This window comes from Oncorhynchus kisutch, linkage group LG4, assembly GCF_002021735.2.
Source record: "Oncorhynchus kisutch isolate 150728-3 linkage group LG4, Okis_V2, whole genome shotgun sequence".
NCBI classification, from domain to species: domain Eukaryota; kingdom Metazoa; phylum Chordata; class Actinopteri; order Salmoniformes; family Salmonidae; genus Oncorhynchus; species Oncorhynchus kisutch.
In genome coordinates, this window is record NC_034177.2 from 60,657,597 (window position 1) to 60,781,871 (window position 124,275).

General features: G+C 41.9%; 5 protein-coding genes, 1 long non-coding RNA gene and 1 pseudogene across 8 annotated transcripts in view; 3 read left to right on the plus strand and 4 right to left on the minus strand.

Annotated features, from left to right (window-relative positions):
* Nucleotides 1-3,105, plus strand: part of LOC109889785 (DENN domain-containing protein 10) — a 4,764-nt gene extending 1,659 nt beyond the window's left edge. The window contains exons 5-10 of the mRNA XM_020481501.2: nt 96-244; nt 417-528; nt 1,393-1,493; nt 1,970-2,077; nt 2,261-2,355; nt 2,532-3,105. Of these exons, the coding sequence (XP_020337090.1) occupies nt 96-244; nt 417-528; nt 1,393-1,493; nt 1,970-2,077; nt 2,261-2,355; nt 2,532-2,699 (733 nt within the window). The 3' untranslated portion in view covers nt 2,700-3,105. The remainder of the gene's footprint in view (nt 1-95; nt 245-416; nt 529-1,392; nt 1,494-1,969; nt 2,078-2,260; nt 2,356-2,531) is intronic.
* A 1,189-nt stretch (nt 3,106-4,294) lies between these two features.
* On the minus strand, nt 4,295-7,306 carry LOC109888745 (uncharacterized). The gene is made up of 2 exons (XR_002255193.2): nt 7,233-7,306; nt 4,295-5,390 (listed from the first exon to the last, which is right to left on the minus strand). It is a non-coding gene; the product is annotated as an uncharacterized LOC109888745 (long non-coding RNA).
* Nucleotides 7,307-21,850: 14,544 nt separating this feature from the next.
* On the plus strand, nt 21,851-29,787 carry LOC109889787 (thioredoxin-dependent peroxide reductase, mitochondrial). The gene is made up of 7 exons (XM_020481503.2): nt 21,851-22,156; nt 25,631-25,742; nt 25,871-26,012; nt 26,219-26,354; nt 27,465-27,568; nt 29,225-29,390; nt 29,513-29,787. Exons 1-7 carry the CDS (start codon nt 22,121-22,123, stop codon nt 29,564-29,566), a joined length of 750 nt encoding a protein of 249 aa, XP_020337092.1. The 5' UTR covers nt 21,851-22,120; the 3' UTR covers nt 29,567-29,787.
* Nucleotides 29,788-29,886: 99 nt separating this feature from the next.
* On the minus strand, nt 29,887-44,783 carry LOC109889786 (transmembrane 9 superfamily member 3). Its single transcript, XM_020481502.2, has 15 exons — nt 44,400-44,783; nt 43,042-43,237; nt 42,710-42,832; nt 36,973-37,133; nt 36,685-36,762; nt 36,353-36,484; nt 36,011-36,177; nt 35,814-35,908; nt 35,366-35,496; nt 35,016-35,155; nt 34,793-34,861; nt 33,329-33,475; nt 32,948-33,031; nt 31,882-31,958; nt 29,887-31,701 (listed from the first exon to the last, which is right to left on the minus strand). The coding sequence occupies exons 1-15, from the start codon at nt 44,490-44,492 to the stop codon at nt 31,634-31,636; spliced, it is 1,761 nt and encodes a 586-aa protein (XP_020337091.1). The 5' UTR covers nt 44,493-44,783; the 3' UTR covers nt 29,887-31,633.
* A 6,045-nt stretch (nt 44,784-50,828) lies between these two features.
* LOC109889788 (lysophosphatidylserine lipase ABHD12) lies at nt 50,829-65,856 on the minus strand. 2 transcript variants are annotated; one of them, XM_020481504.2, is made up of 13 exons: nt 65,500-65,773; nt 60,195-60,322; nt 59,992-60,097; nt 59,663-59,782; nt 59,556-59,586; nt 59,423-59,468; nt 58,921-59,050; nt 54,339-54,376; nt 54,124-54,203; nt 53,922-54,004; nt 51,766-51,844; nt 51,451-51,575; nt 50,829-51,330 (listed from the first exon to the last, which is right to left on the minus strand). In XM_020481504.2, the coding sequence occupies exons 1-13, from the start codon at nt 65,583-65,585 to the stop codon at nt 51,303-51,305; spliced, it is 1,080 nt and encodes a 359-aa protein (XP_020337093.1). In that variant the 5' UTR covers nt 65,586-65,773; the 3' UTR covers nt 50,829-51,302. The 2 variants fall into 2 exon arrangements, with proteins under 2 accessions (XP_020337093.1, XP_031679210.1); XM_031823350.1 differs by lacking the exons at nt 53,922-54,004; nt 54,124-54,203; nt 54,339-54,376 and having other exon boundaries at nt 50,838-51,330; nt 65,500-65,856.
* Nucleotides 65,857-74,051: 8,195 nt separating this feature from the next.
* Nucleotides 74,052-82,940, minus strand: LOC109889789 (molybdenum cofactor sulfurase). Of its 2 annotated transcripts, XM_031823351.1 has the most exons (16): nt 82,784-82,940; nt 82,545-82,701; nt 82,196-82,285; nt 79,962-80,028; nt 79,185-79,829; nt 78,957-79,033; nt 78,514-78,713; nt 78,190-78,306; nt 77,692-78,087; nt 77,279-77,441; nt 77,054-77,141; nt 76,637-76,761; nt 76,343-76,439; nt 75,998-76,136; nt 75,795-75,899; nt 74,052-75,435 (listed from the first exon to the last, which is right to left on the minus strand). In XM_031823351.1, exons 2-16 carry the CDS (start codon nt 82,687-82,689, stop codon nt 75,340-75,342), a joined length of 2,550 nt encoding a protein of 849 aa, XP_031679211.1. In that variant the 5' UTR covers nt 82,690-82,701; nt 82,784-82,940; the 3' UTR covers nt 74,052-75,339. The 2 variants fall into 2 exon arrangements, with proteins under 2 accessions (XP_031679211.1, XP_020337094.1); XM_020481505.2 differs by having other exon boundaries at nt 82,545-82,940.
* Nucleotides 82,941-88,271: 5,331 nt separating this feature from the next.
* LOC109888746 (anaphase-promoting complex subunit CDC26 pseudogene) lies at nt 88,272-95,981 on the plus strand (annotated as a pseudogene).
* Nucleotides 95,982-124,275: the final 28,294 nt, after the last annotated feature.

Sequence of the window (124,275 nt, forward strand, 5' to 3'; positions counted from 1 at the left end):
CGCTAATGCACCCCCATGGCTAAATGTCTGCTTATTTAATACTTCCCCAAAACATATTTCTTCATTCATTTTTTCATGTGTGTTTTGTCATTCAGGATGTACATCAAACATGGGAGCCCTGTGAAAATGATGGAGGGTTACATTGCAGTCCTCACCAAAGGCGTCTGCCAGAGTGACGAGAATGGCTCCTTTCTCATCAAGGACTACGATGTCAGGAAGGCCTACTTAGCAGGCTCAGTGAAAGGTTAGACATGTACAAATATAAAACACTTACAGTATAAGGACATGATTGTTCATACAAGGTGCTTGACACTGTCCAGTTTCCTTATTGGTATGCAAAGAAGCATTTCCTTGAAGAAGCTGATCCCATTCGATTACCAGGATTAGGTAGACTATCTTGTGATTTACTGTTTCAGATGTGGTGTCCCAGTTTGGGATGGAGACCATCATCCTGTACACAGCCCTTATGCTAAAGAAGAGGATCGTGGTCCATCACCCTCAGGTTGAAGCATTGTTGGAGTTCACAAGGTGACTAAGGCAATAGAGAAAATGCACAGAGGAAAATACGGGCGACGATGTAACATGCGTTTCCCAAAACACCACCAGCGCGCAGAGAGGGAGAGTTCGCTAAGTGATCGAAAGAAACCGCTGCTTTCGGATCAGCTTTCTCCCGTTCAAGTCTTACCTTAACATTAGAATTATTCCACAATACTGATGACAGATCAGCCCCTATGAGATATTATCACCTATGGCTACAAATATTGAGGCGGCTTATTCTAATGCTTATCCTATATGCACGAAATTCAGATTTGACACATCGTTTGTGCACATGTAGGCAAAAATAACAGACAGTAGCATACAAATAGCTGAATTAAACTCAATTGAATTAACAAGAAATGTATTTCAAAATCATTGAAATATAGTATAGTGCCTATACTGTATTTATTTGAAGCATCTAATATCCTTCGCTTGTTTGTGTCATTTGCAAAGACATTGGCAACTTTCTATTTGTAGTCACAAACGGTTTAAAGTTATCAGCAGTTACAGAAAGACAGAGAAACATCTTGATGCGGAAGGGCAAAAAAGCATCTAACGACGCACTTAGCTGTCGCACTTAGCTGTTCTACTAGTGGTCTGATGCCGTCGTTAAATAGCAAGCCTCTTCAAGTGCAACTTTAGTAACGATGGTTTTGGTAAACGGCTCTGAGATTTAACAATAGTCCTACGAAAGTTCTAACGATAAAGATTGCCATAAGATGATTTGGGGAAACTAGGCCCAGACCTTTGACTGTTCATGGACTTCATTGTTGAAGTGGATTACAATTGATGTTTTTGAGAGAACCAGACATCTTCATATCAAATGTATGATTTTATTGTATTTTTCCCTCCTAGAGCTCTTCCGGCTCTGACATGGCACAGGAAAGACTGGTCCATTTTGCACCCTTATGTCCACCTGACTGACAGTGAGCTCGAGAATCTCAGGACGTGCACTGGTGAGGATGTCTGGTTCATTAGATCCACATTAAAGCAAACTGATTCAGACCACAGGGTCGTGTTCATTAAACACCAAAGATAAGAACATGGACTGTAACAGTCAGGGACTTCCTTGACCTGTCCAATAGAATGTTCATTTTCTATTGCAAAATGTTTTCCTTTGCGTGTCCTAATGAACACAACCCAGATTCCCATTGTCTCCCAACAGTCAGTTCCACACACACACACACACACACACACACACACACACACACACACACACACACACACACACACACACACACACACACACAGGAAGACTCATGCAATAATTGACTTGCAGTACATTATTTTACTTGCCTGTTGTTTTGAAAACATGTTCCTTGGAGATTCTCAACGTAGAGTTCTGTGAGTACCCCCATCTGCACTGTCCCTGAAAAGCCTTATGGTGAAGAAATGAATAGTTGATTCACTCATATGCTCACTGTCTCTGCAGGGTACGTCGCAGGATTTGTTGATCCAGAAGTGAGCAACAGATCGGACTTGTTTGACGTATATGTAAACCTCCCAGATAGTGAGATTACTATATCCCAGAGTGCCAAAGGTGGGTGTCTCAATTGTAATCTTCTTATTACTGTAAAAGGCAGTCTGGCCAAAGTGAAGAATGCTCTGTATCTAAAAAAATAAATAACGGAATGTAGAGAAACCTTGCTACCTAGTCCTCCCTCAAGCATCCACCATTTCTTAAACAATATGATGTCTCTCCTATCTACTCAATACACCAAAGAGGCCATGTCTATGGGAAAGCTGCACAAAGACATTGGGCTCGTCATTGTCCAGTCTGCAGAGAATGCTGATAGAACAGACGGGCAGATTATCAAGGTGAGAGTTGAAAGTACACATGACATCCTTACCATTCATTCTTCAGTGATCAGAGAAGGTGTGAGGTATGCATTTTCAAAGATGAACAGTGTTCATACAGTAAATATGTTATTATAAGTATCCCGGTATTTAGCACAATCACGAAAAAAGCTGTCTGTTTGCTATGATGTTTTCAGGACATTTCCATAAAGACGAGGGAGATCCTTGCTAACTTGGCGTCATTAGCCGAGGAATGTGAGAACTCTAAAATCACCCTGGAGACCTTAAAGCAGCGCCACTTCCCGCCTGCTACAGAGAACTTCCTGTTTCACTTGGCAGCTGCTGAGCAGCTCCTCAAGATATGACCCTTGATCTCCTACATCATGTAACATGCCATGTGGTGTGAGGACACTGAATATTAGCATAGGCATTCATCTATGTAATTATACATACAGTGGCGTGTTAAGGAGAATGGGAAGAACTCAGGTGTTAGGTATTGCACACAATTGCATTCCTGACTCTTAACAATACTAACAGAGCCTACTTTTCACAATGTAACAGACATTGTCTTGTTTTGACAATAATACAATAACAACATTTACATAGCATTCCATAGTTCAGCAATTCAATAGTTAATCTTAAAACCGCTTAATTTGAGTTCTCAAGAACCTTGATTTAGCATGTTAGATCTCTTTCTTTAATTCTGAAATATATGTGAAATATTGTATAATGAACAAAAATATACAATAAATGTAACAATTTCAAAGATTTGATTGAGTTACAGTTAATTTCAGGAAATCAGTCAATTGAAATAAATTCATTAGGCCTTAATATATGGATTTAATATGACTGGGAATATTGTTGGTCAGAGATACCTTTAAAAAAAGGGTAGGGGCGTGGATCAGAAAACCAGTCAGTATCTGTTGTGACCACCATTTGCAGCACGACACATCTCCTTCGCATAGAGTTGACCAGGCTACTGGTTATGGCCTGTGGAATGCTGTCCCACTCCTCTTCACTGGCTGTGAAAGTTGTTGAATATTGGCGTGAACTGGAACACGCTGTTACACATGCCGATCCAGAGCCTCCCAAACATGCTCAACGGATGACATGTCTGGTGAGTATGGAGGCCATGGAAGAACTGAGACATTTTCAGTCTCCAGGAATTGTGTACAGATCCTTGCGTCATGGGGTCGTGCAATATCATGTTGATAGATGAGGCGATGGCGGCGGACGAACGGCATGACAATGGGCGTCGGGATCTCGTCACGGTATCTCTGCATTCAAATGACCATCGATAAAATTAAATTGTGTTCATTGTCCGTAGCTTATGCCTGCCCATACCATTCCACCACCACCACCATGGGACACTGTTAACATGGTTGACATCAGCAAACCGATCGCCCAAATCAAAGTTTATTTGTCACGTGCGCTGAATACAACAGTGAAATGCGTACTTACAGGCTCTAACCAACAGTGCAGTATCTAAGTTTAAAAAATAAATAAATAAATGACGCCATACTGTGGTCGTTTGGATCTACTTCCAAATTCTCAAAAACTGTGGCGGTTTACGGTAGAGAAATTAACATTAAATTATCTGGCAACAGCTTTGGTGGACAGGTGCTTCTCCACCTGCATTGCTTGCTGTTTGGGGTTTTAGGCTGGGTTTCTGTACAGCACTTTGAGATATCAGCTGATGTACGAAGGGCTATATAAATAAATTTGATTTGATTTGATTCCTGCAGTCAGCATGCCAATTGCACGCTCCCTCAACTTGAGACATCTGTGGCATTGTGTTGTGTGACAAATCTGCACATTTTAGAGTGGTCTTTTATTGTCCCCAGCAGAAGGTTCACCTGTGTAATCATCATGCTGTTTTGTCAGCTTCTTGATATGCCACACCTGTCAGGTGGATGGATTATCTTGGTGTCGTGGAAATTACCACCAGGGGCAGCTGAAGTCAATATTAAATTAATAATTCTTTATTATCAGCAAGCTGGAGAGGTTCCAACAAACTTAATGCACCATAGTACATGTCAGTTGGGGCAGTCCAGTTCTCTTATATACTGCTTACACAGACAAGTTATATTTGCATGATTTACATTACTCATAATTAATTCATCATTGATATTTGGTTCCTGTATGTGATCGACCAATACCTCACATGACTTCTCTCCAAGCTGAGACCTTGAAACTGAGATATCCCTTTAGATTCCCAGAACAATGTTCTGGGCGTACTGCCAATTGGTCTGAGGAGGAGGTCACAGTCACCTGCACGAACCAAGAAAGAGGGAAAGGAGATGCTGTGTACAATTCAATGCTATCTCTTCAGACAACATTTTCCTGCACATTCCCTGCTTTTATCACTATGTGATAATTATCATTACATTTTAAGGTAAGCATCAGATTATAGCTTCTATCAAAGGAGCTTCTATCAAAACACATCATAAGTAAATTACTATGAATTTCGCAGCGTGCAGACCTCCAAAATCAACCTGATACCCCAAATAAACCATTTTGGACAAGCCTAAATCAAATATGGGCACGGTTGACCACCCCCTCCCTGGCATTCATTCTTCTTGCGTTTCTTCATTTTCTTCTTCGGTTTGACCTACCAATGGCACATGTTCAATGTAGATGGCCCTTGATAATGTTCCAATTTCAATATCGGAGGGATAATCAGATTTTTGCAAACAGCAGACGAATCTCTCACCTGAGCTGCCACCATCCTTTACAGTCCATTATGTCTTCTCCATTTTCCGACCAGTACACAGAACCATGAGAGATGTCTGGACGGGACCTTTCTCTATGCTCACTCCACGTGGACTCATGCCGCACTCCTGAGAGAAAAAGCAGTTGATAGCTTAGTCTGGATGCTGTACACAGGTTGCTGACTCGGACTCAGGTCTCCGGTAGAAGTGGTGAAGGACAGGGGCCATAGTGAACGCCATTGTTGCCATCACTTCAGCCGGTTAGAGGGCGTGAGGCTCACTCGGTCTAATTATCCCTTCCATGAAGTCTTGATAGATACCATCTGTGGTCACCTTTGCCATAACCTCGAGAGAGGACAGACCAGAACAGCAGTTTAGTTAAGGGTATTTCTGATTCAGGAAATCCAGACAAACTATTCACTGTATGACAAATTAATACTACCACTAATATTCTGAATACAAATGTCAGAGTATAACAACGCACTGTTGAAACCATTTTTGAAAATAGGCTTCTCCTCCCCCTATCACATTGGCAACCTCACCGCAGAGATACAGTGTCAGGGAGTTAGAGGGCTAATCCTGCAGACCCAAACTGGTGCGATTTGTGTTACACAAACAACAACAACAGCAATACACTTCTTCATATAAACACCTTATCCTTTTTCCAATCAAGCTCTCTGTCTAACAAAACAAACAAAACACTTATTCATATAAAACAACTTATCCTTTACCCAATCAAGCTCTCTGTCTGTAAGGTTACTTGCTTTGGTCCACATCAATATGTCATATGCACCGAGGGGTATAGCAAGAAATGGCATAGTCTCAGCACTGTCACCCAACAATCTGATACATTCTGTAGTACAGAGACATTACTAGATAATTGCAAGAAAGTGTTTGACCCAAGGAACACTTCAATCCATTTGGAGTAACTGTCAACCATTACCAACATATATGTTTTCCTTTTACAGGCAGGCATGTAAACAAAATACATTTGCATACATTTACCAAAGGGCCCCAGGGGACAGGTAATTCTCCCTTTGGACACATGACTCACATCGGGATTCATGCGTCCAAAAAACAACAACACTGCCAGTTCAATAACATTTGTACTAATCAGAAGAACAAATCCAATTTGAATTACAACCCCTTGATAACTCCAGAAGGAAATAATTGTATCCCATAAGGTCATTCAAGGCGTAGTAAAATAGACTAGAGACAGGTTTCCCTCATTCAGGGGCAGCGCTCTCTCCTTCTCATGGTCTGAATCACACATAGGACTATTGATAAATTATAAACTTCTTCCTAATTATAAGTGTTTACATATTACAATTAAATCTCACCCAATGTCTCTAGCCTTAATGAGGTCATTCAACCCCAGTAAGTGAATTTGTCTTTGCCTTTTCTTTCCCTGTATTCAGACTCATTATCTAAAGACATTTCAAACATTTCTGTACCAGGTTTACATTGGGTTTTTCAGTACATTTCTTATCAGGAGTATTTGCATGTGTGCAACCAAAATCTGGAAAATAGAAACTTCAGAAAATGTTATTTGTGTGCTCTTTAAGGTGCATTTTTTCCCCCAACCTATGAAGAATCCACTAAAACCAAATATAAAGACTCAACACAATAAATCAAACACGATATTAACACAAATGACAAATATTCATAACAGGTGGGTTGTGTGTGGGTGCTGGCATGTGTGGTAAAATGTAGGGTAAAAACAAACAAAATGGCCAAGCCTTACTTAATTTGGAACTGTGTAAAAAAAAATCTTAATCGAGCTTACTGCATCTTGGGCAGGAAGTCTTGATAAAACCATGCATATACAGAATCGTACTTCAGATACAGTGTCCTGTTAAGCAACATAGGCACTTTCTTATAATTTTGACTTGTTGCATTGACTTGTTGCTGACTGCACCTTTGACATCAACTAGTCAAAATATGAAACCTGTTGTTTATCAAATCCGCTATGTCCCTCAAAAAGTAGGCGCTGGCTTATCAACTCAATACTCGGTACTGAAACATTTACTTGGATTTACTTCAATTTTGGACACAGTTCCACTTATTGAAAACAGATTATTGTTTTAGATGACATTACCTTAAATTACTGGTGTTACCAAAACTATATAATTGAGGAATAATCATTGAAAATTGTCCAAAAAACGTCTCTTATTCAATTACTCATACCTCTGTCCCAAATGTCCCAATGTATCCCTTACAACCTGTTTGAGTTCAGTGAGTACCACTTATTTTCACTGGCGGCTTATCTATTTGTCCACAGGAAGCTTATCTCTAACCCAAACACCAGATGGGAGCCTCTAATTTAATATCTGTCCCTCTGTTCGTAATGCAACTTTGTATTGAAACTTCAGCTTCTTCAAATTACTAAAAATGTGGCGTTATTAGAGTGCTTATCTGAAAGCCACTAATATTGCCATTCACTTTGTTACTTTCACTAGTCTCCATTTCTGTTTCCTTCAACTAGGACCCTTTCTTCCCAATAGGAAGACCCTCTCAATTACTACTGCTAATACGCATGGATCACTCTCAAACAATGTTCTGCTTTTACTGCTATTGTAAGGGTTAAAAAAAACAAAACATGATAACTTTCTCCAAATTGGAAGGCATTGTTGGCATTTTAGTCTACCCTAACAATGTTACTTATATTTATTATTCATTTTTGTTCGATATTCACTTTCTGCTTCACACTTATTAAATGTCTATTATTTTAAGATGAACATGTAATGCGCCAAATGTATAAAATATAAGAGATAAGGGAAGAGAGAAACTTTTGGAGGAAGCTTCCTTTTTGAGATGGCTCTCTAGACTAGGGTTTCTTTCTGGGGCCATGTCTATTATAACTGGACTAGCACTGCCTATCAACCCACTGTAGATGGAGTGTTCTGGCACCGGAGACAGGAGACAGGAGAGACTGGGCCTTAAGGTTAGTTATCATCTCTAGTTTTATTGGTTAGGGGTAAGTGGAAATGCGCCAATCTTTGTCTGAGACTTTATATTCCAGACCCTTTAGGCAGTCATACAATGTTTTAACCTTATCTTTATCACATGATCCATAAAGGGACCACACTGAACATTTCTCAGAACACTTTTACACCCCTTATATACATCTACGTGTGGGTATGCAAGTTGTATATTATTATTATAATTTCCACTGTTACTCTATCAAATTTATAGTAACCCATTATACTATTCATACAGCATATTCAGTAATAGTACTCTCTCCTTTCATATCTTCACATCACACAGAATCCCTATATAACGTTATAAAACAACTTAGGTATTCACATCCACACCACCAGCAATGATCACAGCGCAGCCAGCCCAAGAGTATACAGTCGGAAGTTTACATACACTTAGGTTGGAGTATTTAAAACCCGTTTTTAAACCACTCCACACATTTCTTGTTAACAAACTATAGTTTTGGCAAGTCGGTTAGGACTTCTACTTTGTGCATGACAAGTTATTTTTCCAACAATTGTTTACAGACAGATTATTTCACTTATAATTCACTGTATCACAATTCCAGTGGATCAGACGTTCACATACACTAAGTTGACTGTAACTTTAACCTTTCTAGGGCAGGCGTTCCGCTAGCGGAACCCCTCAACAACATTTCGCTGAAATGGCAGCGCGCGAAATTCTTTTTTTTTTTTTGAATTATGTAACTTTTATACATTAACAAGTCCAATACAGCAAATGAAAGAAACTTCTTGTTAATCTACCCATCGTGTCCGATTTCAAAAAGGCTTTAGAGCGAAAGCACAACATGTGATTATGTTAGGTCATAGCCAAGTCAAAAAAACACAGCCATTTTCCCAGCCAAAGATAAGAGTCACAAAAAACAGAAATACAGATAAAATTAATCACTAACCTTTGATGATCATCAGATGACACTCATGTTACACAATATATGTATGTTTTGTTCGATAATGTGCATATTTATATCCAAAAATCTCAGTTTACATTGGCGCGTTACGTGCAGTAATGTTTTGATTCCAAAACATCCGGTGATTTTGCAGAAATACCCACAATAAACATTGATAAAAGATAAAAGTGTTATTCACAGAATTAGACTTCTCCATAATGCAACCGCTGTGTCAGATTTCAATTTCTTTTACGGAAAAAGCATAATCTGGGAACGGCGCTCAGAGCCCAATCCAGCCAAAGAAATATTCGCCATGTTGGTGTCAACAGAAGTTAGAAATAACACTATAAATATTCACTTACCTTTGATGATCTTCATCAGAAGGCACTTCCAGGAATCCCAGTTTGACAATAAATGACTGATTTGTTCCATAAAGTCCATCATTTATGTCCAAATAGCCACTTGTTGTTAGCGTGTTCAGCCCAGTAATCCATCTTCATGAGGCGCGAGCACTATGTCCCGACAAAAACTTGAAAAGTTCCGTTACAGGTCGTAGAAACAAGTCAAACGATGTATGGAATCAATCTTTAGGATGTTTTTAACATAAATCATCAATAAGGTTCCAACCGTAGAATTCCATTGTCTGAGGAAAAGCACTGGAACGAGAGCTAACTCTGCCAGACCACTGACTCATTCTGCTCCCATTCCCCCCTCCTTTATAGCAGAAGCCTGAAACAAGTTTCTAAAGACGGTTAAACAACTTGGAAAATTCCAGAAAATGATGTCATGGCTTTAGAAGCTTCTGATAGGCTAATTGACATCATTTGAGTGAATTGGAGGTGTACCTGTGGATGTATTTCAAGGCCTACCTTCAAACTCCGTGCCCTATTGCTTAACATCATGGGAAATTCAGAGGAAATCAGCCAAGACCTCAGAAAAAAAATTGTAGACCTCCACAAGTCTGGTTCATCCTTGGGAGCAATTTCCAAATGACTGAAGGTACCACGTTCATCTATACAAACAATAGTATGCAAGTATAAACAACATGGGACCACGCAGCCGCCATACCTCTCAGGAAGGAGATGCGTTCTGTCTCCTAGAGATGAACGTGCTGTGGTGCGAAAAGTGCAAATCAATCCCAGAACAACAGCAAAGGACCCTGTGAAGATGCTGGAGGAAACCGGTACAAAAGTATCTATATCCACAGTAAAACGAGTCCAATATCGACATAACCTGAAAGGCCGATCAGCAAGGAAGAAGCCACTGCTCCAAAACCGCAATAAAAAAAGCCAGACTACAGTTTGCAACTTCACATGGGGACAAAGATCGTACTTTTTGGAGAAATGTCCTCTGGTCTGATGAAACAAAAATAGAATTGTTTGGCCATTGTTATGTTTGGAGGAAAAAGGGGGAGGTTTGCAAGCCGAAGAACACCATCCCAACCGTGAAGCACACCATCCCAACCGTGAAGCACGGGGGTGGCAGCATTATGTTGTGGGGTTGCTTTGTTGCAGGGGGGGGACTGGTGCACTTCACAAAATAGATGGCTTCATGAGGGAGGAAAATTATGTGGATATATTGAAGCAACATCTCAAGACATCAGTCAGAAAGTTAAAGCTTGGTCGCAAATGGGTCTTCCAAATGGACAATGACCCAAAGCATACTTCCAATAGGCTAATTGTTAAAAACTGAGTTTAAATGTATTTGGCTAAGCTGTATGTAAACTTCGAACTTCAACTGTATCATGTTCTTGAGGAAATCTGTGTCAGGGGGCATCCATGAACAGCCCTTACCCGTATCAGCTGTTACCCTCCCATACTTTTCAATGGCTTCTCCTGTCAGTGCTCATTACCTGTAGATTGACGGGTGGTGGATCACAGAACCCCTAGATAACGTTATAGATCGAAAAACTCACACGGAACTGTTGGGGTATTCATTCAGACATGCACCTCTTTCACATCACACAGAAGTCTTAGGTATTCATATCTACACCACTCCCTATGTATCCTATGTACCCTATGTATCTCTGCCTTGCAGAGAATATGGTACACTCTAGCCTCACAGAACTATGGTATAGTGGTCCCAGACCACATAGACAATTCCCAGAAATGCCTATAGACTTGCCACTACTTCCTATACATATAAAACAACACCCCATGCTCAATAACACCTCGTGCTATTACTAGTAGTCCCAGACTACGATGGGCGGTGGTAGATGGAACCCCTAGATAACGTTATATATTGAAACTTACTATCTAATCACTCCAACCACTCAGTACTAATAATATATCTTATTATCCAAATTTCAATCCTCTTATTATCCACATTTCAGTCGTTTGTTGAACTTCAGCTTACCACTTATCCAAATTTCAATCTCTTAACACCTAACTTCAACACTCACAGAACTCTAACATTCACTTAGTACTTGTCCCAAACACACTCAGTAAAGTAGGTCTTTGTGCCTGAATAGATCAAATGAAACACTAACGTTGCGTGGAATATGTATGTCCTCATCTGGTTTTAGGAGATTCAACTATATATTTTCTTACATTTTCGTAATATCCTATTTGTTCTAAAATGCATGCAAGTATCTGTGCCACTAAATCAAGAACATGCATAAAATAGTTTAACAAAACATTTATTTAACAGAGAATTAATGTAGAATTTTTGCATTATGTCATAAAATGTCCATAATATATCTGCAGTAATAGTGGAACGATAGTGTTTCACACCCCAAAAAAATGCTTTGGGCCCTTCCAAATTTGCGTTCAGAATTTCAGTTTTTCTGATGGTCAACAAAAGACGGTGCTTTCTTGTTTTCAAATTGGAGGGCTGCACCTTCCCTCTTTGAGAAGCGTCACTCTGAGGCCTGATCATCTTCTTCCGAGCGCAATCAACGATGCTGGATTTTTTAGGCAAGCATCCAGCCCCACTGGTTGCGGAATCATGTGCCAAAAAGTGTAAATATAGGTAACAATTTTTATCGCTGGAGTGAAGTTATGGCCCTTAAAAGGGCTGAAGTCTGATGCAGAGATGGCCTGTTTTCTGCTTGACAGGTTGCAGTACCAAGACATTGCGCCAGCTACAGTAGCTAGCTAGCCATTTAATGTTAGCTGTGATTGTTTATGAATGGAGAATCCGGGTTAGCTTTATGCTATCTAAATTATATGGCTGTCTTCATAAGTAACTAAGGTGTACTTGGTATTTACGTTATAAAACCAGTCAGGATATTGACATAAGCATATGTGTTTTTGAGAGTCATTATCATTTAGAATTAACTTACATTTTAGAACGTATTTACGTATTGCATTGGCGTCTAGCTAACGTTTCATGTGCATTTCTCTGTTTGAGAGTGATAGAACTGTAATGACGCTCGGCTGTAACGTTAGCAGCTGTAATGGTGCTCGGCAGTATGGTTGCCCTGCCTTTATGAGACCAACCAATACCTCACGAGGCACACTCTGGCATTCTCTCAACCAGATTCACAGCCTTGAATTCTAAATAAATCACTGACAGTGTCACCAGCAAAGCACCCCCACACCATCACACCTCCTCCTCCATGCTTCACGGTGGGAACCATACGTGTGGAGATCATCCAATTACCTACTCTACGTCTCACAAATACACAAATAAATACATAACACCTAGACTAGTAAACACCCATAGACATACAAAACCCCTAGACAGGAACAAAAACACATACATCACAAACACATACATCACCCATGTCACACCCTGACCTAAACAAAATAATAAAGAAAACAAAGAATACTAAGGTCAGGGCACGACAGTACCCCCCCCCCCCCCCCCCCCCCCAAATGTGCGGACTCCCGGCCGCACACCTAAGCCTATATGGGAGGGTCTGGGTGGGCATAACTCCGAGGTGGCGGTTCTGGCTCGGGATGTGGACCCCTCTCCACTTCTGACTCGTCACACTTACTTAATGTCTCTGGAGCGGGAACCCTCACCGCCGACCACTGACTAGAGGACGCCATTGGACTGATGGTCGAGTCTGGCGTGAGTGGCGCCTCTGGATTGGAGGGAGATTCTGGCGGATCCGGACTTGAGGGAGACTCTGTCGTAGGAGGTTCCGGTCTGCGGCCCGTCGTAGGAGGTTCCGGTCTGCGGCCCATCGTAGGAGGTTCCGGTCTGCGGCCCGTCGTAGGAGGCTCCGGTCTGCGGCCCGTCGTAGGAGGTTCCGGTCTGTAGACTGTCGCCGGACGCTCTGGACTGGGTACTGTCGCCTGACGCTCTGGACTGGCGAGGCGCACTGTGGGCCTGGTGCATGGTGCCGGCACTGGTGGTACCGGGCTGGGGACACTCACCTCAGGGCGAGTGCGAGGAGCAGGAACAGGGAGTACTGGACCCTTGAGACGCACTGGAGAACTGGTGCGTGGTACCGGCACTGGTGGTACCGGGCTGAGGACATGCACCTCAGGGCGAGTGCGGGGAGGAGGAACAGGGTGTACAGGGCTCTGGAGACGCACAGGAAACCTGATGCGTGGTGTTGGCACTGGCACTGGTGGTACTGGGCTGGGGATACGCATCTCAGGGCGAGTGCGGGGAGCAGGCACAGGGCGTACTGGGCTGTGGAGGCGTACTGGAGGTCTGGAGTGTAGAGCTGACACAACCCGTCCTGGCTGGATGTTTATACTTGCCCTGCAAATGCAGGGCGCTGGCACAGGACGCACAGAGCTGTGCAGACTCACAGTACGCAGAGCCGGCGCAGCATATCCTGGTCCATGGAGGTATACTGGAGACCAGGAGCGCTGAGCCGGCACCCTCCTTCCTGGCTGGATGCCCATTCTGCGATGAGCTGGAATAGAGCGCACTGGAGACACCGTGCGCATCTCTGCATAACACTGTGCCTGACCAGTAACACACTCCCCACAGTAAGCACGAGGAGTTGGCTCAGGTCTCCTACCTGACTCAGCCAATCTCCTCGTGTGCCATCCCTACAAAACAATCTTGGGGCTGCCACTCGGGCTTCCGTGCTAGCCGTGTACCCTTATATCGTCGCCGTTCCTCCCGTGCTAACTCCAACTGCCTCCATGGTAGGTGATCCTCTCCTGCCAGTATCTCCTCCCACGTCCAGGATCCTTTACCGTCCAGTATCTCGTCCCAGGTCTTTTCACCAAGCGCTGTTCCTCCCTTTCACGCTGCTTGGGCCTTTGTTTGGTGGGTTATTCTGTCACGTTCGATGTATGGAGGAGACCAAGCTGCGTAAGTTGAATACATACTTCTTTAATGAATGTCAATTTTTAAGTAATTAATTAGCATTTTATTGCATGACATACGTATTTGATACATCAGAAAAGCAGAACTTAATATTTGGTACAGAAACCTTTGTTTACAATTACAGAGATCATACGTTTCCTGTAGTTCTTGACCAGGTTTGCACACACTGCATCAGGGATTTTGGCCCACTCCTCCATACAGACCTTCTCCATATCCTTCAGGTTTCGGGGTTGTCGCTGGGCAATACAGACTTTCAGCTCCCTCCAAAGATTTTCTATTGGGTTCAGGTCTGGAGACTGGCTAGGCCACTCCAGGACCTTGAGATGTTTCTTACGGAGCCATTCCTTAGTTGCCCTGGCTGTGTGTTTCGGGTCAATTTCATGCTGGAAGACCCAGCCACGACCCATCTTCAATGCTCTTACTGAGGGAAGGAGTTTGTTGGCCAAGATCTCGCGATACATGGCCTCATCCATCCTCCCCTCAATATGGTGCAGTCGTCCTGTCCCCTTTTCATCCCCAAAGAATGATGTTTCCACCTCCATGCTTCACGTTGGGATGGTGTTCTTGGGGTTGTACTCATCCTTCTTCTTCCTCCAAACATGGCGAGTGGAGTTTAGACCAAAAAGCTCTATTTTTGTCTCATCAGATCACATGACCTTCTCCCATTCCTCCTCTGGATCATCCAGATGGTCATTGGCAAACTTCAGACGGGCCTGGACATGCGCTGGCTTGAGCAGGGGGACCTTGTGTGCGCTGCAGGATTTTAATCCATGACGGTGTAGTGTGTAACTAATGGTTTTCTTTGAGACTGTGGTCCCAGCTCTCTTCAGGTCATTGACCAGGTCCTGCCATGTAGTTCTGGGCTGATCCCTCACCTTCCTCATGATCATTGATGCCCCACGAGGTGAGATATTGCATGGAGCCCCAGACCGAGGGTGATTGACCGTCATCTTGAACTTCTTCCATTTTCTAATAATTGCGCCAACAGTTGTTGCCTTCTCACCAAGCTGCTTGACTATTGTCCTGTAGCCCATCCCAGCCTTGTGCAGGTCTACAATTTTATCCCTGATGTCCTTACACAGCTCTCTTGTCTTGGCCATTGTGGAGAGGTTGGAGTCTGTTTGATTGAGTGTGTGGACAGGTGTCTTTTATACAGGTAACGAGTTCAAACAGTTGCAGTTAATACAGATAATGAGTGGAGAACAGGAGGGCTTCTTAAAGAAAAACTAACAGGTTTGTGAGAGCCAGAATTCTTACTGGTTGGTAGGTGATCAAATACTTATGTCATGCAATAAAATGCAAATTAATTACTTAAAAATCATACAATGTGATTTTCTGGATTTTTGTTTTAGATTCCGTCTCTCACAGTTGAAGTGTACCTATGATAAAAATTACAGACCTCTACATGCTTTGTAAGTAGGAAAACCTGCAAAATCAGCAGTGTATCAAATACTTGTTTTCCCCACTGTAAGTGCAGACACAAGCAACTAATACATAGACAGGAATAAAAACACATACATCACCCATGTCACACCCTGACCTAACCAAAATAATAAAGAAAACAAAGAATACTAAGGTCAGGGCGTGACAGAGAGAGTCGAAAACAGCAGGTCCGGGATAAGGTAGCACGTCCGGTGAACAGGTCAGTGTTCCATAGCCGCAGGCAGAACAGTTGAAACTGGAGCAGCAGCATGACCAGGTGGACTGGGGACAGCAAGGAGTCATCAGGCCAGGTAGTCCTGAGGCATGGTCCTAGGGCTGATAGAGAGAGAGAGAGACCCCCGAAACAAACTATTGCAGCATAAATACTGGCGGCTGAGACAGGAGGGGTCGGGAGACACTGTGGCCCCGTCTGACGATACCCCCGGACAGGGCCAACCAGGCAGGATATAACCCCACCCACTTTGCCAAAGCACAGCCCCCACGCCACTAGAGGGATATCTTCAAACCACCAATTTACTACCATGAGACAAGGCTGAGAATAGCCCACCAAGATCTCCCCCACGGCACGAACCCGAGTGGGGCGCCAACCCGGACAGGAAGATCACGTCAGTGACTCAACCCACTCAAGTGACACACCCCTCCTAGGGACGGCATAGAAGAGCACCAGTAAGCCAGTGACTCAGCCCCCGTAATAGGGTTAGAGGCAGAGAATCCCAGTGGAGCGAGGGGAACGGGCCAGGCAGAGACAGCAAGGGCGGTTCGTTGCTCCAGTGCCTTTCCGTTCACCTTCACACCCCTGGGCCAGACTACACTCAATCATAGGACCTACTGAAGAGATGAGTCTTCAATAAAGAAATAATATCCTACCCCATTCCTCCACCAACAACTGATGAACTTGTGCAATCACAAGTGAGAAGAGGTGTAGGTAAGTAAAAAACTGAAGGCAGGAATATCAGGTAGAATTGCATCAGACCTCAGAGTGAGTTACAACAAAGCCTGTAGGAGATGATACCTATGCAGTCAATGAATAGTTGTCTTTTTATAATTTCACGGTATAGGTACACTAAACCTCCACATTCCTCATTCTTTCCCTCCCCCCTAGAGTTGGGTTTCCCTCCCCCCTGGGGGGGCTTCTAGGCAGAGTTGCAAAGAAAAAGCCATATCTCAGACTGGCCAATAAAAAGAAAATATTAAGATGTGCAAAAGGACACAGACAGTGGACAGAGGAACTCCCGGAGTCGCCTCCTCACTGTTTACGTTGAGACTGATGCTTTGAGGGTACTATTTAATGAAGCTGCCAGTTGAGGACTTGTGAGGTGTCTGTTTCTCAAACTAGACACTCTAATATACTTGTCCTCTTGCTCAGTTGTGCACCGGGGCCTCACACTCCTCTTTCTATTCTTGTTAGAGCCAGTTTCCATTGTTCTGTGAAGGGAGTAGTACACAGCTTTGTATGAGATCTTCAGTTTCTTGGCAATTTCTCACATGGAATATCCTTAATTTCTCAGAACAAGGATAGACTGACGAGTTTCAGAAGAAAGGTCTTTGTTTCTGGCCATTTTGAGCCTATAATCGAACCAACAAATACTGATGCTTCAGATACTCAACTAGTCTAAAGAAGGCTGGTTTTGTTGCTTCTTTAATCAGAACAACCGTTTTCAGCTGTGCTAACATAATTGAAAAAGCGTTTTCTAATGATCAATTGGTCTTTTAAAATGATAAACTTGGATTAGCTAACACAACGTGCCATTGGAACACAGGAGTGATGGTTGCTGATAATGGGCCTCTGTATGCCTATGTAGATATTCCATAAGAAAATCAGCCGTTTCCAGCTACAATAGTTATTTACAACATTAACAATGTCTACACTGTATTTCTGATCAATTTGATGTTATTTTAATGGAATAAAAAAAAGTAATTTTCTTTCAAAAACAAGGACATTTCTGAGTGACTTTTTTGAACGGTAGTGTACTTATAAACCCTTTTACACCAAGTACATTACTATGGCATTTTCAACATTATACAATCCTGTGAAGCAGCTGTTCCATCACGTCAGAGAACAAAAAGCCATGCGAAGGGGAAGTGACTCTAGGCTTGTTGAGAAAGGGGGTGGGGGTATGGAAAGGGCGAGAGTCTTTTGAAAATCGCCTAACTGTTGTTGTAATATGGGAAAAATAGGTATTTCTGCTTTAAATGTTTAGCAAGTAAATAATGGAGCGCAATATGAAAACATGCAAACCAAATCACATGTGAAATGCTGTACGAGGAAGGCATTGTTTGCTATACACATTCTCATGGTTACAATCAAAAAACACACAAATAAAACTAAATTTCACAAATCCTATATCACACAAATACACAAATAGAATAACACACGTATAAAGCAGAGAACCTGATTATTACACTATTGCACTTCGAACAAGAAACATACAAACTAAATTGCACAACTGCCATCTAAACCCTGACCTTTCTTGCCTTCCTTGATGCAAAGTCATCAATTACATCATCATAAGAAATCTGTCCAGCAATTGCATGGTTAATACTGATGACAGCAAGGCCACTAAGGTGTTCCTGTGACATGGTGGACCTGAGGTAGGGTTTGATGAGCTTCAGCTTCGAATAGCTCCTCTCTGCTTCAGCTACGGTCATTGGAAGAGTAAGACAAATTCTGAGAGCAGTCCACAAATTTGGATACATCTCTGAGAGCTCCCTTTCATGTATAAATATCAGCAGCTCAAGCAGGGTCATGGTCTTCGATGGCAAGTCAGGCAAGTTCTTCAGTTCCTGTGCAAGCTCTCTGCCATCCAAGTCTTAGTGTTCTTTATAGTGCAGTCTCATACTAAGGGCCTCACATTGTTCTGTCAGCTCCTCATTTGAGAGACTTTGGAAGGTTGACAGCACTTCAAACTTCTCTCCCACATTTTCCAATGGGGAAAATCGTTCCTGACAGGCTGAGGTTGTAGCATCAACAACGACATTGAAAAATATCACCTCCAGCTTCTTCAGGGCATCACTCAAAGGCTCATCAAATGATTTGTATGAAAAGTGTCGCTTTGTGGACCTCAGCCTTTTTTGCTGTAGAACGACCGCTACATTCATACCCTCGCAAATATCCTTGGCTGACGTTTGTGTAGCCATAAAGCCTGGTGCCCTGTAGTTGCTGAGACCTCTCTCTGTCTTTCTGAGAAGACTGACTGCAACATCCACATGCATACTGGGAGACGGCATCAGCTTTCTCACATGTTGGATCTGGCTCAAGATGTCATACCACATCACTGTACAGATGCTGAAGCGGTATGATCCCAACTCCTCTGACAAGGACTGGGCCTAAATCTTTATCACAGTGTCTTTGGTTTGATCCCTCACCTCAATCAGTGCCTCTCTCACCGCTGCTGCCTGATACCTCAGTGGCTCGACACTCTTAACTTTACTCCCCCAACTTGTATCGGTCCACATCTTCAAAGTGATGCCCACATGTTTTTTCAGGATGACCCATTGCTGTGTGGAGGCTGAGAACAAGATGTACAGTTTGTGTAAGATGCCAAAGTAACCTGTGGCATTGACAGAACTTTAGAATCATCAGCTACAACCAGGTTCAATGTGGCACAAATGGATTCATGTGGATTCATTTCCAGGAGTCTGGCTTGGACACATTTGTTTTTGCCTCTCATGTTGGCCCCATTATCACAAGACTGTCCGCTGCAGTCCTCAAAATGAATTTTTAGCTCCTCTAATCTTTTGAGAATCAGGGATGTCAAAAGTTGGCCCGTGGACTCCTTTGACTCCAAAACCCCATAAAATGTTCCTTTATGTGGGGTTCCTCCTTCAGTGACACAATTCTAATCACAACTGACAACTGTGGCTGACATCTAATTGTTTGTGTTTCTGCTGGTCAGAGGGAGTAGGTGCTCCGCGTTAAACGAATGACGCATCGACAACTAACCTTTGGGCATCACTGGGGCCAAGCTTCCTGCCATCCAGGACCTCTATACCAGGCGGTGTCAGAGGAAGGCCCTAAAAATTATCAAAGACTCCAGCCACCCTAGTCATAGACTGTTCTCTCTGCTACCTCACAGCAAGCGGTACTGGAGGTCCAAAAGGCTCCTTTACAGCGTCTACCCCCAGGCCATAAGACTCCTGAACAGCTAATCAAAGGGCTACCCAGATCCCTCTTTTACACTGCTGCTACTCTTTGTTTATAATCTATAGTCACATTAACATAATCACATTAACTCTACCTGCATGTACATAATAACTCAGCTACCTCTACTAACCGGTGCCCCCGCACATTGACTCTGTACCGGTACCCTCTGTATATAGCCTCACTGTTATTTTACTGCTGCTGTTGAATTATTTGTTACTTTTCTATTTTTTATTTAACACTTATTTATTTTTCTTAACTTCTTAAAGCATTGTTGGTTAAGGTCTTGTAAGTAAGCATTTCACTGTTCACCTGATGTATTCGGCGCATGTGACAAATAACATTTGATTTGAAGATATGTGAATTGTTTTGGTTGCCATTGAAAGGTTGCCATTGAAAGGAGTGATTACTGGGGTAGTGGTAAATGTGAAAAGTTGACTGAAGGGGAAGATTCCCGGTGTTTGTGATTCTCATCGTTTGGTGCGATGCAGACAGGGTGGTGTGAGTGGTGAAACAGAAGAGTCGTTGCCTGTTCTTTTGAGTTTTGATGTTTAGTCTTTGCCAGACAAAGTGATGTTAGGATATATAAGTTACACATTGTTTTTACAGGTGTCAAGCTTATGGACATGTGGCAGTGTAACGGTATAGCTTCCGATCCTCTCCTCACCCCGACCTGGGCTCTGCACACAGACAACAGTCACCCTCGAAGCATCGTTACCCATCAAGCCACAAAAGCCAGAGCAAGGGGAACAACTACCTCAAGGCCTCAGAGCGAGTGGCGTCACCGATTGAAACGCTATTAGCGCGCACCACCGCTAACTAGCTAGCCATTTCACATCGGTTACACTCACCCCCCTTTTGACCCCATCTTTTTCCGCAGCAACCAGTGATCCGGGTCAACAGCATCAATGTAACAGTATAGCTTCCGTCCCTCTCCTCACCCCTACCTGGGCTCGAACCAGGGACCCTCTACACACAAACAACAGTCACCCACGAAGCATTGTTACCCATCGCGCCACAAAAGCCACAGCCCTTGCAGAGCAAAGGGAACAACTACTTCAAGGCCTCAGAGTGAGTGACGTCACCGATTGAAACGCTATTAGCGCACACCACCGCTAACTAGCTAGCCATTTCACATTGGTTACAGCAGCAGTGTGGTTCCTAGGTGTGAGAATTGTGCAGAAGGGCACGAGACAAAGGAATGTGTAGAATTTTGGAAAGTAGTGGTATGTGTTAATTGTAGTGGTGCCCATGGGGTTGGGGATCAGAAATGTCCAGTGCGAGAGAGGCAGGTTGAGGTTTCCATGGTTAGAGTAGTGCAGAAGTTGTCAAATGCTGTGGCAGTGAAGAAAGTGGAGGAAGATGGGTCAAGGGATCCCAATGGGAGTGGTGTGAGTAATAGATCTGTACCAGTACAGCAGGATACCTAGTCAGTTGTACAACTGAATGGCTTCAACTGAAATGTGTCTTCAACATTTAACCCAACCCCTCTGAATCAGAGTGGTGCGGGGGGCTGCCTTAATCAACATCCACATCTTCAGCACCCAGGGAACAATGGGTTAACTGCCTTGCTCATGGCCAGAACAACATATGTTTTACCTTGTAGCTCAGGGATTCGATCCAGCAACATTTCAGTTACTAGGCCCTACGCTCTAACCACTACGCTATAGGCCAACAGGTGCTATATGCTTCACTAAGATTGTATTTTTTTGCATTTCATAGCAATGATGTAAGTCGCAGAACATTTTGGTTGTGGTGGCAGCTGCAGAGGTATTTGGGTGTAATAAACTTGACGTCATAAGAGGGTGTGTTGAGTGGTGGTGTCCCGTCCTTTCAGGCTGTTGGTCTGAAATATGACTAAATAGATATAAATAGTGGAGTAGGGTGGTGGGTTTTTAGTGAGTGAAGGGTTAGATGGTAGTGTATTTGTTGATTTATATATCTTTTTTATATTTTTATATTTTTAAAACAAAATATAAGGGAATTATATTCCAGTCTAGTAGGTGGCCGTAATGCAACATTTATTGAATGCCAACCACCGTTAAACCCAATAAAAGAAGAAGAAGCTCACATGGCAGAGGTGTGTTTGCCATGTTCACGAGAGCCTGCGAGCTGAGCGCTGCGCAGATTGCCAAGCGTGATCAAGAAAATCAAGACATTTGCAGAAACTAGCAAACAAACCACAGCATACAAATAGTGTGCTGTGGTTTGATCTGCAATATGTTTATTTATATATTTATATTCAAAAAGCCAATTTTACAAGGGATTGCAAATGTGTTTTACCCAGCTACATAAGTTAAGTGCCATTACGCAGCCTACCTGCGCAAAACTTTTGAATGACGCCCTAAAACAACGTCATAATACAAGATGGCAGCCACCGTTGGGAGACTACTAAAGACCTCTGTGAGTTCATTTAGGAATATATGTTTAAGTTACCAGTAGTAGTGTGCTGCATTGAAATGCAAACGGTATAATGGCAATTTATCATTTCGTTGTGGCTATATAAATTGGCAATGCCAATTGTAAGAGGAGTTGCAATGAGTCTCATCTTAGATATTGACGGCTACGTCACTGTAACTGCGTGACCGTCTTCAGAACAAATCCCTCTGCTCAAAGGCTTAGCAGCTAATGCCAAATTAAGTAAAAATCTAAATATACAATCATTTGTTATACTAAGTGTCTAATGCTCTTCAGCGCCAATAACAGTTGTCACGATGTGCAATGTGTCTCTCTTGCCCTCTTTAACGTCAGTGTTCATTTTGGCACTCTTTTAAAACAAATGTTATTTAGTCTAGTCTTAGTCGATTTGACCAATATATCATTAAGTCTTAGGGCCATTTTTGTCATTTGAATAATGATTTTAGTCTAGGTATTTTCAAAATCACAAACAGTGGGTCATTTTAGTCAACTGAATGCCCTTTTAATATTTGTCACATTTTCACATCACATTCGTATTGCCTCATTAACCTATAGTAAACATACAGTGCCTTCAGAAAGTATTCACACCCCTTCACTTTTTCCACATTTTGTTGTGTTACAGCCTGAATTTAAAATGGATTAAATTCAGATTTGTTTTGTCACTGGCCTTCACACAATACGCCATAATGTCAATGTGGAATTAGGTTTATTAAATTTGTACAAATGAATAAAGATGAATCTGAAATGTCTTAAGTCAATAAGTATTCAACCACTTTGTTATGGCAAGACTTAATAAGTTCAGGAGTAAACATTTGCTTAACAAGTCACATCATAATTTGCATGGACTCACTCTGAGTGCAATAATAGTGTTTAACATGATGTGTAAATGACTGCCTAATCTCTGTACCCCACACATACAATTATCTGTAAGGTCCCTCAGCCGAGTAGTGAATTTTAAACACATATTCAACCACAAAGACAAGGGAGGTTTTCCAATGCCTCTCAAGGAAGGGCACCTATTGGTAGATGGGTAAACATTTAAAAGCAGACATCCTATATCCCTTTGAGCATGGTGAAGTTATATTGAACAAAAAATGCGACAATTTCAAAGATTATACTGAGAAATCAGTCAATTGAAATAAATTCATTAGGCCCTAATCTATGTATTTCACATGACTGAGAATACAGATATGCATGCATCTATTGGTTGCATCTTAAAAAAAAAAAATATGGGTGTGGCTCAGAAAAGCAGTCCGTATCTGGTGTGTCCACCATTTGCCTCATGCATAGCGACTTATTCCTTGCATAGCGTTGATCAGGCAGTTGATTGTGGAATGTTATCCACTCGTCCACACGATGCCATACACGTGGTCTGCGTGTCCGAAAACAATGTTGAAGGCGGCTTATGTTAGAGAAATTAACATGCCATTTTCTGGCAACAGCTCTGGTGGACATTTCTACAGTCCGCATGCCATTACATGCTCCATCAACTTGAGACATCTGTGGCATTGTGTTGTGTGACAAAACGGCACATTTTAGAGTGGCCCTTTATTGTCCCCAGCACAAGGTGCACCTGTGTAATGACCATGCCGTTTAATCAGCTTCTTGATATGCCAAACCTGTCAGGTGGATGGATTATCTTGGCAAAGAAGAAATGCTCACTAACAGGGATGTAAATGAATTTGTTCCCAATTTGAGAGAAATAAGCTTTTTGTGTGTATGGAAAATTTATGGGATCTTTTATTTCAGCTCATGAAATATGGGACCAACACTTTACATGTTTTGTTAATATTTTAAGTGTAATTAAACTTTGGATGGTGTATCAATACACCCAGTCACTACAAAGATACAGACTTCTTTCCTAAATCAGTTGCCAGAGAGGAAGGAAACTACTCAGGGATTTCACCATGAGGCCAATGGTAACTTTAAAACAGTTAGAGTTTAATGGCTGTGATAAGAGAAAACTGAGTATTGATCAACAACATTTTAGTTACTCCACAATTACTAACCTAATTGACAGAATGAAAAGAAATAAGCTTGTACATAATAAAAATATTCCAAAACATGTGTCCTGCTTGCAACAAGGCACTAAAGCTATACTGCAAAAAAGAAATTGGCAAAGCAATTCACTTTTTGCCTTGTATAAAATGGTTATGTTTGGGGCAAATCCAATACAACACATTAACTGAGTACAACTCTCCATATTTTCTCCATACTTAAATCTACTTGAAAATCTATTGCAAGACCTGAAAATGGTTGTATAGCAAAGATCAACAACCAATTTGACCAAACTTGAAGAATTTTGAAATAAAAATAAGCAAATGTTGCACAATCCAGGTGTGGAAAGCTCTTAGAAATGTACCCAGTTTACAGCTGTATTCACTTCCAAAGGTGTTTGTAACATGTATCGACTCGGGGGTTGAATACTTATGTAATAAAGATATATTAGTGTTTTACTTTTCATTCATGTTTTACAAATGTTCACATTTTTCTGCCACTGACATTACAGTATTTTGTGTAAATCGTTAACAAAAAATAACAAATCCATTTTAATGCCACTTTGTAACACAACAAAAGGTGGGAAAAGGGGTGTGAACTTACTGAAGGCACTGTAATCACTGGCTTCCATGTGCACAAACATACATCGCCTTGTCCTACCAACATATTTTTCTGCATAACATCCAATTCTCTTCCCAACAGCAGACATATGAAAATCATAAACAGTATAGCAATTATCTGGCCGTGTAAATTCCTAATTCAGCCCACATAGATATTACATACAAAACAAACAGACGTGTAGCACAAAAAAAAAAACAGATCCGTCACGCGGTCGCTTTGCCATTGTTCTCAACGGTCGACAGACACAGCAGCCACATTGATGTCCAAAAGTAGAACGGGAGCTAATGACTGTTCGCTCAGTGATTCAGTCAATTCACTACATTTTGAGTCACGAGTACCAATGGCTGAAGTCCGAGTAACAGGGCTCGAGTCCTGGTCCAAGTGCTCAAGTCTGTGGACTGTATGTCACCGAGTCCACATTAACTCAAAATAAAGTTATTTACCCAGTCAGATGTAGCGTAGTGGCAATAATAATTTAGTCAAATTGTTTGCTATCCCTTTTCCTTTCTTTTCTTTATGTGCCACCAAGTATTTGCATATAGGCTACTGGTAATGTTACCAGGGCCGTGCTCAGTTGCAAAACGTTCTCGAACGTTGCAGATCGAAATTCCATGAATAGAGCAGACATTATTCATTTTTCAACACGTCAGAGAGGCATGTTTGTTCTACGTAGCATTTTTTTCCATCTGAACGTTCCAAAACGTTGCGTCCTTCTGAACGCGCCCCCAGGTTTTTTTCTGGGTTTATTTAGTCAGGCTCATCAATTGCCACATAAAAATACATGTTTGACAGATAAGTTAATCCATTTTTGTTGATGAAATGAACACTGCTCACATCAAGGTAATAGTTGCATCTGGAGGACTGAAAGCAGCTTTGCCACATGGAACTTCAGTGAGCAAGGCCTCAAGAATTCTCACCCATCCTGCACTGCAGAAAGCCTGTTTATCCACCAGTAGGTATTGACTGTAGACCTTCGGGACAGGGAATGAAGTTGATCAAAGTGAGAGATAGATGCACTTCTTGTCATTGTGATGTAAATATAGAATCAACGTTATTCATTTAATATCTTTCTCCCAATAGGTACTGCCAAGTGGGCTCCAGCTGTCACTCAACATGCACCACATTTTAAAGCTACAGCTGTCCACAATGGCGAGTTTAAGGAGATGGGCCTAGATGACTTTAAGGGCAAATACCTGGTTCTTTTCTTCTACCCACTCGATTTGTGAGTACCTCTATTCCTCTGGAAAGACACGAATGGATTGCTTTGATTAGCTGCATGTGGTGTACACAATCTGTGACTTTATTCATCTTCACAATTTAAGGAATGATTTAGCGGCCTTTTCCCTTTGCACTACAGATACCTAAGCAAGAGATTGTGGATGTGACATTCTATATATGTTTTTTAAACATTTCTTTGTCTCCTTACAGCACATTTGTTTGCCCGACAGAGATCATCTCGTTCAGTGACAAGGCCAGCGAGTTCCATGACATCAACTGTGAAGTGGTGGGCGTGTCAGTGGACTCTCACTTCGCCCACCTGGCATGGATAAACACCCCACGCAAGGTACAGTGGGTGTACATAGACTTACCATTATTCTATATACATTCAGCCACTAGTGAAAGTCAACACACCCCTTGCAGTCTTCACATTTTTGCTTTGCTGCCTTAAAATTCAATCTAAAAAGGAATACGTTTGCACAACACTTAGGGCAACATTTATCCATTGTTTTTGTCAAATTTGCACAAGTTCTGTAAATTTGATTGGGAATCATTAATGCACAGCAATATTCAAACCTTGTCTCTGATTTTCAAGCAAATTGAAGTCAAATCGGAGACTGGACAACTCAGGAACACTCGACACCTCTTGTAAAGCCATTCTGGTGTGTCTTTGAACTTAAAGGTCCAATGCAGCTATTTCAATCTCAATATCAAGTCATTTCTTGTTAACAATTAAATACTGTGATTGTTTTCAATTAAAATGATCAAAAATAAACCAAAAGAGCTTCTTAGCAAAGAGCAATTTCTCAAGGAAGAATTTCGCTAGGACTGAGTGGGTGGGGAGGGAAAAACTGAAAAATAGCTGTTGTTGGCAGAGAGGTTTGGAACTCTCTTGTCTATTAACAAATTTACTGCCGGAGGCAGGCCAGAACTCCATCCCACCAAAATAGGCTGAAATTGTACGATTAGACAGGCACTGTACCAATAGATCCTACTGCTCACCTACAAGGCCCTCCATAACTTTCTGACCTCCTCTACACGCACACTCCCTCCCACTGTCTCTGCTCCTCTGACTCTGGACTACATACCATCCCAAAGACAAGACCATGGGGGACTGGGCATTCAGCTCCACTGCCCTCAAACTCTGCAACTCTGACTCCTTCACCACTTTCAAAACCAGCTTCAGAACCCACCTGTTCCGTCTGACTTTCCCCTCAACTTAGCTTGCCCCCTTACTCAGCCCTAGCTTAAGCTAAGTAGCTTTTATTTCAATTTGAGTTGTTTTATCCCTGTTTTTAGTTTTTTTTTTTACACTCTTTGCTCTACAGTGTCCTTGTTGTTTTTTTAAAGGTGCTTTAAATCCCATATAGTATTATTATACAGACAGTGTTCCATAGACACAAACAGCAGTTGTGTGGCTACATGCTAATCATTTGTCATGGCGTCTTATTCTCAGGCTGGAGGTTTGGGTGAAATCCACATCCCCCTGCTGGCAGACCTCAACAAACAGGTGTCCAGAGACTATGGTGTACTTCTGGAGGGTCCTGGCATTGCACTGAGGTACAGTAACGGCACCCTGTTCCCAATATACAGTGCATTCGGAAAGTATTCTGACCCTGTCAATTTTTCCACATTTTGTTACGTTACACAGCCTTAATCTAAAATGGATTAAATTGCTTTTTTCCCCCTCATCGATCTACGACACACAATACCCGATAATGACAAAGCAAAGACAGTTTTTTTGAAATTTTAGCAACTTTATTACAGCAAAAGTGGTCAGACCCCTAAGTATTCAGACCTTTTACTCAGTACTTAGTTGAAGCACCTTTGGCAGCGATTACAGACTCGAGTCTTCTTGGGTATGACGCTACAAGCGTTGCACACGTGTATTTGGGGAGTTTCTCCCATTCTCTGCAGATCCTCTCAAGCTCTGTCAGGTTGGATGGGGAGCGTCGCTGCACAGCTATTTTCAGGTTTTCCAGAGATGTTCCATCGGGTTCAAGTCCGGGCTACTCAAGGACATTCAGAGACTTGTCCCGAAGCCACTCCTGCTTTGCCTTGGCTGTGTGCTTAGGGTCGTTGTCATGTTGGAAGGTGAACCTTCGCCCCAGTCTGATGTCCTGAGTGCTCTGGAGCTTGTTTAAATTAAGGATTTCTCTGTACTTTGCTCCATTCATCTTTCCCTCGATCCTGACTAGTCTTGCAGTCCCTGCCGCTGAAAAACATCCCCACAGCATAATGCACCACCACGCTTCACCGTAGGGATGGTGCCAGGTTTCCTCCAGACGTGACACTTGGCATTCAGGCCAAATAATTCAATTTTGGTTTCATCAGATCAGAGAATCTTGTTTCTCATGGTCTGAGTCCTTTTAGGTGCCTTTTTGTCAAACTCCAAATGGGTTGTAATGTGCCTTTTACTGAGGAGTGGTTTCCATCTGGCCAATCTACCATAAAGGCCTGATTGGTGGAGTGCTGCAGAGATGGTTGTCCTTCTGGAAGGTTCTCCCATCGTCAGAGTGACCATTGGGTTCTTGGTCACCTCCCTGACCAAGGCCCTTCTCCCCCGATTGCTCTAGGAAGAGTCTTGGTGGTTCTAAACTTATTCCATTTAAGAATGATGGAGGCCACTGTGTTCTTGGGGACCATATATAGACAGGTGTGCCTTTTCAAAATCATGTCCCATTTAATTGAATTTACAACAGGTGGACTCCAATCAAGTTGTAGAAATATCTCAAGGATGATCAATGGGGATGGGGATTTGGGGATGGGTTGCATCAACAGGATGCACCTGAGCTCAATTTTGAAGTCTCATAGCAAAGGGTCTGAATACTTCTGTAAATGAGGTATTTATGCTTTGTATAATTTTCTGAAATATTCCAAGCTGTTTAAAGGCAGTCAACTTAGTGTATGTAAACTTCTGGCCCACTGGAATTGTGATAGTGAAATAACCTGTCTGTAAACAATTGTTGGAAAAAATTACTTGTCATGCAAAGTAGATGTCCTAACCAACTTGCCAAAACTATAGTTTAACGAGAAATTTGTGGAGTGATTGAAAAACGAGTTTTAATAACTCCAACCTAAGTGTATGTAAATTTCCGACTTCAACTGTAAATACATATTCAGACAAACTGCCTCGGGTAAATAAACATTGAATTTTAGACACTGTATATCATGGATTTCTACCCTGACATTAAGTAGTTGTCCATTGTTCATTAGGGGACTGTTTATCATTGATCCAAATGGGGTGGTGAAGCACATGAGCGTCAACGACCTGCCAGTGGGCCGCTGTGTGGACGAGACCCTGCGTCTGGTGAGGGCCTTCCAGTTTGTGGAGACTCACGGTGAAGTGTGCCCTGCTAGCTGGACCCCTGACTCTCCTACGGTGAGGCCACTCCCCTTCACACCCCCTTTCACTACCCCACCAGGCCCTCAGACATCTGAAATAAATACAAGCACCAAAAAATGTGTAGCAAAGTCTTGGTCTCATCAGTTCTTCTTTTTCAGATCAAGCCAACTCCCGATGGTTCAAAGGAGTACTTTGAGAAGGTCAACGACTAGAGGACTTGCACTTCACAGCTTAATATTCAATAAATTATCCACAACTGAAAAGAAAACACTGAATAGATATACCAAATATTTTCCATTAGGTTTAGATTAAAAAAAGGTACATTTGTGTTCAAAGCAATCAGAAAGACTTGTCAGAGTTGAAATATTTCATCCTGTTAGCTAGCGTCATGAACTTAATGTAATAAAGTTTCCCTTTCAGCACATTGCTTGTATTGCATTATTTTAATGGTTCTAAAATTGAAAAGAGCATGTACATGAATATTGTAAAGAGAATGAGGTCTGACAGTGTCAAAATAAGGAAAGGGAAAAGCTGCCATCACACCAGTTTTATTCTACCGATTTTAAAAAGTGTGATCATACAGATTGTATTTTCCCAAAACAGTGCCCAAAGAATATTGCTTCTGGTCTTGGATAGTTGAAAAAAAGAAAGGAATCAGTTACGAAATGTATAAGCCAGACAATGTAACCATTTACAAACCATGCATGTATAACCCCTGTACATAAAGATGTTTATTTTGTTCATTTTTTACAGCAAGTTAATATGCAGGTTTAAAATGTCTTTAGACATATAGTACACAACATGAGGTGCCAAAAATCAACTTCAGTATTGGAAATGAGAAAGGTATTGCCACTTCTCATACATTTAAGGTACATACTGTATTTTACAGCAACAACAAAAAGGTTTTAAAACACTGCAGCACTGTATGTAGCTATGAACACATCTAGTTAAGTGTACATAAATGTCACTTCTGTGGAAACTAGCACAATTGCCTCTCATCTGACATTCACAATGTTTCAGGTTATGAAAACCAAAGATAACGTGAGGGACATGGCTGACCAAAGAATGGAGAGCCATTTAAAGCATACATCAAACCAAATAAACAGTCAGTTTTCTGTCATCTCACTCTTTGGCAAGCAGCCAGCACACACTTCTTTGAATTTGAGACTGCTACATGAGATGTCCACAACCAGGGAAAGTGAAGGAAATGTAGATAACGAATGGCCAAACAAAATGGAATTTGATAAGCATATGTTTCGATGGAAACGTCATGCAATTTCAGGCAAGATAACAGCGCCACCCCATCCCAAGCACCGAAACAGGAAAAAAAACAAAATATATATTTTTGTTTATAACCGAATGATTTAAAAAAAGCCCCCAAAAAAACCCTGTAGTAAATCTGTACAACCAAAATACATTTGAGATCTACATCTAAAGTTACATTATTAAGGTTATATACACTTTTCCCCCTATCCATATATTATCTTTACAAGTAGACTTCATTCAAACCCAAACATTAAGAAAACATAAGCGGGAAATTGAATCACATCAAACATCCATTTAAAACAATCTGTCATTTATACTGTACTTCAAAACCAACTGTTGATCACTCGTTCCTTTCGCAAAAAAAAAAGTTATTTTCCCCCCCCCATCTGTACAGCAAACTTCAGCAGATCTAAAATATTTATCTTGGTTGGTTGGTTGATTTTAAACTACTGTATTTGGAAAATAGATAGAACCATTCCCATATTTTGACTAACTCTGATACGTTAGTATAACATCCAGTATATGTTAAGTGTCTAGTGTAGCTAGTAAAAATGAACGTGGAAGTCAGAATATAATAATATAATGGAATTCTGAGTGACAATAATACAAAATAGAATCAAGTCAGAGCATGGACACAAACCCAACTCTCCAATATTCTAATACAATAGAACAAAGGCTTTCAATATGGCCTCTTCACTGAAGAGAGCTAGACTATTCCATAATAAAGATCTTTATGTTCTCTGGTGGTGGGTGGGACTGGATTGGAAAGGGGAAGCCATGTTACGTTTTGAACAGCATCTGCTTCAGAACGTTGGTTGAATGCAATTGATAAAAACAGAACCGGTTAGAATTTTCTTTTTCCGCAGTTTTGCTCTTGTACAATCTTTGTTTTGCAACATTCAAATTCATTCAGAAAAAGGAGAACTACATTTGTACAAAGTGAGATACCGCGAAAAAAAAAGTATGTTGGGGAAAGCGTCAGCTTATCTGTGGATCCCTTGCTTGCATCTGTCCTAGTCAATTTTCACATTTGTGTAGATCTTCCTCACGAAGGCACTTGTTCCCACATACCCAACAGCTCCTACAAAAATATATTGTTGTAATGTGTTATTGCATCAATAACCATGTATGTTTGCCACTGTCTGAGCTACATTTAAAAGATTGTGTTTACGGAATAACCTCCAAAGCCTAAACTGTAATATCATACGAATTCCAATACTCGGATCAAATCAGATGCTGTGAAAAGTGAAGTGGAACTCACCACACATAATTCCCAGAGAAGAACTAAACACTGCCATGTAGCCAAAGTAAAAGGACGTCTGGAACAGACCATACATCCTGAAACAGATGGGACAAAACAATTGTCAGCGGAGGTAATAACACAGGAAGACACTGCTGAAACATCTTTCATACACATACAGTACTGTATGTAGGGATGGGCATTTTGGAAAAAAAATGTCCATGTTGAGGCACTTTCATTAAAATATTGTAGTACTCGCACGTTAGCGTGAACTGAGGCTGAGAGCAAAAAGTTTGCTGCATACTATCCAATTACACATAACAAACTGAAAACAAAACTTAAAATAGGGTCCAAATGCAGCCGTTTTGAGCTCAATATCAAATAATTTCAGGGTAACAAGTATCTTATTGTAATTGTTTTCAATAAAAGGAAACAAAGATTCTTAGCCAAGAGTAATTTCTCAAGCAAAATGTTTGATAGGTACCACTCCCAGACAAATTTTCACAATATTATTCCAACCTCAGATGGGTTAGCTGACAAAGTCACGAAAACTATTCACACGCTTCAATGGGGCAGTGAAGTCTGTGAGAAGTTGTGATTCTGGATGGCCAGATAACTACCAACAATGACAAGAAACTGCCATGTGGGGAATCGTAAGAGACTTGTTTTTAGCTAGTTTTTGATACCATGTCTTGTTTGTAGGTGTTTTGACTGATTTGATGTCAATGCTAATATGGCTAAAATTAGCTAGCTAGCTAGCCAGCCAGCCAGCCAAACAACTAACGATGTATTTGAAAGACAAAAAGTGCTCATTGTGCAAATATACTTATGATTTCAATACAAATGTTCACTGCACCTGAAATAGTCCAAACAAACACATCTTATGAGTGAAATTCTGTCAGTGATTATACATTTCACCTGTTGAACGGTTTCATTTGTACATTGAGTATTTGAATTGAGTACTAGCGCCCATCCCTAATCTGACAGAATGCTTTAGGGCAACACAGTCTTGTTTTCTACAGTCAACAGATGATTTCAGTTGTGTACAATATGCATTTTATATAATAAAAATAATATTGGAACTCACTTTGTTTTGAAGAAATAGTAGTAAAAGGAGTACATGTAAACATAAACTGCAGTGGATGCAGCAGAGAGAAAGCTTGTCCATTGCCTGAGAGGAGAAAAAAAACATGAAGAACGTAAATTAAAAAGCACAAATACCATAGCCAGCCTGAGGATAGTGTGTTTCAGGATTTTCCTGAACACAAAATATACTGTATTCAGCTGTGTTATAGTTCTTAAGCTGGACATGCAATTATACTTACGCCTAATCTCACCAAGTGGTGTATAAGGCCCACACACACACGGTCCCTCCATTTAATTAATGGAATTAATCCATTTAATTCATTAATGATTCATGTAATCGTAGAGACAAGTACATACATTGCTGGCTCTGTCTTTAACTCACCATCTGTAGTCCTCAGCATTGAGGAGGAAGTAAGTGCAGACAATTGTGACACACACGGTGACAATGCAGAGGATAACTAGGACCAGCATCATGAACCCATATACGTAGTAGATCTTATAGGCCCAAAATGAAGTGAAGATGAAGTACCTGGAAAATAAGAAGCAAACAATGCATTTCCACTTCCAGCCATGCACAGGTTTAATATGAATTAACGATTTGCCAAAACAAAGGAAACACCACCTTAAAGTGTCTAAATAGGGATGTTGGGCCACCAAAACAGATTCAACGTGCCTAAGCATAGACTCTACAAGTGTCTGGAACTCTATTGGAGAGATGTGCCACGATTCTTTACAAAAAAATTATATAAAATTTGGTGTTTTGTTAATTGTGGTGGAAAATTCATAGTCAGACACCGCTCCAGAATCTCCCATAAGTGTTCAATTGGGTTGAGATCTGGTGACCGAGACAGCCATGGCATATGGCAGGGTTCATCAACTGGCGTCCGCGGGCGATTTTATTTGGCTCCCTGAAGTTCTTCGCAAAAATATTGTTGGACATAAAAGACTGAAAAAATTCAATCAAATCGGCTCCAGGTGATTTTAATTGAGCAAATCTGTTCCAAAATATTCCCACGCATAATACAGATATATATGTGACCGTCTACAAAACGTAAGCAAGGTGTGAAATGATTATGTTTTAGTCAAATATTATATCCGTTTGGGCTGCTTGCGGTCAATTTACAGTCTACAAATTATTTGTAATTATGTTCCGGCCCCCTGACCATCCGCTCAATACAAAAATTGTCCCGCAGCTGAATCTAGTTGATCCCTAGCATATGGTTTACATCACATGTCAAACTCATTCCATGGAGGGGCGAGAGAGTGCAGGTTTTTGTTTCACTTGATTGATTGATTAAATAAAGGTCGATGATTAGTTAGGAACTCCCCTCTTCTGGTTGTCTAGGGCTTAATTGAAAGGAAAAAACAAAAACCAGCAGAATCTAGGCCCTCCGTCTAATGAGTTTAAAACCCCTGCTTTACATTGTTTTCAGGCGCATCAAATTATTCAGTGGCTACTCGTGCCCCGTGGATGGGGCATTGTCATCCTGGAAAGAGATCACTTCCATCATAATAGAAATGCTTCACCATAGGTTGAATTTGATCACTCAGAATGGCTGTGTACTTATTGGCATTTACCTTGCCCTCTAAGGCAGGGTTTCCTAACACTCTCCTCGTGCCCACCCCAGATGTTTCATATTTTTGTTTTAACCCTAATCTGGCACACCTGATTCAATTAGCCACCTAATCATGGGGGGGGGGGGGGGGGGGCTATGAAAGGGTTGGGAAATGCACCCCACAACATAGGAGCTGCCAGAACCCTAATTTACTCAAGTATTTCCTTTATTTTGGTGGTTACCTGTATCTAGTTTATAGTATAGTGAGGTTAAAGTGAGGCAGGACTTACATTTCAATGAAAATGGAACCAAATGGAAGGATTCCTCCCAGACAGACAATGACAGCTGGCTCCATGAACCTGTAAAATGTGATCAGTCTACAATCAGAGACATTCAAGGAGCAAACACAGTCCACATCAGCACTTGGGCCTCCAATAAATATGAAAACAAATGTCACACATACATGGCTATTACTAAGTAATGCTGTACAAAAAAGATCAGAGTCATAGATACCATTTCTTCTCAGGGATTGGCCGTGGCACTGCATTGACTCGACAAGGAAAGTTGGGCTGGCCAGAGAGGTTTCTTCCCAGAATGGTTCCCACAAGGTTGAGTGGCAGGATAACAAACAAACAGATACAGCAAACAGCCACCTGAAAGCAAAATGCAATAGTAGAATCCATGAGAAAGGTTTCATAGTGAGAGCAAACAATATTTCCAAAAAGAAATATGGTTCATTTGATTTTACACACCAAAAGACGGAAATAAATCGGCATTCCAATTTCTATGAGAGAAAAATGTGCTCGTTGTTTAGGCAGGTGTTGGCTAAGCGGAGGGAGTGGGCGTCGACACTCTAAACTCACCATGGTGCCAAAGGGGATGGCTCGGGAGGCATGGTAGTACATGGCGATGAAGTTGATGAAGAAGGCTGTCCCACACACCATGGCAGGGATCAGGAAGGCCCCGATAAACATCTGTTTAATCCACCGTCTGCCTATAGGATCAAATATCATCAGTTATCATAAGGGTGCACATTATGGGTGAATTGCAATAATCCACCATGTATTATTTACACAATCACACTGACAATGTAGCCTAATTTGTCAATACCCATGTCAATAGGTTTCAAACCGTATTCTACACCAGGTATCACAAATAATGGTTTGACAACCCAAGCGCCATGCTCAGGTTAAGAAAATGTCATAGGTGACAATGTTCTGCCCGGCAAAACTGCCTTTGCAGAGTGCAGTAATAATGGAATTGTGCTGTGTAGGAACTGAGTTTCTATTTTTAAGAAAAACCCTTACATACCTCCTTGTTTTGCATACAAACTTCCGCCAAAATAGCCATTGACGGGAGAGGTGGCAGCATATACAAAGATGGCTGTGCTCAGCATAGATCCTCTCCTGTAGAAACAAATGCGAAGCCGCAGTGCACACACACACGTTAGACAGCAGTGAAGAAACACACTATTAGGTTTCTATCTGCAGGTGGCGCCCATCACTTACTCTGTGTACAGATCCTCAATCATGGCCACGATGATGACGATGAAAGAGACCGAGAAGATCTGGCATCCAGAGCCAATAAGGGAGGAGAAGATCATGGGGTGGCTTGACGGCCGGAACACGTCTCCATGGACCTGCTTCCATCCATACTCATCCCCCAGGTCCCTGTCCTGCAGCAGGGAGAAGCGGGAAAGGGCCAGGGGTACATTAAAGACAAAAAGGACATGCAGCTAGCCAAAATTAGACAAAGCACTGGAGCCTAAACTATCACAGCAAAAAAATGTAAGTGCATGTTGTTCAATGTAAGATTCTGTCATTAATGCTACCGAGGCCATGAAACGTTACCATGTCATCCATTTCCTCCTCTTTGCTGTATCTAGCATAGTCTTTTCTTAGCGTTCTCATCAGGATCATGGACACCAGGCCAACCAAGAAGATAACCATCATAAAGGAGTTGAAGATGGAAAACCAGTGAATCTAAAGGGAAAATAGATTTGTTTCATTACCACACCACAGGGAATATCAAAAATGCGCACACAGAACCCATCCCTAGATTCTTCCGCTTGATTATAGAACAATGGCATCCTTGAGAATTGGTCAAACAGGCTGGCCACTTTTCCTGTATTGTGCAGTTCAGTGCAAAATTGCATTATTTTTTCAGAGAAGAAGAAACTTACTCTATGTTGGAAAAAAGATGGATCAAGATACTTGTCAAATCTGTCTTCAAACTTCACATCGGACTTCTTCCACTTTACCTGTGGTAAAAAAAATGTTTTACTCAATTGTTCCTTTGGCGAACGAGCCACGTATGGATGACGACGACGTGGGTGACCTTACTTTATGTAAAACAATATAAAGCTCTGTGTGGGAAATCTCATCACACTTCAAATACGTATTCAACCCTGTGCATAATAGAAAAATCCAGTCCCATTTCCCATCTCTGACAAGAAAATGCAAATACTTACAGAGTACGACATTGCAATTCTTGTGTTGGGCACAAGCTTGACTTTGCCTTCACTTGTCAGGTTGACATCGACAATACGGTTGCCATTGAAGCCGATCTCCAATTTCTTGTAAGTCCACAGATAATGATCCTCTCCATTTTCATCTGCCTCACCGACAATTCCTAGAAAATAGAGAGAGGTGTGGGATGAGTGCACTACTACCAGAAATGTACTGGCAACTTGGCAAGTCTTGTGTGGAACGCAGTAAGCAGATCCAGGGCTTAAAGTCTATATTTATTCATACTCAGAATAGTATTCCGTATGGGTATGAAAACTTGGGCCATCTGCCCCACCTCCTGTGCATACATATTTGTACATACATACAGTGCTTTGCAAAAGTATTCAGACCCCTTGGGTTTGTTCAACATTTATTGCCTTACAAAGTGGGATTAAAATGGATTTCATTGTCATTTTTATCACCAAGACACAAAACGGTCAAAGTAGAAGAAAAAAAGTTATTTTAATTAAAAAATTATAAGTAAAATAGTCGTTGCATAAGTAGTAAGCCCATTTGTTTAAGCAAGCCTAAATTCAAGAGTCAAATTTGGCTTAAATCATATTTTAAGTTACATGGACTCACTGTGAAATAATAGGGGTTGACATGATTTTTGAATTACCCTTCCTCGGTCCCCCTAACAAATAAAATTTTATTGGTCACATACACATGGTTAGCAGTGTAGCGAAATGCTTATGTGTCTAAATCCGACAGTGCAGCAGTATCTAACAGGTAACATCTAACAGATTCCACAACAAAACCTAATACACACAATCTAGTAAAGGAATTGGATAAGAATATATAAGTATAAAATATATGGATGAGCAGTGACAGAGCGGCTAAGATGCAATAGATAGTGAATTATCCTTGATGATAAAGATCATCAAGGACATCAACCACCCGAGCCACTGCCTGTTCACCCCGCTGTCATACTGACCTCGCTGTCATCCAGAAGGCGAGGTCAGTACAGGTGCATCAAAGCTGGGACCGAGAGACTGAAAAACAGCTTCTATCTCAAGGCCATCAGACTGTTAAACAGCCACCACTAACATTGAGTGGCTACTGCCAACACACTGTCAATGACACTGACTCTACTCCAGCCACTTTAATAATGGGAATTGATGGGAAATGATGTAAATATATCACTAGCCACTTTAAACAATGCTACCTTATATAATGTTACTTACTCTACATTATTCATCTCATATGCATACGTAGATACTGTACTCTATATCATCGACTGCATCCTTATGTAATACATGTATGACTAGCCACTTTAACTATGCCACTTGGTTTACATACTCATCTCATATGTATATACTGTACTCGATATCACCTACTGTATCTTACCTATGCTGCTCTGTACCAGCACTCATTCATATATCCTTATGTACATATTCTTTATCCCCTTACACTGTGTATAAGACAGTAGTTTTTTTGGAATTGTTAGTTAGATTACTTGTTCGCTATTACTGCATTGTCGGAACTAGAAGCACAAGCATTTCACTACACTCGCATTAACATCTGCTAACCATGTGTATGTGACAAATAAAATTTGATTTGATTTGAATGATACAGTATATACATGAGATGAGTAATGCGAGATCTGTAAACATTCTTAAAGTGGCATTATTAAAGTGACTAGTTTTCCATTTATTAAATTGGACAATGATGTCAAGTCTACAGGTAGGCAGCCGCCTCTCTGTGCTAATGATGGCTGTTTAACAATCTGATGGCCTTGAGATAGAAGCTGTTTTTCAATATCTCTGTCCCAGCTTTGATGCACCTGTACGGACCTCGCCTTCTGGATGGAAGCAGGGTGAACAGGTAGTGGCCCAGGTGGTTAGTGTCCTTGATGACATTTAACATTTGTAAAGATCCCTCAGTCAAGTACTGGATTTCAAATCAACTACAAAGACAAGGGAGCTCTTCGAATGCCTCAAAGGGCAGTGATTGGTACATAGGTAACAATAAAATCAGATAGAATATTTCTTTAAGCATGGTCAGTTAATAATTATACTGTGGATTATGTATGAAACCACCCAGACACATGAAAGATAGTCATCCTCCTGAACTGAGCAGCAGGACAGGAATGAAACTGCTCAGTGATGTTTAAAATCACCAATGTCCTCATAACAACTACAGAGTTAAATGGCTGTGACGGGAGAGAGCCGAGGACAGATCAACAACATTGTAGTGACTCCACAATAATGAACTAAATGAGAGTGAAAAGAAATACAAAATAAAAAATAATATTCCAAAACATGCATCTTCTATGCAACAAGGCACTAAAGTAATACTGCAAAAAGGAATACACCTTTTGGCCTAAATGCAGTCTTATGTTTGGGGAAAATCCAACACATCACTGTAACTCCCACCTTATTTTCAAACATAGTGGTGGCTGCATCATGGTATGGGTATGAAGAAGGCATGACAATGCCTCTTGGGAGGTGGAAAAGCTTTAGCATGGGCCCTCAGATCCTCAAAAGGTTATACAGCTGCACCATTGAGAGCATCTTGCCTGGCTGCATCACAACTTGGTATGGCAACCGCTTGACATCCAACCCCAAGGCGCTAGAGGGTACAGTAAGTCTGGTGAGTATGCAGGCCATGAAAGAACTGGGACATTTTCAGCTTCCAGGAATTGTGCACAGATCCTTGTGACATGGGGCCGTGCATTATCATACCGGAACACGAGGTGATGGTGGCGGATGAATGGCATGACAATGGGACTCAGGATCTCGTCATGGTATCTCTGTGCATTCAAATTGCCATCGATAAAATGCAATCTTGTTCATTGTCCGTAGCTTATGCCTGCCCATACCATAATCTCATCGCCACAATGGGGCACTGTTCACAACATTGACATCAGCCAACTGCCTGCCCACACAACACCATACATGTGGTTTGCGATTGTGAGGCCGGTTGGACGTACTGTCAAATTCTCTAAAATGACATTGGAGGTGGAGGTGGCTTATGGTAGAGAAATTAACATTTAATTCTCTGGCAACAGCTCTGGTGGACATTCCTGCAGTCAGCATATCAATTGCACACTCCCTCAACACTTGAAGACATCTGTGACAAAACTGCACATTTTAGAGTGGCCTTCTGTCCCAAGCACAAGGTACACCTGTGTAATAATGAGCCACACCTGTCAGGTGAATGGATTATCTTGGCAAACGCTCACTAACAGGGTTGTAAACATTTGTGCACAAAATTTGAGAGAAATAAGCTGTGTGTGCATTTGGAATATTTCTGGGATCTCTTATTTCAGCTCATGAAACATGGGGCCAACACTTTACATGCTGCGTTTATATTTTTGTTCAGTGTATCTGCATTTACCGTTTTTGCACTCATCACATAAGCTGTTGCTACTGTTTATGATCTGTCACTTTATTCCTAGTTATATGCACATATCTACCTCAATTACCTTGTACCCCTGCACATCGACACAGTACTGGTGCCCTGTGTCTATAGTCAAGACTCATTGTGTATTCATTATTGGGTGTTTAACTTTTCTATTATTTCTCACTGCATTGCTGGGAAGGGCCCGTAAGAAAGCATTTCACTGTTAGTCTACACTGGTTGTTTTTAAGTAGCATGTGACAAATATAATTTGATTTGGATGCCTGACATTGGCAAATACTGGGGAGTTTCAGAATAAAAAGTAAATGGGATGAAGCTAAGCACAGGCTAAATCCTTGAGGAAGACCTGCTTTACACCAGGGACTGGGTGAAGAATTCATCTTTCAGCAGGACAATAACCTACAACACAAGGCCAAATCTACACCGGCTCTGCTTATAAAGAAGACGGTGAATGTTCCTGAGTGGCCAGGTTACCGTTTTGACTTAAATCTGCTTAACAATCTATGGCAAGACTTACTGCCATCTAGCCATGATCCCCAACATCTTGACAGAGCTTGAAGAATTTTGAAAAGAAAAATAACATTCCGGAGTGTTGTGTGTAGATGAAAATTGTTTAAAAAAAAATGACAAATCATTCTCATTTTGTAACACAAAAGAAATTCAAGGAGTCTGAATACTTTTGCAAGGCACGGCATATAATGGCAGATGTTTAGCCAATGTATACTACAGGACCAAAAGTATGTGGACACCTGCTCGTTGAACAGCTCATTCCAAAATCATGGGTGTTAATATAGAGTTGGTACTGCCTTTGCTACTATAACAGCCTCCACTCTTCTGGGAAGGCTTTCAACTAGATGTTGGAACATCGCTGCAGGGACTTGCTTCCATTCAGCCACAAGAACATTAGTGAGGTCGGGCACTGATGTTGGGCGATTAGGCCTGGCTCGCAATTGGCATTTCAATTCATCCCAAAGGTGGCCGATGGGGTTGAGGTCAGGGCTCCGTGCAGGCCAGTCAAGTTCTTCCACACTGGGGCCTCCTGAGTGGCGCAGTGGTCTAAGGCACTACATCGCAGATCTGAGGCACCACTACAGCCTCAGGTTCAATCCCAGGCTGTGTCACAGCCAGCCATGACCCCCAAGAGGTGGCTAACAATTGGCACAGCGTCGTCTGGTTTAGGGGAGGGTTTCGCAGGGGGGATTCCTTGGCTCATCGTGCTCCAGCAACTCCATGTGACGGGCCGGGCGCCTGCAAGCTAACTTCGGTCGTCAGTTGGATGGTGTTTCCTCCGACAAATTGGTACAGCTGGCTTCCGGGTTAAGTGAGCAGTGTTAAGAAGCAGCACGGCTTGGCAGGTCAAGGACTCTCGACCTTTGCCTCTCCCGGGTCTGTTGGGGAGTTGCAGCGAAGAAACAAGACCATAAGTACCAATTGGATATCACAAAATTGGGGAGAAAAGGGTGTAAAAAATGTATAAATAAAAACCTCAAACCCAGAGTCGTCCGTCGGACTGGCATATGGTGAAGCGTGATTCATCACTCCAGAGAACGCGTCCAATGACAGCAAGCTTTTACACCAATCCAGGTGACGCTTGGTATTGCGCATGGTGATCTTATGCTTGTGTGCCGCTGCTCAGCCATGGAAACCCATTTCTTGAAGCTCCCAACGAACAGTTATTGCACTGACGTTGCTTCCAGAGGCAGTTTAGTAGTGAGTGTTGCAAATGAGGACAGACAAAAACTATTTTTGGGCCTACCACTTAGCGGCTGAGACGTTTCTACTTCACAATAATAGCACTTACAGTTGACCAGGGTAGCTCTAGCAGGGCAGACATTTGACCAATTGACTTTTTGGAAAGGTGGCATCCTATAACAGTGCCATGTTGAATGTCACAGGTCATTGATCATGATTGAGGTCTTGGTTACCTGTACCAAGTTGAAAACATAATAAATCTGTAGTAAGGCTAGGCTGATTCACATTACAACTATAGGCCCAATGAAAAGATCTGCTGTGAACCCAAATACAATGAAGTTCAGGAAAATGTGGTTTGTAGGCACCATTCAATGTAAAAGACCACTATGTTTAAGACCTTCCTCATTACAGAACTGGGCCCATCTCAGCCATGGTGAACTAGGCTTTTCCATACATAACCTTTGTAATGGTCAAACTACTTTCTATAACAACCAGTGTGAGAGGCAACAGATAAGCTCAGAAAAGTAGAATGTTCAGAATGAACTTTGGATGCTTTCTTTTCAACTGCCTCTGGAGCATGACTTTGAATTCTCGTAACTAAATTACAGGACAAGTCACAACAGGCTGTGTAGCAAGATCACTCACCCCAGATGGGTAAGTCATCAATGTACATTTGGTACCAATAGTGATTCTTAATGGCATATACAAAGGCATCCCGTTTGGCTTTGTCCAGCTCGATTTCACAGTACGTTGTTTGCATGACTTCATCTGTGAGAACAAAACAACAAAGTGTTGGTATTAGTATGGCATAACACACTACAAGAAGAAATGCAAGTGTAGGCTGCTTTTGGATCTAACCTCATGCTAGGAAAGATTATATTGACTACTCCAAATCAAACAATGCTGATCAAATAGTGACTAATAATATAACTCTTTATTAAAGGCACAGCTGCCTGTGGGTGTAGCTTTTTGGATACCTTTGAACTTGATGTCTAGGCCACTGAACTCCAGCTCGACTCCCTGCAGAGCCTCTCCTAGCGTTTCATGGTAGTGGCTAATGGTCTTTTTGGTGCCCACACAGAAGGGCAGGGAGAAGTATTTGTATGTTTCTTGTCTGTTGTGGTAAGGCCCCACCGTATTCATCCATAACACCACCTCTTCTTTATCTGTGTACTACAAAGGGGAAGAAAGACATCACACATTTCAAACATGCTATACTTGTTTTGATTGTCGTCAGATGGCACCATTCGGTATTCTATTCAGCCAACATGGTAGTCTATTCCAAGCAGATTCCAGCCGTAAAGATAATCAGATATCAGCTGTTTGTGACAAAAATACATAAAGTTAATATTTAAATGACCCATGTCAAAAACCAATGAGCACATGACATACAAGCATGAGTCAACAGCAACGAAATGCATACAGGTCTTTTCAACCTGAGTGACAGCTATCAAGTTCAAGCTCTGTCATTAGTCGTTTTCATCTTGACAGTTATGGGCAGAACCCAATGCAGATACAACAACGTGCTTTATCAATGCAAAAACTCTCCTGATCACATTTACACTGACAACATGGCATTGGTAACTAAGGATGTCTGCATGCAGCTAGCTGGTTGGTTGTGTAGTTAGTTAACGTTACCTAGCCAGATTTTCCTTCAGCACCAAGTGCGGATGCAAACGTAATAGCTGGCTACGGTACTACAGGTTGAAGCATGATCAAACCACACATCAAGACGTGCAAAATAATGTTATTCCCAATTGTACCAGAAAACACGGGAAGCGATTTGGGTTTGTCTTGACCATTGGATGTCCTACATAGAATGACAGGCCTGAATAACCGGATATGCAGTCTTCGCACTGACATACTAGCTAGTTGGCTAGGGCATATTCCTAGCAGATATTTTGGAATATTTAGGTAACTAGCAAGTCGAGCAACTAAATAACCAAATCCTATGGATGACTGGTTAAGCAAATGATTGCCCCCAATCAGATGTAGCTAGGCCTACTACTATGCACGGATGTCACTGGCTGGCTAACTACTGCTTGCTAGCTTCTTTACTTGCTAGCTTCTTTGATAGTCAGCTTCTTTGCTAGCAAACGTTAGCTAGCTAATGCTACGTGGTCCCCTAGGTTAACTTGTTCGCGAATGTTAGTTCTTGTATTAATTATTTATCAACCTTTAAAGTGTTTAACCTAACATTAACTACATACATTATTCCTCTTATCGCACATATAAGCTAATCGGTTTACTAATATAGCTAACGAGCCAGAATGTGCATTATTTTCACCACCACACACAAGGCTTTCCATTTTCAATCGGCCTCAAATGATCTTACCGTGTGTTCGTGTTCATCTGCCTCGATCGGCATTAATAACTCGGCAAACGAAAAAAAGGCCACAACTGCAATCTTCCACCTGGAAGACCCCATCCTTTTCTGGGGGAAAGTTTACAAATTTGGGATGTTAGCTTTCTTAGGGCTATCCCACCTTCTTCCTGGTTGTATGACAGTGGCAGTTTTGTAGGATGCTCTTCAGACGCATATGGCGTAAATTGCCTCACGAGCTCACATCGTATTCGCATGTGATTGACGCGTACATGTCACATGGCTTGTATTCGCCAATCAATGTCGAAGACGATGAAGAAACGTTGAATAATGTAACTCCGGCTGTTGGCTTACACATTCCGCCACTTTCAGCCACGTCATCCGACTGCGAGAACCAGAATTGCCTCACCTTTGTGTGCATATAACCTGAAACCTGGCCCACTCAAGTGTGCAACTGCAGACCATAATTCGGGGCGTTCCTGCATGTGGCATCCCTGAATCTGCAGGAACGCCCCCCCCCCCTTCATGAACCCCCCCAAGCAGAAACCCCCTTATGAATGTGGGTCAAAAGGGAAATAAAAGTATTATCTGAGTTTTTTCACTCCCGCCTGGCAGGTCAGTTGTTAACAGAACTGGGAGAGAACAGTGCCCGACAGGTGGGGCGAAGGACTGTATACCGGTCACCCCCTGCCTCCCGCTAGTACATCAGGTGGGAGGCTGGAGCGACACAGTGTGCTAACTAGCTATAGTTATACACATTTTTGCTACTGGTGTGTAATAGCTATTGGTAGCTACTGTTGTCGCCTCGCCTCTTCTTCTGTGAGGTTAATCGGCAGTTGGCCTCCAATGTTATGGTGCTTACCGCCATCTGCTGTACTGGAGCCCTCTGCCTCCCGCCTATGTACTGGAGTCATAGCTTAAAAATGGACCAATAGAAGTATAAAGAGAGGTTCATGCAGATGCAGGAATGCCCACATGCAGGAACTCCCCAAATTGCGGGCTGCAGTTGCACCCTTCTTGGCCCACTTCTCATGTATGATTATTGCAGCGTTGGAACTAGAAAACTCAGCAATTTTCAACAGAGTTTCCTAGTTCCGACAAGTACTTGAACGCGGCATACACTGGTGATATCTAACTAATTTAACAGATTTGTCATCATTATCATATCTGCTTGGAAGACTAGGTACATCTCATTACATCATGTGACATAAAATATGTATAACTGTATCATGTTCCACTGTAGTGATTTGTGTCTCTTTTAGTCTTTAGTCTTGCAGTGCAGACTTAGCCAGCCATGTAAAACATCCAACAAGGACTTTTTAATTTATTTGATTGAACCTTTATTTAACCATGCAAGTAAATTAAGAACAAATTCTTATTTACAATGCCGGCCCAGCAAGAGGCAAAAGGATAATAACACGGCAGCAGCACATTGTTAGGCACAGACAACAGCACAAAAAAAATAATGGTAGAGACAAACACACATCAAGCGAAGCAGACACAAATTACAGTAAGAGTGTCCATGATTAAGTCTTTGAATGTAGAGGTGGAGATAAAAGTGTTGAGTTTGTGTTTTTTTCCCAGCTCGTTCCAGTCACTAGCTGCAGCGAACTGAAAAGAGGTGCAACCCAGGGGTGTGTGTGCTTTGGTGACCTTTAACAGAATGTGACTGGCAGAACAGATATAGTATGTTTGTTTTGTCATTTAGCAGACACTCTTATCCAGAGCGATTTACAGAAGCAATTAGGGTTAAGTGCCTTGCTCAAGGGCACATCGACAGATGTTTCACCAAGTCGGCTGAGGGATTCAAACCAGCGACCTTTCAGTTACTGGCCCAACGCTCTTAACCGCTAGCCTACCTGCTGCCTATGTGGATGATGAGGGTTGTAGTAGGTATCTCAGATAGGGGGAGGGGGGATTGAGGGCTAAGAGGGTTTTATAAATAAGCATCAACCAATTGTCTTGTGCCAGGTATGCAGAGATGGCCAGTTTATAGAGGAGTACAGGGTGCAGTGATGTGTCTTATAAGGAGCATTGGTGACAAATCTGATGGCCGGATCTAGTTGCTCGAGAGCGCCCTTACTTGCCAATCTATAAATTACGTCTCCGTAATCTCAAATCAAAAATATAATACCATTTTATTTTTATTTTTTTATTTTATTTAACCTTTATTTAACTAGGCTGTTTGTCACATGCTTAGTAAACAACAGGTCTAGAGTAACAGTGAAATGCTTACTTACAAGTCCTTTTCCAACAATGCAGAGTTAAAGATAAAGATACAAAATATAGTGAAATAGTGACATGAGAAATAAATACACAGTGAATAACGAACAACAATAACAAGTTAAAAATACCGTGGCTATATACAGGGAATATTAGTACCAAGTCAATGTACAGGGGTATGAGGTAATTGAGGAAACTATATAGGTAGGGGTAAAATGACTAGGCAACAGGATAGATAATAGACTGACCTGTAGCAGCAGTGTGTGTTGAGTGTGAAAGTGTGAGTATTTGTGTGTGTGTGTGGCTTCAGTATGCATGTGTGCATTGTATGTGTGTGGGGGTGGTGTCAGTGTATATATGTGTGAATAGAGTCCAGTGTGTGTGCATAGAGTCAGTGCAAGAGAGTCAATGCAGGTAGTCTGGGTTGCCATTTGATTAGCTATTTAGCAGCCTTGTTTAGCAGTCTTATGGCTTGGGGGTAGAAGCTGTTCAGGGTCTTGTTGGTTCCAGACTTGGTGCACTAATACCACTTGCAGTGCTGTAGCAGAGAGAACAATCTATGGCTTTGGTGGCTGGCGTCTTTGACCATTTTTTGGGCCTTCCTCTGACACTGCCTGCTATAGAGGTCCTGGATGGCAGGGAGCTTGGCCTCAATGATGTACTGGGCCATGCTCACCACCCTCTGTAGCGCCTCGCAGTCGGGTGCCTTGCAGTTGCCATACTAAGCGGTGATACAGCCAGTCAAGATGCTCTCAACGCTGCAACTTTTTGACGATCTGAGGGAATGTGCCCTCTTCACAACTGTGTGGGTGTGTGTGGACCATGTTAATTCCTTAGTGATGGACACTGAGAAACTTAAAGCTCTCGACCCGCTCCAATACGACGTTGATGAGGGCGTGCTCGCCCCTCCGTTTTCTGTAGTCCACGATCAGCTCTATTGTCTTGCTGACATTGAGGGAAGGGTTTTGTCCTGGCACCACACTGCCAGGTCTCTGACCTCATCCCTATAGGCTGCCTCATCATCATCGGTGATCAGTCCTATCACTGTCGTGTTGTCAGCAAACTTGATGGTAGTGTTGAAGTCGTGCGTGGCAATGCAGTCGTGGGTGTACAGGAGGGGACTAAGCACACACTCCTGAGGGACCCCCGTTTTGATGGTCAGCACGGCAGATGTGCAGTTGCCTACCCTTACCGTCTGAGGACAGCCCATCAGGATGTCCAGAATTCAGTTGCAGAGGGAGTTGTTCAGTCCCAGGGTCCTGAGCTTGGTGATGAGCTTGGCGGGGACTAGGGTGTTGAATGCTGAGCTGTAGTCAATTAACAGGATTCTTACATAGGTATTCCGTTTGTCCAAATGGGTGAGGGCAATGTGTAGTGCAATAGAGATTGTATCATCTGTGGATCTATTGGGGAGGTAATCAAATTGGAGTGGGTCCAGTGTGTCTGGGATGATGGTGTTGATGTGAGCCATGACCAGCCTTTCAAAGCATTTCATGGCTGTAGATGTGTGCTACGGGGCGATAGTCATTTAGGCAGGTTACCTTGGCATTCTTTGGCACAGAGACTATGTTGGTCTGCTTGAAAGAAGTTGTTATTACAGACCAGGTCAGGGATAGGTTGAAAATGTCCATGAAGACACTTGCCAGCTGGTCAGCGTATGCTCTGAGTACGCGTCCTGGTATTCCGTCTGGCCCCGCGACCTTGCGAATGTTAACCTGTATAGCCCTTTCCTGCAGTCAAATGACCTTGTGGCCTCTTAGGTGGAATGTTATTGATATTTTTCATAATTTCCATAATTAATCAACTTTTTTTTTTTACGCTGACAATCCTATGTCAAACTGTTTTGTTATATTTCAGTCTTCGGTGATGTATATAAAGTGTAATATAGGGATGCAAAATCAAAATTGAATACATTTCAACTCTATATCTGAAATGGTAGAGGTATTTAAAAAAAATTAAGCTCATATCCATGTGTGAGGTGTATATTTTTTTATCAAAGTAGTTTTGTTTAAGACCACAAAGAAACACTCTGTGTGACCCTGATTTAGCCCACTGCAGTAAGAGGTCTTACTCACATTTAAAGGGATTACTCACATCGGCTACAGAGAGTGAGATCACACAGTCATCCGGTACAGCTGGGGCTCTCATGCATGGTTCAGTGTTGCCTTGGAGTGAGCATAGAAGACATTTAACTTGTCTGGTAGGCTCGCGTCACTGGGCAGCTCTCGGCTGGGCTTCCCTTTGTAATCCATGATTGTTTGCAAGCCCTGCCACATCCGTCGAGCATCAGAGCTGGCGTAGTAGGATTCAATCTTAGTCCTGTATGGATGCTTTGCCTGTTTGATGGCTTGCTGGACGTCGTAGCAGGATTTCCTTTAGGCGACCGGATTAGTGTCCCACTCCTTGAAAGTGGCAGCTCTAGCCTTTAGCTCAGTGCGGATGATGCCTGTAATCCATGGGTTCTGGTTGTGGTATGTACGTACGGTGACAGTGGGGATGATGTTATCGATGCACTTATTAATGAAGCCGGTGACTGATGGGGTAAACTCCTCAATGTTGTCGGATGAATCGCGGAACATATTCAAATCTGTGCTAGCGAAACAGTCCTGTAGCTTAGCATCCACACCACTTCCATATTGAGTGTGTCAGTGGTACTTCCGATTTGAGTCTTTGCTCGTGAGCAGAAAGCAGGAGGATAGAGTTATGGTCTGATTTGCCAAAGGTAGGGTGAGGGAGGGCCTTGTATGCGTTTCTGTGTGTGGAATAAAGGCAATCTAGATTTTTGTCACCTCTAGTTGCACGGGTGACACAGCAGATGTTCTGACCTTACACATTGCACTCTTTGAGAGAGGTAGTTAGCAAACCATTCCAAATACCCTTCAGAGACACCAATACTCGTTATCCGACCCACAAGAATGTAATGGTCTACTGTATAGAAAACTTTGGAAAAGGCAGTAAAGATAGCAGCACAACATTGCTTAGAGTCAAGGGCAGTGGTGACATCATTTAGGGCCTTTAAGGTTGCAGTGAGACATCCTTAACTTCAGAATTGATGGGTCCCTTGCGGGACGGTTGAGACAGGTTAAAAAGGTGAGAGATATGCTCAGCGATAACAGTGGATGCAACCTTAAAGAAGAAAGGATTTAAACCCTCTGACCTAGATGTTTTCTTAGGGTCAGGTTTAAGGAGCTCCTTTAGCACCTCAGACTCTGTGACTGCCTGCAGGGAGAAGCTTGGCATTGGAAAAAGAGGGAGGAGCATCAGGGCTAGTCACATTAGAAGGGCTGGGAGATGAGGAAGTGTTGGACAGGCAAGGAGGTGTGGATGAGTCAAATAGAAATACTGACTTAATGAAGTGATTAAAGAGCTCAGCCATGCGTTCCTTGTCAGTAACAACCACATTATCAACATTAAGGGACATTGGCAGCTTTGAAGAGGTGGGTTAATTATCCAGGTATCTCACCATTTTCCAGAACTTCTTGGGGTTAGATCCAGAGAGAACAGCTCCTTAAAGTATTTGACTTTGGCCTTCCAGATAGCCTGAGTGGGCGCTTATCCAACCCCCCCCCCAAAACATTTTCCATTAGGCTTTGTCCAATGAACCATGGTGGAGTTACAGTGTCTACAAAAATACAGCATTACTATTGCTTTCTATTGGGGCTATTAACAATAGATGGGCCAGGGTGTACATGCACATTTCCAGATATCATCAGCAGTAATACAATCAGGGCACAGCAGAAGACAGGGAGAGCTTTGCAGTGTAGATTTTTTATGACATTTGAATGTGCATCAGATGGCAACAAGATCATATTGTACAGCAGTTTTATCAGGTAACGAATACAAAGCCGCCGAGAGAGGGTTAGAATAAGATGGAAGGCCTTGTCTGTGTAACCAATAGAGTCAGAGTCGTGAGTGTGGAAACAAACATTCCCACTGGGCACAGGCGTCAGTTCAACATCTAGTATTGATTTGGTTGAGTTGTCAACTAACATGAATTCAAATTGAAATCAACAAACAATTTCACCCCGTCATTGGATTGAACATTTTTGCTAATTTTACCAGTTTTCCATGTTGATTCAACATCCTCACATTGAATTATTTGGTTGAAATGACATGGAAACAACGTTGATTCAACCAGTTTTTGCCCAGTGGGTAGTCTTTCCCACGGTCGGGTAAACAAGCAAGTTCATAATCAACAAAGAAGCAGGAGTCATGGAGTGAGATTCATGAGCATCGATCAGGTTTTATTTGTACTTGTAAACATGATTTTGGAATCTGGGGATAATACTAGCCAAAAAGAAACGTTTTCAGCAGTAACTTTTCTGTAATCAATACAAAGAATTTGCCTAAGTTTGACACTTTAAACATTGATTAGTCATCATTCTTCACATTTGTCATTCTTAAACCGACAGTCAACAAATTCATTGCTTCCATCTCAGAGATTTTGTCATTTGCACATAGGCTATAGCTAGATAATAATGCATTGGCTAAGTAACTGCCTAACTTTACTAACAATGTAACTTTTATCTGATATTAGGTCAATGATTGGACCATGTGATTGAAGGTCATCCTACTGATTTGCCATAAGGTAAAGAGACACATTTATGTGTAAACTGTGCGTCTAGGATTTGCGGTCCTCTAGATATGTTGAAACACTTGATGTCCAAAGGCTCTTCTGCATAGGTCACTGGATTAGGGGGCCAATGTATGTACAAATTCCCTGTAACAATATGGATGAAAACATTTTTACGTTTATTGTTAGAATGAAATGATTTAGAATCAGAATTGCAATTTTTGCCAAATAGAAACTGCAACTGAAGAGTTGCCAAGATTTTCTAACCGGATGATGTCTGGCAGGTGAGGGTCTTTGTATAATCCATTGTGATGGTACCCAAGGGATCCGGAAAACGGTATCATCTTCACTTGATTTCCTGAGTTCTGGGCGCTCTGTGCTATTTCATACAGCTTGATAGGAACACAACAAAGAATTAGAAGTGGAAAAGTCCTTTATTGTAACTATCATGTTTCCAGGAACTCTTCTTGATATATATTCATTCAACCCATACAGATAACATCAGAAATGTTGATTGGGATACTATGGACAGATGACAATAGAGGAATTATTGTCAGTTACAGTCAAAGTATCATGCCACACCTGCTGAGCCATGTGGATGGGCACGATGTGGTCATCCTCTGCATGAAGGATCAGAAGACGACTCCTCATCCTCTTCAAGCTGTGGAGAATTGATGAAGCATCACTTTTCATGAACAGTCAACCTCAATCTCTCAGAACGATTCTCAAACACATTTGGTTGCAGTGCATTCAGAAATATTCATACCCCTTGACTTATTCCACATTTTGTTGTGTTAAAAGCCTGAATGTGATCAAGACTAAGGAGATGATTGTGGACTACAGGAAAAGGAGGGCCATTCTCATCGACGGGGCTGTAGTGGAGCAGGTAGAGAGCTTCAGGTTCCTTGGTGTCCACATCACCAACAAACTGGGATACTATGGGCACGACAAAACCTATTCCTCCTCAAAAGACTGAAAAGATTTGGTATTGACTCTGTACCGGTACACCTTTTATATAGCCTCGCTATTGTTATTTTACTGCTGCTCTTAAATTATTTGTTACTTTTATTTCTTTAGGTATCTTTCTTAAAACTGCATTGTTGGTTAAGGGCTTGTAAGTAAGCATTTCACTGTAAGATCTACACCGGTTGTATTCGGCGCATGTGACAAATACAATTTGATTTTAATTCAACATTTTTTTCACCCATCTACCCCATAATGACAATGTGAAAACATGTTTTTAGGAATGTTAGCAAATTTATTTTAAAATTAAATACAGAAATATCTAATTTACATTACGTATTCACACCTCTGAGTCATGTTAGAATATATATATATTTTAAAACCCCTATTCCTTGCCAATGATAAGCATACCCATAACATGATGCAGCCACCACTATGCTTGAAAATATGAAGAGTGGTACTTAGTGATGTGTTGGATCTGCCCCAAACATAACACTTTATATTCTTTGCCACATTTTTGGCAGTTTTACTTTAGTGCTTCATTGCAAACAGGGTGCACATTTTGGAATATTTTTTATTCTGTTATAGGCTTCTTTCTTTTCACTCTGTCATTTAGGTTAGTATTGTGGATCAACTACAATGTTGTTGCTGTAACTGTTTTAAAGTCACCATTGGCCTCATGGTGAAATCCCTGAGCCGTTTCCTTCCTTTCCGGAAACTAAGTTTGGAAGGACGCCTGTGTCTGTGTCGTGACTGGGTGTATTGATCTACCAATCTACCAATGGGTGCCCTTCTTTGCGAGAAATTGAAAAATCTGTGTTTGCAATTCACAGAAATTAGGTAGTCATTCAAAAATCACATTAAACACTGTTATTGCAACTTATTATGTGACTTATTAAGCACATTTTTACTCCTGAACTTATTTAGGCTTGCCATAACAAAGGGGTGGAATACTTATTGACTCAAGACATTTTGTCACGTTCGTCGTATTGATGAGACCAATGATGAAAAGTACGTATTTTCTCGATTTAGATTCAAATTAATACCAAAAAAATTTTGTACATTTATTTTGGTTTATGCAACTTGATGTGAATACATTCTATTTTAATTCATGAACACACTAAACAACCGAGACGCTATTAAACCGATTGCTGACACAGGCAACTATACATAGACAATAACCCACAAAACCAAAATGGAAAATGGCAACCTAAATAGGATCCCCAATCAGAGACAACGATAAACAGCTGTCTCTGATTGGGAACCAATTCAGGCCACCATAGACCTACATTTACCTAGACACACCAACACCTCATAGAATACAAAAAACCCTAGACAAGACGATAAAACGCATACCACCCTCATCACACCCTGACCTAACCAAAATAATAAAGAAAACAAAGATAACTAAGGTCAGGGTGTGACACATTTCAGCTTTTCATTTGAATTAATTTGTAAAAAAAAAGAGTAAAAACATTATTCCACTTTGACATGATGGGGTATTGTGTGTAAGCCAGTGACATAAAATCTCAATTGAATCAATATTGAATTCAGGCTGTAACACAACAAATTGTGGACAAAGTCAAGGTGTGAATACTTTCTGAAGGCACTGTAACAGTTAGTTATTTTGATTTGATTTCTTATCGCATTTCGCAAACCTGTACTAATAATCTCAAAATAAAGGATGACAAGAACACTGAAAAGTTGCATAAACCAAAATAAATGTACAAAATTTTTTGGGTATTAATTTGAATCTAAATCGAGAAAATACGTACTTTTCATCATTAGGGAAGATGACATTGTTTTCTGCCATTGTGTCCAGGAAAAAGTACTCAAAACCTGGGAACTTCCAATAAAACTGAGGACACAATGGAAATTAAAGAGGAAAAGAAGTGCAGTTTAGTACATTAATACATTCTAAATCATGGCATTTTAAGATGTACTGTATCGCCATGGAGGAGGGTATGTGAGTCTTACCCAGCCAAACGGATGATGGGCACCCCCCTGTCGAATGTTGGTGTATGCTCCCTCAATGATCACACCATCAACAACAATCCCTGATAAAAGCAAAATATTCTAACTACATCAGGTCAACTTCCATGAACTGAGTCACACAAAAAAAACATTCATGAAATGTGTACTGTACTGTAACTAGAGGGTATAAAACGTTTAATGAGTCCAGTAAAGCCTACCTTGTTCAATTAGTTTGACTGCAGTGTTAGTGGCCACTCTGTACAAACACGAGGGGTAAAATGGTGTTTACTGATCATGTCTCGTACTTTGAGTCACTGTCAAAATGTTCTGCCATATTTCTAATTATTGATTGGATTATTTCAATCGTCACCGTTAGTGGTGGTAGATAAGTAGTAGTAGTGACAGATTCTCTAACTTAAACATCTCACAAATATATATATATATATATATATATATATATATATATTGTTTATGAGGGGTGGAACAAGCAAAAAAGTTAACAAATAAGTGTTAATTAAAAAAATATGTTTTCTCACACACACCTGATAGGTGCAGGGAAATGTGTTGTTTCTTACAGGGTCAGCCATAGAGTTGTCGGCTCGGGTATTCGAACCAGCAACCGTTCGGTTATAGCTAGGCTAACTGCCGTTCAGTCTCTTGAATGGACAATGCTTACTTTTCAAATCAAACAAACAGTTAAAATATGATATGATTTAAATCATGAAAAGCCTACCAGTGGAATGGAATACATATCTATTTGGAGTGTAAGGCAAAGGAAATAAAACGTACAGGTCAAGCTAATCAAGGTAAATGTAAAAACATTAAAAAGTAATCATCGGTTATATTGTGTTTGCTTACTTTAGTAACAGACACAATATTACCTTTGATGACTATAATGTCATTTTAATGTTTGGGCTTTTAATATAACTAATTTCTGTGTTATATTCATGTGCTGTTCTATAAACCAATTTCTGTGATCATGCAAGTGGCTGACTGTACAAATCCTCACTATCAGTAGCTGCAATTTGGCAGCATGCCCAGACCTTGTTTTGAGAACGAAAGAGATCTCAATTCCAAGGTCTCAGATTAGAGAGGAGAAGCCTGGTCAGGTATTGGTCTGTCACATGTTATGAACCAGTATTGGTTTGTCACATGGATGAAACAAAAAAAAGGATAAGGATGAATTAATTATGCTAAATCATGCAAATATAACTTGTCTGTGTATAGCTGTATATAAAACAACTGCTGGGTCTGCCCAGGTAGAGCTCCTGTTTGACATGTGTACTATGGTGCATTGAGTTGGTTGGAACCTATCCAGCACGCAGACAATAAATAATCATTCATTTCAGATTGACTTTGAGTGTCCCCGTGTAAGAATTTCCGCGACATTACCTTAACAGATAAAGGATCGTCATTTGAGACAGTTTGCGACAATAATCCTGCAGTAACAGGAAATGTGAATTATTATGTGGATTATAATTAATGGACATTTTCTAGCGGTTGATACATTTTTTTTGTTAGGTCAGATCAAGTCTGAAATTTCAAAGTGGAAATCACAAACTTTAGAAGTCTTTATAAAACTCAAATACACTACAAAGTTTACATTTCCTGCTGAACAGGAAAATTCTCAGCAACAAAACAGTGATCAAATTAAGAATCCTACATCTGTACCTTTGCCTTACACCCCCATTTCATTACATGAGATGTGCATTTAATATGAAGGTTTTTCATGATCTACACACAATAACCCATAATGACAAAGCAAAAACAGGTTTTTAGAAATGTTGGCAAATGTATAAAAAAAAAACTGAAATATTACATTTACATAAGTATTCAGACTGTTTACTCAGTACTTTGTTGAAGCACCTTCGGCAGAAATTACAGCCTCAAGTCTTCTTGGGTATGACGCTACAAACGTGGCACACCTATATTTGGGGAGTTTCTCCAATTATTCTCTGCAGATCCTCTCAAGCTCTGTCAGGTTGGATGGGGAGCATCGCTGCACAGCTATTTTCAGGTCTCTCCAGAGATGTTTGATCAGGTTCAAGTCCGGTCTCTGACTGGGCCACGCAAGGACATTCAAAGACTTGTCCCGAAGCCACTCCTGCGTTGTCTTGGCTGTGTGCTTAGGGTCGTAGTCCTGTTGGAAGGTGAATCTTCGTCCCAGTCTGAGGTACTGAGCGCTCTGGAGCAGGTTTTGATCAAGGATCTCTGTACTTTACCTCGTTCATTTTTCCATCGATCCTGGCTGGTCTCCTAGTCCCTGCTGCTGAAAAGAAATGCTCCCACCACCACGCTTCACCGTAGGAATGGTGGCAGGTTTCCTCCAGATGTGACGCTTGGCATTCAAGACAAAGAGTTCAATCTTGGTTTCATCAGACCAGAGAATCTTGTTTTTGGCGCCTTTTGTCAAACTCCAAGCAGGCTGTCATGTACCTTTTACTGAGGAGTGGCTTCCGCCTGGCCCCTCTACCATAAATGCCTGATTGGTGGAGTGCTGCAGAGATGGTGGTCCTTCTGGAAGTTTCTCCCATCTCCACAGAGGAACTCTGGAGCTCTGTCAGAGTGACCATCGGGTTCTTGGGCATCCTCCCTGACTAAGGCCCTTCTCCCCCGATTGCTCAGTTTGGCTGGGCGGCCAGCTCTAGGAAGAGTCTTGGTGGTTCCAAACCTCTTCTATTTAAGAAGGATGGAGGCCACTATGTTCTTGGGGACCTTCAATGCTGCAGACATTTTTTGGTACCCTTCCCCAGATCTGTGCCTCGACACAATCCTGTCTCGGAGCTTTACGGACAATTCCTTCGACCTTATGGCTTGGTTTTTGCTCTGACATGTCTGTCAACTGTGGGACCTTATATAGACAGGTGTGTGCCTTTTCAAATCATGTCCAATCAATTGAATTTACCACAGGTGGACTCTAATCAAGTTGTAGAAACATCTCAAGGATGATCAATGGAAACAGGATGCACCTGAGCTCAATTTCGAGTCTCATAGCAAAGGGTCTGAATACTTATGTAAATAAGGTATTTCTGTTTTTATTTGTACATTTGTAAAAGTTTCTAAAAACCTGTTTTCGTGCAGTCACTATGGGGTATTCTGTGTAGATTGGTGAAGAAAATGTTTTATTTCATCTATTTTAGAATAAGGCTGTAACGTAACAAAATGTGGAAAAAGGGAAGGTGTCTAAATACTTTCTGAATGCACTGTATAGTTTTAACTATGCTTTGTGGAAACTAACTCGTTTTGGGGGGAATAAATAGTTACTTTGACTACAACTATTTGAATACAAATCACAAAAAATGACTACTTTTTAAAACTATTTGAATACAGATATGAGAAAGTACCTACTTTAAAAAACTATTTGAATACATTTCTGAGAAAACACCTACATAAAAAAACATTTGAATACGGACTTCAGGGAGTGACTACTTTTCAGAAACTATTGGAATTGGCTGCCTTCAACTAATGGCACAGTTGTATGGAACTGCATATAGAAAGAGAATGAATAGAACACAATCTCCTATGCTATTCCAATCTGACAGTCTATTTGATCTACACAATACATTTATATCTGAACATTCTGTAAATGTAAATTCTCCTGAATGTGTACATAATCAAGTCCAACCAATTAACCAATTATATTTAGTACATATGTATAAATAAGTTGTGAGTGACTCTTTCAACATGCCTCTGTAAAGGTCGAAAGCAGCAATTCATTTTATGATACCTGAAAATCCTGAAGAGAAATTCAAAGGAATTTTTGCAAACATTACAAAACAGCGAGTTGGATGCTTAGCAAAAACAACGTTGAACTTCTTTGTCCATCTGTTTTAATGGTTCTTATTTCCAACACACACCACACCATCTTTAAAGGGATACTTTACTCTGAATTTGACTCGAAATACAAACTAACATGATTTTCCACCTACCTTGGCTGTAGTTAATTCAAGAAGGCCGTTTTGGGATATATTTTGTTATACTTAATAGAGCAACATTTTATTAGCATGTTGTTACATGATACTTTGGTAATTGCATTTGAATTACATAGCAAAGAGCTGAGCATTTTTGAAAGTACTGTACACAGAGAAAGTGACTGTTCCTTATTCCACTTATGTAATCACTCCATTGTTATTCAATTATAAAGCAATTTCCAAAGTTCTATGTAACAACTATGTTGCTGATGTAATAATCACAAAGGTACTAGCACTACACACGTATAAGAACTTGATGGTTTAGTGTTACTGTATTACTTTGTCTCACTCACTATGAAAATACATTTGTTAGTAATTTTGAATCTGCAAAAGTGGTCTGCTCAAATGTTGAGGTGATTGATTCCATGTCCCTCATGTATGTAATTCTAGGCTATAAATTATATTAAGATTCATATCAATATCGGAGAGCCCTCCAAACCATGTGCTAATGATGACATATTTAGACTAATTCAACTAACTGTTCTTCATCATATACTTTGCAGCCATCAAATAATACATCTTTTTTTTTTCAAATACCTTCAAATATTATTTGGTTTTCTGAGGTATTCAAAATACTTTAAAATATGATGTTTTATTGAGACATGTATTTGAATATTAAAGAAAATAGTTGCCTTTTAGTTGAAACTCTATACAAACTATATTAGACTACCTTGAGTATTTGAAAAGTTAGTATTTTAAAAGAAACGTCCAAATACAACTATTGTTTGCCCAGGTCTGCTGCGCATCGACATAAATAATCATTTCCACTCGCTTATCTCATCTCTACAAACTGAACCATCCACCTGAAGGCACATGTTTGGTCACTCACCCAGTGCCAAGAGAGTGTCCCCATAATACCACCAGACTGCTCCCACTGCGGGCTTTTACCCACTGGTACAAGTAGAGGGTGTCAGTGGTTAGACCAACTTCAGTGGGCTCTCCGGTGGAGTCCCCAAAACCTGTTAAGAGTTTCTTATATCAATGGTTGTTCATTATGCAACCATACTAGACTATGCATAGGCCTATCATGTCATGTCTGTCTGCCTGAGGTAAACTTGATGCAGAGTTGTGCAATGATTCGTATCTGACCACAAGGGGGCAGTCACAGGCAACCCACACCAGAGGGTGAGCTCTAATGCAGTGTAAGGAATTGGGAGTTGGTTATCGGACTCTCCTTACAGCAAGCAAGGTAAAATAACACTGTCACACCACAAAATGTAGACTAACGCTAGGTTATCAAGAATGTGTGTAACAATTATTAAAATGTATTCAGAATAAATAAATAAAGCAAATATGTTTCAACGGTCTAGTCAAATGTAAGTTTAACCAACCTCTGTAGTCCAAAGCCAAAACATGGTAACCTATTGCACTCAGCACCTGTGGACACAAAGGCCAATCACACATTTATCAATCACCAATGTCATTTTCTGCCATAATGAATTAATGTAGTCGACAGTCACTTACACGTACTAATCCCACACGGTGACTTGCTGCCCTGTATGAAAGAATGTGTACTTTTAGATTCAAAGTGAGAACAATATTATTGTATAGGAATCCATTGTTCTTGCTACCTTGTGCCTCCATTGCCATGGAGATAAATGATAATCGGAATTCCAGCTCCCAAAGAATCTTGGTACCATTCCAAGTCCTTTCCCTGTGCCTCCTTCCACTGACTTTCAGGGACTGTGTGCCTTGAAGATATTGTACAGTGACAACACTTGTAAGTGACAACATTAGGAAGTGACAACACGTGGAAGGGACGATGTGTAGACTGATGTATAAAGTTCAATGCTGTCTTTATAAAAGCTATACTGTCCAGTGGCAGTGAGTGTACTTCTGAAGTAAGGTAGGTAGGCTACATTACCCTACTCACAAAGTAACCTGGAGAAAGCCTACTCACCAAACACCCAATGAGATCCCTTGCTCAGATTTAAGGTACATGTTCACAGTGTGGTTAAGATACAGGTCAGCTGGCTGGCTAAGGTTGACGAAGAATGGGACCCTGACTAAAAACAATGAGAGAAACAGACGATATGTTATATGATTTGTTATTCCTGATTTGTCCAGTATTTTGGATAATTTTCATGAATAGCTTACACTCACCTCTGTGAGAATACACCAGGTGTTTTATGATGTCAGGGAACAGTCGCATCATGAAAGGCACAGAAACATAAATAACACACACAACCAGGAGACCTCTTTTGACCCACCACAACAAACGGGAGCTAGGTCTGAGAGATAGAGAGAGAGAGAGACAAAAAGCGTCAACATTGCAATGACAAAGGTCCATGCTGCGTCAGCAGACATTACTGGATATTGGCATTGAAGTGCATTTTAGGCCAATAATAGTTATGGAGTCTTTTTGTAGGCGCTAATGGAGACTAACTCCGCGATGGCTCGTTGGCCAAAGCCTATGGCGAAATAAATGGGCTTTTGGATATACACAGAGAATAAGGTCTGTGGCAAACATAAGCTTAGAAGATCTTATACGTTTTCGTTCTATGAGATAATATTCAACAACTAACATCACTTTTAGAATTTTGAAGCTTATGTAATCAAAATAAGCACATAAAGGCTTCATAATTAATAAACGTCATGTTAACTGGCTGATATTATCTGATCGAACAAAACGAATAAGATCTCCTTAAGGCCTCTATGGAGCCGACGGAGTATCGCAGTGTCATTGTACGTCACAAAATGGTCTGCTCCTTGTATGCACAAGTGCGCCCCAAGAAATTTGGAACGCAGGGTATAGCTCCTTGAGCAGACTTGAGGGGCAGTATTGAGGAAGTTTTGCAACGGAAGTGCTGTCCCTGTGTCTACATCACAACCCTTATGGTATTTATAAACACGGAAGCAATGGACATGCTCCTACTCTTACTCTACTTGCACGTTTGCTTTTATTTTCGACTGTCGCTACACTCAATTAAAGTGCGTTCTGAAAGTCCTCAGACCCATTGACCTTTTCCACATTTTGTTACGTTACAGCCTTAATTTCCACATTTATTTAATTATGTTTTTTTCCCTCATCAATTTACACACAATTGTGGGGACAATGACAAAGCAAAAACAGGTTTAGAAATGTTTGCTAATTAAAATAATAAATAACTGAAATACCTTATTTACATAATTATTCAGACTCTTTACTATGAGACTCGAAATTGAGCTCAGGTGCATCCTGTTTCCATTAATCATCCTTGAGATGTTTCTACAACTTGGAATTCAATTGATTGGCCATGATTTGGAAAGGGATAGACCTGTCTTCATAAGATCCCACAGTAGACAGTGCATGTCAGAGCAAGAAATAAGCTATTAGGTCGAAGGAATTGTCCGTAGAGATCCGACAGGATTTTGTCGAGGCATAGATCTGGGGAAGGGTACCAAAACATGTCTGCAGCATTGAATGTCCCCAAGAATACGGTGGCCTCCACCATTCTTAAATGGAATGTCAGGGAGGTGACCAAGAGCCCGATGGTCACTCTGATAGAGCTCCAGAGTACCTCTGTAGAGATGGGAGAAACTTCCAGAAGGACAACCATCTCTGCAGCACTCCACCAATCAGGCCTTTATGGTAGAGTGGCGAGACGGAAGCCACTCCTCAGTAAAATGCACATGACATCCTGCTTGGAGTTTAAAAAAAACTCTAAGACCACGAGAAACAAGATTCTCTAGTCTGATGAAACCAAGATTGAACTCTTTGGCCTGAATGCCAAGTATCACGTCTGAAAACCTGGCACCATCCCTACGTTGAAGCATGGTGGTGGCAGCATCATGCTGTGGGGATGTTTTTCAGTGGCTGGGACTGGGAGATTAGTCAGGGTTGAGGGAAAGATGAACGAAGCAAAGTACAGAGAGATCCTTGATGAAAACCTGCTCCAGAGCACTCAGGACCTCAGACGACCCTAAGAACACAGCCAAGACAACGCAGGAGTGGCTTCGGGACATGTCTCTGAATGTCCTTGAGTGGCCAAGCCAGAGCCAGGAATTGAACCCGATCGAACATCTCTGGAGAGACCTGAGAATAGCTGTGCAGCGATGCTCCCCATCCAACCTGACAGAGCCTGAGAGGATCTGCAGAGAAGAAGAATTTGAAACTCTCCAAATACAGATGTGCCAAGCCTGTAGCGTCATACCTAAGAAGACTTGAGGCTGTAATCGCTGCCTAAGGTGCTTCAACAAAGTACTGAGTAAAGGGTCTGAATACTTATGTAAATGTATATTTGAAAAAATGTATACAAACCTGTTTTTGCTTTCTTATTTTGGGGTATTGTATGTAGATTTGTGAGGATCTTTAAACAAATAATAATTTTAGAGTAAGGCTGTAACGTATCAAAATATGGAAAAAGTCAAGGGATCTGAATACTTTCCGAATGCACTGTATGTCTGTATAGCGTTGTGGACAGCCAAGAGGCCGAGCAGAGGCCAAATGGCCCATCAACAGGTGGTTCATCATCTACCCGACCTGGCTCATCACTTCCCTGGCCCTTCTCACCAACGCACCTTCCAGACGTGCCATCGCTCTCTGACCTCCGCCCCCATCTGCCCGACCCAGCTCCAGTGGCCGAAGAGGACGACAGATGAGAGTCCTTTGGAAGCTGAAATAATGCAACAGCGACAGAGTCCAGCAAGTGTCCTCTGACGCCATTGAACCCCGTCTTCCTCCTGACAACCGTATTGCATTTGTCCTGGACATGACATTGAACTTTTTCAGGATCATCTAACAGTACCTTGGGTCCGCTCCGTCCGGTTCCCAGTGCGACAGCCTACGTCTCAACCCAAAAACAACCCAGGTCTCCCCAAAAATGGATGTTGGGTTCTCAAGACATTTGTGTAGATGTTGGTGGTGAACACGTTCTTCTCTTTTATATATATTTTTTCTTATTCACAAGTTATGTTGGTGGGTAATTTACATATTAAGGTGGTGGGTAATTTACTAGTTTGCCTTTGCACATTTCCCCTCTTGTGATATTTTGTTCATCGAAAAGAAATACATTTCTAGCAAAAGGTCAGCAAATCTCTTTATCTGGTTATTTATACATACGGCCCTTCTCACAGATGTGCCATAGCAGGAAGATCCTCATTTAAAATGGTTAAAAGGCCACTACGCCTAGGTGGCGACCCATCATTCACCTGTTTTGAGCTCCACATGTTTGCCTGTTTTGCATGTAACTTTGGCATTAATACATGTCACATATTCATTTGCAAACAATGTAAATAAAAAAGGATCATTGAGTTAATAAAGCTGCATACAAACATGGTGTCTTTTTCTCTTTCTTGAGTAAGGCAGTTCCAAAATGCAGGTGTTTCAGCCTTGCTCAGTGCTTTCTGTAGTGGTGGGGAAGCCAGCGGAAAATACGGAGCATAGGGGTTGATAATGTTCTATAGTCATGCCGTGATTGGCTCAGTGTTCTGTCACTCATGGGGATACTACATAACCGCAAAATCTATGGGGACAGCTCGAAAATTCAAGCCCCTTGAGTGTTACCATAGAGTTACATTAGAAGTGCCCATCCAAGTAGGCTCAAGGTCATTGGCCACAGATAAAATGACGTCAATTCACGTTACATCTACCGTAGCTTTGATTGGACTGACCATGTCAACATCATACTTTCAAAATCTTAGTTAGCAAGCTATAAGTCATCATCATGAATCAAGTTGACAATCTATTGACAAATCCTTGTCAATCCTTGTCATATGAAGAGAAGTTATGAAGAGAAATTATAGATAAAATGAATAGGTGCTCATCGGTCATTAAACAAACTTACACAAGTAGGAAATAGCAAATTCAACAATGAGCGGTTTGGAAGGAATCAGTGGCTAACTGCAAGCATTGCAAAGCAATCACTAGCCTACTATTCAGTGGAGTGGGTGTGTTGTCCAAGTCTGGGATTATTAAGGGTCTCTTTTCCAAGCTTAAAAATGATAAACATTCAACATTGGCCATGCTGTCAATCACACATGACTTCTGCCGCGTTCAAAACTACTGGAAACAACTGGGAACTCAGAAAAAAACGATCTCAGACTGTAAAAATACGTTTTGAACGGTCATCCAACTCGGAATTCCAAGTCGGGAACTCTAGCCTCTTTCAAGATCTCTGATCTGAAGATCCCTGACGTCATGATTAGCCTTGTTTTATTCCGAGTTCCCAGTTGTCTTGAAAGCACCATAAATCCAGAGAATGCCAGACTTTGATGACAAAGTTTGATGACAAATTTCCCCACGAAGGACAGCCGTTCCACCTTCCTGTTCAAGTGAGCACAGCACAACAAGGTGAGTCCAATAATGTATTGTATGCTGCTGCATAAATTATGTAATATGCCAGGGAGATATGTATACCATAGCTAAGAATGTAATGCTGAGTGTATGTTTTTATTTATCCATTATTTAACTAGGCAAGTCAGTTAAGACCAAATGATTATTTACAATGAGAGCCTACTGGGGAAGAGTGTGTTAACTGCCTTGTTTGGGGGCAGAACAACAGATGTTTACCTTGTCAGCTCTGGGATTTGATCCAGCAACTTTTGGTTACTGGCCTAATGCTCTAACCTCTAGGCTACCTGTTATGTAGTAAGCTGTAAGTAACCCATGATCCTCACCCTAATAATTTAGTCCCTTTCCTCCTCATAACTTAGACTATTGTTCTGACTTGCTGGTGCACATGTAGCCTATAGCCTGTTTCAGAGAAATGTCATCATTGAATAGTGTAAGAGCTTTCATTGTCTGCTTATATGCCCTACAGTTCTGACTTGGTGTACAGGGAGAATACTGTAAGATCGGCCCATGTTCTGAATTCTGTCGCTGTACATTTCAAAAGTGCTGAACAAATAGCTATTTTGACTGTCCATCCTAGCTCGCTCATTAATGTCTTCATCGAAATTACGCATTTCCTCTCATCCACTCGTCGTCCCCTTATGCCATAGTTTATACATCTCAATTGTCAGTAGAAACAACATTTGTTTAAGCATGTCAGTCATATGAGCAATGGTTTTTTTAAGGCAGTAAGTGAGGCTGAATTAATTGTTTCGCTGCCAGTGTAGCAGTGTTTGGGCTGCTGTTGGGACAGTTTTATGTAGGCCCTAACAGTTTGAGGGCACCGTTTGTCACGGTTATAGTTCAATTAATGTATTGTTTAGTGTTGTGTTGTATAGTGTAGTGGCTCTGCTGGCATGCATCAACAAAAAAATGGTGAGTTTGCTCCACCAAGAAGTACATGATAAAATCGCCACTGCTCAGACCTTATTTTCATTCGGACTATATCCAAAAACCTCATTCATTTCCCGCATAGGAATGGCTGAACGAACCCGAGGTGTAATTTCAGTTTTTTAGGACTACAAACGGGCGTGCTCCTACCAGGCGTATTTATTTACTATACTATAGTCTAAAGAGCATAATTTTACGCAATTTTACCTCGGTTGCGCACTCGATGACACACCAGCTTCATCTCCGGCAGTCTTCTGCTTCTTGGAGTCACGGTCACCAGTCCTCTTCCTCATCCTGAGACGTTTACTAATCTATTTACTATATGAGCCTCCAGTCTTCTGCATAATCAATGCAGCCTGTAAAACACTGTCGTGAAACTATATGGTCTGATCTAGTTTGACATCTAGGCTTTGTGACTAACTACTGTACTTTGTCTTTGTCGCCTACCGTACTCTGTTTTTTTGTCTAATGCTGCGTTCGTAACCAAGTGGAAAGTTACCAATATAGAGTTAGATAGAGAACTCTAGATGATAAAACCTGTTTGTCATTGAGGGCTTCCACCATTTCCCACTAGCAATTTCCATTTAGAGGGCCATACAAATAGATTTTTCCCAGTCCACCGTGGTCAACAGAGAACCAAAGAGATATAATCTTTATATATGTCCTATTATGGCATTTGTGAGCACACAAGCAGCGCCATTGAGGCTATCTCCATTTCAAAGTAGTCTGGTTTCTTCTTTTACTGCTTCTCTGAGTCGGTAAACAAACTGAAAGGTTGAATACGGCCACCTAGAGGGCGTTATTTGAACAGTTATGAAGCCAAGGATTGCGATTTACTACCACCCACATTTATGGAATATTTGCTCACAAGTGTAATTCATTGGCTGATCCCTTATGATGATCCGGATGGAATAATGGAATCATTCCTTCAAATATAGGAAGTCCCACCCAGTTGACTACTTTACAATGATTTAAGCCCTCAATGGCAACGTCCATGTGAAAACATGTTTAATCTATATAGTCTCCTCTATCTAACTCTAAGGTGGTACATTCCCACTTCCCAATTGGTTATGAATGCAGCATAACTCATTGGCTCTATAATATGTGGTCAAAGATTGCGGATAAAGTCAGTTCCTGTCTGCTTAAGGGGATGGCTCTCCCATAGGCACCAATGCAATAGCAGCTGGGTCTGGTCTACTTAGTTCATTTGACCTCCTTTGTAACAGAAAAATGAGGGAGTGGGATGTCTTGCTTCCTCTTCCGTCTCTGATGTGGGTGAAAGTACTACAGTAGTCCCACATTGTTGATAAAGAAATTAGGGAGGAGTAAAGGTTTAAGGTGACCCAGAGTAGCCTATGTACAGGCCACGCAAGAACAACTCCGGTCTACCTTATGAATTTATAAATTAGAAATATGTATGGCAATCATTGAAAGTAAGGAACACAGTCTTTCATTAGAACACAATCCCAAAGCCCTATTGCATACTTCAGTTTGTACACTAGATGGGGATTTTAAATAATTTTGTTAGAGGGATCTTTTCACAAGGCACATATACAATTCAGTTGGCTACCTACAGTATAGGGCTATGATGTAGACCTACACTAGTACTATGTGCTGTTTTGTATGTGCTTATATAGAATAAAATAATAGAATCCACTAGAATATAATACTTTACCAGTCTCTAGTGGATACACTACGAGCATCTGACCAAATGTCTCAATATTTGTTTTCAGGGATAACCAAGATTAAAATTTGACTAATCTCTATTCTATGGTCAAAAACCTGATCCAGGAAATGTCCGAAAAAGACCACTGTACAATTGCAGATACATTAGAACTCCTACTGTAGCATGGTTAATGGTCATGGGGAAGTCAGAAAACTATTTCTTGACCATCATTTTTAGACATGGGCTCAAATCACACTATTTGTGTGAAAGCGCATAACCTGCTAAATGTAAATTCTGCCAGCCAGGGGCTTTTTACAATAAAGGCTACTCTCTTGCATGTTGTTATGCAATGAATGATGATGAGTATTTAAATAACAGGAGAAGGGATCCTCCAAGCTTCATCCCCTAAGCTACATCTCGCAAAACCTACAAGGTTGGCAACATATCATAGCATTATTATAACATTAACATATTTAAAGTACTATATTGTGTAATATACCGTGCATTTCCTCAACTTACACACGATACCCCATAATGGGCGACAGGGTAGCCTAGTGGTTAGAGCGTTGGACCCTGAACAGGCAGTTAACCCATTGTTCCTAGGCCGTCATTGAAAATAAGAATTTGTTCTTAACTGACTTGCCTAGTTAAATAAAGGTTAAAATCTTTAATCTTTCCCTTGATCCTGACTAGTCTCCCATCACTGCCACTGAAAAACATACCCACAACATGATGCTGCTACCACCATGCTTCACCGTAGGGATGGTGCCATGTTTCCTCCAGACGTGACACTTAGCATTCATGCCAAAGAGTTCAATCTTGGTTTCATCAGAGCAGAGAATCTTGTTTCTCATGGTCTGAGAGCCCTTTAGGTGCTTTTTGGAAAACTCCAAGAGGGCTGTCATGTGCATTTTACTGAAGAGTGGCTTCCGTCTGGCCACTCTACCATAAAGGCCTGATTGGTGGAGTGCTGCAGAGATGGTGGTCCTTCTGGAAGGTTCTCTCACCTCCACAGAGGAACTCTGGAGCTCTATCAGAGTGACCATCGGGTTCTTGGTCACCTCCCTGACCATTTTCTACATTGAGAATAATAGTGAAGACATCAAAACTATTAAATAACACATATGGAATCATGTAGTAACCACAAAAGTGTTAAACAAATCTAAATAAATATATTTTATATTTGAGATTCTTCAAAAGTAGCCAACTTGTGCCTTGATGAAAGCTTGCACACTCTTGGCATTCTCTCAACCAGCTTCATGAGGTAATCACCTGGAATGCATTTCAATTAACAGGTGTACCTTGATATAAGTTCATTTGTGGAATTTATTTCCTTCTTAATGCATTTGAGCCAAACAGTTGTGAGGTAGGGGTGGTATACAGAAGATATCCCTATATGGTAAAAGACCAAGTCCATATTATGGTAAGAACAGGTCAAATAAGCAAAGAGAAATGACAGTCCATCATTACTATAAGACATGAAGGTCAGTCAATCCAGAAAATGTCAAGAACTAGAAGAAGTTTCTTCAAGTGCAGTCGCAAAAACCATCAAGCGCTATGATGAAACTGGCTCTCATGAGGACCGCCACAGGAAAGGAAGACCCAGAGTTACCTATGCTGCAGAGGATAAGTTCATTAGAGTTTCCAGCCTCAGAAATTGCAGCCCAAATAAATGCTTCACAGAGTTCAAGTAACATACACATCTCAAAATCACAGAGGCCTGTAAATCAGGCCTTCATGGTTGAATTTCTGCAAAGAAACCACTACTAAAGGGCACCAATAAGAAGAAGAGACTTGCTTGGGCCAAGAAACATGAACAATGGACATTAGACTGGTGGAAATGTTTTCTTTGGTCTGGAGTCCAAATTGGAAATGTTTGGTTCCAACTGCCGTGTCTTTGTGAGACGCGGTGTGGGTGAAGGGATGATCTCTGCATGTGTATTTCCCACCGTAAAGCATGGAGGAGGTGGTGTTATGGTGCTTTGCTGGTGACACTGTCTGTGATTTATTTAGAATTCAAGGTACTCTTAACCAACATGGCTACCGCAGCATTCTGCAGCGATACGCCATCCCATCTGGTTTTGGCTTAGTGGTACTATCACTTAACTATCATTCAAGATGGCGTAGCAGTCTGACATGTGTTTGTCTCGTCTCATGTAAATAGGTGGTTTCATCGTTTTTTTTGTATATATTTTAATCCCACTTTCCATCTACGATCTACCTGCCTCACTGGTACAGATCTGCTATATACGTTATATCTTGAACATCCATCAGAGGCTAGCCATCTAACTAGCTACTTGCTAGTAGTCACTGTTAGCCATGGCTAGCGGTCTTCACCTTTAGCTCGGACACCAGCCCGCTATAGCTCGGTCAATACCTGCCAGTCTGCATAGCGCGATATCAACCCAGAGCATATCGGACTGCTTTTCTCCACCACATCATCGGATACCTGTCGCAAGCTCTGGGCCATTACACCGGTTCATCGCAGTTAGCTAGCTGCAACCGAGTGGCTACTGCTGGCTAACGTCTCTGTCCCAAAGCAAGCACCAGTTAGCCTTGAGCTAGCCTCGAGCTAGGCCCATCTCCCGGCTAGCCGAATAGGTATACCCGCTAATTCGTGGGCTACAATAACTCTTTTGCCAATTGGCCTAGGCCCTTTTTTTGCCGACACGGAGCCCCGCCGATCCATCATGACTGATCTGCCGACGTAATCATCCGATAGTGGTTTCAAAAGGCTTCTCAGTTGCGATGTCGCCGAAGACCCATCTGCTAGCCCCGGCCCGCTAGCTTTCTGAATGCCGTGCCTCCCACTTGCCTAGCATAGTAGCGACCACAAAACGGCTACCGGACTCACCTATTGCTGCTCATTGGACCCTATGATCACTCGGCTACACGTACCTCTCTCTAATGTCAATATGCCTGGTCTTCTGCTGTTTCGGTTAATTATTGTTTTAGTTCACAGTAGAGCCCCTAGTCCAGCTCAATATGCCTTAGATAGCTCTTTTGGCACAGACCCCACACATAGGAGATCTCACCTGGCTTAGCTGGTGTCTCCAGAGATGCAAGCTCTCTCATCGTCACTCAATGCCTAGGTTTACCCCCACTGTATTCACATCCTACCATACCCTTGTCTAGGTATTTGTAGTATTTGTAGTTGTCCACGTATTCTAAGTCAGAGCCGTCCAGAGTAGTGATGATGGACGGGTGAGCAGGTGCGGGCAGTGATCGGTTGAATTGCATGCATTTAGTTTTACATGCGTTTAAGAGCAGTTGGAGGCAAAGGAAGGAGAGTTGTATGGCATTGAAGCTCGTCTGGAGGTTAGTTAACACAGTGTCCAAAGAGGGGCCAGAAGTATACAGAATGGTGTTGTTTGCGTTGAGGTGTATCAGAGAATCACCAGCAGCAAGAGCAACATCATTGATGTATTCAGAGAAGAGAGTCGGCCTGAGAATTGAACCCTGTGGCACACCCATAGAGACTGCCGTACAACAGGCCATCCGATTTGACACACTGAACTCTATCTGAGAAGTAGTTGGTAAACCAGGTGAGGCAATCGTTTGAGAAACCAAGGCTGACGAGTCTGCCAATAAGAATGTGGTGATTGACAGAGTCAAAAGCCTTGGCCAGGTCGATGAATACGGCTGCACAGTAATGTCTCTTATCGATGGCGGTTATGTCATCTTTTAGGATCTTGAGCGTGGCTGAGGTGCACCCATGACCAGCTCTGAAACCAGATTGCATAGAGGAGAAGGTACAGTGGGATTCAAAATGGTCGGTAATCTGTGAAATGGTCGGTAATCTGTTTGCTAACTTGGCTTTCGAAGGCCTTAGAAAGACAGGGTAGGATAGATATAGGTCTGTAGCAGTTTGGGTCTAGAGTGTCTCCCCCTTTGAAGAGGGGGATGACTGCGGCAGCTTTCCAATCTTTGGGAATCTCAGAAAGAGAGGTTGAACAGGCTAGTAATAGGGGTTGCAACAATTTCGGCAGATCATTTTAGAAAGGGAGGGTCCAGATTGTCTAGCCCGGCTTATTTGTAGGGGTCCAGATTTTGTAGCTCTTTCAGAACATCAGCTATCTGGATTTGGGTAAAGTAGAAATGGTGGGAGCTTTGGCGGGTTGCTGTGGAGGGTGCCGGGCAGTTGACCGGGGTAGGGGTAGCCAGGTGGAAAGCATGGCAAGCCGTAGAGAAATGCTTATTGCAAATCTCAATTATAGTGGATTTATCAGTGGTGACAGTGTTTCCTAGCCTCAGATCAGTGGGCAGCTGGGAGGAGGTGCTCTTATTCTCCATGGACTTTACAGTGTCCCAGAACTTTTTAGAGTTTGTGCTACAGGATGCAAATTTCTGTTTAAAAAAGCTGGCCTTAGCTTTCCTAACTGCCTGTGTATATTTGTTTCTAACTTCCGTGAAAAGTTGCATATCACGAGGGCTGTTCGATGCGAATGCAGAATGCCACAGGATGATTTTGTGCTGGTCAGGGGCAGACAGGTCTGGAGTGAACCAAGGACTATATCTATTCCTAGTTCTACATTTTTTGAACAGGCATGCTTATTTAAGATGGTGGGCTTCTAATGTTAACATGCATGAAACCAAGGCTTTTACGGTTACAGAAGTCAACAAATGAGAGCACCTGGGGAGTAGGAGTGGTGCTAGGCACTGCAGGACCTGGATTAACCTCTACATCACCAGAGGAACAGGGGAGAAGTAGGATAAGGGTACGGCTAAATGCTATAAGAACTGGCCGTCTAGCATGTTCGGAACAGAGAGTAAAAGGAGCAGGTTTCTGGGCATGATAGCATATATTCAAGGCATAGTGTACAGGCAAAGGTAAGGTAGGATGTGAGTACATTGGAGGTAAACCTAGGCATTGAGTAATGATGAGAGAGATATAGTCTCTCTAGAGATGTTTAAACCAGGTGATGTCGTCGCATATGTACGAGGTGGGACAACATGGTTGGTTAAGGCATATTGAGCAGGGCTAGAGGCTCTACAGTGAAATAAGACAGTAATCACTAACCAGGACAGTAATGTACGAGGCATATTGATATTAGAGAGAGTCATGCGTAGCCAAATGAACATATGGGTCCAGTGAGTGGTTGGGCTGACTGGGGACACGGCGATTCAGACAGTTAGCAGGCCGATGCTAACACGCTAACAGTTAGTAGGCCGGGCATAAACAAGCTAGCAGTTAGCAGACCGGATTAGCAAGCAAGCAGTTAGCATGGGCTAGCAGTTAGCAGACCGGGGCAGGCAAGCCAGCAGTTAGTAGACCGGGATTAGCAAGTTAGCCATTTGGGGATGTCGCGATGGAGGTAAGTCTGTTTTTGCCTCTTCGTGTGGTGACGTCGATAGACCAGTCGTGGAGTTGGTAGGGTTTCAAGTAGCTCTAGGTAGCTAGCAGGCCTAGCAGGTTAGCAGAATGGGCCGTCAGCGGGCGTCGCGCCTGAGGGGCCTGTTGGAATCCTCAGGAAGATTATGTAGGTATTCCAGTCGTAGAGGATTGGTGGGGTTCCGTGCCCCGTACCGGCAGTAGAAGGATATTGTAGCCCAGGAGTGAGTCGGGAGATGGGTCTAGCATGGGCTAGACCCAGGCTAGTTGGTGCTAGCTCCGGGATGGAAATGTTAGCCAGGAGTTGTCAACCCGGGTTGCTGTTGGCTAGCTGTGATGATCCAGATGAAAAGGTTCAGAGTTTGTGGTAGGAATTCGGGGATATGGAGAGAAAAATAGGTCCGGTATGCTCTGGTTTGAAACGCGTTGTACGAACTGGCGAGAGCTTTCCGAGCTAAAGGTTATCTGATGACCGCTAGCAGTGGTTAGCTGATTCAGTTGAGGTAAATAGAAATACTTTAGGAAAAAAAAACAGATCCACACCACATTGGGTGAGGCGGGTTGCAGGAGAGTATTTTGAAGTTGAGGTTTAGGAAAAATATTAAAAAGACCGCAAAAGAAAAGTATATATTCACATGGGACGAGACAAGACAAAGACGTATGATTGCTACGCCATCTTGGATACCAGTGGAAATCTGTCCTTTGGTATGATGAGTCCAAATTTGAGATTTTTGGTTCCTACCGCCGTGTCTTTGTGAGACGCAGAGTAAGTGAACGGATTATCTCCGCATGCGTGGTACCCACCGTGAATTAGGAGGAGGATGTGATGGTGTGGAGGTGCTTTGCTGGTGACACTGTCTGTGATTTATTTAGAATTCAAGGCACACTTAACCAGGATGTCTACCACAGCATTCTGCAGCGATATGCCATCCCATCTGGTTTGCGTTTAGTGGGACTATCATTAGTTTTTCAACAGGACAATGACACACCTACAGGCTGTGTAAGGGCTGCATCAGATGACGAGGCCACCACAATCACCCGATCTCAACCCAATTGAGATGGTTTGGTATGAGTTGGACCACAGAGTGAAGGAAAAGCAGCCAGCAAGTTCTCAGCATATGTGGGAACTCCTTCAAGACTGTTGGAAAAGCATTCCAGGTGAAGCTGGTTGAGAGAATGCCAAGAATGTGCAAAGCTGTCATCAACACTTTTTTGGTTACTATATGTTTCCATGTGTTATTTCATAGTTTTGATGTCTTCACTATTATTCTACAATGTAGAAAATAGTAAAAATAGTAAAATAGAGTAGGTGTGTCCAAACTTTGTAAATAACGTATTTTTGTTTCTTATTTTTAAGATTATATATTTTTTTTAAACCTGCTTTCACTTTGTCATTATGGGGTATTATGTGTAGATTGATGAGGAAAACACTTATTTAATCAATTTTAGAATAAGGCTGTAATGTAACAAAAATGTGGAAAAGGGGATCCGAATCCTTTCCGAATGCACTGTATGTGTACAGATGTGTAAATGTAATGTATAATTTGTATTCTTTAACGTAATTTTCTATTAAGAAAAATAATTGTACTTCAATTTCATGTCCTGTTTACAATGTGCCCTAAAGTTTGTCATGTGACATGTATATTGTCTATGTATTCTATTTCTTTATGTATACTTTTTCTAAGACAGAAAGTAGGTGCCAAAGTAACCAAAAGCTCTAGAGAAAACAGGTTAGAAATTAAGACAATAAATGCAAAGATGAATCATTAAAATGAATACATTCTCTCAAAGGAGTTGGTGCCTGACACCACTCTCTCCACATGGCAATATGATAATTATTCAAATGTCAATGGCCTACAGGATGGAGATACATTTATATCAGAGCATACATTGTACTGTAAATATTTAGTTCATCGTACAGAGTCTAACAGTATTTACCATGTCCTCTCTGTCAGGTAAAATGTTCACATTTCCAAAGGAGTCTGACATTGATCATGTGAGGCTACTGACAAAAAGTGAGAGAACTATTCTTCTGTGACAGTATGTCTAAGGTAATCAATGTGATATTCCATACATCCACAAGTGTTTGTATTGCACATTAGAAAGCTTTGCAATGCATATTGGCAAATACCATGGTGTGAGCAGCAGTCAAAAACCTTTGATATTATTTTTTGCTTTATCGGTGGTAGTGCTTGGTAAATAAGGTGTTAATAATATGTGTATTTAGCATTTAGTCAATTTCAGCTGCATAATGTAATTCCAAGGCCTAGCTAATGTCTGTATTATGAACCTCTTAAAATGGATTTCACAGATGTCAAGAGGGTGTTCTCTCTTCTCCATGGCAACTCCAACAAGCACCAATGACTTTCTATTGTTCAAAGAGTCCAATGGTGCCATGCAGCTACCTGTCAGATATGTGGGAAGTGCATTCACAGGGCTGCCAGGCAAGCAGAACATGTGGATGGGACACTCCGCCACCGGACTCAGTCAGGTTTGGATCAATGGGAAGCCAAGTGCAAGGAAGCTGGGATACACTGCGGGGAGTGTGGTGAATGGAAAACCCATCATAATCCTAGGTCAGGAGCAGGATGCTTATGGTGGAACTTTCAAAAAAAGGGAAGGCATTACTTTCCTAAAGTAATGTTCTCCAATTAATTTAATACAAATTATTTTAAGGCAAGTCCCCAGTCTTTCTAACTGGGTTCAGGAACAGAGGGGATGCAACATGATTGAGAACGGTGTGATTGCTTTAAGTTGGCACCCTGGTAAAGATAAAAAAAAACAATCTTTGAGTGCAAACACACTCAATTTATATTTAAAAAAAAGAAGTCAACCAAATCAGTTATTCAAAGACAACAGAAACTATTTTTTTTGTTAATTTACAAAACATTAAAATCTTGTAAACTAAAAGGTACAGTAATTGATTTACACGTTGGTCTGTATGCTCTGTGATTACCTGGGTTGTCTTCCTACAATATGCAGACATTTAAGTTAAAATGGTAACCCAACCATGTTTCCAGACATATAAAAACATCTGGAAATGGTAACCTTATCCTGACCATTGAGACATTACAGGAGCGCCAACAGATAGGGTTGCATTAGAGCCATCCAGTGATTGGTGGACAAGGTACACACCAAAGGTCACCTAAAAAACAAAATCACAACACATTTACAGCATACTCACTGAATGGCCAAAACGGTAGTGAGAACAACAAACAACTAGCCTAAAAATGTATCCAAAATGGGGTCCTTCTGGGATAAGGGATACTGTATATTGAATACTCTGCTGTGTGTTTTCCTTGTCAGTTAATGCTCTTGTTTGTTTTATGTACTCTCCCTACCTCTAGTCTAAGGTCAATGACACGGACGTTGCAAATGCAGTCGACCCAGTAGAAAGTCAGATAACGTGTCATGGGATAGGGACCATCTGAAAACTCAACACACCAACCCTGGAACATATTGTCACACTTTGAAATAAAATGCAACCCCCCCCCCCCCACTGACCTTTCCCTTGCGATAGGCAGAGAGAGACAGAAGAGGCTCTTTGGTCTTGGCTCCTGTGTTCTGATCAACCCCAATCATCTGGCATCTGCCACACCGACCTGCCACCTTCACGTCATATCATAAAGAGTTGATGCAGTTAAAGATTTTTGTTGCCATTTTAGTAACACGTGTCACCATATATGAAAACCAATCTGCATCCTCACCTGGAAATGGGTGTTTCCAATAATCAAGTGTGACCAATCATCTTCCTCAAATGGCTCCAATCCAGAGATGACTAAATTGGCACGAAACCGACTAACAAGCTCATGGATGTTAAGAGGCTGATGGTCAGAGGATTCCTGTCTGTCCCATAGTGGTTAGATAAACCACAAGGAACAAAAAAAAAGTCTGGCTCACATTAATCAATAACAAAATGTTTACCTATGATGATCTTTGTACATGTAATTCACTAGGCCTACATACTGTATAATTTAGTATGTCACAAATTCCAAATGTCCTCCACCAGGAATGTGTGAGGCCCGTAGGCAATATAACATGTTATACTATACCTGCTGGTGATGTGTCTCTGAAGCAAATCAACACTGGCATGGTTGATCATTAAGTACTGGGCTTCATTCACCAAGGAGAGGGCAGTGGACGAGACCCCTGGGGCAATGACAAATAAGTCTAAATCATTATGAATTTAAGAGACCAAAGTAATCCCATTGGGGTAAAGCTAATTCCAACATTCATGCATACAAAATAGATTTTTGCAGACAATAGGAATTACTGAAGAAACCATTATGATGGATACCCTAGTATGGTATCTGAACTTAAGTTTACCAAGGACATCTCCCTTTCACCTTTTTCATGGCCCTTTTTCATGTTGCGAATGAAATCAGGACTTTGCCTTATCAGACGACAAGGCTGTCCAAGGAACTCTGAGAGCCATGATGCAGCTTCATCGCCACAATCTACTGTTTGCACCCTTGGGAAGGAGAGAATACAATAACAACCACTACAACATTTCTGAATCAAGGTGATGGTCAAATACAGTGCCTTGCAAAAGTATTCATCCCCCTTTGTGTTTTTCCTGAAGTCAAAGTAGCAGACTTCTGGTAGACCAATGACTATGAAAATAAATGGATCATAATAAATACTGTATGTCATTCCCGACACTGATCATACATGTCTTTCAAGCCTACTCTATACATTTCCTACAAAGACATAGCTAGTGGTTTAATTATTATTATTATTATATATATATTTTTTTAACTCACCTGTCACCACACAACTTGCTTTGACACACACCATGACTCTGGTGTGGCTCATTGTGGTTTTCCAAAGGGACAGAAATTGTGTCCATTCCTGAAAGATAAGAGGAACTCCTTTAGAAGAGTTTATTTTTATTTTTATGTATGACTGAAATGTATGTGAGCGGTGCTGCTGAATAAAGACTCCTGGATTGTCACAAAAAAAAAGACTATATATTTATAATGTCTGACCTGAGGCCTGCAGGAGCAGTGTGTTCGAGGGCAGGTAGATCTGCGGATGAATAAGGCATAAGCGTGGTTCTCTCTTTTGGTTCAGACACACTCCATTACCATTCACCACCATCCAGCCCCGGTCATGGAGCAGTCCCAGAGGGCACACTGGCCAGTCAGTCACCTGCATAACCACACATCACAATTAAAAACACAGAAGAAGTAAGAAGTCAATTGACACAGTATACTGATAGGCACACGCATTGCAATTGTGTTGAGTTGATGAAATAGTCATTCTTTCCACAAATATCCAACAACAGGTAGATCTCTGTGACTTTTATCCAAACATAACATGGGTATTGGAGAACGATCATCATTTGCATTGTAGATTTAAATGAGAGCAAAACAATACTGAAAGAGAAATGTGCACAAACCTCAAACGCTGCACAGGATTTGATTGGATATATGTAGATATTAGTCAGATACTGGGCCTTCCCTAGGCTCTTTGCTTCCTTGGTGATGGCCTTGCCTCCATATTCATTCACAACTGGATCTGTAGAGGCATGCTCTCCATTGTCTATGTGTTTATGTTTCCCATTGGTAAGCATAGTAATCAGACACTGACTGGAACCTTTAGAAGAGGTGTTCGATTTCAGTCTGTCTAGTTTCACTTGGTCCACTTCGACTGGTTTCTCCACAAAGCACTCCACGACGAAGTTCAAGAAGTTTTGGCAGTCCCGGAAGGTTGACATGTAGCCGAAGGATACGCGCACAGATCCTGTTGGACGACCATCAACCAGGTCTACGTCGTCTCCACAGACATGACCCGCCTTGAAGAAAACAGGAGAGGACAACAGTATATTAGGATCAATAATTATCTTCATTGTCTTTTGCACAAACATGCGCAATGCCACCTCAAATTCACTACGCACCTGTAGGTTGCTCTTCACGTCTTGATTGGTGGTGCCAAGGAAGATCTGACAGGCACCGGTGTTGCAGAAGCAACCTGTCCGCACATGGATATTGAAAAGACTAGCCAGCTTGTCCACCTGAGAAGAGGAAAAGGAAAATGGTTAGAAATGTTTATCAATCAGCAGAAATATGAGACATTTATTTTATTGCATTCATAATACCCAGGCTATGTTCATTATGAATCGACTTGGTAAAGTCCTCTTTCACATATGTTTGGATGTGCGAAATTACTAAATGCAAACACTGTAGGGTGCAGTGCATGAAATAGGCTCATTTGAGTGAACCTGAGAGTATCCAACTATTTGTCCGTGACAGTCCGTCAAGTTGAAGTTGAGGATGGCTCCCTGCGTGCTCGGGTTCTCAAACTCGCTGTCGGAGTATATCTGAGCAACTGGTTGTCCGTTGCCATGGCAAAGGCTAGACAGCAACATGTAAGTATAGCGTGCTAAACCAAATGTATGCAGCTGGACCTTGTCCATGCCTCCTGAAGGCAAAAACAAGGAAACAAGGTTACAATACATACTGTAGAATATTGCTCCATTACTTACTGATGTTCAAAAGATTTCTGTCATATTGATGTAATGAACAACCACTCGACCAATGGTATTATTTTTGAATGCATAGGTCTTACTTTGACACTTAGTGTCATGGCAGATGATACTGATGCATTATATGAGCAACTTCGCTTTGTTTCATCCGTGCCTTTAAATTATTCATATGTACATACCTGTGAGTTTGTGTAGAGTGTCAAAACTATGATTTAGAGCAATGACGTTCAGGAAAGAGACGGTGCCATCTTCAAACCTTAAATCAGACGACAAACAAGGTTTATCACCCAAAAAAAGTATCAAACAATACAATGTTATCCTCTCTAAGCCAGGCTCATTCAACTTCATAAAGAATGCGTGTGCATTCACATCCATAATATAATTTCAAGGCTCATGGAACAGTTTACCGGTTAGCGATATTTGGCGTTGGCACGTAATAGTTCTCCCCCGCTAGGTAGGCCGCTGCTGTCCCCCCACCAAAGTATGCTTTTCTTAGGAGGGCAGCTGTGTCATTCCGGACCAGAAGAGCCCCTAAACCTGTGGGGAAGCCAAACATCTTATAGAAGGAGAAGGGAACAAAGTCCGCTGGGTGCTCCTGCAAATCCAGAGGAGAGCAGCTGGCAAAAGAGGCAGCATCCAGCAGGACAAACCACCGGCCCTGGCTGTCACATGCTGGATAGAGCTTCCTCGCCTGGATGCCCCTCACGTAACCCAGGGAGTACTTTCTGCCAGAGAAATTGCTCTGTGCTGGATAACAGAAGAGGTGTGGTGTCTGGCAACTGCTGCATTCACTCTGGGCTACATCTCTGGCTCTGGCCTCTATCTCCTCGGGGGAGACAGGTAGAGAAACCACTCCCAGTGCTGAAGTAACTCCTCTGATGCCGACCACCGAGGTATGGTTATCAGTCAGATAGCAGAACTGACTGGCTGGCTCCATAGCAGTGGGAGGACTCCAGGGAAAGCTCTCAGCGACTAATTTGAGAGCTGCCGTACAGCCAGAGGTGAAAATCACAGAGTATTTGTCAGGAGTGGTGTTAAAATGCTGCAATATCCTGCAAGAAAATACACTTCTGTTCAGGACATATCCTCAATAGCAGGGCACAAATAAGGGTTCACACAGTCACATTCATTCGGGTGGAATAATGATGAGAACTTCTTTCTGCGAAAGGAGAGGGTTTAGCTACCTGTATCTGACATGCTCTACTGTGTCATGCGTCAGTCTACTGCTGGGGTTATGGCTGTGAGGGTTGCCTAAAGACAAAAATATTAAAAGAATATTAAAATCAGGATACAGGAGTATTCATATATACAGTTGAAGTCGGAAGTTTACATACACCTTAGCCAAATACATTTACTCAGTTTTTCACAATTCCTGACATTTAATCCTAGTAAAAATCCTCTGTCTTAGGTCAGTTAGGATCACCACTTAATTTTAAGAATGTGAAATCTCAGAATAATAGTAGAGAGAATGATTTATTTCAGCTTTTATTTCTTTCATCACATTCCCAGTGGGTCAGAAGTTAACATGCACTCAATTAGTATTTGGAAGCAATGCCTATACATTGTTTAACTTGGGTCGAATGTTTCGGATAGCCTTCCACAAGCTTCCCACAATAAGTTGGGTGAATTTTGGCCCATTCCTCCTGACAGAGCTGGTGTAACTGAGTCAGGTTTGTAGGCCTCCTTGCTCGCACAAGCTTTTTCAGTTCTGCAACAAAACTCTTCTATTGGATTGAGGTCAGGGCTTTGTGATGATCACTCCAATACCTTGACTTTGTTGTCCTGAATCCATTTAGCCACAACTTTGGACGTATGCTTGGGGTCATTGTACATTTAGAAGACCCATTTGCGACCCAAGCTTTAACTTCCTGACTGATGTCTTGAGATGTTGCTTCAATATATCCACATAATTTTCCGTCCTCATGGCGGCATCTATTTTGTGAAGTGCACCAGTACGTTCAACTCTAGGAGACAGAACGTGTCTCCTTCCTGAACGGTATGACGGCTGCGTGGACCCATGGTGTTTATACATGCGTACTATTGTTTGTACAGATGAATGTGGTACCTTCAGGCGTTTGGAAATTGCTCCCAATGAAGAATCAAACTTGTGCAAAAACAATTGTTTTTCTGAGGTCTTGGCTGATTTCTTTTGATTTTCCCATGATGTCAAGCAAAGAGGCACTGAGTTTGAAGGTAGGCCTTGAAATACATCCACAGGTACACCTCCAATTGACTCAAATGATGTCAATTAGCCTATCAGAAGCTTCTAAAGCCATGACATCATTTTCTGGAATTTTCCAAGCTGTTTAAAGGCTCAGTCAACTTAGTGTAGTGTATGTACACTTCTGACCCACTGAAGTATAAGTGAAATAATCTGTCTGTAAACAATTGTTGGAAAAATTACTTGTGTCATGCGCAAAGTAGATGTCCTAACTGACTTGCCAAAACTATAGTTTGTTAACAATACATTTGTGGAGTGGTTGAAAAACAAGTTAATGACTCCAACCTAAGTGTATGTAAACTTCCAACTTTAACTGTGTGTGTGTGTGTGTGTGTGTGTGTGTGTGTGTGTGTATACATTGTTATATATATATATATATAAACAAAACAAACAGAAAACAAAGGCAAGTACGATGGAATACCAAGGAGGTTAATAGAGGACCCGGCAGCCTATTTAATTGATGTGGCGCAACAACAGTCTCAGAGTAGGTTCAGGTGCAAAAATAGGAGGCATTTATTTACAGTGCAGGAAGTGCTGAAGAAGACTGGATACAAAGTTGAGTATTTAAAAAGTGTATTAGGAAAAATAGTTGACAAAAATACTTTTTTGAAAAAAAATGTAAACACAGGGCAAAACACCCATAAACTCACACATCTGAGTTTGGCAAAGGTAAGAGGTAAAGGTAAGAGGTAAAGAGCGTAGGGCCTAGTGGTTAAGAGCGTAGGACCAGTAATTGAAAGGTCGCTGGTTTGAATCTCTGAGATGACGAGGTGAAGAATCTGTCGATGTGCCCTTGTGCAAGGCACGTAACCGTAATTGCTCCTGCAAGTTGCTATGGATAACAGCATCTGCTAAATGACTCAAATGTTACCTCAACAAACAGCTCTCCATGAACACGGAGAACAGGGATCCTAAAAGGACCTGCCCTAACCTGGCATACAACTTTAAACAGGTCAATTCTCAATAGACAGTGTTAATAATATGCTTGAATGGTAATACAATTGACATGCAATGGCCAATACTTAACTCGTTAATGAAAACAAGGGCATCATTTACATAAACAGTCCAAAAAATGTATGTAGCAATTCCAGATTGCCCCTTTAATAGAATTGTCTCTTTTTTTTTTTACACTTTTAACAACTCAGCACATTATATCAGTTGAACCTAATTATATTTGGTATGTGAGGAAAGACTCACCATATACATTCCTGGAGATATCCTGATAGAATTCTCTCACCAGTGACTCAGGGTATAGCGTTGTTCCAGCATGATCCAGGTATGTAATGCCTGTCAAAAAAGTTGGTTTTGGAATTTGAGAAATCTTAGGAATGAGTTTCTTCGTAGATAATCACTTATGTGCATCGAATAACAACACTTGCACCACTTAGTGGTAAGTAGACGTATTGCCATAAGCACACAACAACAAAAACAGTAGTCCTGTGTTACAATGTGTCGCACCGGTTTGCGTTGAATCAGCGTAAGTTGATTTACTAACTTTAAAACACGTTTGGCGCTGTGATTGAAGCCCCACGCAAAAGTACTGTACCTTTAGTCCTTGAGAACTCCCGTTCTATTACGTCTTTGAAGCCACTTTTATAACCGTAATGACTCCAAACTTCCTCGAAGCTCTCAAACGTGCACAATTGATTAAAATTCAACGATTCCTTCTCCGTGGCCTCTTGCAGTGGCATTTTCGCGTCTACCTACGTAAAATGTGACTTTGAAGTTCGGTCTACAACGTAACTTGCACATGACAGTAGTGGTAGCTAAGAGACACACACTTACTCATTGACAAAGTTCTAAGTCCACACTGCATCTCTGACGGACAGTAACAGTCATTTGTATCTTAACGATTTACCTCGCGTTCCTCAGTTCAACAAATCTCGATAAGGGGACTGAGATCTAGGTCTATGACAGAGATAACAGGAAATGGAATACAACTTCGACTACAGTACGCATGGAAGTGGACTGAGACTGTCAATAGGGGGCAATAAGTGAGCAAAACACATTACTGGCTAATGAAAATGAAATACTGTGGCTATTATCAATGATTTAGTGTGTTAACCAGAACAATTCAAATTCCTATTCAGTCAAGACCAATGATTTAAATGATTACTTCATTGGCAGTGTGCAAATTTAGGCAGGAAATGCCAACAACGAACAGTGAGCCATCATGCTCATGCATTCCAAAACAAATAATGAAAGAATAGCATTGTACGTTTGAATTTGGTTAAGTTAGTGTGGGGAGAGGTGGGAAAATGATTGTTATCGATATCCTGGCATTGCCAACTTAGATGGAAACCTACTGAGGATAGTAGCTGACTCTAGACACTCCTATCTGTCATATCTTTAATCTGAGCCTAGAGGAAAGTGTTTGTCCTCAGGCATCAAATCAAATTGTATTCATCACATCAGCCGAATACAACAAGTGTAGACCTTACAGTGAAATGCTTACTTACGAACCCCTAACCAACAATGCAATTAAAAAAAATATGGATAAGAATAAGAGATAAAAGTAACAAATAATTAAAGAGCAGCAGTAAAATAACAATAGCGAGACTATATACAGAGGGGTACCGATACAGAGTCAATGTGCGGGGGCACCGGTTAGTTGAGGTAGTATGTGCATATAGGTAGAGTTATTAAAGTGACTATGCATAGATTTGGCATGGAGGGAAGCCAAAGTCATTCCGCTACCCAAGAATAGTAAAGCGGTCTTTACTGGTTCTTAAAGCTGACCTATCATCTTGCTGCCAGCTCTTAGCAAACTGTTGGAAAATAAATGTGTTTGACTAAATACAATGCTATTTCTCTGTGAACAAATTAACAACAGAGTTTCAGCATGCTTATAGAGAAGGGCACTCAACATGTACTGCACTGACACAAATGTCAGATGAGAAGATTGTGGGAGCTGTACTGTTAGATTTCAGTGCAGCCTTTGATATTATTGACCATGTTTTTGAAAAAAAGTTATGTATTATGGCCTTTCAACCTCTGCCATGTCATGGATTCAGAGCTATCTATCAAATACAACACAGAGTGTTTTCTTTAATGGAAGCTTCTCTGATGTTAAACATGTGAATTATGGTGTATCACAGGACAGGTCTCTTGGCCCTCTACTCTTTTCTATTTTTTACCAATGACCTGCTACTGGCATTAAGCGAATCCTATGTGTCCATGCCAATGATTCAACCCTATATGTGTCAGACACCACAGCTAGTGAAATCACTGCAACACTAAACAAAGAGTTGCAGTCAGTTTTAGAATGGGTGGCCGGTAATAAACTGGTCCTGGACATCTCTAAAACTAAGAGCATTATATTTTGTACAAATCATTCCCTAAGTTCTAGACCTCAGCTGAATCTGGTAGTGAATGGTCTGGCTGTTGAGGAAGTTGAGGAGACTAAATTACTTGGTGTTACCTTAGATTGTAAACTGTCATGATCAAAACACCACACTCCACAAAGCAGATCCCGCAGGCTCTACTTTTAGCTTATCTTGATTGTTGTCCAGTCATATGGTCAAGTGCTGCAAAGAAGGACCTACTTAAGCTGCACCTGGCCCAGAACAGAGCGGCACACTTAGTTCTTTATTGAAAGCACGGGGGTATCAATATGCATGCAAGTCTCTCTTGGCTAAGAGTTCAGGAAACACTGACTGCATTGCTTCTTGTTTCTATAAGAAACATTATTATTGTTTGTACAGTGAACTTAAACACAGCAGTGACAAACACAAATACCCCCACCAGGCATACCACCAGGGGTCTTTTCACAGTCCCCAGGTCCAGAACAAATTCAAGGAAACATACTGTATTATACAGAGCCATGATTGCATGGAACTCCCTTCCATCCCATAAAGCGCAAGTGAACAGCAAACCTGATAAAATAAACAATTATTAAAGCAATACCTCACGGCACAACGCCTCTTCCCCATGTGACCTACTTTCTATGTGTTTATACTGACGTACACTACCGGTCAAAAGTTTTAAAACACCTACTCATTCAAGTTTTTTTTATTTATTACTATTTTCTACATTGTAGATTAATAGTGAAGACATAACTATGAAATAACACATATGGAATCATGTAGTAACCAGAAAAGTGTTAAACAAATCTAAATATATTTTATATTTGAGATTCTTCAAATAGCCACCCTTTACCTTGATGACATCTTTGCACACTATTGGCATTCTCTCAACCAGTATTACCTGGAATGCTTATCCAACAGTCTTGAAGGAGTTCCCACATATGCTGAGCACTTGTTGGCTGCTTTTCATTCACTCTGCGGTCAGACTCATCCCAAACCAAATCTAAATTTGGTTGAGGTCAGGAGATTGTGGAGGCCAGGTCATCTGATGTAGCACTCCATCACTCTCCTTCTTGGTCAAATAACCCTTGCACAGCCTAGATATGTGTTTGGTCATTGTCCTGTTGAAAAACCAGATGGGATGGCGTATCGCTGCAGAATGCTGTGGTAGCCATGTTGGTTAAGTGTGCCTTGAATTCTAAATAAATCACATACAGTGTCACCAGCAAAGCACCCCCACAACATAACACCTCCTCCTCCATGCTTTACATGCAGAGATCATCCCTTCACACACACCGCGTCTTACACAGCGGTTGGAGCCAAAAATCTCAAATTTGGACTCCAGACCAAAGGACAAATTTCCACCAGTTTAATGTCCTTTGTTTGTGCTTCTTGGCCAAAGCAAGTCTCTTCTTATTATTGGTGTCCCTTAGTAGTGGTTTCTTTGCAGCAATTCGACCATGAAGGCCTGATTCACACAGTCTCCTCTGAACAGTTGATGTTGAGATGTGTATGTTACTTGAACTCTGTGAAGCATTTATTTGGGTTGCAATTTCTGAGGCTGGTAACTCTAATGAACGTATCCTCTGCAGCAGAGGTAACTCAGGGTCTTCCATTCCTGTGGAAGACCTCATGAGAGCCAGTTTCATCATAGCGCTTGATGGTTTTTGCGACTGCAATTGAATAAACTTTCAAAGGTCTTGAAATGTTCCGTATTGACTAACCTTTATGTCTTAAACTAATGATGGACTGTCATTTCTCTTTGCTTATTTGAGCTGTTCTTGCCATAATATGGACTTGGTCTTTTACTAAATAGGGCTATCTTTGATATACCCCCCTACCTTGTCACAACACAACTATTTGGCTCAAACGCATTAAGAAGGAAAGAAATTCCACAAATTAACTTTTAAGAAGGCACACCTGCTAATTGAAATGCATTCCAGGTGACTACCTCATGAAGCTGGTTGAGAGAATGTCATGAGTGTGCAAAGCTGTCATCAAGGCAAAGGGTGGCTATTGGAAGAATCTCAAATATAAAATATATTTAGATTTGTTTAACACTTTTCTGGTTACTATATTATACCATATGTGCTATTTAATAGTTTTGATGTCTTCACTATTATTCTACAATGTAAATTGTAAAAAATAAAGAAAACTCTTGAATGAGTAGGTGTTCTAAAACTGTTGACTGGTAGTGTATGTGTAACTGATAGATGCAAACACACACGTACACTACATGCTAATGTTTTTAAATGGATGTATATTGTCTTGTCTTTGGTAATGTCTTTTTTGTTATTTGTTATTTTATTAGGATCGCCATTAGCTGTTGCAAAAGCAGCAGCTACTCTTCCTGGGGTCCACACGAAACATGAAACATGACATAATACAGAACATCAATAGACAAGAACAGCTCAAGGACAGAACTACATACAGTACATTTGAGCCCAATAATTCTGAGCCCAGTAAGACTAGCTGTTGCCATTGACGTTGGCTAATGGGGATCATAATAAAATACAAATACAAGGAGTGAATTTAAATGAAAGTCAAGAATGTGCATAAACATAATAGAAAATAATAGGCCATTTGCAATTCTATTTCCTGAAAGCTCCATAAATAAAACATGTTTGGCTATTTTGAACAGTCAGTGGTCTTTCACTAGGTCATGCCATCAAAATAGGTCATAACCAGATAAACGTGAAGAAGCTTGGTGCTTATATCTGCAAGATTAAATCGTTTTTTTGTTGGAAGTGTCAGATGTGAGGGTCTTGAAGATGCAGGCTTTATTCTGTTTTGTCATACATTCATAACATCACAACTATTTATGGGTCAATATGTCTTCACCATGCTGCCTCTGTAGCAGCTCCTTAGCACCTTCTTGCCTTCAGTTTCATTCACATATGATTACGAAAGAACTGACGCACGCACACACACACACACAGACACATTCATGTTGTCATGTCTATACACAGAAATGCAATATTGTTAATTGTCACTCATGTTACTCATGCATGAAAGCTGTTCTTTTTTTATCCCTTGGGTGCAATTTTCATTTTTACACTAAGCAAAACAATCTGTAACACTTTACTATAGGTGTCCTTATGCATGCATTCATAAAGCTTTTATAACAGCTATATAACACATTATAACATTTGTCATAAGCTATCATAAGCAGTTTTAAATAGTTGAGTCACTGGATATAATGGGTGATAAAAATGACTCTTCATCCTGTTGTCATATGCTCTAAAGCCAACTGTTAATAGCAACTGCTGTTATACAGTCTGCATGACAACTGATGTCATATGTTATTACGTGCTACATAAGTCTACATAACAGATGTTATGTAATTTACCAACCTCTGTGTCACATTATTACATTGAATGGAATGATGGGCATCATAACCATGTCATATGCCCTTATAGAGTGTGCACAGACACCTTAAGTAAAGTGACATAAATTTGAGGTGTTATAAAACAGTTATGAATGTGCTTATACTACAGGATGAGTTGAGAGTATCACAAAACTGTACCATTCAAAGGAACTCCAAGAATTATGGGCAAATTGGATCGCAGATGTACTTATAATGTTTTTTTTATTTAAAAAAGGACAAATAATACCGACAACTTGCCAAAAATAACACAAAAATGTTGAAACGAAATGGAAGCAAATAGAATTGTACAAAAAAAATCAACGTTGCTGGGGCACAACAGGATTTGTGACAGCTGTGAAAAAAAGGTAAGATGTGCAGGCTACAATAACAATGACAGTTTATAAAAAAAAGGGTAGGTAACAGACTAGATACGCCTGCTACGTTAGGTTACTGACTAGGTAACAAGGAAGTGTCTGAGAGCCCTGCTCTACACAGTCCAAACAATGTTTGGTGTTTTGTTAGATAGTATTGCCACTAGCTAGCCATTCACACCCGTAGTGGCACGACATGAGCACGAGCTGCCCCCACTGTGCCCCCAACTATGCATAGCTAGGATGGCGGATTCTACAGAGCGTGGCTAGCTACTATCCAAAATAAACAACAACAAAATCTAACGTTAGTGGTAGAAGATGGTGCGCAGAAAGCCCACCCGCCTGGAGCTGAAGTTGGATGACACGGAGGAGTTTGAGAGTGTCAAGAAAGAGCTTGAGAGTCGGAAGAAACAGCGAGATGAGGTGGATGTTGTTGGCGTGGCGATGTCGAGTGACATGGTGGGAGCCGGTAGTGGAACAGGGGATGGGAAGACACGGGAACAGATGATCAATGAGAGAATAGGCTACAAGCCCCATCCTAAACCCAACACCTTGCCATCGCTCTTTGGAAACCTGCAATTTTGGGTTCCTAATGGACACATTACATACAGGCAGCTAAAATGGTTGGCCCCTCCTGCACTGGTGTGTGGTTGGCACCGTGACTGTGCTCTTGACATGGTCAGGGGTATTTGTTTACCTGAGAAGTATATCTCTACAAAGAAATGTGTACTTTGAGGATCATATTGCATTCATAAGTCTAAAGTAATGTTGCTGCATTTACCTGAAAAGTTATGACTTGCGATGCAAAGGGTGGCCTTTTGTACAATGTAATGTTTGATGGCAGGGGTCGTGTACAATGGTTTCCCTCCTTTATTACAAACATCCAGACTTGGTAGCATCTGTGGAAAGATGGATTAACTGAATGGACTTTAACTAAATCAGTCATTACTTACAATGGTATGATTGTACTTTTATTTGCCTTCAAGGCCACATTATGTCAAGGACAGGAGACTGCAACAGAATCAAACAAATACAATTCTTGAATGATAAAAAAACCAATGCATAGCTAGCAAGCAAGAGATAGTGGTGCCAGGTAACTTATCTAATTGTCGCCCAACTTCGGACAACCCCAAACTTCGGATGCCCTCTAGCGATTGGAGGGCTAAATCACCTCGAGCTCCAAATTGAATCTGTCTGGAAAATAACAATAATGTATATGTGCAGACTGTGGTTACTACATGCCGCACCCACTAGATGCTGTGCCCACTATGCACCACTTACTACATACCGCGCCCACAGCCATTGAGGCAGCTAGCGCTGTCTCTGGCCAACACTCCAGCACAGTAGGTGGCGGTAATGCACCAACGGTGGATGCCAACCGTTGAAAAACCCCACCACGAAGAAGGAGGCTGCTAGTTAGCTAGGGGACAAGGTACACAGTGTCCTTCGCCTTCACCTGAAAGCACCTGGCTGTGAATGATTACCACTGCTACACCTGGCTATCAGCGGAGCCTTTTCTGGCAGCGAAACAGTTAATTCAGCCTCATTTACTGCCTTTCAAAAAAACATAGCTGATATGGCTGACTTGCTTAAACAAATTTTGTTTCTACTGACAATTGAGATGTACACACTATGGGGATGACGAGCGGATAAAAGGCCATCCTTAATTTCGATTAAGACATTAATGAGCGAACTAGGATAGATGTAGTCAATATAACTATTTGTTCAGCACTTTTGAAATGTACAGCACCAGAATTCAGAACAAGGGCCGTTCTTACAGTATTCTCCCTGTACACCAAGTCAGAACTGCAGGATAAATAAAGGGGGCATATAAGCAGCTCTTACAATATTCGATGATTACATTTCTTTAAAACAGGCTATAGGCCTGTGCACCACCAAGTCAGAATAGTAGGCTAAGTTATCAGGTGGAGGGTGAGACACATTGGTTACTAACAGCTTACTAGGCAACATTGGTTACTAACAGCTTACTAGGCAACATACACTTGATATTTCTTTATTAGCTACAGTATACATATCACCATAGCATATTACATCATTTTTGCAGAAGCACACAAGACATTTTTGGACTCACCTTGTTGTGCTGTGCTCACTTGAACAGGAAGTTGGCGCGGCGGTCCTTGTCATCAAACTTTGTCATCAAAGTTTGCCATTCTTTGGATTTATGGTGCTTTCAAGACAACTGGGAACTCTCAGGTTGAATCATGACGCAAGTGATTTTATGGTCGGAGCTCTAGAATGAGCCCCGAGTTCCCGACTTGGAATTCCGAGTTGGATGACTGTTCAAAAAGTATTTACCCAGTCGGAGCTAGTTTTTTCCTGGGTTCCCAGTTGTCTTGAACTCACTGATGTCTGAGATTTCCCAGTTCCAAGTTTCCAGTTGTTTTGAACGTGGCAGAAGTCATGCTGGTTTGACAGCATGGCCAATGTATTAAACCTTTTCTGGCCCATGTTGTTTAATGTTTATCCTTTTAAGCATGGAAAAGAGACCCTTAAACCCAGACTTGGACCACATACCTACTCCACATAGCAGGCTAGTGATTGCTTTGCAACGCTTGCAGCTAGCTACTGATTCATTCCAAACTACTCATTGTTGAATTTGCAATTTCCAACTTGTGTAATGTTTATGTCCAATGGCCAATGAGCACTCGGGCTCCCAAGTGGCACAATGGTCTAAGGCACTACCCTTGGGGCGGCAGTAGCCTAGTGGTTAGAGCATTGGACTAGTAACCGAAAGTTTGCAAGTTCAGCCGACTTTGCCAGAATTTTACCAGAATCTCCCCAGAAGCGGCCCGATGCAATTTTAAATAAATGTATACAAAATTACCAGATTTAGTCATTTCAAATATTACTATTGTCACACCCTGACCATAGTTTACTTTGTATATTTCTATGTTTTGGTTGGTCAGGGTGTGAGCTGAGTGGGCATTCTATGTTTCATTGTCTAGTTTGTCAATTTCTATGTCTGGCCTGATATGGTTCTCAATCAGAGGCAGGTGTTAGTCATTGTCTCTGATTGGGAACCATATTTAGGTAGCCTGGGTTTCACTGTGTGTTTTAGGGTGATTGTTCCTGTCTCTGTGTTTGCACCAGATAGGGCTGTTTCGGTTTTCGTTACGTTCATTACGTTCTTTGTTTTTGTAGTGTTTGTATTGATTCGTGTTTTACGTTTGTTTATTAAACATGGATCGCAATCTACACGCCGCATTTTGGTCCGACTCTCCTTCACCACAAGAGAATCGTTACAAAATCACCCACCACAACAGGACCAAGTGGCGTGGTAACAGGCAACAGCAGCAGCAGGAGCAGCGTGACAACAGGCAACAGCAACAGCGGCGCAATGAGGATTGGACATGGGACGATATATTGGATGGCAAGGGTTGCTACACATGGGAGGAGATCCTGGCGGGAAGGGATCGCCTTCCATGGGAACAGGTGGAGGCAGCGAGGAGAGCAGAGGCAGCCGGAGAGAGGAGTCGGCGATATGAGGGAACACGGTTGGCAAGGAAGCCCGGGAGTCAGCCCCAAAAACTTATTGGGGGGGGGCTCACAGGGAGTATGGCTACGCCAGGTAGGAGACCTGCGCAAACTCCCTGTGCTTACCGGGGGGCTAGAGAGACGTGTTATGCAGTGGTGCGCACGGTGTCCCCAGTGCAGGTGCATAGCCCGGTGCGGTATATTCCAGCTCCGCGTATCGGCCGGGCTAGATTGAGCGTCGAGCCAAATGTCATGAAGCCGGCTCTACGCATCTGGTCCCCAGTGCATCTCCTTGGGCCGGCTTACATGGCCCCAGCCTTGCGCTCGGTGTCTCCGGTTCGCCTGCATAGCCCAGTGCGGGCTATTCCACCTCGCCGCACTGGCAGGGTGACCGAGAGCATTCAACCAGGTAAGGTTGGGCAGGCTCGGTGCTCAAGAGCTCCAGTGCGCCTGCACGGTCCGGTCTATCCAGTACTACCTCCACACCCCAGCCCTCCGGTAGCAGCTCCCCGCACCAGGCTTCCTGTGCGTGTTCTCGGTCCAGTACCACCAGTGCCAGCACCACGCATCAGGCCTACAGTGCGCCTAGCCTCTCCTGCGCTGCCGGAGTCTTCCGCATGTTCAGCGCTACCAGAGCCTTCCTCCTCTCCTGCGCTGTCGGAGTCTCCCGCCTGTTTAGCGCTGCCAGAGCCTTCCGCCTCTACAGCGTTGCCGGAGTCTCCTGCCTGTTTAGCACAGCCAGAGCTGTCAGTCTGCATGGAGCAGCCGGAGCTGTCAGTCTGCAAGGAGCTGTCAGTCTGCAAGGAGCTGCCAGTCTGCATGGAGCAGCCAGAGCTGCCAGTCTGCAAGAAGCCGCCAGAGCCGCCAGTCAGCATGGAGCAGCCAGAGCCGCCAGTCAGCATGGAGCAGCCGGAGCCGCCAGTCAGCATGGAGCAGCCAGTCAGCATGGAGCAGCCAGAGCCGTCAGTCTGCCAGGATCCGCCAGTCAGCCAGACTCTTCCAGATCCGCCAGTCAGCCAGACTCTTCCAGATCCGCCAGTCAGCCAGACTCTTCCAGATCCGCCAGTCAGCCAGACTCTTCCAGATCCGCCAGTCAGCCAGACTCTTCCAGATCTGCCAGTCAGCCAGGATCCGCCAGTCAGCCAGACTCTTCTAGATCCGCCAGTCAGCCAGACTCTTCCAGATCCGCCAGTCTGCCAGACTCTTCCAGATCCGCCAGTCTGCCAGACTCTTCCAGATCCGCCAGTCTGCCAGACTCTTCCAGATCCGCCAGTCTGCCAGACTCTTCCAGATCCGCCAGTCTGCCAGACTCTTCCAGATCCGCCAGTCTGCCAGACTCTTCCAGATCCGCCAGTCTGCCAGACTCTTCCAGATCCGCCAGTCAGCCAGACTCTTCCAGATCCGCCAGTCAGCCAGACTCTTCCAGATCCGCCAGTCAGCCAGACTCTTCCAGATCCGCCAGTCAGCCAGACTCTTCCAGATCTGCCAGTCAGCCAGGATCCGCCAGTCAGCCAGACTCTTCTAGATCCGCCAGTCAGCCAGACTCTTCCAGATCCGCCAGTCTGCCAGACTCTTCCAGATCCGCCAGTCTGCCAGACTCTTCCAGATCCGCCAGTCTGCCAGACTCTTCCAGATCCGCCAGTCAGCCAGACTCTTCCAGATCCGCCAGTCAGCCAGACTCTTCCAGATCCGCCAGTCAGCCAGACTCTTCCAGATCTGCCAGTCAGCCAGGATCCGCCAGTCTGCCAGACTCTTCTAGATCCGCCAGTCTGCCAGACTCTTCCAGATCCGCCAGTCAGCCAGACTCTTCCAGATCCGCCAGTCAGCCAGACTCTTCCAGATCCGCCAGTCTGCCAGACTCTTCCAGATCCGCCAGTCTGCCAGACTCTTCCAGATCCGCCAGACTCTTCCAGATCCGCCAGTCTGCCAGATTCTTCCAGATCCGCCAGACTCTTCCAGATCAGCCAGGATCTGCCAGAGCCTTCCTCCTCTCCTGTGCTGCCGGAGTCTGAAAAGCCCCTCTGTCCCGAGCTGCCCCTCTGTCCCGTGTTATTAAGTAGGGTTGCCGTGGCTAGGAGGTCACGGAAGCGGACAAGGTGGGGGAAGACTATGGTGAAGTGGGGGCCACGTCCAGCACCAGAGCCGCCACCGCGGACAGATGCCCACCCAGACCCTCCCCTATAGGTTCAGGTTTTGCGGCCGGAGTCCGCACCTTGGGGCGGGGGGGTACTGTCACACCCTGACCATAGTTTACTTTGTATATTTCTATGTTTTGGTTGGTCAGGGTGTGAGCTGAGTGGGCATTCTATGTTTCATTGTCTAGTTTGTCTATTTCTATGTCTGGCCTGATATGGTTCTCAATCAGAGGCAGGTGTTAGTCATTGTCTCTGATTGGGAACCATATTTAGGTAGCCTGGGTTTCACTGTGTTTTTGGGTGATTGTTCCTGTCTCTGTGTTTGCACCAGATAGGGCTGTTTCGGTTTTCGTTACGTTCATTACATTCTTTGTTTTTGTAGTGTTTGTATTGATTCGTGTTTTACGTTTGTTTAAACATGGATCGCAATCTACACGCCGCATTTTGGTCCGACTCTCCTTCACCACAAGAGAATCGTTACAACTATTATACATTTTATACATACAAAGTATTTTTTTTAAATAATTTTATTTAGTATTTATTTTGTACCCCATTTTCGTCATATACAATTGTCTTGTCCCATTGCTGCAACTCCCTTACGGCCTCTGGAGAGGTGAAGGTCAAGAGCACAAATGTGTCACCAATGTATACCTGGTGACCGTGTCAGCATGCATGCGCCTGGCCCGCAACAGTCGCTGCAGCGAGATGGGACAAGGACATCCTGGCCGGCCAAACCATCCCCTTAACCGGATGACGCTGGGCCAATCGTGCATTGATTCATGGGTCTCCTTGTCGTGGCCGGCACGGGTATCGAACCAGCATCTGTAGCAATGCAGTTTGCACTGTGATGCAGTGGCTTAGACTGCTGCGCCACTCGGAGGCCCCATCCAAAGTTTTTAATGCTTATCAATTGCCTTGCACAAAGTATCAAAATAGTAAAATACTACTTAAACAGGACTCTTAAAGAATTTAATTTAAATCTAAGTGTTATTTTTTTGATCACAAAAACAATGAGAAAATATGGAAAAATAAATTAATAATGAAATGTTAATTATTTAAAGCAGCCTGTGTAATCATATGCCAGAGAGTAGCTACAATCGTCCCGAGCCTCAAGTTATACATTTGGGCCAGATACCTCACACTGGAATTGTCCCGAGCTCAATCCCTGCATCCTAGCCATAAGTAATACTGCCGAAGGTGGCCCAGACTCAGTTCACATGAAGTCGGCAGAGTCTGACTCTCAGCCGAGTTCCCCGACTCTCAGATCCACTGTGCTAGCTGGGACTTTTCATGTGCGAGACACAACCCTTTTGACACCCGTGAACACTGTGGAACTTTGGGTTGACACAATTGTGTTTATGTGCCAAGGTTTGCCGAAGCCCGGTCCACTCTGTGTTCGGTGGCTCTGGTAATCAGTGACGTACCTCGATTGGCAGTTCCCCTTGGGGGTACTTCTGTCACAACAGGCTCGTTTTACACAAGTGGGGGGGACAGAGAGCAAATCGGCCAACTTATTACTCATCCTTGTGAGATGGCTTAGTTTGGAAAAGCTTCCAAACTAAGTTGTGCGTCCATGAGACGGTATAGCCTGGGTGAACCCCAGCCCCTCATGGACACAGAGGCCTCCGGCAAAGGCTGACATAGCACCCCTTTTGGCCATAACCACTGATGTCCCAGTAATGTTTTTGTGGAGTAGCTCACCGGTCACTCGGCCCTCACTCCAGGGGTTAACCGAGCCAAGTACCCGGAGGCTTCTTCCTTATTGGAGGTGCCAGCAAGCCCCACTTCCTCCACCTTCTGGAATTGGCAATAGGAATGTGGTTACCATAATGCGGAGGGAAAGCTAGTAAGCTTCATTAGACGGAAATTATGCATGCTAGAATAACCAAGCGACTCAACGCTAGCTAGCCATGTACAGTATACTAAACATAAGAGCTACCCAAGCAATTCCACCATTAGGATTCTGGAATAGCTAGCAGTAGCTAGCTTGCTGTGCTTGTTAGCTAGCCTGATCTCGAAAGTCCACGTAGGATCGGATCACCGAGGTGGGACTCGAACTCTTCTGGGAAGAGAGGAAATTTGTGCTTAACCAAGGCAGACACAGGCTGCGGGGAATACCCACAGAACCTGGTTCCCCTTTCTCTTTGAGTACAGAACCTGGTTCCCCTTTCTCTTTGAGTAATCTCCCGTAACCGACGACAGAGCACACAGGAGTCGGGAGACATTCGACCCAAACCAACGACCAAATCCAGCTCCGTGTCCTGCAACTCAGACCCAGCCGTGGTATGGGTGATTGAGTCGGTGCAGTGAACAAGCGACTTTGTGAATTTGTTTGTTGTACTCCGTCAATTGAAAATGGAATTAGAGTTTTGAAACATTTGCCATTTTGATGATCTGTTTTGATTTTTGGGTACTGTAACACTTTACTGTAGGGGTCCTTATGCATGCATTTATAAAGCCTTTATAACGGCACATTATTTTGTATATAGCTAACTAGTTTTTGATTCCAAAAAATCTTTTCAACTCTTCTACACAATTTACAACAAGAATACAAATAGTAATGTGACATCTTGGTCACCATAGCAACAGTTGACAGTTGAGGAAATGGATGCCTGTCACGCCTTGGTCTTAGTATTTTGTGTTTTCTTTAATTATTTGGTCAGGCCAGGGTGTGACATGGGTTATTGTGGTGTGTTTTTGTCTTAGGGGTTTTGTGGGGTGTCTAAGTAGTCTATGGCTGCCTGAGGCGGTTCTCAATCAGAGTCAGGTGATTATCGTTGTCTCTGATTGTGAACCATATTTAGGCAGCCATATTCTGTGAGTGTTTTCGTGGGTGATTGTTCCTGTCTTTGTGTTTGCACCAGATAGGGCTGTTTCGGTTTTCACATTACGTTTATTGTTTTTGTATAGTTCGTGTTTCTTTATTATTTAATAAACATGGATTGCAATAGACACGCTGCATTTTGGTCCGATCCTTGCTACACCTCCTCGTCCGAGGAGGAGATAGAAGAAAGCCGTTACAATGCCAGGCAGTTTAGCTAGCTAGATCAAGTACTGATCATATGACACATTTTTTACAGGTAAGAAGTCAGAGAAACATACATAAAATTACAACAAATGTTTATATGAACATGATAGGGGGTAGCATAGTAATTTTTTTATGTGTTGTGTTTTCAGAATATTAGTTATGAGTAAGTTAGCTAGTTTAGCTAGCATGTTCTCTACCACTGGACTGGCTGCTAGCTAACTAGCTTTGACAAAAACTTGGAAGTGACAAATAAGGTTTAATATCCCTCTTGCTCTGTTTCTTTGGTACTGTTGTCACAAGTTAGGCTATACTTTTGAAGTGTTTTCAAACAGATGGTGATAGATTATATTTTTTGAATGACTAGGCTATTTTTTTAAATTATAATAAACAAAACATGGGTCATCACTACACATATATTTTCTCTGAAGAAACATAAAATAACAGAGTGAAATAATAAAACCACTACACATTGAGTTTCAAAAGTTAGGTCAGGGGTTACAAATGTACAAACCTATGATAGAGTTATAAGAATGATATTGATTAATTCTAGAGATTTGATAAATATTGGATTTCAAGTCAAATATATTGCATTTGGGGACAGATTTCAAATATTTGTTTTTGTGTATAAAATTTATCAGAGAGAATTAAGAAATTAATGACTAATTCAGTAGCTTTGTTTTCATTTGAATAATAACATATTACATCTTTCATTGTAAATACATGGGTCTTATTAATAAAATAGAAAATGTAGATACTTAACTCGCTCCAAAATAACTTCACAGAGTCACACTCACAAAAAAGCGTGTATAATAGTTTCCCCTTCTTTATCACAGAAAATGCATATCAATCAATCAATCAAATGTATTCATAAAGCCCTTTTTACATCAGCCGATGTAACAAAGTGCTGTACAGAAACCCAGCCTAAAACCCCAAACAGCAAGCAATGCAGATGTAGAAGTACGGTGGCTAGGAAAAACTCCCTAGGAAGGCCGGAAGCTAGGAAGAAACCTAGAGAGGAACCAGGCTGTGAGGGGTGGCCAGTCCTCTTCTGGCTGTGCAGGGTGGAGATTATAACAGAACATGGCCAAGATGTTCAAAAGTTCATAGATGACCAGCAGGATCAGATAATAACAATCACAGTGGTTGTAGAGGGTGCAACAGGTCAGCACTTCAGGAGTAAATGTCAGTTGCTTTTTCATAGCCGATCATTCCGAGTTAGAGACATTAGGTGCAGTAGAGAGAGAGTCCAAAACAGCAGGTCCGGGACAATGTCCTCTAAGTTCATAAATTTAGACAACAAGTTATTGCAAGGGTATATTTTGTGCAAGATTTAAAAGTGAATTTATTTTACATTATTTGATATACAAAATTTGTGAGGGAGCAACCAAACTTTCTTCCATTCAATTTCAGTAATGTATGCATTCCAGCAGAATTTCCCTCTAGGAGAGATCTTGTTCTTGGAGTTAAAGAGTTATCTTAAGAATGTATTATTACATTTCTTATCCAGCAGGGGGAAACCTTCTAACATAAGTTGTGCATCTATATTGACATGTTGTCCAAAACACAAATGAGCTTTAATTAATTGAGTAAGTCCTGAAGGTATTGCTTTGCATATAGAATGACATTCTTTATAATGTATTGGGAAGTTATATGTTTGTAAGAACTTTCTATAAGAGAGTATAATTCCTTCTTTATCAAATAAATCAAGCACAAATATCATATTTCTAATCAAACCACTTTGGGAAGAACAAAGACTTGTTTTTAACAACAATATATGTGTGCCTTGTGTGGAGAGAAGTTGTGGACATAACATAGTTTCCAGGCTAAAAAGGCTTGTTGTTGGAGAATAGTTGCACTTCCACAACAATTGAAGATCACACAATTTCATAAAAATATGACAGGGAATTAAGTATCGTATAGATTCAGAGGTAAGCATACATATTTTATATCCAGTTTACTTTAAAGGCATTGGTGATATCAATGAAATCTAGTACTTCAAGCTCACCATCAGCTCTTTGGTTTGATATTACAGACTTCTTAAGTTTGTGATGTTTATTTTTCCATATAAAATCAAGGAAAGTTTTGTTGATATCCTTGCTGGTTTGATCAGCTACATATAGGGATAGAGCAGTGTAGACAAAATGTGACTTGTGCTTTGGACAATAAAACCCTTTCAATAATAGAGAGGTCACACTGGAGCCAGTTATTAAAGCTGGATCTTGTTTTCTTTCATCGCTGAGAGAAATTGAGATGTTGATGGACAATATGTTTTTTTTTTGCCATGTGCACCCCTAAATATTTCACATGATCTTTCACTGGAATATTCTCAACAGATTGGTAATTTGAGTTATATATGGACAATATTTAGCATTTATTTAAGTTAAGTTCCAGACCAGAAGCAGATGAGTGATTTGATCATATTAAGTGCAATAGCAACTTGATCATGGTCTTTTAGAAACAGAGCTGTAATCGTCTCATAATTGAGATTTTTTCCCTATTTTTTCTCTTCCAAATATTTAAATACCTTTTAATTCAAGGTTGTTTGAAATGCTAATAGATAGTAATTCTACAACTTAAAGGAAAAAGATAGCTGAAATAGGGCAACCCTGGTGTACACTACGGTGAATATGAAATATTTTAATGTTTTACTAGTAATCATAATAGAACTATTAATATCTTTACAAGACATATTGATAACAGAGACAAAGCTAGTCACGAAACCAAAAGTGTAGAACGAATGTATTAGGAATTTGTGTTTAATTGTATCAAATTCTTTACAAAAGTCGAAGACTAAAATAATAGCCTCTAAATCAACTGAATCAGCGTAATCAATCAAGTCTAAAACTAACCTAATGTTACAGCTGATTTAGCAACCTTCCGTGAAACCAGTTTGGGTTTCATTAATAAGGTGGGTTAGGCCCATTTGAAATCTATTGGCATAAACTAAAGCAGAGTCAACATCACTTTCTGAGTCAAAATGCATGCCGAGATCTACCGCTCGGATTTCATGACTTACAAAATGTAAGCCTATGCAACATTAACCAATTAAAAACAGTACTGTAGCAATGAGGTTTGTGCCGTAAGCTATAGGCCATTATCTCCGCATACTGGCTTTGCTTTAATTTACCTGCCAATGCATTGTTGTTCGGGACATTTAAAACAATTATATTTCAAAATTTGAGGTAGGCTATATAGGCTATACACCGCTAATAGATCCATTGTTGCATTACTTGTGAGGCACAGCTGAGTGAGCATACATTTCAATAATTTGCATTTTATTTTACTGGGCTGATGGTGCCTGCATCTGATGGTCAGTTTCAGTGGAGGGAGAGAGCAGCAGACTGAGGGTCCGTCTCTCAACATCCCTCCGCTCTCCCTTTCCTCCACTGACCAAAAAGGGACTTCCCAGCTGATGTCGAAACTCGTTACTCCTATGAACAGAGAAAGTGAAATATTCCTTGATATTAAAAAAGACCCAAGCCGCTAATAATAACAACAACGCCTATAGATACACTTTCCTTTCCATTCGCACTTGTTGTAGCACTGAGTGAAAATAGGAAGAACGCGCATGTTATGGCGTGAACAGAGCAGAAACATGAAGCCAAGGGGGGAGAAATTAAACCTCACTGCTCAAATTTCAGGGCTGGTTCAAGTTGCTGAGACCGACAACTACCTTTGTTAATGTGCAATGGTTTTGTAAACAGTTTTTCATATTCATAGGCTTGATTAAGTTTATTTGATAATTTCATTATTTAAAATATTTTCTTTGTATGCAATGGTGGAACACGACTGGAGGGTGTCACGTATACTCTGGCCTCTAGGTCACCAGACTGCTGATTATTATGCACACCTGTCACCATCGTCACGCGCACCAGCGCTTATTGACACTCACCTGGATTCCATCACCTCCTTGATTGCCTGCTCTATTTATGTCACTCCCTTTGGTTCCTTCCCCAGGTGTTATTGTTTCATGTCGGTGTGCTGTTCATGTTTGTTTATTAAATGTATTCACTCCCTGAACTTGCTTCCTGACTCTCAGCCTACATCGTTACAGAGGGGAAGTGACAAGAAGAAAGTTAGGTAAACAGACACTGCATGATTGTATTTACTAATCATGTAAAAAAGCACAAATAACTTGGCATCCCTAAACAGCTGATAATCAGGATGAGATCCCCTGCTAGCTAGCCATTGTGTCCGACGAGCTAACATAGCTTGGCCTAACATTTACATTTCAAAATTCATATGAAAGTAATTTGTTGAACATTTTAACATAATTTGCTGAATAAATAAACATTTGCATTTTACAAAGTTATTCCTTATTCCACTGGAACATTTCCTCCAAAGCAGGGACTAGGGTTGCCAACTGTCCCGTATTAGCCATTAAATTGGGCTAAATTGGTTTGTCCCATATGGGACCTTCCTTGTCCCTTATATTCATCCAATCACAGTATAGCATAAACGTGCCAATTCCTGCAAAGTTATATCTGTTATTGTTCGGTCGGTTTGGCAAATCAAGGAAATATGGATAAACATGCAAAAAAGACTGCAGCTACAACAAACAATGTGAAGCAAAAAAGACGTGGGTTAAGCCGTCAGTGGTGACTCGACGAAAGCGTTCTGTACTTTATGCATCGGGAATTCTCAATTGGCCATGAAGGGGAGAATGCCCTAACTCAACATGCATCCACAGAAATGCACAAGGCCATGCAAGCTAAAGTTGCTTGCAATATCGGTGCATTCTTTGTGACGTCTACAGCGGAAACTGACAAAATTGGAAAACACCTCTCCGTTTACTCTTATTGAGCAGTGCCAACAATCGCATTCTGAAAGCTAATTGCCCAGCTCACATAGCTAGCTCATAATGCCTGCAAGCATGCTTGCGATCAGCTGTCAGTGGATATTGAAACAATTATTTTACAGATCTACCGCCACTTACCAGTATCTGCTTCCCGAAGAGAGGGACTGCGTGCATTTTTTGCCTTTGTTGACATTGAGTGGCGTGAAATTCTGCGACATGTTTACACACGATGGCTCTCTCTTCATCCAGCTGTCGACTGTCTCCTGCAAAGTTGGCCAGCTCTTACATCATACTTCAGGTCCCTTGGGGAGACCTGTCCTGTGGCACTGAAGAGTATTTTTGAGTATGAAGAAAAAACGGAAGCTGCTGAGATTTATCTGTGCTTTTCCCACAAAGTGAGTGTGTTTTTGACCAACTCATAAAAAAGCTGGAGGAAACAACTCTCTGCATCACAGATGTTGACATTGAGTGGCGTGAAATTCTGCGACATGTTTACACACGATGGCTCTCTCTTCATCCAGCTGTCGACTGTCTCCTGCAAAGTTGGCCAGCTCTTACATCATACTTCAGGTCCCTTGGGGAGACCTGTCCTGTGGCACTGAAGAGTATTTTTGAGTATGAAGAAAAAACGGAAGCTGCTGAGATTTATCTGTGCTTTTCCCACAAAGTGAGTGTGTTTTTGACCAACTCATAAAAAAGCTGGAGGAAACAACTCTCTGCATCACAGATGTTTACGAGGAAGTCCAAAAGTAAAAAATTAAGATGCTTCAGCTGAAACAGGAAAAAAAAAAATCCGATACCAGACCAAGCAGCTGATGGACAAACAATTGTCAGCAGAAAGGTCCAAGAAGCAACAGGACTTTGAAGTTCTATGACACTGTCATTACATTCATTGACAAGTGGTTTGATTTCTCACCTCTATGAGGAGCTCTCCTTGCTCTCCTGGAGCAGGTGGTGGTTGCCCTCAAAATGACAGAGACGGTCAGTATGGACCAATTCTATGAAGAGTTTTGTGCTAGCCGGGAGGAAATAAAGAAAATCAGACAGGATACCACAAAATCCAAATCCAAAATCCACCAAAATCCACCAGTGAGAAGTGGATGGCAGTTTTCCAAAACCTAGGGAAAGCCAATTTGATAAACATGTTCAGGATTGTCTCATTTGTCCTCAGTGTGCCAAGCTCAAATGCCTTTGTAGAGAGGATTTTCTGTCTGATGACCATTAACACCTCTCTAGGGTATGTGGGACGCTAGTGTCCCATCTGGCCAACATCCAGTGAGATTGCAGAGCGCCAAATTCAAATACGGAAATACTCATTATAAAAATTCAGAAAACAAAACTTATTTTACATAGGTTTAAAGATGAACTTCTTGTGAATCCAACCACGGTGTCAGATTTAAAAAATGCTTTACGGCGAAAGCATACCTTACGATTATTTGAGAAAATAGCCCAGTTGACAAATTATTACAAAAAGTAACCAGCCAAGCAGAAGTGTTACAAAACTAGAGATAAAATTATCCCTTACCTTTGATGATCTTCATATGGTTGCACTCGGAAGACATTAATTTACTTAATAAATGTTCCTTTTGTTCGATAAAGTCTCTTTATATCCAAAAACCTTGCACGTTTTCTTCAGTAATCCACAAGCTCAAACGCAGTCAAAACAGGCAGACAAAAAAATCCAAATTGTATCTGTAAAGTTCATAGAAACATGTCAAACGATGTTTATGTTCAATCCTCAGGGTGTTTTTTGCCTAAATGTTCTATAATATTTCAACCGGACAATAACGTTGTCAATATAAAAGGTAAAAAAACTCTGTGACACGTCAGGGTCCACTCATTCAGACTGGTCTTACTCCCTCATTTATGAGAATACAAGCCTGAAACAATTTATAAAGACTGTTGACATCTAGTGGAAGGTATATGAACTGCAAATTGAGTCCTAAGTCAATGGATACTGTAATGGCATTGAATAGAAAACTACAATCCCCCCCCCAAAAAAATACTTCCTGAATGGATTTGTCTCAGGTTTTCGCCTGCCAAATGAGTTCTGTTCTACTCACAGACACTATTTTAACAGGTTTGGAAACTTTAGAGTGGTTTGTATCCAAATCTACCAGTTAAATGCATATCATATCTTCTGGGCCCGAGTAGCAGGCAGTTTAATTTGGGCATGCTTTTCATCCAAAATTTCGAATGCTGCCCCCTACCCTAGAGAGGTATTAAGTGGTCAGACTCAAGAAACAGATGTAGCACAGAGCTGATCAAAAAAGAACATCAAATATCTGTGAACTGTGACTTGTCATGTAATGACTTCTCCCTGGCTATGCAAGATGAGAAAGGACTGCTTGAATCAGTCAAGAGCAGCAAAAAATAAGTAGACTTGGTGAGTGACTCATGCCCCTCTTTTCCTCTTTTGCATTTGGATTTTTTTTTTTTTTTTGCTGTAAAGGTCCAAATTGTGATTTCTTTGATAATTTATTTTGAGGTTTATTCACAAGTTTACATAATGATACAGTTTTAGTAAAGCTATAAACTAAATGGAATATACAAATGTTTTGCCTTTCCAATTGAATAAGAGTATGAATATGCACTGTGTATTCATTCACACAACACCATACCCATACCGCCGTGGCACCGTGCACTGGCACGTGACCTTTTGTCCCTTATATGGTAGTGAGAAAGTTGGCAACCCTACTTCAGTCTGCCATTAATTCAGCAGTTGGGGGAATATTCGTTGTGTTGCAAGGGGTTATGGGATAGCGTCCCTGGCGAATGGAACGGAAATGTATGGTCATATGCAGGCTTTATTTTCCAGACCTCCCAAGTATGCTTATAGAACTTCCCGCAAACCTTGTACATACTTGCCATTTCGCATTCTTATGTTTGCAATCGCAGTTGAAAAATGACAGTTGACTTTAGTACTAGCTATATGCTCTAGATAGTATGCAATGTGGAACAGAGACAATGTTTATGAAGTATCACATTATTTTCAATGAAATATATTAAGTCAATTGAATATACAAATAGTTTGATTTAAATAGGAATGGATAATTTTAACATTACTTTCTCTTTCTTTCTTTTTGCTTGAACAGTTTCACCACCACCATGTGAGTTCTCTTCTTTTCGCTTACAACTTATAATACAGGGAGCACAGAAAACACACACACACACACCTAGTATTTCACTGTAATTCTTTACCTTGTATTTCTAACAGTTTAGCAGAAGGCCACCACAGAACATTAGAGTTGCTACGTGCATAAGAAAATAGTAAATTTACAAAGTAATCTGTTTCCGATTGTCTCATTTGGAGATAAATTAGTCCAGTAGTCTACTAGATAAAGGTGTGTAGGTTGTGTTTTACAATATATCATGTACACAATTTTGTTGCTGTTTTTCATGTAACACACAAGATGTTCTGCAGTTATATTCTGAACTCTGCCTCATCTCTCTCCTGTCCTTCCCAGTTAAGACAGAGCCGGTAAACAGTGCGACTGCAGGCAAAAGTAACACCACACACAGTTTAAGCCTCTCATTTCTCCCTTAAAAAACATAGCTAAACACACATGGATACTCACAGATGTTGTTGGTGTACCAGCCACATTAAAACTAACTACCACCAAGTTTACCATTGCAGTCATCTGTTTCCCTTCACACTAATACACATAAGCTGTTCATGTGATGTCACCATTACTCTCACTCTTGTTACAAAATATGCTTTTACCATATTTATTCCAAATAATATTTTATGCAGTGCGGGTGAAATGGACAATCAAACACGTCAGCTGTTGGCTTCATTGGATAATATAATTGCCATGCAATCTTATCTTGTGCAATCTGTCCATTCTGTTCAAAGAATGATTGTCCAACATGAAATTCTCTGAAGGATGAGAAAGGAATCCAGCAGGTTTTCCGACAGGAAAATTACCCTGGAAATCTTGTGGAATTACCTGCAGGATTTTGGGTCCCTTTTGGTGTAGGACAATTCCTGCATGTCAGACAATCATTCTTCAGGAAACAAACCTGCAGGATTTATTTGAGAAATTTCTGCAGGAGTCCTGCAGGATTGTTTTCCTGAAAGACTACCTGCATGATTCCTACAGGATCCTAAAGGATTCTTGCATGAATTTTCCTATAGGAAAGTGGCCCTGAAAATCCTGTGGGATATCCTGCAGGACTTCCTATTCCTGCAGGATATATATTCTGGAGGATTCCTGCAGGATTGTTTTCCTGAAAGACTACCTGCATGATTCCTACAGGATCCTGCAGGATTCCTGTTAGAATTGTCCTACAGGAAGTGGCCCTGAAAACAATTTGGGATATCCTGCAGGACTTCCTATTTTTGTGCAGGAATGCTGTGACTTTTTGGTAAGGGATCATGCATCCTGTGATTGGTCAGATGCTCCTAACTAGCCCATCGCTGGCCAGTTTAGTCCGTTGCATACTCTCTCAAGTGTATAATTATTAGCCAGGCCTGAACTGTGTTTTTTCCAGTGTCAGAGCGTGGGTGGACATACAGTACATAAAGGAAAATATTCAGACCCTTTGACTTTTTCCACATTTTGTTTCGTTACAGCTTCATTCTAAAATTGATAAAATATTTTTCCCCCTCAATCTATACACAATACCCCATAATGACAAAGCAAAAACAGATTGCAAATACATAAAAAAAACAGATCACATTTACGTAAGTATTTAGACCCTTTACTAAGTACTTTGTTGAAGCACCTTTGACAGCGATTACAGCCTCAAGTCTTCGTAGGTATGGCGCTACACATATCTGGGGAGTTTCTCCCATTCTTTTCTGCAGATCCTCAAGCTCTGTCAGGTTGGACGGGGAGTGTCGGTGCACACCTATTTTCAGGTCTCTCCAGAGATGTTCGGTTGGGTTCAAGTCCAAGTTCTGGCTGGGCCACTCGAGGACATTCAGAGACTTGTCCCGAAGACACTCCTGCGTTGTTTTGGGGTCTTTGTCCTGTTGGAAGGTGAACCTTCGCACCAGTCTGAGGTCCTGAGCGGTCTGGAGCAGGTGTCCATCAAGGATATCTCTGTACTTTGTTCTGTTCATCTTTGCCTCACAACTGACTTGTCTCCCAGTCCCTGCTACTGAAAAACATCCCCACACCATGATGCTGCCACCACCATGCTTCACTGTAGGGATGGTGCCAGGTTTCCTCCAGATGTGATGCTTGGCATTCAGGCCAAAGAGTTCAATCTTGGTTTCATCAGACCAGCTTCTCATTTTACTGAGGAGTGGCTTCCGTCTGGCCAATACCATAAAGGCCTGATTCTTTGGGACCTTCTCTGCTGCAAAATTATTTTGGTATCCTTCTCCAGATCTGTGCCTCGATTCAATCCCTTCGACCTCAGGGCTTGGTTTTTGCTCTGAAATGCACTGTCAACTGTTGGACCTTATATAGACAGGTGTGTGTCTTTCCAAATCATGTCCAATTCATTTTACCACAGGTGGACTCCAAGTATTAGAAACATCTCAAGAATGATCAATGGAAACAGGATGCACTGGAGCTCAATTTTGAGTCTCATGGCAAAGTGTCTGAATACTTATGCAAATAGGGTATTTTTATTTTTTTGACATTTGCTAGCATTTCGAAAAACCTGTTTTGCTTTGTAATTGTGGTATTGTGTGTAGATTGCTGACAAATAAATAATATTTTATCCATTTTAGAATAAGTCTGTAAGGTAACAAAATGTGGAAAAAGTCAAGGGGTCTGAATACTATATGTACCACAGCAAGCAATATCTGTACCACAATGCAGTTGTGAACATCCTAGGCATTCTATATTATACTACAACATCAGTCTAACTGAATATGGATGTTGTGTTGGTTGAATGCTCCAGGCAGGTTCCAGTATGTTCTTCAGCTGGTGAACCTCTTGTGTTGGGGAAAGGCGATGTTGGCAGGGATGTTGGGTTTGGGGGGTTGTGACTCTGGCTCCTTGTAGACAACCGTGTTGGTCCTTTCTGCACTGCACAGCCAGGTGGACATGCCTCACGTACATCAGTACATCAGTCTTCATGTCTTTCCAGGGGACTTGCAGCACAAAGAAATCTTCTGCCAGAGGTGAAGAATCACCATCTACTGCTTTCTTTGTGCTTTCTTTAAAATTTGTGCTTTGTGCTTTCTTAAAAATTTCTTTGTGCTGCAAGTCCCCTGGAAAGACATGAAGACTGATCATGAGGACGTGGCTAAACATGAAGACTGATACTGAAGATGTGTAACCATGCAATAAACCATGTTCATCTGGGTACAGTAGACTGGTATGTGTTTTGTTACACTCAATCAATAGAGGCAACAGCGCATCTTCAACCTCAGGAGGCTGAAAAAATGTGGCTTGTCACCGAAAACCCTCACTAACTTTTACAGGTGAACAATTGAGAGCGCCCTGTCGGGCTGTGTCACCACCTGGTACGGCAACTGCACCGCCCACAACCGCAGGGCTCTCCAGAGGGTGGTGTGGTCTGCACAACGCATCAGAGGGAAAACTACCCACTCTCCAGGACACCTACAGCACCTGACATCACAGGAAGGCAAAAAAGATCATCAAGGACAATAACCACCCGAGCCACTGCCTGTTCACCCCACTTCCAACCAGAAGGCGAGGTCAGTACAGGTGCATCAAAGCTGTAACAGAGATATTGAAAACAGCTTCTATCGCAAGGCCATCAGATTGTTAAACAGCTACCACTAGCACAGAGAGACGGCTGCCTACCTACAGACTTGATATCATTGGTCACTTTAATAAATGGAACACGAGTCACTTAAATAATGCCACTTTAAGAATGTTTACATATCTCGCATTACTCATCTCATGTATATACTGTATCATTCACTATTGCATCTTAGCTGCTCTGTCACTGCTCATCCATATATTTTATGCGTACTGTATATATTCTTATGCAATTCCTTTACTAGATTTTGTGTATTAGGTTTTGTTGTGGAATTTGTTAGATATTACCTGTTAGATACTGCTGCACTGTCGGATCTAGAAGCATAAGCATTTCGCTACACTGCTAGCCATGTGTATCTGACCAATAAAATTTGATTTGATGAGGCACTGAGATGGCCTGTTGGCAAAGATGTGAAAAGTTTGAGGGGGGCTTGACTTGTAGAGAGTCTAGTTGTGTGTTGTTGTGTATGAGCGCCTACAGCAGACAAGCACGGCCAACAATGGTGAGTAGGCTAGAATAAAATACTACACTCTTTGAAAAAAAGTGCTATCTAGAACCTAAAATGGTTCTTCGACTCTCCCCATAGGAGAACCCTTTGAAGAACCCTTTTGGTTACCATGTAGGAACCTTTCCACAGAGGATTCTGAACCCAAAATGGTTCAACGTGAACCAAAAAGGGTTATTCTATGGGGACAGTCGAAGAACCCTTTTGGTGCTCCATGCCAAAGAACTGACTACAAGGGTGTGAAACATTTGAGGAGTACTTGTCTTGAAGACAGTTTAGTGTATCGGTGGTTTTGTTTTCTCAAGAGCGTATTGTGCTTTTATAAATACCTTTTGGCAGTCCTTGTTTCAAAGTCAGATGGTGTTGCGTTTGAGGTAATTCCATGCTGAAAGCTTTTATCCAATGTGTCTACAGGCTCTGTACTACTAAAGCTGTTGTCCAGGTCATCGTCATTGTCAGTAGGGTGAGTCTGTAGGACACACAGTGGTCTGTGATTAACCAACATTTTACTACTTAATCCCCATCAATACACACTCATCCAAAGTACTATATCCACCAACCCCCCTCATGTCAATAGATCATGCAAACTAACCTTCACACACACACTACCCACTCTCAAAAGACACCAGTCAGTCACCCACACCATCTCCTCTTTACAAATACCTACTTTTCTTCAATTGGAACAATCTTCTAAGCCTCCATAATACAGAGAGGACTACAGTAGAAGTTACACACCAATAAGATACAGAAAATGTTCAAATAAAATACATTTTTATTGGTCACATACACGTCTTCAGCAGATGTTATTGCGGGTCTAGCGAAATGCTTGCGTTTCTAGCTCCGACAGTGCAGTAATATCTAACAAGTAATATCTAACAATTTCACACCATATACCCACTACACACAAATCCAAGTAGAGGAATGGAATTAAGAATATATAAATATATGGATGAGCAATGTCAGAGCGGCATAGACTAAGATACATTAGAATAGTATAGAATACAGTATATACATATGAGATGAGTAATGCAAGATATGCAAACATTATTAAAGTGAATAGTGTTCCATTTATAAAAGTGTCCAGTGATTTCAAGTCTATGTATATAGGTAACAGCCTCTAATGTGTTAGTGATGGCTATTTAACAGTCTGATAGAAGCGGTTTTCCAGTCTCTCGGTCCCAGCTTTGATGCAACTGTACTTACCTCACATTCTGGATAATAGCGGGGTGAACAGGTATTGGCTCGGGTGGTTGTTGTCCTTGATGATATTTTGGGCAACACCCTCTGGAGAGCCCTGCAGTTGCGGGTGGTGCAGTTACCGTACCAGGCGGTGATACAGCCCGACAAGATGCTCTCAATTGTCAATTTTGTAAATGTTTGTGAGGGTTTTTGGTTTCTTCAGCCTCCTAAGGTTGAAGAGGCGCTATTGCACCTTCTTCACCACACTGTCTGTGTGGGTGGACGATTTCAGTTTGTCAGTGATGTGTACGCCGAGGAACTTGAAGTTTTCCCCATCTCAACTGCGGTCCCGTTGATGTGCATAGAGGGTGCTCCCTCTGCTGTTTCCTGAAGTCCATGAAAGTCTCCTTTGTTTTGTTGATTTTGAGTGAGAAGTTATTTTCCTGGCACCACACTCCCAGAGCCCTCTCCTCCTCCCTGTAGGCTGTCTCTGTCACACCCTGATCTGTTTCACCGGTCTTTGCGCTTGTCTCCACCCCCCTCCAGCTGTCACCCATCTTCCTCATTATCCACAGTGTATTTATACCTGTGTTCTCGGTTTGTCGTTTGCCAGTTCGTTCCGGTCTTAACAGCGTGTTTTCCCTTCTCTCTGCTTTCTCAAATAATTTTTCCTAGTTTTCTCAGACCAGCTCCACAATGCTGTCTCCCTGCAAGGCGTCACCATTGGATGACACGAGGAGTTACTGCAATGTCTTATGGAGGGACTCCATAACCTGGCAGAGCGCCATGACCAGGCGTTCGATACCCTACTGGAGCAATTCCGCAGATTCCCCACTGGGCAGCGGGTCACACCTGTCATCTCCCAGCCTACCCCAGTGTCCCGAGAACCCCGCTTACCTCCTCCAGAGTGCATCACAGGAGATTGCGGAACCTGCCGGGTTTTAGTCTCCCAGTGCTCCCTCATTTTCGTGCTGCAGCCTTCTTCGTTCCCCTCGGACCGCTTGAGGATAGCGTAATCATAAATCTGATGTCCGGGAGGGAACTTGCCTGGGCCACGGCGGTGTGGGAGTAACAGTCCGCCGTCTGCCTCAGTCTGGAGGAGTATGTGGCGGAATTTCGGAAGGTGTTTCATTCTCCGTTGTTTGGGAGAGGGGCTGCTCGTAAGCTACTCCAGCTATTTCAAGACTCCCGTAATGTGGCATACTACGTGGTGGATTTTCGCACATTGGCAGCTGAGAGTGCCTGGAACCAGGAAGCATTGTTCGACATGTTCCTTCACAGATTATTGGAGGTGATCAAAGAGGAGCTCGCAGCCCGGGAGCTGCCCATGGACCTTGACTCCCTCATAGCCTTGACTATCTGGATCGATGGGCGGCTTCGAGAATGTAGGAGGGATAATCTGTGCCCTGCTGCCCTCATTCGCCCTCGGTTCCCAACTCGCCCCGAAGAATGCCGGAGAACCCGACGTCACCCGAGTTCTCTAGGAAATCACAGACGGCTGCCGACTTGTCTCCTTTGGAGTCCATGCACCTGGGCGGGGCTAGAATGACTCTGGCTGAGCGCTTACGGAGACTCCACACAAAGAGCTATCTACAGTTGAAGCCGGAAGTTTACATCAACTTAAGTTGGAGTCATTAAAACTAGTTTTTCAACCACTCCACAAATGTCTTATTAACAAACTATAGCTTTGGCAAGTCGGTTAGGACATCCACTTTGTGCATGATGCAAGTAATCTTTCCAACAATTGTTTACAGACAGATAATTTCACTTATAATTCACTGTATCACAATTCCAGTGGATCAGCAGTTTACATACACTAAGTTGACTGTGCCTGTAAACAGCTTGTAAAATTCCAGAAAGTGATGTCATGGCTTTAGAAGCTTCTGGTAGGGTAATTGACATTTGAGTCAATTGGAGGTGTACCTGTGGATGTATTTCAAGGCCTACTTTCAAACTCAGTGCCTCTTTGCTTGACATCATGGAAAAATCTAAAGAAATCAGCCAGGACCTCTGAAAAAAAATTGTAGACCTCAACAAGTCTGGTTCATTCTTGGGAGCAATTTCCAAACGCCTGAAGGTACCACGTTCATCTGTATAAACAATAGTAAACAATAGTATGAACAGCATTGGACCACGCAGCCGTCATACCGCTCAGTAAGGAGACGCGTTCCCTCTCCTAGAGATGAATGTACTTTGGTGCGAAAAGTGCAAATCAATCCCAGTACAACAGCAAAGGACCTTATGAAGATGCTGGTGGAAACAGGTACAAAAGTATCTATATCCACAGTAAAACGAGTCCTATATCGACATAACCTGAAAGGCCGCTCAGCAAGGAAGATGCCACTGCTCCAAAACCGCCATAAAAAAGCCAGACTACGGTTTGCAACTGCACATGGGGACAAAGATCGTACTTTTTGGAGAAATGTCTTCTGGTCTGATGAAACAACAATAGAACTGTTTAAACAATTTAAAGGCAATGCTTCCAAATACTCATTGAGTGTATGTAAACTTCTGACCCACTGTGAATGTGATGAAATAAAAGCTGAAATAAATAATTCTCTCTACTATTATTCTGAGATTTCACATTATTAAAATAACGTGGTGATCCTAACTGACCTAAGACAGGGAATATTTATTAGGATTAAATGTCAGGAATGGTGAAAAACTGAGTTTAAATGTATTTGGCTAAGATGTACAGTATGTAAACTTCCGACTTCAACTGTATATTGTGGAGCTACTGGACATTTCGTAGCTACATGCCCATTAACAACCCAGGCTTATCAAGAAGGTGCGAGTACTCTGGTGGGCCATATGGATACATTTTCCTCTCCCCTTACTCACACCCCTTTCCATGCCATCCTGCTGTGGTGGAACCAGTAGCAATCTCTCCGGGTACTCATCGACTCTGGGGCCGATGAGAGTATTTTTGGATGCTACCTTGGCGTCCAAGCTGGGCATCCCCACTCAGCCCCTCTCCATTCCCATGGACGTTAGGACGCTGGGCGGGTGCTCTATAGGCCTGGTCACTCACAATACCACTCCCATCAACCTACGAGTGTGAGGGAACCACAGTGAGGCAATCCAATTTATGCTGATTAAGTCTCCTCAGGTTCCGTGGTATTGGGATTCTCCTGGCTCCAGAGACACAATCCCATCATAGACTGCTGAAGTCATTATGGGCTGGAGCCCATTCTGCCATGCCCATTTTCTGAAGTCAGCGCAACCTGCCCCGGGAAGTCTTCCTGTGGGCTCGTAAGTTGCCCCGGACCACTCCGCCATTCCTGCAGAGTACCAGGACCTATGGGAGATTTTCAGCAAGGCGCGGGCCCCTTCACTTCCTCCGCACCTACCCTATTACTGCTGGATTGAGCTTCTCCCAGGCACCATACTGCCCCGTGGATGATTGTACACTCTGTCAGGTCCGTGCATCGACTACCGTAGCCATAATGATATCATAGTGAAGAACTGCTACCCGCTACCACTCATAAGCTCGGCCTTCGTGCCAACCCAGGGAGCCACCGTTTTCTCCAAGTTGTACCTGCGGAACGCCTACCATCTGGTGCGGATACGGGAAGGGAACGAGTGGAAGACTGCCTTCAACACGGCCATCGGCCACTAAGAATACCTGGTCATGCCATTTTGGACTTACCAACGCTCCTGCTGTGTTCCAGGCCGTGGTTAACTTATTGCGGATCATTGGGGCGCTACCATCCCACCTGGCCAACATACTGTGAAATTGCAGAGCGAGAAATTCAAATGACAAAAATCGTAACATTAAACATTCATGAAAATACAAGTGTTATACAGTGGGGCAAAAAAGTATTTAGTCAGCCACCAATTGTGCAAGTTCTCCCACTTAAAAAGATGAGAGAGGCCTGTAATTTTTACCATAGGTACACTTCAACAACTATGACAGACAAAATGAGGGAAAGAAATCCAGAAAATCACATTGTAGGATTTTTTATGAATTTATTTTCAAATTATGGTGGAAAATAAGTATTTGGTCATCTACAAACAAGCAAGATTTCTGGCTCTCACAGACCTGTAACTTCTTCTTTAAGAGGCTCCTCTGTCCTCCACTCGTTACCTGTATCAATGGCACCTGTTCGAACTTGCTATCAGTATAAAAGACACCTGTCCACAACCTCAAACAGTCACACTCCAAACTCCACTATGGCCAAGACCAAAGAGCTATCAATGGACACCAGAAACAAAATTGTAGACCTGCACCAGGCTGGGAAGACTGAATCTGCAATAGGTAAACAGCTTAGTTTGAAGAAATCAACTGTGGGAGCAATTATTAGGAAATGGAAGACATACAAGGCCACTGATAATCTCCCTCGATCTGGGGCTCCACGCAAGCTCTCACCCCATGGGGTCAAAATGATCACAAGAACGGTGAGCAAAAATCCCAGAACCACACGGGGGGACCTAGTGAATAACCTGCAGAGAGCTGGGACCAAAGTAACAAAGCCTACCATCAGTAACACACTATGCCGCCAGGGACTCAAATCCTGCAGTGTCAGAGGTGTCCCCCTGCTTAAGCCAGTACATGTCCAGGCCCGTCTGAAGTTTGCTAGAGAGCATTTGGATGATTTAGAAGAAGATTGGGAGAATGTCATATGGTCAGATGAAACCAAAATAGAATTTTGATAAAAACTCAACTCATCGTGTTTGGAGGACAAAGAATGCTGAGTTGCATCCAAAGAACACCATACCTACTGTGAAGCATGGGGGTGGAAACATCATGCTTTGGGGCTGTTTTTCTGCAAAGGGACCAGGACGACTGATCTGTGTAAAGGAAAGAATGAATGGGGCCATGTATCGTGAGATTTTGAGTGAAAACCTCCTTCCATCAGCAAGGGCATTGAAGATGAAACGTGGCTGGGTCTTTCAGCATGACAATGATCCCAAACACACTGCCCAGGTAATGAAGGAGTGGCTTCGTAAGAAGTATTTCAAGGTCCTGGAGTGGCCTAGCCAGTCCCAGATCTCAACCCCATAGAAAATCTTTGGAGGGAGTTGAAAGTCCATGTTGCCCAGCAACAGCCCCAAAACAAAATTTGCAAATAAATAAATTAAAAATCCTACAATGTGATTTTCTGGATTTTTTTTTGTGTACCTATGATGGAAATTACAGGCCTCTCTCATCTTTTTAAGTGGGAGAACCGTCACAATTGGTGGCTGACTAAATACTTTTTTGCCACACTGTACATCAGTTAAAAGCTTAACTTCTTGTTATTCCAGATGCTTTGTCAGATTTCAAAAAGGCTTTACGGCAAAAGCACACCATGCAATTATCTGAGGACAGCACCCCACACACAAAAGCATTACATTTCCAACCAAGCAGAGGCATCACGAAAGTCAGAAATAGCGATGAAATAAATCACTTACCTTTGAAGATCTTCATCTGGTTGCAATCAAAAGGGTCCCAGATACATAACAAATTGTCCTTCTGTTCGATTAGGTCCTTTTATATCCCTAAAAAGTCTGTTTCATTGGCGCACTTTACTCAGTAATCCACCGGTTTCCCTCGTTCAAAATGCATACAAATGAATCCCGTAAATTACCAAAACTTCTTCCAAACATATCAAACAACGTTACTAATCAATCCTCATGTACCCTAATATGTAAATAAACGATAAGATTTAAGACGGAGAATACCGGAGACCATTACCGGAGATAAATGACGAAGTGTGCGCCCTCACCGGGACGCGCAACAAACACACAGCCAAAATGGGAGCCACTTAGAAAAACTACACATTTTTGCAAATTTTTCAAAAAACAAGCCTGAAACTCTTTCTAAAGACTGTTGGCATCTAGTGGAAGCCCTAGTAACTGCAATCTGTGAGGTATTCCTTTTATATTCCCATTCCCAGCCATTGTAATCAGTGAAGAGCTTTAAAAAAAACATTCTGGATGGACTGTCCTCTGGTTTTTGCCTGCCATATCAGTTCTGTTATAAATTTAGAGTGTTTTCTATTGTATGCATATCCTAGCTTCTGGGCCTGAGTAACAGGCAGTTTTCTTTGGGCACCTCATTCATCCAAACTTCCGAATACTGCCCCCTAGCCCGAAGAAGTTAATGAGGTTCTCCGCGACATGTTGAACCAGTTTGTTTTCTCCCACTCAGCCAAACAACATGTGCTCCTCGTCCGACAGGTCCTCCCATGCCTCCTGGAAAACCAGCCTTTTGTGAAAGCGGAGAAATGCAAATTCCATCGCTCCAACATCCCCTTCCTTGGTTACATCATCACTGCAGGGAATGTACAGATGGATCCCAGGAAGGTGAGAGTGGTGGTGGATAGGCCCCAGCCTACATCCAGAGTGCAGCTGCAACATTTCCTGGGGTTTGCCAATTTCTATCACTGCTTTTTTCCGGGGTTACAGCACCCTGGCTTCACCCCTGTCTGCACTCACCTCTCCCAAGGTTCCGTTCACATGGTCCCCAGCTGCTGACTGTGCGTTCTGGGACCTCAAGCACCACTTCACCACTGCTCCCATATTGGTTCATCCTATCCCTTCCCGTCAGTTTGTGATGGAGGCCGATGCTTCTGATGTCGGAGTGAGAGCTGTCCTGTCCCAGTGTTCTGCCCTGGACCTCAAGTTACAGCCCTGCGCCTTCTTCTCCCATCGCCTCAATGCCACAGAGAGGAACTACGATGTGGGGAATCGTTAGCTTCTCGATGTGAAGATGGCATTGGAGGAGTGGAGACACTAGTTGGAGGGGGCGGAACATCCTTCATTGTGTGGATGGACCACAATAACCTGGAATGGTCTTCTTCTGGCTGGTCTTCTACCACTGCCTGTCCCTCACCGTTTTTGCTCTCACATATCCCTGGACTTCATCACAGGTCTTGCTCCATCTGATTGCAACACCGCCATCCTGACAGTAGTGGACCGGTTTTCCAAAGCCGCCCACTTCATTCCTCTCTCCAAGCTACCCTCTGCCTAAGATGGTCCAGCTCATGATGCATCATGCTGTTCTGCACGCTCATTGGGTCGTTGGCCAGCCTGTCCTCCGGGTTTCACCCGAGGTCCAAAGGCCAGTCGGAGCAAGCCAATCAAGATCTGGAGACAACTCTTCGCTGCCTTGTCTCTGCCAACCCCACCACCTGGAGCCAGCAACTTGAGTGGGTTGAATACACACGCAATACCCTCCCCTGCTCTGCCACTGGGCTTTCGCCTTTCAAGTGTTCCCTGGGGTATTAGCCCCCGCTGTTCCTAGAGCAAGAGGTCGGCAGCTCTCGCTGTACCTGGAATGAAGCCCGGTCGGCTCTTCTCAAGACCACCTCCAGGTATTGACAACAAGCGGACCACCACCAGACACCGACTCCCCGGTATCGTCTCGGGTAGCAGCTGCCTAATTACTGTACATTGATATGCTTTGGAATGTCTAGCCAGCTTATTATGAAAGCTAGCTTGCTAGATTTAGCTTTAGGTAAACAATTGTAGTTCGCTAACTAGCTAGTTATCTGCATTACCTCCGCTTGACTTATTTTCTGTTGCTCTGATGTTGATTGATCGGACAGCTCCCTCTTTGAAGTGAAGGGGAAAATCAATAGAATAGCATCACTTTTCAATGTCCGACAACATAGTTAAGTTAACATAGTTAAGACTTCCGTTCCTTTTCGAAATCCTCTGGCTGAAAGTTCTGGCTACAAACAGACATTTTGATATTTGCCACGGGGCGGTCGTTAACGTCTTGAACAATCTACATGAATTCTGGATATTGTGGTTTGCTTACAACCAGGAATAATGTTTTACCCATTAAGAATTACAATTTTGTACCTGGTAAATTAATTAAGATTTACATTTTATTTTTGTCACAAATGATACTCATGTAGTACAATTACAAATTAGAGTTTTGATTTCTTTTTTTATTGAATACTCAGGGAGAAAAAGGTGTAGATTCACGCGCAGAGCACGGCAGGTGTTTATTTCGCCTTCCCAGAAGGCCGGAATCGTAGTCACAGGCAGGCAATGGTCATAGCAGGTAGGCAAACAGGCAAGTGAATCAAAACCAGGACTGAAGGGTATAACTGGTTCTCACAAATGAGCTAGGAAAGGCTTGGTAGAGTCAAAACAAACAATACCTCACAGAGGTACAAACAGAATGAACTGAACTAAATAAGGAGCTGATGAGACCAGGTGAGTAACTAACACTGGTGAAATCAATTAACAAAAATGAAAGACAGGGCTATGTTCAAGAACACAAAAAAACAGGGCTACGTTCAAGAACACAATGAAACAGAACACAAGGTTCACTAAGCAAATAAATACAGAACCTTACACTTTTAACAATTTACTTTCTCAGTATTGCAGTGTTATCTGATAGGGCGTTGAACAAGAACTGTCAACTTGAAAATGCAAACTGGATTTTTGCATTTAAGTTTGGTAATTGATTATGTTCACATAAAAACAATATTGCATACTTATGAATTAATAATTAGCATTATCCAATGTGATTTTTTTGGGGCCGCTATATACAGTATATCCTGAAATTGCCCCTCTGCTATAAAAATAATAACATGTATCTCCTTTAATATGGGTCAAATTTGAACGGTTTGGGCAAGACGAGCAGGGGTCTCCAACCTTTTCTCTCATAAGAACATAGAACAGCACTGTCTGCATACATAATGTAATTGCGTTTTGGTTCTTAAAACTTCTTATGGCTAGGGGCAGTATTGAGTAGCTTGGATGAATAAGGTGCCCAGAGTAAACTGCCTGCTCCTCAGTCCCAGTTGCTAATATATTCATATCATTAGGACATTTGGATAGAAAACACTCTGAAGTTTCTAAAACTTTTTGAATGATGTCTGTGAGTATAACAGAACTCATATGGCAGGCAAAAACCTGAGAAAAAATCCAACTAGGGAGTGGGAAATCTGAGGTTGGTCGATTTTCAACTCAGCCCCTATTGAAGATACAGTGGGATATTGGTCATCTTGCACTTCCTAAGGCTTCCACTAGATGTCAACCGTCTATAGAAACTTGTTTGAGGCTTCTACTGTGAAGGGGGGCTGAATGAGAGGGGAATGAGTCAGAGGTCTGCCAGCAGCCACGAGCTGGTCACGCGCATTCACATGAGAGGTAGCTCCCGTCACATTTGCTTTTCTGAAGACAAAGAAATTCTCCAGTTGGAACATTATTGAAGTTTTATGTGAAAAACATCCTAAAGATTGATTCTATACATCGTTTGACATGTTTATACGGACTGTAACGGAACTTTTTGACATTTCGTCTGCAACTAGTGAACACGATTTTGTTTACCAAACGCGCTAACAAAAGTAGCTATTTGGACATCAATGATGGACATTATCGAACAAATCAACCATTTATTGTGGAACTGGGATTCCTGGGAGTGCATTCTGATGAAGATCATCAAAGGTAAGTGAATATGTTATTTCTGACTTCTGTTGACTGGCGGATATTTTTTTGGCTTGTTGGGTCTCTGAGCGCCGTACTCAGATTATTGCATGGTTTGCTTTTTCCGTAAAGCATTTTTGAAATCTGACACAGCGGTTGCATTAAGGAGAAGTTTATCTGTATTTCCATGTATAACACTTATTTTCATCAACATTTTATAATGGGTATTTCTGTAAATTGATGTGGCTCTCTGCAAAATCACTGGATGTTTTTGGAACTACTGAACAACGCGCCAATGTATACTGAGATTTTTTGATATAAATATGAATTTTATCAAACAAAACATACATGTATTGTGTAACATGAAGTCCTATGAGTGTCATCTGATGAAGATCATCAAAGGTTAGTGATTAATTCTATCTCTATTTCTGATTTTTGTGACTTTACTCTGGAAAAATGGCTGTGTTTTTCTGTGATATGGCTCTGACCTAACATAATTGTTTGTGGTGCTTTCGCTGTAAAGCCTATTTGAAATTGGACACTGGTGGGATTAACAACAAGATTACCTTTAAAATTGTATAAGGTATTTGTATGTTTGAGGAATTTTAATTATGAGATTTCTGTTGTTTTGAATTTGGCGCCCTGCACTTTCACTGGCTGTTGTCATATCGATCCCGTTAACGGGATCTCAGCCCTAAGAAGTTTTTTAAAACCACACATTTTGAACAAAAATAATTTTCCCTTGAGATGATTTTACGTTTTAATCTGTAGCTTTCAATTACAGGACTAAGCTACTATCAATTATTTTCCAGTTATATTTTAAATTGTCATTCTGTTTAATAGTGGCCTTTTAACCCGTGTTTGGGTTTGTGGGACCCATTTTCAATGTTTACTAAAAGAAAAATGATACCTGAGACTCATTGGCCTTTGCTCATTTTCTGTTAAGAACATGTAAAATAACACATTTTCATTACATATGTGGTGTTCGGGTCCACTGGAAAAGTGTGTGTGTGTGTTTAGGTGAAAACAAGTTAAAAATTGCAAAAAGGTTTGCTTTGTGCCTTCACTCTGTCTTCCTCTTCCCTTGGCGTGCTGTTTCAACATAGCACCAAGAACCTGTCTGTCTCCCACATTTCTATCACTCTTTGCCCTTTGTAGTATGTGAAACTACACAATGTCTTGCGGGAACTTGCACAATGTTATTACAATACGTTTTTTTGATACATTGTAAAAAAATGCAGTATTTTCCCACACTACCACAGCCAGGTGCAAATTGTGGGAGGGGCACAACAAATAAATAGCTTTGCATGTGTGGCTCCTTACCACAATCAATCAGTATGGCAAAAAGAATGTCTGCTTAGAGGGCCTTACAAATTATTTTTGCAGAGTGAGAAGCTAGTGTGGAAGGAGCGTCTTCCACTTTGGAAAATGAAGAATTTTCAGAATATGAGGATCTTGTCTCTGACAATTCTGAGTCTGACAGTGAGTTGGAAGAAGAGGATGAGATTGACCCTCAGCCAGCCCTAGGACCAGTCCGTCAGCAACCAGCCCCAGGACCATCCCTTCAGCAACCAGCTCATCAGCAGCCTGCAGGAGGTGAAATATGGATGTAAAAAAAATGGTGGAATTGAATGGTCTTCTTGCCCAAGGAATGAGCCACCCCGCATGGCTGCCTATGTGATAAGGATGCAACCAGGGCCGATTTGGATGGCAGTTACTCCTGTGCAGGACATACATTTTGAACTGTTCATCCCAGACACCATCCACAAAATCATCCTGGACTGCACTAATTTGGAAGAAAGGTACAGTGCCTTGCGAAAGTATTCGGCCCCCTTGAACTTTGCGACCTTTTGCCACATTTCAGGCTTCAAACATAAAGATATAAAACTGTATTTTTTGGTGAAGAATCAACAACAAGTGGGACACAATCATGAAGTGGAACGACATTTATTGGATATTTCAAACTTTTTTAACAAATCAAAAACTGAAAAATTGGGCGTGCAAAAAAAATACAGTTTTATATCTTTATGTTTGAAGCCTGAAATGTGGCAAAAGGTCGCAAAGTTCAAGGGGGCCGAATACTTTCGCAAGGCACTGTATGTTTATGGAGAGAGATGGAAGGAGATGGACTAAACTCATTTACATTCATACTTTGGGGTTCTTATCCTTGCTGGTGTTTTCAGATTTTCAGATGCAATGGGGAATCCACAGAATCCCTGTGGGATGCAGAAACAGGAAGATAACTTTTCTGTGCAACAATGTCTCTGGAAAACTTCCACATTATTTCCAGGATTATCCTCTTCGATAATCGAGACACCAGACCAGCTCGGCGGCAGAGGGACAAGCTACCTGCAATCAGGTCCGTGTGAGATAAGTGGGTGGACCGCCTTCCCCTGTTTTACAACCCTGGGCCCAACGTTACTGTTTATGAGCAGATTATGCCATCGTCTAAAATCTGGAATCAAGATCTGGGCTGCCTGTGATGCTGCTGCTTCATATGTGGTGAACTTGCAAGTGTATACGGGGAAGCCAGATGGAGGAGCCCCTGAGAAGAACCAAGGGATGCGGGTTGTCCTGGACGTGACACAGGGACTCCGTGGCCACAACATCACGTGATAACTTATTTTACTTTGCACAAGCTGGGACAGGAGCTCCTCAAGAGGAAGCTGACGATGTCAGGAACAGTACAAAAAAACAAGCCAGAACTCCCACCTCAGCTGTTGAGTAAACGGAACAGGCCTATTAATTCCTTTAAGTTTGTGTTCACGGCCAACTCGTCACTAGTGTCCTACGTGCCAAAGAAAGGCAAAAATGTGGTGCTCATGAGTACGCTGCATAGGGATGAGAGAATCTGTGAACAGGAACATCAAAAACCAGAAATCATAATTAATTACAAAGCCACAAAAGGAGGGGTGAACAATTTAGACTAGCTGGTGACTGGCTACAGCTGCAAAAGAAGAACCCTACGCTGATATTCTTCAACATCTTGGACATCCCAGTGTACAACGCGTTTGTCATCTGGATGGCGTTCAACCCAGACTGGAACAGAGGTAAGCTCCAGAGGAGATGGTTCTTTCTTGAGGAGCTGGGCAAGGCATTGGTAAGACCTCAAATCCAGAGGAGGCAACATATCCCAAGGACCTCAGCTTCTGAAGCCATCATGAGGAGGATGTTGGTGCCCCATCCGCCTGACCCACAGAACCAAGAACTTAGTGATGTTGCATTTGTGTGTGTGTGTGTCTGAATCTCCTACCTTGGCCTGCTGTAACTATATATGTGTGAGAGTGAGATGTTAGTAAAATTCCTGAACTAAGGATTTTCATCATTCTAGCCGGTAACGTAACGAAGAAGGGCTGCGATGTGTGTGGACCCAAGAAGGACTGGGAAACACAGTACACATGCATCAAGGGCAAGAAATACATTTGCAACACACACACACAATAAAACTCTGTCCCTCATGTGGTGTGTAGACTGGCCTTCTTTTGTGTTCGGTGGGACTCATTTATCATTTCCATAAAATACTGTATCTAAAATGTGTCATTCCAATTTGTTCAGTTCTAGAAAAACATGTTCAAGATAAACATGATTTTCTTTCTATCCATGTCTTGATAATTGCGCTTTTATTGATTTAAATGTGATCTGGCAGAGGTAAATGGCAAATGTTAACCATGTATGCTGTCTATACTGCTAAGTATTTTTACGTAAATTGTTATAGCTGTATCATTTTAAAAACCCAATAATGTGGGTCCATCAGACCTGCGAACATTTGGTGAATAACCAAAACATGAACACCACACAAGGGTTAACAACACCACACATTGAATAGGCGACATATCCTAGGCTACAGATTTATCTATTTGAATACAGACCTGCTCAAAACATTACTAATCATTGAAAATGACAAATTACCCAATGGATCATGAGTTTGCGCCGCTACTTTGAAAGTGGGGGTGCAGCTGCTCTGTTTGTTCCATTGCTCAGGTGCCTATGAATAGAGGCGTTACGTTTCTGTAAGCTAAGCACTCGGACAGTAGGGCAAGTTCAAGTGGGTCGTACATGATCCCCATGTCCATAACTGTTTTGGTGACAGTCGTTTCAGCAACCACTCGTCGAGTTTTCTGTCTGTGGCTTGTTACGTCAGATTTGGCCCACTCGAAAGTAGGGCAGGCCAGCCCCCTACGATGATCCACCCATAACGCCAGCTCTGTATTGTTGCATATTACATTCAAAGGCCAATTTTGAAACATGTACAGCATTGTTGCATTTTATTCTATTGAATTAACTGGCTGTTAAAATAACTAATTTGATGTTCATTATGTTGTGTTTTGGTGATTAAATCAATGTTCTCCCGGTATTTTGGATGATCAATGGTGGTGAAAGATGTCTTCAAGTAAAATGAATGCACAATAAAACGTTTGGAATATGACACTTGCTGCGTTACATGTGTTTTGTACGAAGAGAATTGAAAATTCCAGGTGATAAAAAAATAAAACTGTAATGTGTATAGTTTAACTGCTGAACAATTTCTATATTTAAATGTATCAATTTGACATCAATTTATGTTAGAAGGTAAAACCAAATCCTATAAGGATGTGAATGTAAATACTACATCACCATTCCCATCAGCCAGTGTGCTTCAAAAGGACAAAGTGTAGTCACTGTACAGTATGGGCTACCATTTGGAATTATTGTGTAGTGTACAATGCACTGCTGAAGTACCTGGGTTGTGTATAACAATATTTAAAAAAAATTACACTGTAAGCTGATGAATTTCAAGCAGAGATACAGGCGATGCTGTATCAGTTGACAAGTTATGTAGAAAAGGTGATCTTGTACAATGGTGCATGTGGCAGAAATGACATACAACACCGTGCTATGTTTTTACAGCAGCCAACTGCTTTACAATACCCCTATTTCTGATGATTTGCACTACGTACAGTACCAGTCAAAAGTGTGGACACACCTACTCATTCCAGGATTTTTCTTTATTTTGACTATTTTCTACATTGTGGAATAATAGTGGAGACATCAAAAC

Excerpts from the sequence above, each read along its gene's own strand:
- LOC109889787 (XM_020481503.2), top strand. The coding sequence starts at position 22,121 with ATGGCAGCCACCGTTGGGAGACTACTAAAGACCTCT. Across the intron at positions 26,013-26,218 it reads TTCTTCTACCCACTCGATTT|CACATTTGTTTGCCCGACAG; the intron begins GTGAGTACCTCT and ends GTCTCCTTACAG. Across the intron at positions 29,391-29,512 it reads GGACCCCTGACTCTCCTACG|ATCAAGCCAACTCCCGATGG; the intron begins GTGAGGCCACTC and ends CTTCTTTTTCAG.
- LOC109889786 (XM_020481502.2), bottom strand. The coding sequence starts at position 44,492 with ATGGGGTCTTCCAGGTGGAAGATTGCAGTTGTGGCCTTTTTTTCGTTT. Across the intron at positions 43,238-44,399 it reads CAGATGAACACGAACACACG|TACACAGATAAAGAAGAGGT; the intron begins GTAAGATCATTT and ends TCCCCTTTGTAG. Across the intron at positions 35,497-35,813 it reads TTTGTATGCAAAACAAGGAG|GCAGACGGTGGATTAAACAG; the intron begins GTATGTAAGGGT and ends TTGATCCTATAG.
- LOC109889788 (XM_020481504.2), bottom strand. The coding sequence starts at position 65,585 with ATGAGGAAGAGGACTGGTGACCGTGACTCCAAGAAGCAGAAGACTGCC. Across the intron at positions 59,051-59,422 it reads TTTGGCTTTGGACTACAGAG|GTTTTGGGGACTCCACCGGA; the intron begins GTTGGTTAAACT and ends AACTCTTAACAG. Across the intron at positions 51,845-53,921 it reads ATCTTCCCTAATGATGAAAA|CTTGAAGAGGATGAGGAGTC; the intron begins GTACGTATTTTC and ends AATTCTCCACAG.
- LOC109889789 (XM_031823351.1), bottom strand. The coding sequence starts at position 82,689 with ATGCCACTGCAAGAGGCCACGGAGAAGGAATCGTTGAATTTTAATCAA. Across the intron at positions 82,286-82,544 it reads GGAGTTCTCAAGGACTAAAG|GCATTACATACCTGGATCAT; the intron begins GTACAGTACTTT and ends CTTTTTTGACAG. Across the intron at positions 76,440-76,636 it reads GAAAAAGGGCCATGAAAAAG|GGGTCTCGTCCACTGCCCTC; the intron begins GTGAAAGGGAGA and ends TCATTGCCCCAG.